This window comes from Argopecten irradians, chromosome 7, assembly GCF_041381155.1.
Source record: "Argopecten irradians isolate NY chromosome 7, Ai_NY, whole genome shotgun sequence".
NCBI classification, from domain to species: domain Eukaryota; kingdom Metazoa; phylum Mollusca; class Bivalvia; order Pectinida; family Pectinidae; genus Argopecten; species Argopecten irradians.
The window spans coordinates 1,250,846-1,395,024 of NC_091140.1; the positions used below are offsets into that span (position 1 = coordinate 1,250,846).

Below are 144,179 nucleotides of genomic sequence, written 5' to 3' on the forward strand. Positions count from 1 at the left end.
GGATGAACTCACAAATAAAACACAAAATTATGTTGGAAGAAATGTAAAATAATCACCCACAGAAAACTTAGAACTCGCGGAAATAGTAACATGTGTAGCATAGAATGAAGTAAAACGAAATGAATGGATATGACATAATGAACCAACCAGTTAAATAAAAATTGTAGCTGTGTGTTAACATTGATTATGTACGAACCTTTATCTTTAGTACTGGCTGACAGTTAGCTTAAGCTAAACCCAGTGAGCAGGGGTCTGTCTCCAATGCTGCCCACAATGCTGTGCTATTATTCTATTGTGGGCCCTTTCCAGGGGGAACTTGTTTTCTTCTATAGTGTTGTCTGGCTAGCACATTATAGTCACCCGAGTCAAAGACAAGGGGACTATACCTCTGCCAAGATAACACTATAGGAGCAACTGTTCACATGGACATTACTATTATGACATCGAAACTATTTTGTCGATGCTTTGTGCTCATTCCCGGAGGAATATACTTTGGTATAGATTCCTGGTAAGTCATGTATAGTCACCTGTAGTCAAGAAGGGTCAGGGTAACTGTCCGCAAAATACCAGACCCATGCGGCTTGTTATCCAATCGCATTCCATTGTAAATTATCATTTGATGTACTAATAAATTTTTATGCATTAAAAAGGCCACTGACAGAGGATTAGAACAAGTATTAAATTAATTATTATGGTCGTTTTTTTTCGATCTGTCTACATCAACATGTTTAATGTTTCGGAGTAAAAGTTCAGGGGAAACACAATGAAGTTTGATTATCAAACTCTATGTTCAAAGTACATTTTTTTATTTTTTGTTTAATTTTCCTGTCCTTTAGTATACAGGGTTAGTGAAAGGATGTCTGATACACCGACTGGCTTACCCAGACAGATGTTCTGTCTCCCGAAGAAGGTACATTAGGTGTCCAGCACCCCGGCACCCAGACATAAAACCGGCACCTGTTCCAGAAACGTTGGGACAAACCAGTGGTTTGTACAACAATTTCAGTCATAGCTAATGATTACCAGAAAAGTTAGGGCGGACCAACTTTGACAAGCCCATAGGGGTATTCTGTTAATTATATGATTCCAGTAAACAACAATTGACACGCAATAGACACAGCCATATCAAACTATGTAACTGATTCCTCTTAGTAAATCAAGTCTAGGGTAAGTTCTACAACTTAGACACCAGCCATAGGAACAGTATTCTGTTAATTATAATGATTCCTCTTAGTAAATCAATGATTAGGGTGGTTTCTAGTACAACTTAGACACAGCCATAAGGAACAGTAATGATTCCTCTTAGTAAATCCACCATTAGTCAATCTTTTCATAGTATTGATATGTCCATCCAGAACATTTCTGAGTTTTCTTGATAAAAAACCGTAGTCAAGTGATTTACTGCTATAAAGCCTTCCATTCCTGGGTCAAAGTCAAACTTAGGGTGCTAGCCTGGTAGTGCCATTAGTTACATCCTTCTACAATAACTTTGGGAGTTACTCCTGGGTATATTACCATAGTTACCTACATCCTCTACAAACATTTGGGTACTAGCCTGGTAGTTACCCATAGTTACATCTTTACAATTTTGGGTACTAGCCATGCTAGTAAACTGGAGTTTACCATAGTTACCATACTCTACAACTTTTGGTTACTATAGCCTTGGTAGTTACCATAGTTAACAAACTCTATGGCGTTGGTTACTAAGCCTGGTAGGTTTACCGATAGTTACCATACTCAACAGCTTTTGGGTAACTAGCCTGGTAGTTACCATAGTTACATACTCTACAACTTTAGGTCTTACATGCATCGGTAGTATTACCATAGTTACATTACTCTATACAGCGTTGGTGTACTAATAGCCTGGTAGTTACCACCCAGTAAACATACACCTACGGCGTTTGTTACTAGCCCTGGAAGTTACCATATTTTACTGTTACATACTCAACAAACTGTTTTGGTATTAGCCTGGTTAGTTTTACCATAGATACACATACTCTACAACAACTTTAGTTATTTAGCCATGGTAGTTAGCCACAGTTTACATGACATTCTAACAACTTTGGGTACTAATATGACAGTTACTATAGTTACACTACTCTACAGCTTTGGGTACAAATAGCCTGATAGTTACCCCATAGTTTACATGACTCTACAACTTTGGGTATCTAGCTGGTAGTTACCATAGGTAACAGAGTTGGAGTACTATAGCCTTGATAGATTACCCGTCTATTAGATCTTACCATGGGTATTAGCCTGGTCAGTTCATAGTTACACTCTACTGCTCTTGGGTAGTAGCCTGGTAGTTTCCTATAGTACATTACTCTACAAACTTTTGGTCTTAGCCTGGTAGTTTACAATAGCTTATCATACTTCTACAACTTTAGGAATTAGCCTGGTTAGGTTACCATAGTATCCATACTCTAACGGCGTTGGTTACTAGCCTGGTATTTAACATAGTTTTACTGTTACATAACTTAACAAACTTGGGTTATTTGCCTGGTAAATTGCCTATAGTTACTACTCTACAGCTATGGGTTAACTTATAAGCCCTGGGTATTTACCATTGTTACATTACTCTACAGCGGTTGGGTTACGAGCCTGGTGAGTTACCATACGTTACTTTATCTCTTACAGCATTGGTCTTCTAGCCTGGTAGTTACCATTAGTTAACATTACTCTACTGCGTTGGTTTACTAAGTCTGTATAGGTTATCCATAGTTACAAACACTCTACAAACTTAAAGGTATTAGCCTGATTGTTAACCATAGTTACACTTCTCTTCAACTTTTGGTACTATAGCCTTGGAATTACCATTGTTACCCATCCTCTGATACTCCAAGGGCTTCCGATCACTTACGATCTCTACACCCTGGATCTATCTCTTTCGCTGTAAATTGAAGCAGCTCAGCGGTAAAACATTTGACCAATCACAGGCTAGCAAATATTTCATTTGAAGGACTACAGGGAGAGTGCGACGCCTAACCATCAAAGGCACAAGACGTCAACCACTATGGTTTCGTTATAACGGCTCTTTGGTCTGTACATCAAATGACTTTCTTACGCTGTTCTATTCTGTTGCCTCCGAAGTTTCACTATGAGTATAGTCCAGGGGTGTAGAGATCGTTAGTGGATCGGAACCCCTGGAAATATCGAGGGATGCCACTAGTTAAATAACCTAAACAATTTTGGGGTTACTAGGCCTGGTAGTTACCTATAGTTTTCATACGACTACAACTTTTGGGTGTGACATATTGCTGGTTAATTACCATAGTTACATACTCTACAGCGTTGGTTATAGCTGAAAGTTACCATAGTTTACATTCTCTACAGGTTGGGTACTATCAAGCCTGGTTGTTAACAATAGTTACAAACTCATACAGCGTTGGTTACTAGGCTGATATTACACATAGTTACAATACTCTACAACTTTGGGCTACCTTTGCCTGGTAGTTTCCATAGTTGCATACTCTAAAGCTATTGGGTACTTGCATGATAGTTACTCATAGTTACTTACTATACAAATAACTTTGGGTATTAGCCTGGTAGTTATCATAGTTACATACTCTACAACTTTGGGTATTAGCCTGGTAGTTACCATAGTTGCATACTCTACAGCTTTGGGTACTAGCCTGATAGTTACCATAGTTACATACTCTACAACTTTGGGTATTAGCCTGGTAGTTACCATAGTTACATACTCTACAGCGTTGGGGACTAGCATGGTAGTTACCATAGTTACATACTCTACAGCGTTGGGGACTAGCCTGGTAGTTACTATAGTTACATACTCTACAGCGTTGGGGACTAGCATGGTATTTACCATAGTTACATACTCTACAACTTTGGGTACTAGCCTTGTAGTTACCATAGTTATATACTCTACAGCGTTGAGTATTAGCCATAGTTACATACTCCTGATGGGCTAATATATAGTGATTATTACATGTCTTTGCTTCATTCTGTATCTGAACTGATGGGACTGTGAAGGCCTATGGGCCTCTTGTTTTCTGTATAAACATCAGTTTATTTCTGTTTACATAATGATGTACATGTATACCACTTCAGGCCTGTTTTCAGTTGTCACTTTATATCAACCATGATCCATTACCTTAAGACACTGACTGCGAATCATTGGTATAGATTTAACTTGTCTTTTCAGTTATCTAAAAGTGCAAAGAAGAAATCAACAAGATCCCGTCGAGAGAAAACCAAGCAAACAGATGACACTCACACATTGCAAGGTAATGCTTTATACCAAATGATGTAAAATCATATCAATACTTGGAGGTTATACACAAACATTATTTCTTCATGTGAACCTTGACAAAAAATTGAATTTCATGTGAAATTCACCTGTGAATTTTGTGAATTTTACTTTGAAGGAAATATTCACATGAAAAATTTATAGATGCTCCACCGCTAACAGAGCATAAACAGTTCTCATCATTTGAACATTAATTGGTGTTTAATCGTGTATATACAGGGTGTCCCAAAAAACATATCCCGAGTTTGACGCTTTATAAAAAGGGTTTTGATAGACGGAGGAATTTGATCTATTTACCATTAGAAAGGCAGTGAGTTGTTCTGTATAACAACCCGGACAAATATCTTTTTGTTAATACTTACAATGAAAATCGGAAGAAAGTCATATTTCACTAATTTTGCGATTTGTTTAGAAAATCAATAACTTTCGGTTAAAGAATAGGGCGCTAGCTGTCCGTCCTTCTTTTCGATGACATGATGAATTATGTCCCCGAAATTCCTCACCATCTCATAATTCTGTAAATCTGCTTCATCGGACCGCATTGTAGATTTTAATAACTGCAGCCTGATTCTTCATGGTGCTAGAAAGTCACCAAAATATGACAATCGATGATGTCATCATTTCTATTATGACCTCATCATACATAATGACAATGTAATCTGTACATTTTTACCAAATTAAGTTAAATTTGGATACTACTGCTTTCCAAATTATTTAGAATTTTCAAAAAAAGTTCAGTATTGCAAAATTTATTACACGTCAAAGTCGGGACATGTTTTTTGGGACACCCTGTACATGTGTCTAATTAACACAAAAAATAACACGAAATAATTTGTTTTGCTTCCGGTGCATGCACAATCAGTACATCATTCCATATAGGACATAGTGCCATGAAATTTTTTCGGGATGCAATTAATTATTCTTAATATTTTTATCTTGAAGTAAAGTTATATTAGAAGCTCAAATTTTTCAATGGTGGTAATGATGTAAAGTAAGTTACTTTTGTAACTGAAGAAAAATACTAAATCGTCTGCTCCTGTTTTTGATAGTGAAAAAATGAAATACCATTTGTCAGCGGTGGAGCATCTTTAACGTGAAATTCATGTGGGGAAAAAAATGGTTTTAATACATAACAATTTGGAAAAAAATGTATAGGACAAACAATTATGTATGATCAACAATAACAATTTATTCAAACGAGTGCGGCCATGTCTAATGTTATGGTAGAAATATTGTGGTCGAAGGCATCTAGAAACATTTTTTCAGGCAAATTTCTTTTTAAAAATACCCACTGCATATTTCATTGCTTGCTCAGTTTAATTTTCTATTTTGTTCTTTTGTAAATTCGTCGGCTTTCAAGTTTCCAAACCGTGACATTTGCGTTTTGGAAAATGTCGTTCACACACAGCTTGTTTGCCAGTGAATAGCGCATATAGCGACAGTAATGTCATTGGAACAAAAAGCTCGCCAAACCATAGTACCGCAGGAAACCACAGTCCGGGGACTATGGCTAAATAGTGCCCGGGGGCTGAGCCATTGAAAACGCGAGAAAAAGTCATGTTAGGCCGGAGGAAAAAAATATGTCTGTTTAGGGTCCTCTGACCCTACCTAGATTTAACCCCCTTGACCCTAAACTTTTTATTGATAAAAATTGAAAATCCTGTGATGCATCATTTTCGTTTGCGTCCGTGGCGAAGTCCCTCAACTTTTGGGACTTTGCAATCAAACGCACCCAAAAAATGGCGGCCATGACAGGTGAGCCAGCTGGCCAAACGCAGGCAAACTAACCGAGGTACAGACGCAAAACGCCAACCAGACATGACAATTGGATTATGAATGGCAATCGCCAATTAATTAACACCTTAGTTACACTATTCTAGGTCCTGTGGCCCACTTTCAGCATGGTATGGCTAGCGTGTTGTGTCAGTACTGCGGTGCCGGTGAGTGACAGCGCTAAGTGTTGAGGTTTTGTCTGGGTTAAATATCGCTTGTAAATTAAATATTTTGTTTCAATCCAAAGTTAGTGTACATATTTATTAGCTCACCTGGTCCGAAGGACCGAGGTGAGCTTATGGGATACCGCAGCGTCCGGCGTCCGTCGTCCGTCAACAATCGACTTCTTCTCCATAACCGCTGGTCGGATTTCAACAAAATTTGACTGGTAGCATCCTTATGGGCTACTAACTGAAAATTGTACAAATGATTGGGCTGATCCCCTGGGGGCCTGAGTGGCGGGGCCAAAAGGGGTCAATTTGGCTATTTCCATATAAACGACTTCTTCTCTGAAACCAAGCATGGGATAGCACCCATAATGCAATGGTAGCATCCTTATAGGGTGGGGATTCAAAATTGTACAAATGATGGGGCTGACCCCCCGGGGGCCTGAGGGGCGGGGTCAAAAGGGGGTCAATTTGGCTATTTCCATATAAACGACTTCTTCTCTGAAACTAAGCATGGGAGATAGCACCCATAATGCAATGGTTAGCATCGTTATAGGGTGGGGATTCAAAATTGTACAAATGATGGGGCTGACCCCCGGGGGCCTGAGGGGCGGGTCAAAAGGGGTCAATTTGGCTATTTCCATAAAACGACTTCTTCTCTGAAACTAAGCAAGATATAGCACTCATAATGCCATGGTTGTATCGTTATAGGGTAGGGATTCAAAATTGTACAAATGATGGGGCTGACCCCCGGGGAGCCTGAGGGGCGGGGTCAAAAGGGGTCAATTTGGCTATTTCCATATAAACGACTTTTTCTCTGAAACCAAGCATGGGATAGCACCCATAATGCAATGGTAGCATCCTTATATTGTGGGGATTCAAAATTGTACAAATGATGGGGCTGACCTCCCAGGGGCCTGAGGGGCGGGGTCAAAAGGGGCCAATTTGGCTATTTCCATATAAACGACTTCTTCTCTGAAACTAAGCATGGTATAGCAATGATAATGCAATGGTAGCATCCTTATAGGGTGGGGATTCAAAATTGTGCAAATGATGGGGCTGACCCCCCGGGGGCCTGAGGGGCGGGGTCAAAAGTGGCCAATTTGGCTATTTCCATATAAACGACTTCTTCTCTGAAACTAAGCATGGTATAGCACCCATAATACAATGGTAGCATCCTTATAGTGTGGGGATTCAAAATTGTGCAAATGATAGGGCTGACCCCCCGGGAGCCTGAGGGGCGGGGTCAAAAGGGGTCAATTTGGCTATTTCCATAAAACCACTTCTTCTCTGCAACTAAGCATGGTATAGCACCCATAATGCAATGGTAGCATCCTTATAGGGTGGGGATTCCAAATTGTGCAAATGATAGGGCTGACCCCCGGGGCCTGAGGGGCGGGGTCAAAAGTGGTCAATTTCCATATAAATGACTTTTTCTCTGCAACTTAACATGGGATTACGCTCATAATGCGGGGGTCTGAAGGGTGGGGTCAGAAGGGGTTAACGTTATTAAGCTATTTCCATATAAACGACTTCTTCTCTGCAACTAAGAACGGAAGAGCACTTATAATGCAATGGTAGCATCCTTATAGGTTTGGGATTTGAAATTGTACAAATGATAGGGCTGACCCACGGGACCTTAGACGGCAATAGATGCGAGGTCAAAAAGGTCAATTAGGCTACTACTTTCATATAAATTACTTTGTCTCTGAACCTATGTATTGGATAGCATATTAATATGGTATCAATAGCATCATTGTATGGTTGTGATTCAAAATTAAACTTTGGGAGTCAATTTTGCTTATTTTTCTAATTGTCGAGTCTTGTGATAATTACTAACAAAAAACCAGGTGAGCGATACAGGCCCTCTGGGCCTCTTGTTATATTTGGGACAAGGAAGTAATTCCAACCGTGTGGACAAAACAAAATTGTCAAATTTTCGAGGCAATCTGCCCTTTTATCAAGACATACAAAACGAACAGGATTATTCATTATATTTCAAACTTCTTTGACAATATGCAGTCTGCGTGTAAATTATTCTGTATATCTACAAGTTTGTAAAGCGAAAATGAAAAAGGCAAGTTTTTCCATTATTAAAGATAGAATCTAACATACAGTCAAACCTCAATGTATCGAAGTTCAAGGGACCGTCAGAAAAACTTCGAAACATCGAGACTTCATATTTTTCGTGGTTGAAATTAGACCGATGGTTTTTTTTACCATGACCAACTGTGGTAGTTGTGTACATGTCGTCTCCGTTCCGTAAACTTTATAATCATTGTATTTACCACAAGCAAAACAAAATAAAAACGAAGTATGCAATTAATCACATGTATTGCTATCGTTAGCAATACATACGTATATTATAAACAAGACTTACGTGTACTAGGCCTAACCCATGTACAAGTATTTGTTTGGTGACTATTTAAGCGATGGTTAATATTCCGGAAACGAAAACACGTAAAAATGAAACTAAAAAGGAGGAACCGAAAGCGTTACAGCACCTACAAAATTCTTCGATTTAGAATGATCGATTTGCTCCAATATTTATGCCAAAGTTGTGCAATGTAACAGTTTTGAGTATGAGTTACTAATAATGTGGCTCGCTATTTACCGTTCCGTAAATTCTACAAACCGCTACCAATGGCGGCGGCGAACATCAAAAACGACTAACTGTATCTTTGCCGTACTAATGATTTAATAACGCAGCTTGTAAAAACAAAGCACCGGGTATCGGTCTGATTAGTGATATTAATTATCTTGATGATATCAAGCTAGCAACACAAGCTGTCATAATCCCTATTGTCCGGCGAAGGCCCGTCGCGAGACAGCTAGGTGTGACAGCATGCCGCGGGGTTTCGACGAATACCTGTTCTGTACAGGTAAATTTTCATTCGAATCTTCGAGTGTCAGTTACCTTTGATTCTATAACAAATGGTCCATGAAAAAAGTTTGATACATCGAGAACTTCGATTCATAAAACTTTGATTCATACATGGGTTAGTTATTAATGTTATATAGTGAAGAAATTCGGGACCAGACAAAAAGTTCGATACAGCGAGAAATTCGATTCATCGAAGTTCGAATCATCGAGGTTTAACTGTATATTGAAAAATTGAAACAAGAAAAAAATTAAAATTAAAAGACAATTATTTGTAAAAGAGAAAGAGACAATGTTTAGCAGCATGTTAAAGTATGATGAACAATATAAACTGACTTTTTAATGCATATTTAAAATATCATGCAAGTAGATATCTACATAGGCAATAAATTTGTGATATGAAAATTATATAAAATAAAAAAAATAAAAAATCCGACCTACCTATCCTATTTTTTTGGCCTCATGTGACCCTAAACAAACATAATTTTTTTTGGCCTTATGTACTAAACACTGTTATTCATCATGTAACAAGGAATATCTTTGTGGAATTCTATTTGATTTACCTCCTGTCATTTGTGGAATTCTATTTGATTTTACGGAAATTCTCCTGTCATTTGTGGAATTCTATTTGATTTACCTCCTGTCATTTGTGGAATTCTTTTTGATTTACCTCCTGTCATTTGTGGAATTCTATTTGATTTACCTCCTGTCATTTGTGGAATTCTATTTGATTTACCTCCTGTCATTTGTGGAATTCTATTTGATTTACCTCCTGTCATTTGTGGAATTCTATTTAATTTACCTCCTGTCATTTGTGGAATTCTATTTGATTTACCTCCTGTCATTTGTAGAATTCTATTTGATTTACCTCCTGCCTTTTGTGGAATTCTATTTGATTTACCTCCTGTCATTTGTGGAATTCTATTTAATTTACCTCCTGTCATTTGTGGAATTCTATTTGATTTACCTCCTGTCATTTGTAGAATTCTATTTGATGATTTACCTCCTGCCTTTTGTGGAATTCTATTTGATTTACCTCCTGTCATTTGTAGAATTCTATTTGATTTACCTCCTGTCATTTTGTGGAATTCTATTTGATTTACCTCCTGTCATTTGTGGAATTCTATTTAATTTACCTCCTGTCATTTGTGGAATTCTATTTGATTTACCTCCTGTCATTTGTAGAATACTATTTGATTTACCTCCTGTCATTTGTAGAATTCTATTTGATTTACCTCCTGTCATTTGTAGAATTCTATTTGATTTACCTCCTGTCATTTGTGGAATTCTATTTTATTTACCTCCTGTCATTTGTAGAATTCTATTTAATTTACCTCCTGTCATTTGTAGAATTCTATTTGATTTACCTCCTGCCTTTTGCAGATACTGATTGTAAACCGAGAACAAAACATCAGAAAGAAAAGAACCAACAGAAATATGACAAGGAAGATGAATGTAAAGAAAATAGAAAACCGAGAGAGAAAAAGGTCAAATCTCACAGAACAGACAGTTTGCATTCATCTAGAGAAGTTGATGAAGTTTTCGAAAACAATGAAGAACAGGGAGTACCAGTGAGAAAGAGCACTGCTTGTACTGATCTGACAAGGTCACAAACAAAGCACAGGAAGAAACACCAAAAGAAACCCAAACCTATCACCCCCAATTCTGAGTCTCCTAGTGTGCCACAGATAAAAACCCACAACATTCGTTTGTCAAGTGCTCGATCATCTTCAGAGAGCCCTGAATACTTTTGGGGATAATGTAACTGAATCTACGAGAATCCACAGTGATGCTAGCCTGGAGTGTGTGTTAGACTCTGCTGATGTGTCGGCGATATCGTTCCATCGACCTGACAGTGTATCGGGCAGTACAGCCATGGACAGTTTTAGATATAACTCTAATGATGACTCCTATAAACTGTTAAATATAAAATGTGACAGACGATCAAACAGCCCAGAAACCTCGCCTACCAATGGTTGTGTAAATCTGCAGGCGTTGACAATTTATGATTCAAATCATGATGACAGCAAGGGGGATAACTCTTTAAAGACCGTAAGTCACTCTCACTTGTACACAACGGCTCCATGTGTTAGAGATGACAGTGTTGAAGTGATAGAGTCTTCGTGTAACTCTCACAAAGACACAGCCTCGTCAGGCTCTAGTTACGAAGTACAGGATGTTTCAGTACAGGTACAGACACATTCTGAGGAGGAGACAGAAAAACATAAACTCTCGCCTCGGGTACATGCCTATTACCGTGATCAGCATATTATCGTGATTTTCCAACTTAAAAGGTTTGTATTAAATCTTTTTTAGTTGTAATGTTTTCAGATGTTTTGGGATTTTTTTTTAAATACATTTGTAAATAAAAAAATTGAATTACGATTATAAGGCATGCACACTGATTTCCCGGTGGTTATACGTATACTGACTTCAATGGTTCATACATCAAACTTATACGGAATGTAGTACCTGAACAAATAAAAACAAACATCTTTCTTATTTCAGAATTTAATGGTTTTTCGAAATAGTAAAATAAACAATAGTTTTCACCTACCGTGAGCAGACTACACTCTCCTTTTCTACCGGTTAATATAATTTACGGTAAATGAAACAGAAAGTAGATTTCTATACCAACGAAGAAATACATTGTATGACTACTGTAGGCTAAGATACTAGTACATCTGCAACGACTAGTTAAACATTTAACATTGTGGGTTTGTTAAATTATTTTGCACTATCAACATTCCATACAAACCTTAGAAAACACTTTCGTTTCTGATGATTCGTTAACAAACACGCTTCCGGTCATGATCAGCCACGCTGATCGAGCCATGCTGAGTGCGATTGTGTAAACACACGTCGTGTTTTATGTACAGGTAAGTCACAATTGTAAAGTGACACTAATTAGGAAGCCAGACTTGAGAGGATTATTAAACAATTATTAATTAGCAGTCATTGTTGTAGTATGTCCCCATAGGCCTGAATCTGCAAATACCGATCGCGATATGTGCAGGTAAACCAATCACGTGTTACGACAAACCACAGGTGAATTTCAATTGTTTGTATCAATGTTATATTTTTTTTAATTTAAAATTTTGACTAAAATTAAATTCGAGATAGCGACTATTTTTTTCGTTGAATATCCGTTCTAGGGACCAGGAATTGACTTTGACACAACCGGAGTTTCGAGTCATCGAAATTCGAGTCATCCGATCTTAAAATACATACACAAAGAAGGACAAAAATCGGGACTTGAAAATTAATTCGACTCAACCGGAATTTCGACTCAAGCGATTTTGAGATAACGAGTTTCGACTGTATTTGATAACATTAAATACGTTTAAGCATACCATTCTATTGATTTTCCAATGGATTATTTTTTCTTAAATCAATACTCAACGTTGACGTCTCTATTGTGACGTCATGATTACGTCGGATTTTCGCGCCATTCTCAGATTTTTTCTTCATAGTATATGAAGGAAAAGAATCGGCCAATCAGAAAGTTGGATTTAGTATGAAAAAAAATAAAAATTAACTATTAGCAGCACAATCACACAAATAACAAGAGGTCCATGGGCCTTATAACGGTCATCATGGCACAAAACAACAGTCACAGTATAAAGTAGAGGTTAACATCAGCAATACAAGGAACACCTTAATTTAATAGGTATGTTTCTGGAATAGGTAAAGGTCATCTGTTGAACAAACTTGGTAGCCCTTCATCCTAGTATGCTATAGGCCAAATACCAAGTCTCGTAGGCCTCTTAGCTATTCACAAGAAGTTGTTTAAAGGTTTTAGCTAGCTTGACTCCTGTGAAGTTGAATGGTTGTCAAGGTCATTTATTTGAATAATTTGTTTCTACAGATGTTCCATGACATATATGGTTGTAACCCATTCAAGGATTAAGAATGAGTCAGATTTTAAAGCCAAATTTCAGAAAGGTCCCAGTTTGGACCCGTGCCGTTCAATCCCCATGGGTCTTACCTCGGTCCTTTGTAAAATATGATTGTCCTCATGCACTTATGACAAATATGGTTGTGATCCACTCATGGGTTAATGAGGATTAGGATTTTAAAGCAAACTTTTATCAAAATTTTCCCTTCTGAGCCCCATCCCTTTGTCACTTAGAGTCAAATCTGTCTCATTAATATAAGATATGATTGTCTTCACCAATTGACTTGTCTTTTGATGTTTCACACCAATTATGGTTGTTATTCACTCAAGGGTTTAGGAGAAGTAAGCATTTAAAACGCCAAATTTTTTCATAATTGCCCCTTACTGAGCTCCACCCCTCTGTCCCCATGGGGGACGGTCAGGACCCAGCATCGTTTATATCAAAAATATGATTGTCCTTCTCCAATGATAGTATTACACCGAAAATTGTATGTAATCCAACTCAAGGGTTTGGAGGAGAGAGGAGGAGTAGGAGTTTTAGGATCTTTTAAATCCAAATTTTATCAAAGCTTTCCCCCTTCTGAGCCCGCCCATCTGTCCCCAGAGGTGCTCTGAGTACCTAACTCGTTTATAAAAAAAATGATGGGCCTTACCACAAATTGTTCGTTTCACACCTATTAATGATGTCAATACACTCATTCGGGTTTTTTTAAAGGGTTAAGGAGGTCAAAGGGAGTAGGCTAGGACATTTTGCATAAATATACCACACAGATCGACGCCAACCTGACGCACTACAACGTGACGTTTCATTATATAAGACCTATATAATAAATTACACCTGGGTGGCTACATGAAATCCCACGCATATGTATTTAAATGCCCATTAAGAACACCATCGACTTTATAAGTTAACTCCAGTAAATCATTTGCACAAGTTCGAAATAAGACATAAACCCAATTAAATAGACCGGCCAACACAATAGCATTTGTGTGGTTCTCATGCTATTTAACAGGATTTGAACAAACATACCTTAATTTTTATATGATCCACTATAATTGCAATATTGATTTTCATTTTGATGAGTTAGACTACATCTTTATTACCTCCGGTGAAGGAACGATGAGGGTGACTATCGGGTCGTGAGGTTAGAGGGGGAGGACTTGCAAGTCATTTTATCTAATCTCTTATAGTTTTCCACTGCCATACCTCCTCATCTTATGGCAAACCTACGCCAAAATCGTCAGTCTTTGTATCCCAAACACAAATATAAACAACTAGATCCTCCAAAGATAAGTTCTATTAGTCATCACATTATTTGTGTCCACAATATTTATTACTTTACAAATTTCATTTTTAGATGTTTATAGCTATTTGATCACTTAAAGGATTGCATTGTACTTAATTTTTTGCTATTTAAATGTATTATGTTACATTTTGAACTCCAATCCTAACAATATCCTCACTTGTGCCTTTCAGATGTGATTTTAATTCTAGTATATTCTTTCCTACATATAACACCAAACTATATACACCGGTTAACCTCTTTTCATACTACAACAGTATAAAAAGAATGATAAAAGGCCGCAATCCTCAACAGGACATCCCCAATCCACCTAACTCCAGTAAGAGGGCATCAACAAAAGGTCACCATTCACCTACTCCTGTTAAAGACATCAAAATGTCACCATTCACCTACTCCTGTTACAGGCATCAAAAGTTCACCATTCACCTACTCCTGTTAAAGGCATCAAAAGTTCACCATTTGCCTACTCCTGTTAAAAACAACAAAAGGTCACCATTCACCTACTCCTTTTAAAGTCATCAAAAGGTCACCATTCACCTACTCCTGTTAAAGGCATCAAAAGGCCACCATTCACCTACTCCTGTTAAAGACATCAAAAGGTCACCATTCAACTACTCCTGTTACAGGCATCATATAGTCACCATTCAACTACTCCTGTTAAAGGCATCAAAAGGTCACCATTCAACTATTCCTGTTACAGGCATCAAAAGGTCACCATTTGCCTACTCCTGTTAAAAAACAACAGAAGGTCACCATTCACCTACTCTTTTTAAAGGCATCAAAAGGCCACCATTCACCTACTCCTGTTAAAGACATCAAAAGGTCACCATTCACCTACTCCTGTTAAAAGCATCAAAAGTTCACCATTTGCCTACTCCTGTTAAAAACAACAAAAGGTCACCATTCACCTACTCCTTTTAAAGTCATCAAAAGGTCACCATTCACCTACTCCTGTTAAAGGCATCAAAAGGTCACCATTCACCTACTCCTGTTAAAGGCATCAAATAGTCACCATTCACCTACTCCTGTTTAAGGCATCATATAGTCACCATTCACCTACTCCTGTTACAGGCATCAAAAGGTCACCATTCACCTACTCCTGTTACAGGCATCAAAAGGTCACCATTCACCTACTCCTGTTACAGGCATCAAATAGTCACCATTCACCTACTCCTGTTACAGGCATCAAAAGGTCACCATTCACCTACTCCTATAAGCATCAAAATGTCACCATTTACCTAATCCTATAAGCATCAAAAGGTCACCATTCACCTACTACTCCTGTTAAAGGCATCAAAATCTCACCACAATGTGGCACATCAATATGTCACAATTCACCTACTCCTATATAAGCATGAGAATGTCACTATTCATGATATTATGTCTGTAAGTCATCAAATTACATATATACTTATATATATATATACTTACTGCTAAGAATACTAGTAGGGTTACTATGGCAGCAGCACGCCCCATATTCCTCACAACAGAGCCACGATATTCAGAAATATACATGTTAAACTGAGATGCTATTGTTTTGACCAGAGGTTGACAATTTATCACAAATCGAGATCTGTTCTCTATCCAAGCATGCTAAATTTATTGCTAAAACTGTCTAGATAAAAAAAAACTGTAGTTCCTGACAATTGGCTATAATGTGTAGAGTGTGTAGAAGTGCGGGGTCAATAGTGGGCTCCGTAGTATCATTTGTAGTGAGAAATTCCGGCTAATGTTCCAGAAAGATGGTATCTCTAGTAAGAGGAACGTTACATAACTAATGGTGGTTCTAATTCAATCTGTGCTCATACCACCACAAACTTACACTAACATCAATATCACAACAAAATACATTCATAATTATTAAGTTTTGCAGTGAGGAAAATATTAATTCAAGATACCAAAAAAGAGCTGATGTATTGATTTTCAATATATTGGTCCTACTTTTTTGTCATGATTAAAATAAAACATAACCATTTACATTAGCATATTCCAGGTCAAAAGGTTAATATCTATATAATTAAATTTAAAACCGCAAATGTTTTTGATGACTGAATTCAGATGCTTGAAACAAAGTTTTATCTTTGGGTCAAAGATATTCTAGCTCGATCTCGATCTCTTGCATAGGACATTCAAAAACAACTTAAATGATTATTTTAGGTATATCATAAATTCCATTTCCTTGTATTTTCATTTAAAATATATTGCTCCGACATTTGGAAATATCTTAGTACTTAATTAGGTAACCTCAATCAACCTCCCTGATCCTTGTCATATCCCCACATCATAAGGATATCAACAATGCAATATGAGAGCTATCCAATGCTCAGTTTCAGAGAGAAGAAGTGGGATATATAAAGAAATAGCCAAATTGACCCTTTTGGCACCGCCCCTCAGGCCCTTGTAGGTGGTGGTGGTGGGGGGGCAGCCCAACAAATTGTACAAATTTGCATCACCACCCAATAAGGATGTTACCATTGCAATATGAGTCTTATCCAATGCTTAGACTCAGAGAAGTCATTTGAAATTGCCAAATTGACCCCAGGGGGTCAGCCCCATCATTTGTACAATTTTGAATCCCTACCCCATAAGGGTGTTACCATTGCATTATGAATGCTATCCAATACTTTTTTTTAGAGAAGAAGTTGTTCATAAGGAAAAAGCCATATTGGCCTCTTTTGGCCTCACCCCTCAGAACCCCAGGGGATCAGCCTCATCATTTGTACAATTTTGAATCCCTACCCCATAAGGATGTTACCAATGTAATATGAGTGCTATCCAATTCTAAGTTTCAGAGAAGAAGTTGTTTATATGGAAATAGCCAAATTGACCCCTATTGGCCCCGCCCCTCAGGCCCCCAGGGGGTCAGCCCAGCCATTTGTACAATTTTCAGTCAGTACCCCATAAGGATGCTACCAGGTTAAATTTCGACATGCAGTTATTGAGAAGAAGTTGATTGTTGACGGACGGATAGACACCAGACGCTGGACGCCAAGGTATCACATAAGCTCACCTTGGTCCTAATTCAGACCAGGTGAGCTAATAATTCATGAGTTAAATGTTTATATCTCGATAGTGGAACTCTTCAGTGTTATGGTAAGTATTATTATCGATGTATATATACAGCAGATCATACTAAATAACATGTAGTTTGTATGTAACCAGAAAAGATAGTTGAAAATAATTTTAAACACTAATTTATATTAATTACTGTTAACGACTCTGTTTGTCATTGCTATGCAGTGTTTTTTTTTTAGGCCGAATCTACCGCCGAACTTCGGCTGTTTCCCCTAGCTCAAAAGTAGCATATTTTCCCAAAATAAAATCGTATTTTCCCAAAATAAAATCGTATTTTTCCCAATTGAGTTGTACGTCTGTCGTTTATTGCTAGCAGTTGTCTTGTCCCAGTGTTTTTTGTCTCAAAAGATGCCGTAATAAATTCAGAAAACATCGTAGAACTTCCGTGTTTACTGTTATCTGACTGCAAAGCGCGCTGATGATTGATCGTTATCGCCAATGCGTTTTACTTCCGGTATTTCGTTCAGGGTCACTCTTGAGTTTGAATCGCATTATCTGTAAACGTATTTGTCAAGCGTCTATAGGATTGTGAACGCAGGTACGAGTCAAGGGTGAAAATGTCGCATAATTCAAAATATTACAACAAACGGCTCAACAAAAAAGATGCCAGGGGTCTGACAAGGATAAATGACCTTTGGAATTTGAAAAATTCGACACAACAAACTGAATTACTAGTAGAAGAATCTCCATCGCCTGTTCAACAGGCTGACCAGTCCAGTGTTGGGAATGAGCTCAATAACGATCATGACGTGGATCCTCAGCCGATCCAATCACCCAGTAAAAAGATCAAAATAAGTCCAGTGGTCACTGTCAGTACTACAGTGTCTCTAATTGATAAGTTTATAATGTCATTATGGTGCCAGTTACAAGTCAAGTGTCTGTAAGTCTAAATTGTAACAATGAATCCCTAGGATTTTTACAAAATAACAACAAACTATGTGTACACCGACAGTCACACAGCCAGGATGAGGTTAGTAGAGTAGTCCATATCTGATACCTTTTGTTTTCAATTTTCCTGTTGGTAATCTACTGCCAATTGCACTAATAGACTAGTAATTTATTCAGTTATTTTATTTAAAAATAATCCTTAAGTTAAGTGTTCTAAATAAATTACTAACTTAAAAAATGAATCTTTGTGTTTACCTACTAGTTTATTTCAGATTGAGATAAACTTTAGCTAGATAACTATGATATCAAACTATTAGTTAGGAAAAATAGATCACTTGGCAGTTGAGTAGTGATAAATTCAATCATTATAATTCTCTGATTTTCTTAATAGTTATTAACACACTGACAGATTGTGCTGATGTCCATTTTTATTTTTGTCTTTGCAGGAAGAATGAGAAGTTGAAACTTCAAGACATACAACACCGCTTCATGACGGACCAAGTTTTACAACAATGTTTCCCCTCTGTCAAGCAACTATATGAGCTAGCAATGCTCATCCCACCATCCACTGCTGTTGTGGAAAGAGGTTTCTCTCTGATGAACAATATTCTGACACCAAAGAGAAACCGACTTTCACAACGGCAGCTGGAGGGTGTGCTGAGGATCTGCCACACTGAAGTAAAACTTCAATCTACAGATCTGGAGAAGTTGGTTGATGACTTCAAAGGACTGAAAAAAAGAAAACGGGACATGTGAATTCTATACAAATTTACTGTCTAAAAGACGATTGAATATGTATTGTTGATAAATAACACCGATTTGATGTAAACAATAGTCTCAAACCTGAGATTTAGAGGCATTTCAGACTGTGATTTTTCACAAATCTTTACGAAAACAAAATTGTCTGTAATTTTCATTTCGCAGCCATACAGTACTGTATTGTACCTTTGTAAAGTCAAAGCAAAGGCTGGTACATCATAATAAAACTGAATTGTTGATTTTGTGTGTTTTTTCTGTGATTTTGTAATGTTTCATATTTTCCCAATTTCCCCCATATGCCGATCATATTTTCCCAATCAAAAAGGCACAGGCTGTTGTTGAAAAAGAGTTAAAAAAACACTGCTATGAGGCCAGGACCCAGCTGAGATGATGAGAATGCACAGACAGAGTAAACCATGATGCATATCGTCGGAACATGCTGCTTTTTTTTTTTAGTATTTTTGATATAATTCTAGCAATAAACATAAGAAAAGTAACAAAAACTTTGAAATATATCAATAATACAATAATCATCTTCATTCAGTGAGTGCAGACACACCAACAAACATATAAACATTGTGAAATCATTGGAATGTGCCACGTTGAACATTTTATAACAATGTATAACTTACAAGAATACTTATGAGCAACGAAATAAAATGCAACATTGACCCATATGCATTATTCTGTTTCCACTCCTCAATTCTTCAACTGTGTTACTTAAAGTCACTGATATAGATCGATGGAATCAGAAATTCCCTTTTTCAGCTGCCAGCAACCTTTTTTCAATCACGCACATTTAAGCTTTAACTATATGGTAAAAAGGTTCCTTCAGTGTAATTAAGCCAATCCTAGGCTTGGCAACAATTTTTATTTCATCAATAAATGACACAGATTTGCAGGGTTAAAGGCAATTTTCATTTTACCGATAAATGACAGATAATTCCATGCATATATATATATATATATATATATGTAGACACATGTCAAATAAAGGCAATCAAACTAGATGTTTATGATCATAAAGTAATATTTGCATTTTATACTCAAAGGAACTTGACAGTGTAATATAGCTAGTTATTATACATGTAGTATATGTATGATGAAACGATTCGGATGCTGCGAATCGATACAGCCTTTAGGTTAATTAGGCCGGACTGTTAGGCCTCATCTTGGTGCTGCAGACTCAGAACCGAATCATCCTTCATGAAAAATCAATGGACTTTCTCGTTCCATCGTACCTACCATATCAATGAACGTAAACAGATTGTAGGGAAAAAATCATTACATAGATCTTTTCTCCAGTGTCAAAATATTGGCATTCCAAGACAGGTAGGTTTTCTGTAGTAGTTCTATCTGGAGCTCAGCTAGGAAATCTCCAAAGTAAGAACGTATTAAAGGTGACGATTACCCGGGTATACAGAGTTACCAATAATAAAATAACCAGGTATCAGTGTGTTAGTTTGATATACCTTGGTAATCATTTGACTAAAGCCTTATTTACTTTACACAATAAAAGAGCAACAAAGAGAAAGCTAAGGTTTCCAAAACACTAAATAAAATAAGACAAACTCCAACACTGAATCATCAAGGTATGTGATTCTTGATAACGAAATAATCGGGTATTTTTCAAAATCTAGAAAATAATGCGTAAAATTCAAAACTGAAAATGGATGCAGTTAATGATAACAATTATTTACTGAGTGATAAGGACACCAATGATACTGATGGAGCCATTTGTAATTTCAATTTAAAGGTAGGTTTCGCCCAACCAAATAAATATTTTTTATAAAAAAAAAAGAAAAGATGAAAAAACTTATTAAAAAAATTTTTTAATTTAATTTCTTTATGTGTATGAGAGTTAAAAAAAATGTGTCTTGAATACAATTTTGAAGTAAATCCTGACAGGATAGTTTGCAAATGAAGCTGCGATGGATTGGGTTGTTGAAGTTTTGCGGATGTGCATTGCTGCGTACTGAAAGTAAACAAAATGGCTGAACGAAAGCATGGGAGAAAAACAAATTATATCTGAATCGACAACAAGGAGGAGGAAATTAAAATGGAATCAGTAGTACTTACTCTAGGATATCTCTAGGGAATGAAACTCAGAGATGTGTAGCAAAAGTATAAACAGAAGCCACATCTTATGCAGAACTTGCTTGGATTCTGTTGGATTCGTGTTGCACGTGGTGAGTTAAATTTCAACACATATGCCAGCGGACATGCATTGACTGACTATACTAACCACATATATGTTTGATGTACTTATTATAAGCTAGCGAGCTTATGTCAGTAACATGAAGTGTTTTAGATTATATGATATGTGTAAACAATCCATCGCACTTCAATTTGTTGTTGTTGTTTTTATTTGTACCTTGTTAAGACTAGTGTCACTGCTATCTGACATTTTGTTGCATGCTTCCGTTTGTTGATGCAGCCTCGTTTTGGAAAAAAATATGTCATGTTCTATGTAAAGCTTGACTTTGCTCTATTTTTAGAGGAGTATTTTCCAGGTCAAGCTAGGCAACTGACCACGTGCACCTATATTGTTCATTATATGTATTGAAAATGATCTTAAGATTATATCTATTTATATTATAAATTTCAATTTTGTAGTCATTTATTGGGCGAAACATACCTTTAAACTACAAATTCTTCAGCAGAATAAAAAAATGTCTAATCCTGTGCTAAACACTTTAGTGTTTATTACGGACACGAGATCAATGGACAGAGCTTATTCTTTACTTGTATACTAAATCTGCCTTTAGAACAACCTCCAAACACAACCATCAGGTTTTTTTCCCAGGGTCAACTTTTAACATAACTGTACTGTGTATAAAGACTGCTGTAAAGCAGATTGAAAAAAATAGATTTCTGACAGCTGTGAAAGCTGGAGAATAGAACAGAAATGGACTTAAATAAAACTTTTCATATTTTCAACATCTTAAAGATATAGGATTACATTGTATTTTGATAATTAACTTTCCTCCAAATTTTTAATTCAGTAAGACTAGAAGTCTAGACCCAAGTTTACATAAGAATACACTAGTTATTAATTCATTGGAAATTGTTTGCAGTTTCTGTAACAAAGACTGAGCAACACATATACCTGCGTATATATAAGCCATTTATGGGACTCACCTAGACGAGTCCTGGATTCATGATTTTCCTGTGGAACTCAACCAAAATTTTGAGAACCCTATATAGCTAGTTATGTTTCTTTGTAATAGGACTCAATTTGAAGATAGGTGTTCAGGACTCACCTAAAAACATCCTATACCACTGTCTGTAAAATCCAATAGTCTGCTTAATCAGGTGCAAAGTTCCCAGTACAGTAGTATTAGACCTATCCTCATTGATTGGTAAAAAGGTCAATACAATTAGTCATCAGCCACAACATGCTGGTACAAACGTTAACTAGGTCATCAATGAATCTCACATTAAAATTCCACTCAACTAAATGTTCAAGAAAAAGAATTATATCCTGCCCACTGCTCGCAGAGTACTGTGGCTGAGTGGAGTATTCTAATATATTAGCACCCCCACTCTATATCTCAAGTTTCAATGTTCAATTTGGAGTTCACCTTCTGAGGTTTACCTTCCAGGTACAAACACATTGTACCAAGCATCACAGCCTCTGAATCAACCATTTGTTAAACCACTGAGTGCTTGGATGTATTAAGATGCTGATGATGTCATATTTTAACTTTGAAAAAGATCAGATAGATTTGAGGAACAGATTTAAACATATCGTTTTTTATCAATGTCCAGTTATTGACACTACAGCTGGAAAAGTAACACGTAACCTTCATCTAGATACTTTTGTTGTAAGCCAAACATTAAACTGTAGATGGGTCAGTGTAAATCAGTGAGATTCATACCTGCGAATTCCATAGTTCTAAAATGTGTCATTCATTTAAATATACGGTAGTCGTTGCACAAACATGGCTCAAACCAAATCCATTAAATATGATATCATGGTTGTTTCCTGAAAAGTTTCATGCCTTGGCCATGGTGACTGAGACATTAAGGTTTTTCGATAGAGTGCCACTACCCTTAACCCCACCTCTCGGTTGCAAATTCACAACCTATCTGGGCCAATTACCTGGAATTGATGACTGATAATGAATTCAAAGATCTGTTGTTTTCTCAAGGTAGCTTTCCCCCCACCTCCTAAACCCAGAACTTGCATGTCCTAAAACTACCCTGGTAGTTAATAGGGAGTTAAACAATAAAAACCCAAACTATATTCCTGCTACAAACCCCATATACCAGAACAGAAGCCATGTAAGGCATGAACACTACATCAATATCAAAATAATCAGATAAAATGTGGGTTTTTTTTCAATCCTTTATAAATCTTCAATTCATCTTCAAATCAAAATGTACTTAAAAATTCAAATTAAAAAGAATGCAAATATGCGTGTGCTATATTTAGAAAACAAATTGAAACACCAGTGATTATATTTGGTACTGTGCTTTGTGTAGTTTTAGGAATACGGTAAAGACATATAGTGGGCGAATTTGATAAGACACTTAAGATTGCCGAGTCTGGACTGACTCCTCAATTAATGTTGATTAAAACAGCAAAGAAAACTGCTGAATCTGATGTTACCAGGTCTTTGAATCTCATTATAATATGAAATCACTTTTAGTAGCATGACATCATATCATTATCAGAAATGGAGCTTTGTTGAAACAAATAGTTGAAATTTTCACTTAAAAATTATTAGGTCACGACATAAATCATCAATAGGATCACTAAAACTCACATAATGTTGATATGGAGGGGTATGGTGTGTCTGGCAGATGTACAGGGGAGGGGCAGGGATTCAGATACTCAGCTGTCAAACGCTGTAACAAACACAAACCGCTTGAATGATCGGCATGGTTATATGCAACTTCAATAACCAAATATCATACATAAATTAACACTTATTATATTTATGATAACTTCTCACTTACCTTCTGTGAAATAAGTCCAATACGTTTGAATAATTTGCCATATAAAACTGTAAACAAACTGAGTGCCTGTACGGCATGAATTACCTTTCGGTCTGTGACCTTTTGGAACAACTTCCGGTGAGGTCAAATTCAAGATCAATCATCTCGTTTACACGGTGTTAATTTATTTGTTATGTTTCAGAATGGTTATTACGCTATATTCGGTTATTCTAGTTTTGAAATATGTACAAGCTTTCTCCTATATGAATATGCACACCAAACAAAAACAATTTTTTTTTTTTTTAAAACGAAGCGGCAAATTTAATTTCTACTTCCGGTTCAGTAAATGGAGGTGACAGGTGCGTGATATGATTTGCAAAGATTTGTGTACTTCATGATAATCTAGCTACCCATGGGTTATAATTTGACGTTATATAGCCACTGGTACGTCGTTCGAATCAAAATCAAATCGATAACGATTTGCAAGTGTCTACCAGCATCTAATATAGTAATAAGAGCTTCGATCCCTTCAAGTTCTAGACGTTTCGCCGCTGTTCATTTTTAGTTACTACATATTGTTCTAGCTTGATATAATGGCTCTATTGCTGATTTGTTGTCTAAAATGGTCCCATATTTCAGTGTCTGAAAGTGATTGTGAATTTTCCAGAGACAATCGGTCTACAGAGAAAGAAAATTCTATGTCCCAAGCCATTTTTCCATTGACCCGTTATAATATCACATGTACATGCTAAAGCAACAAAAACCAACGAAAATTACTAAATTTACATACAGATTTTTCATACAGAATTTTATTCTTTATCCTTGCCAAGCACTTCATCAAATATAGATCAAAATCAGAATTTGTCCAGGGATGCAGAATAAAAGAATTTTATGTCAAAATTGCATAGCCAATAGGGCCAACATGATAAGAATTTACATAGACCAACCAGATTTTCTATAGCCTCGGGCCATCGGGCCACATTTAATCGTGAACACTTGATATTTGTGAGTGAAGTCTGAACATTGCAGTGTAGCTTGCAGGTTTTAATGCTGTGGAAGGAAAAAACGTAGCGGCCAGACAGGGATTCGAACATAAGCTGGCCATGCTCTGCTGACTGAGGGAGCATCCTAGTTTCCGATGATCAACACAATTATAAGAGTAGCAGGATTGGACTAGGTCAATTATCGGTGACTAGGTAGGTCAGTCGGTAGAGCACTCGGCTAGTGTCCTGTGGGTCCCTGGTTCGAATCCCGGTCTGGCCGCTACATTTTCTCCTCTCCTGTTACAAAATTGGCACCCAACTAAATAACCCTTGGTGGTGGTGTTTGGAAGGGTCTCATATGTCTTTGAGGACGAAAACTTTGAGAAAGGAGAGAGGAGTGTAGCGGGATTGGACTGGATCGATGACCAGGTAGCGCAGTCGGTAGAGCACTTGGCTAGTGTTTGGAGGGTCCTGGGTTCGAATCCCAGTCTGGCCGCTACATTTTCTACTCTCCTGTTTAGGGCTGGGTATTGGAAGATCTAAAACGATACGTATTGACGATACAGTGGACCTCTTTTTCAAATTCAGTTGACCAATGTGTTTTGAATATTGTGACAATAAAAGACAATTTTGATAAAACATTTTATAACCAGGAAAAAATCTACCAAACATTTGATTCGGTTTATCATCTGTGATAATTAATTTATGTCAATTTGTATTCTTAGTTATGAAAAGGCATTTCTAATCCATCTAGATGAAACAGATGCCTTAAACACTTCAAATTGATTGAAATGCTTTTACTTGAATGATGTTTTAGAATAAATTTTGTTTGGAATTTCCTATTTCTATAACAAAAAAAAGTAGGGTGAGATGTAAAACGATACAGCGATATACAACATGTTAGCGTATTGATATTCGATACACTGGTGAAAACCGATACATATTGGTATATCGATATATTGATCCAGCCCTACTCCTGTTACATAACAAATTCCACTAAATGCCTGCTGTCCTTTGATCCTTCTCTCCAAGTCTTCATTTGCCCCTGAAAACGCAAAAAGTTTACATAATCCAGGCTAACTGCTAAGTGTACTCCCAAAGCTTGAAATGGGTTAGCATGCTCACCAATTTTGTAATGGGAGAACTCACAAATAAAACACAAAATATGTTGGAAGAATGTAAAATATCACCCACAGAAAACTTAGAACTCGCGGAATAATAACATGTGTAGCATAGAATGAAGTAAAACGGAATGGATATGACTAATGAACCAACCAGTTAAATAAAAATGTAGCTGGTGTTAACATTGATATGTACCTTTATCTGTAGTACTGCTGACAGTTAGCTAAGCTAAACCCAGTGAGCAGGGTCTGTCCAATGCTGCCACAATGCTGTGCTATTATTCTATTGTGGCCCTTTCCAGGGGGAACTGTTCTTCTATAGTGTTGTCTGGCGAGGTATAGTCCCCGAGTCAAAGACAAGGGGACTATACCTCGCCAGATAACACTATAGGAGAACTGTTCACATGACATACATTATGACATCGTATATTTTGTCGTGTGCTCATTCCCGGAGGAATATACTTTGGTATAGTTCCTGTAAGTCAGGTATAGTCACCTGTAGTCAAGAAGGACAGGGAACTGTCGCAAAATAGACCATGGCTGTTATCCAATCGCATTCCTAGTAATTATCATGTGATGTACTAATAAATTTTATGCATTAAAAAGGCCACTGACAGAGGATTAGAACAAGTATTAAATTAATATTATGGTCATTTTTTCGTCTGCTGCATCAACATGTTTAATGTCGGAGAAAAGTTCAGGAAACACAATGAAGTTTGATTATCAAACTCTTGTTCAAATACATTTTATTTTTTGTTTAATTTTTCCTGTCCTTTGTATACAGGGTGTGAAGGATGTCTGATACACCGACTGGCACCCAGACAGATGTTCTGTCTCCGAGAAGGACATTGGTGTCCAGCACCCCGGCACCAGACAAACCAGATGTGTCTCAGCTGTTCCAGAAACTTGGGGACAAGTTAGGGTGGTTCCAGTACAACAATTTAGACACAGCCATAGAAACAGTAGGGTGGTTCCAGTACAACAATTAGAACAGTATTCTGTAATTATAATGATTCCTCTTAGTAAATCAAGTTAGGGCGGTTCTACAACTTAGACACAGCCATAGGAACAGTATTCTGTAATTATAATGATTCCTCTTAGTAAATCAAGTTAGGGTGGTTCTACAACTTAGACACAGCCATAGGAACAGTATTCTGTAATTATAATGATTCCTCTTAGTAAATCAAGTTAGGGTGGTTCTAGTACAACTTAGAACACAGCCATAGGAACAGTATTCTGTAATTATAATGATTCCTCTTAGTAAATCAAGTTAGGGTGGTTCTAGTACAACTTAGACACAGCCATAGGAACAGTATTCTGTAATTATAATGATTCCTCTTAGTAAATCAAGTTAGGGTGGTTCTAGTACAACTTAGACACAGCCATAGGAACAGTAATGATTCCTCTTAGTAAATCCACCATTAGTCATCTTTCATATATGATATGTCCATCCAGAACATTTCTGAGTTTTCTTGATAAACTGTAGTCAAGTGATTTACTGCTATAGCCTTCCATTCCTGGGTCAAAGGTCAACTTAGGGTGCTAGCCTGGTAGTACCATAGTTACATCCTCTACAACTTTGGGAGTTAGCCTGGTAGTTACCATAGTTACCTACATCCTCTACAACTTTGGGTTCTAGCCTGGTAGTTACCATAGTTACATCCTTTACAATTTTGGGAACTAGCCTGATAGTAACTGGAGTTACCATAGTTACATACTCTACAACTTTTGGTACTATAGCCTGGTAGTTACCATAGTTACATACTCTATGGCGTTGGTTACTAGCCTGGTAGTTACCATAGTTACATACTCTACAGCTTTGGGTACTAGCCTGGTAGTTACCATAGTTACATACTCTACAACTTTAGGTCTTAGCATGGTAGTTACCATAGTTACATACTCTACAGCGTTGGGTACTATAGCCTGGTAGTTACCACAGTTACATACTCTACGGCGTTTGTTACTAGCCTGGTAGTTACCATAGTTACTGTTACATACTCTACAACTTTGGGTATTAGCCTGGTAGTTACCATAGTTACATACTCTACAACTTTAGGTATTAGCCTGGTAGTTACCACAGTTAAATGCTCTACAACTTTGGGTACTATAGCCTGACAGTTACTATAGTTACATACTCTACAGCTTTGGGTACTAGCCTGATAGTTACCATAGTTACATACTCTACAACTTTGGGTACTAGCCTGGTAGTTACCATAGTTACATAATTAACAGCGTTGGGTACTATAGCCTTGTAGTTACCATAGTTACATACTCTACAACTTTTGGGTACTAGCCTGGTAGTTACCATAGTTACATACTCTACAGCTTTGGGTAGTAGCCTGGTAGTTACCATAGTTACATACTCTACAACTTTAGGTCTTAGCCTGGTAGTTACCATAGTTACATACTCTACAACTTTAGGTATTAGCCTGGTAGTTACCATAGTTACATACTCTACGGCGTTGGTTACTAGCCTGGTAGTTACCATAGTTACTGTTACATACTCTACAACTTTAGGTATTAGCCTGGTAATTACCATAGTTACATACTCTACAGCTTTGGGTACTATAGCCTGGTAGTTACCATAGTTACATACTCTACAGCGTTGGTTACTAGCCTGGTAGTTACCATAGTTACATACTCTACAGCATTGGTTACTAGCCTGGTAGTTACCATAGTAACATACTCTACAGCGTTGGTTACTAGTCTGATAGTTACCATAGTTACAAACTCTACAACTTTAGGTATTAGCCTGATAGTTACCATAGTTACATACTCTACAACTTTTGGTACTATAGCCTGGTAATTACCATAGTTACCATCCTCGATACTCCAGGGCTTCCGATCACTTACGATCTCTACACCCCTGGACTATCTCATAGTGAAATTGAAGGCAGCTCAGCGGAAAACATTTGACCAATCACAGGCTAGCAAATATTTCATTTGAAGACTACAGGGAGAGCGACGCCTAACATCAAAGGCACAGAGTCAACCACAAGGTACTGTTATACGGCTCTTTTGATGTACATCAAATGACTAACTTACCTGTTCTATTCTGTTGCCTCCAGTTTCACTATGAGATAGTCCAGGGGTGTAGAGATCGTAAGTGATCGGAACCCCTGGAATATCGAGGATGCATAGTTACATACCTAACAATTTTGGGTACTAGCCTGGTAGTTACCATAGTTACATACTCTACAGCGTTGGGTACTATAGCTTGGTAGTTACCATAGTTACATACTCTACAGCGTTGGTTACTAGCCTGAAAGTTACCATAGTTACATTCTCTACAGCGTTGGGTACTATAGCCTGGTAGTTACCATAGTTACAAACTCTACAGCGTTGGTTACTAGGCTGATAGTTACCATAGTTACATACTCTACAACTTTGGGTACTAGCCTGGTAGTTACCATAGTTGCATACTCTACAGCTTTGGGTACTAGCCTGATAGTTACCATAGTTACATACTCTACAACTTTGGGTATTAGCCTGGTAGTTATCATAGTTACATACTCTACAACTTTAGGTATTAGCCTGGTAGTTACCATAGTTGCATACTCTACAGCTTTGGGTACTAGCCTGATAGTTACCATAGTTACATATTCTACAACTTTGGGTATTAGCCTGGTAGTTACCATAGTTATTACATACTCTACAGCGTTGGGGACTAGCATGGTAGTTACCATAGTTACATACTCTACAGCGTTGGGGACTAGCCTGGTAGTTACTATAGTTACATACTCTACAGCGTTGGGGACTAGCATGGTATTTACCATAGTTACATACTCTACAACTTTGGGTACTAGCCTTGTAGTTACCATAGTTATATACTCTACAGCGTTGAGTATTAGCCATAGTTACATACTCCTGATGGGCTAATATATAGTGATTATTACATGTCTTTGCTTCATTCTGTATCTGAACTGATGGGACTGTGAAGGCCTATGGGCCTCTTGTTTTCTGTATAAACATCAGTTTATTTCTGTTTACATAATGATGTACATGTATACCACTTCAGGCCTGTTTTCAGTTGTCACTTTATATCAACCATGATCCATTACCTTAAGACACTGACTGCGAATCATTGGTATAGATTTAACTTGTCTTTTCAGTTATCTAAAAGTGCAAAGAAGAAATCAACAAGATCCCGTCGAGAGAAAACCAAGCAAACAGATGACACTCACACATTGCAAGGTAATGCTTTATACCAAATGATGTAAAATCATATCAATACTTGGAGGTTATACACAAACATTATTTCTTCATGTGAACCTTGACAAAAAATTGAATTTCATGTGAAATTCACCTGTGAATTTTGTGAATTTTACTTTGAAGGAAATATTCACATGAAAAATTTATAGATGCTCCACCGCTAACAGAGCATAAACAGTTCTCATCATTTGAACATTAATTGGTGTTTAATCGTGTATATACAGGGTGTCCCAAAAAACATATCCCGAGTTTGACGCTTTATAAAAAGGGTTTTGATAGACGGAGGAATTTGATCTATTTACCATTAGAAAGGCAGTGAGTTGTTCTGTATAACAACCCGGACAAATATCTTTTTGTTAATACTTACAATGAAAATCGAAAGAAAGTCATATTTCGCTAATTTTGCGATTTGTTTAGAAAATCAATAACTTTCGGTTAAAGAATAGGGCGCTAGCTGTCCGCCCTTCTTTTCGATGACATGATGAATTATGTCCCCGAAATTCCTCACCATCTCATAATTCTGTAAATCTGCTTCATCGGACCGCATTGTAGATTTTAATAACTGCAGCCTGATTCTTCATGGTGCTAGAAAGTCACCAAAATATGACATAATCGATGATGTCATCATTTCTATTATGACCTCATCATACATAATGACAATGTAATCTGTACATTTTTACCAAATTAAGTTAAATTTGGATACTACTGCTTTCCAAATTATTTAGAATTTTCAAAAAAGGTTCAGTATTGCAAAATTTATTACACGTCAAAGTCGGGACATGTTTTTTGGGACACCCTGTATATGTGTCTAATTAACACAAAAAATAACACGAAATAATTTGTTTTGCTTCCGGTGCATGCACAATCAGTACATCATTCCATATAGGACATAGTGCCATGAAATTTTTTCGGGATGCAATTAATTATTCTTAATATTTTTATCTTGAAGTAAAGTTATATTAGAAGCTCAAATTTTTCAATGGTGGTAATGATGTAAAGTAAGTAACTTTTGTAACTGAAGAAAAATACTAAATCGTCTGCTGCTGTTTTTGATAGTGAAAAAATGAAATACCATTTGTCAGCGGTGGAGCATCTTAAAACGTGAAATTTATGTGGGGAAAAAAATGGTTTTAATACATAACAATTCGGAAAAAAATGTATAGGACAAACAATTATGTATGATCAACAATAACAATTTATTCAAACGAGTGCGGCCATGTCTAATGTTATGGTAGAAATATTGTGGTCGAAGGCATCTAGAAACATTTTTTCAGGCAAATTTCTTTTTAAAAATACCCACTGCATATTTCATTGCTTGCTCAGTTTAATTTTCTATTTTGTTCTTTTGTAAATTCGTCGGCTTTCAAGTTTCCAAACCGTGACATTTGCGTTTTGGAAAATGTCGTTCACACACAGCTTGTTTGCCAGTGAATAGCGCAAATAGCGACAGTAATGTCATTGGAACAAAAAGCTCGCCAAACCATAGTACCGCAGGAAACCACAGTCCGGGGACTATGGCTAAATAGTGCCCGGGGGCTGAGCCATTGAAAACGCGAGAAAAAGTCATGTTAGGCCGGAGGAAAAAAATATGTCTGTTTAGGGTCCTCTGACCCTACCTAGATTTAACCCCCTTGACCCTAAACTTTTTATTGATAAAAATTGAAAATCCTGTGATGCATCATTTTCGTTTGCGTCCGTGGCGAAGTCCCTCAACTTTTGGGACTTTGCAATCAAACGCACCCAAAAAATGGCGGCCATGACAGGTGAGCCAGCTGGCCAAACGCAGGCAAACTAACCGAGGTACAGACGCAAAACGCCAACCAGACATGACAATTGGATTATGAATGGCAATCACCAATTAATTAACACCTTAGTTACACTATTCTAGGTCCTGTGGCCCACTTTCAGCATGGTATGGCTAGCGTGTTGTGTCAGTACTGCGGTGCCGGTGAGTGACAGCGCTAAGTGTTGAGGTTTTGTCTGGGTTAAATATCGCTTGTAAATTAAATATTTTGTTTCAATCCAAAGTTAGTGTACATATTTATTAGCTCACCTGGTCCGAAGGACCGAGGTGAGCTTATGGGATACCGCAGCGTCCGGCGTCCGTCGTCCGTCAACAATCGACTTCTTCTCCATAACCGCTGGTCGGATTTCAACAAAATTTGACTGGTAGCATCCTTATGGGCTACTAACTGAAAATTGTACAAATGATTGGGCTGATCCCCTGGGGGCCTGAGTGGCGGGGCCAAAAGGGGTCAATTTGGCTATTTCCGTATAAACGACTTCTTCTCTGAAACCAAGCATGGGATAGCACCCATAATGCAATGGTAGCATCCTTATAGGGTGGGGATTCAAAATTGTACAAATGATGGGGCTGACCCCCGGGGGGCCTGAGGGGCGGGGTCAAAAGGGGTCAATTTGGCTATTTCCATATAAACGACTTCTTCTCTGAAACCAAGCATGGGATAGCACCCATAATGCAATGGTAGCATCCTTATAGGGTGGGGATTCAAAATTGTACAAATGATGGGGCTGACCCCCCGGGGGCCTGAGGGGCGGGGTCAAATGGGGTCAATTTGGCTATTTCCATAAAACGACTTCTTCTCTGAAACTAAGCAAGAGATAGCACTCATAATGCCATGGTTGTATCGTTATAGGGTAGGGATTCAAAATTGTACAAATGATGGGGCTGACCCCCGGGGAGCCTGAGGGGCAGGGTCAAAAGGGGTCAATTTGGCTATTTCCATATAAACGACTTTTTCTCTGAAACCAAGCATAGGATAGCACCCATAATGCAATGGTAGCATCCTTATAGGGTGGGGATTCAAAATTGTACAAATGATGGGGCTGACCTCCCGGGGGCCTGAGGGGCGGGGTCAAAAGGGGCCAATTTGGCTAATTCCATATAAACGACTTCTTCTCTGAAACTAAGCATGGTATAGCAATGATAATGCAATGGTAGCATCCTTATAGGGTGGGGATTCCAAATTGTGCAAATGATGGGGCTGACCCCCCGGGGGCCTGAGGGGCGGGGTCAAAAGTGGCCAATTTGGCTATTTCCATATAAACGACTTCTTCTCTGAAACTAAGCATGGTATAGCACCCATAATACAATGGTAGCATCCTTATAGTGTGGGGATTCAAAATTGTGCAAATGATAGGGCTGACCCCCCGGGAGCCTGAGGGGTGGGGTCAAAGGGGGTCAATTTGGCTATTTTCATAAAACCATTTCTTCTCTGCAACTAAGCATGGTATAGCACCCATAATGCAATGGTAGCATCCTTATAGGGTGGGGATTCCAAATTGTGCAAATGATAGGGCTGACCCACGGGGCCTGAGGGGCGGGGTCAAAAGTGGTCAATTTCCATATAAATGACCTTTTCTCTGCAACTTAACATGGGATTACGCTCATAATGCGGGGGTCTGAAGGGTGGGGTCAGAAGGGGTTAACGTTATTAAGCTATTTCCATATAAACGACTTCTTCTCTGCAACTAAGAACGGAAGAGCACTTATAATGCAATGGTAGCATCCTTATAGGTTTGGGATTTGAAATTGTACAAATGATAGGGCTGACCCACGGGACCTTAGACGGCAATAGATGCGAGGTCAAAAAGGTCAATTAGGCTACTACTTTCATATAAATTATTTTGTCTCTGAACCTATGTATTGGATAGCATATTAATATGGTATCAATAGCATCATTGTATGGTTGTGATTCAAAATTAAACTTTGGGAGTCAATTTTGCTTATTTTTCTAATTGTCGAGTCTTGTGATAATTACTAACAAAAAACCAGGTGAGCGATACAGGCCCTCTGGGCCTCTTGTTATATTTGGGACAAGGAAGTAATTCCAACCGTGTGGACAAAACAAATTGTCAAATTTTCGAGGCAATCTGCCCTTTTATCAAGACATACAAAACGAACAGGATTATTCATTATATTTCAAACTTCTTTGACAATATGCAGTCTGCGTGTAGATTATTCTGTATATCTACAAGTTTGTAAAGCGAAAATGAAAAAGGCAAGTTTTTCCATTATTAAAGATAGAATCTAACATACAGTCAAACCTCAATGTATCGAAGTTCAAGGGGCCGTCAGAAAATCTTCGAAACATCGAGACTTCATATTTTTCGTGGTTGAAATTAGACCGATGGTTTTTTTTACCATGACCAACTGTGGTAGTTGTGTACATGTCGTCTCCGTTCCGTAAACTTTATAATCATTGTATTTACCACAAGCAAAACAAAATAAAAACGAAGTATGCAATTAATCACATGTATTGCTCTCGTTAGCAATACATACGTATATCATAAGCAAGACTTACGTGTACTAGGCCTAACCCATGTACAAGTATTTGTTTGGTGACTATTTAAGCGATGGTTAATATTCCGGAAACGAAAACACGTAAAAATGAAACTAAAAAGGAGGAACCGAAAGCGTTACAGCACCTACAAAATTCTTCGATTTAGAATGATCGATTTGCTCCAATATTTATGCCAAAGTTGTGCAATGTAACAGTTTTGAGTATGAGTTACTAATAATGTGGCTCGCTATTTACCGTTCCGTAAATTCTACAAACCGCTACCAATGGCGGCGGCGAACATCAAAAATGACTAACTGTATCTTTGCCGTACTAATGATTTAATAACGCAGCTTGTAAAAACAAAGCACCGGGTATCGGTCTGATTAGTGATATTAATTATCTTGATGATATCAAGCTAGCAACACAAGCTGTCATAATCCCTATTGTCCGGCGAAGGCCCGTCGCGAGACAGCTAGGTGTGACAGCATGCCGCGGGGTTTCAACGAATACCTGTTCTGTACAGGTAAATTTTCATTCGAATCATCGAGTGTCAGTTACCTTTGATTCTATAACAAATGGTCCATGAAAAAAGTTTGATACATCGAGAACTTCGATTCATAAAACTTTGATTCATACATGGGTTAGTTATTAATGTTATATAGTGAAGAAATTCTGGACCAGACAAAAAGTTCGATACAGCGAGAAATTCGATTCATCGAAGTTCGAATCATCGAGGTTTAACTGTATATTGAAAAATTGAAACAAGAAAAAAAGAAAAATTAAAAGACAATTATTTGTAAAAGAGAAAGAGACAATGTTTAGCAGCATGTTAAAGTATGATGAACAATATAAACTGACTTTTTAATGCATATTTAAAATATCATGCAAGTAGATATCTACATAGGCAATAAATCTGTGATATGAAAATTATATAAAATAAAAAAAAATAAAAAATCCGACCTACCTATCCTATTTTTTTGGCCTCATGTGACCCTAAACAAACATAATTTTTTTTGGCCTTATGTACTAAACACTGTTATTCATCATGTAACAAGGAATATCTTTGTGGAATTCTATTTGATTTACCTCCTGTCATTTGTGGAATTCTATTTGATTTACCTCCTGTCATTTGTGGAATTCTATTTGATTTACCTCCTGTCATTTGTGGAATTCTTTTTGATTTACCTCCTGTCATTTGTGGAATTCTATTTGATTTACCTCCTGTCATTTGTGGAATTCTATTTGATTTACCTCCTGTCATTTGTGGAATTCTATTTGATTTACCTCCTGTCATTTGTGGAATTCTATTTGATTTACCTCCTGTCATTTGTGGAATTCTATTTGATTTACCTCCTGTCATTTGTAGAATTCTATTTGATTTACCTCCTGCCACTTGTGGAATTCTATTTGATTTACCTCCTGTCATTTGTAGAATTCTATTTGATTTACCTCCTGCCACTTGTGGAATTCTATTTGATTTACCTCCTGTCATTTGTAGAATTCTATTTAAGTTACCTCCTGTCATTTGTAGAATTCTATTTGATTTACCTCCTGTCATTTGTGGAATTCTATTTGATTTACCTCCTGTCATTTGTGGAATTCTATTTGATTTACCTCCTGACATTTGTAGAATTCTATTTGATTTACCTCCTGTCATTTGTAGAATTCTATTTGATTTACCTCCTGTCATTTGTGGAATTCTATTTGATTTACCTCCTGTCATTTGTAGAATTCTATTTGATTTACCTCCTGCCACTTGTGGAATTCTATTTAATTTACCTCCTGTCATTTGTAGAATTCTATTTGATTTACCGCCTGCCACTTGTGGAATTCTATTTAATTTACCTCCTGTCATTTGTAGAATTCTATTTGATTTACCTCCTGTCATTTGTAGAATTCTATTTAATTTACCTCCTGCCACTTGTGGAATTCTATTTAATTTACCTCCTGTCATTTGTGGAATTCTATTTGATTTACCTCCTGCCACTTGTGGAATTCTATTTAATTTACCTCCTGTCATTTGTAGAATTCTATTTGATTTACCTCCTGCCTTTTGCAGATACTGATTGTAAACCGAGAACAAAACATCAGAAAGAAAAGAACCAACAGAAATATGACAAGGAAGATGAATGTAAAGAAAATAGAAAACCGAGAGAGAAAAAGGTCAAATCTCACAGAACAGACAGTTTGCATTCATCTAGAGAAGTTGATGAAGTTTTCGAAAACAATGAAGAACAGGGAGTACCAGTGAGAAAGAGCACTGCTTGTACTGATCTGACAAGGTCACAAACAAAGCACAGGAAGAAACACCAAAAGAAACCCAAACCTATCACCCCCAATTCTGAGTCTCCTAGTGTGCCACAGATAAAAACCCACAACATTCGTTTGTCAAGTGCTCGATCATCTTCAGAGAGCCCTGAATACTTTGGGGATAATGTAACTGAATCTACGAGAATCCACAGTGATGCTAGCCTGGAGTGTGTGTTAGACTCTGCTGATGTGTCGGCGATATCGTTCCATCGACCTGACAGTGTATCAGGCAGTACAGCCATGGACAGTTTTAGATATAACTCTAATGATGACTCCTATAAACTGTTAAATATAAAATGTGACAGACGATCAAACAGCCCAGAAACCTCGCCTACCAATGGTTGTGTAAATCTGCAGGCGTTGACAATTTATGATTCAAATCATGATGACAGCAAGGGGGATAACTCTTTAAAGACCGTAAGTCACTCTCACTTGTACACAATGGCTCCATGTGTTAGAGATGACAGTGTTGAAGTGATAAAGTCTTCGTGTAACTCTCACAAAGACACAGCCTCGTCAGGCTCTAGTTACGAAGTACAGGATGTTTCAGTACAGGTACAGACACATTCTGAGGAGGAGACAGAAAAACATAAACTCTACGCCTCAAGTTCAGGATCATCCTACGAGGTGGAAGATGTGTCTGTCCAAGCAGATGAACAACTTGACGGTATTAAAAGTATTTCTCCGAAGAAAAATCAACATCAATGTTTTAATTTGAAATCCGATTCTTCTGAGAAAGATGAGGATGGCTCTTATTTTGAGGTAGAAGATACATCCATGCAGACAAGCATACAATTCTCTCCCGAGTCCCAAACAATACCAGATGTAGATGTTGAATCTGAGTCTGTTGTAACTAGAGACCATTCACCAGAGAAACAGGCAGACAGTATTCTAGACAAACTACACGATATTAGCCTTCCTGAGTTAGATTTTGACACGCAGCCAAAGCCCACATTTCCAAAAAGAGATCCTAGTATTTATTTTGATGCCATTGATGCAGCTAAACTGGCCACAAAGTTTAGTAGAAGAGACCCAAGTATTTATTTTGATGCCAAGCAATCCCTCCTGAGTGATTCACACTCGTCTAGCTCAAGTACTGGTCAGACTCGTAGTCCAACAAAAGACCCCATTGGACCAGGAGCCAAGGGAGATAACCGTGTGGAATCTGACACAGAAATACCCTCAGGTGTTATTTCTCTCAGTGATTCAGACCTTGATCAAGTGGAGAAATCACCAAAAATTGTCAAAAAGAAACACCGTCAATACAACAGTTTTTCATCTGATTCTGAGAATGACTTCAAGTCTAAATATTTTTCTAAAAATAAGTCAAAAGTAAAGTCCCAAAGAAAGTATTCTTCATCAGCAGATTCTAGTGACTCTGATTACAAATCACAAAAGAGGGGTCACCATGTCCCGAGATCTACTGTTGTCAGTAAAGAAGGTTCACAGTATCACAAAGACAAGTCCGACAGTTCACCTCCAGACAGTAACAAGGTTTCTGGACAGCTATCTAACAAACACTGGAGGTAATTCTGTATAACATCAATGTAGATAGATAATCTCCTGATGAGTTTTACACCAGTTAAAGTAAATCTATATACTAGCCTAGCGCCCATCAGGTGTGAAAGATAAGAATAAAATCAAAAGATCTATCGTTGAAAATTTTAATCTTGTATATTTCTTAATGGATTCAATACAGCAAGTTTCCTTTCTTATTAGCAAACAAAGAATTGTGTTGGTTCAGGCAAAACTTCTCAATTTTCAGAGGTTTAACTTGCTATATTGATGTGTTGTCTTGTACCCAGGACTAAGCAGACCATTGACGCAGATTCCTCGAGTGATGATGAAGCTCTGGAAACCTGTAAGTACTTATTTAGACTAAACATAAATAACACAATAAACACTGAGGACATGAAATAGGAATATAAATAATTCCGATGCCGATCGCGACTGTACAGTACGTAGTGGAGCAATTCTTACCAAGGCCCTCGTGCAGTGGGAAAAAAAACAACATAGAAATAATCATTACAAATCCAGGTCTATATTTCTTTGTTTTATCTATAAAAATATAGTACAGAAAGCTACACATTTCAAACTTTCATTTTACCTTGCAGTTTTCCAAAAAATGAGAGGATCCAAGAAACAATTAAGCAGTGAAGAGGAAGAAGAGGAAAACAACGACAGGTGAACAATTCTGAAATATAAATAAGTTTTACCACTGCCCTGAATTCATCGAGCATTGTACATATAATAGAGCTTCATATTGCTACATATTCAGCAGAAAACTTAACTATCCAATTATCGACTGAAATTTTAATGTGTTAGCCTTAAGCTACAGAAGATAATGTAAAATCTTATTAATACATGTCTTTTACAACTAATTTGGTTCTGAGTCTTGGAGTAATTTAAGTGGATTTTGAGTAGAAGAGTTTATCATGCAATCTTTTTGGAAATGATTATCCTATTTTGAAAGCCGCTCATGGCTAAGCCAAGCAGCTTTATTATCCCCCGCCCAACGAAGTTGGCGGGGGATATACAAATGGGTTCCATCCGTCCGTCCATCCGTACGAATGGTTTCCGGAGCATAACTCTAAAACCAGTAGAAATATTTCCACGAAACTTCATACACACATTGGTCTTATGGTCTAGTAGTGCCTTTTGCTATTTTTAGGTTTTCATTGTCTGCATTTTTTCCGTAACCATGGAAACATTGCTGAAAATATCATATTTTGTACCAGGTTCGTTTCCGGAGCATAACTCTAAAACCAGAAGAGATATTTCCACGAAACTTCATAGACACATTGGTCTTATGGTCTAGTAGTGCCTTTTGCTATTTTAAGGTTTTCACTTTTTGTACTTTTTTCTGTAACCATGGAAACATTGCTGAAAATGGCAGATTTTTGTGCAAGAATCGTTTCCGGAGCACAACTCTAAAACCAGCAGAGATATTTCCATGAAACTTCATAGACACATTGTTCTTATGGTCTAGTAGTGCCTTTTGCTATTTTTAGGTTTTCATTTTTTGCACTTTTTCCGTAACCATGGAAACATTGCTGAAAATATCATATTTTTGTACCAGGTTCGTTTCCGCAGCATAACTGGAAAACCGGTTGAGATATATGCAGGGAACTCCATAGGCACATTAGTCTTATGGTCTAGTAGTGCCTTTTGCTATTTTAAGGTTTTCACTTTTTGTACTTTTTTCTGTAACCATGGAAACATTGCTGAAAATGGCAGATTTTTGCGTAAGAATCGTTTCCGGAGCACAACTCTAAAACAAGCAGAGATGTTTCCATAATACTTCATAGATACATTGTTCTTATGGTCTAGTAGTGCCTTTTGCTATTTTTAGGTTTTCACTTTTCGTGCTTTTTTCTGTAACCATAGAAACATTGCTGAAAATATCATATTTTTGTAGCAGGTTCATTTCCAGAGCATAACTCTAAAACCAGCAGAGATATTTCCACGAAACTTCATAGACACATTCTTTTTATGGTCTAGTTGTACCTTTTGCTATTTTTAGGTTTTCATTTTTTGCACTTTTTCCGTTACCATGGAAACATTGCTGAAAATATCATGGTAAATGGTAAATGTTACTTTGCAAAACTCCACCCATCTTTGTGTATATAGTCTAATATAAATGTCAAGGCTGTATACCTGATTCAACAATTGCAGCCCCGCTCTACTTGAATTATACACCATCTTTCTTAAGCTCAACTTCATTTTTCCTGGTTTTTTTCATACACATAAGTCTCCACAATCAAACTTACTTCAGCTTTGATATCTCCATTGGCGGGGGATCTGAATGACTATGTCCTTGTTAAAATAGGTGTGTGTTGAACCCATCTCCGGTTGAATCCTGCGCATCTGTTGACTTTCGGTATTGACAGTTTGCCATATAAACAAGCTATAACCATGTAACCAACCTGTTCATATTATAATCATTACATGATATTTTTGCAGTTCTCAAATAGAAATGGGTTTTCATGATGCATTTTTCTGTATTATAAGCCTGTTTCCTGGTCGGTATATGGCTTCAGACAATAAACATAGGTTTGGTCGCTGCCAGTAGATTTATAGTACACTTTATGAAAATAAGGCACATGCTTTAGTGGGGTATTCAACACACATGTTTCGTAAGTAACATTGAATCTGTAGGATAGATGCAGCAATCAAAATTTGTTGCTGCAGTGGCTTTTCATATCATAATTCGACACAATTCTAGTTCTTGTGTTATATGCAAAACCAGATAAGAGAGGCAATGTGTAATTCTTGTTAGAAATTTGGTCTGTTATTTTATCATGAATATCTATAATTTGACAGATCTTATACCTCAATAATAGTTACCATTAGTTACCATGGAAACAAATTGGAGAATCATTTGGTTGCCATAGTCTCACATAAGTGGTAGGGCAGGTATAAGAGGCAAGTTGCTGTTCCTGAATATCTTTTAGTAACATATTTTCTGCCTTTCTTGCTGTAAATTTAACGTTTTCATTTGTTGTTACATCCGGATCCTTGTAGCATGAACGATTTTATAGTGGACGACCCGGATGTCAGTGAAGATGAGGATGATATCTACTACATCAGTACTGCTTACAAAACGTCTTTTGTCACCAAAGAAGATCAAAAGTAAGTATCTACTGCTTACAAAACATCTTTTGTCACCAAAGAAAATCAAAAGTAAGTATCTACTGCTTACAAAACATCTTTTGTCACCAAAGGAGATCAAAAGTAAGTATCTACTGCTTACAAAACATCTTTTGTCACCAAAGAAGATCAAAAGTAAGTATCTACTGCTTACAAAACATCTTTTGTCACCAAAGGAGATCAAAAGTAAGTATCTACTGCTTACAAAACATCTTTTGTCACCAAAGAAAATCAAAAGTAAGTATCTACTGCTTACAAAACATCTTTTGTCACCAAAGAAGATCAAAAGTAAGTATCTACTGCTTACAAAACATCTTTGTCAAGTATCTACTGCTTACAAAACGTCTTTTGTCACCAAAGAAGATCAAAAGTAAGTATCTACTGCTTACAAAACATCTTTTGTCACCAAAGAAGATCAAAAGTAAGTATCTACTGCTTACAAAACATCTTTTGTCAAGTATCTACTGCTTACAAAACATCTTTTGTCACCAAAGAAGATCAAAAGTAAGTATCTACTGCTTACAAAACATCTTTTGTCACCAAAGGAGATCAAAAGTAAGTATCTACTGCTTACAAAACATCTTTTGTCACCAAAGAAGATCAAAAGTAAGTATCTACTGCTTACAAAACATCTTTTGTCAAGTATCTACTGCTTACAAAACATCTTTTGTCACCAAAGAAGATCAAAAGTAAGTATCTACTGCTTACAAAACATCTTTTGTCAAGTATCTACTGCTTACAAAACATCTTTTGTCACCAAAGAAGATCAAAAGTAAGTATCTACTGCTTACAAAACATCTTTTGTCACCAAAGAAGATCAAAAGTAAGTATCTACTGCTTACTAGCAAAACATCTTTTGTGTCAAAGTAAGTATCTACTGCTTACAAAACATCTTTTGTCACCAAAGGAGATCAAAAGTAAGTATCTACTGCTTACAAAACATCTTTTGTCACCAAAGAAGATCAAAAGTAAGTATCTACTGCTTACAAAACATCTTTTGTCACCAAAGAAGATCAAAAGTAAGTATCTACTGCTTACAAAACATCTTTTGTCACCAAAGGAGATCAAAAGTAAGTATCTACTGCTTACAAAACGTCTCCGTTACAAAACGAGTTAAGTGTTTCTTCTGATGCAGTTTCTACACTGTTTAACTACACTCACATTTTATGTATCCAAATGAAAAATTTTCTATAAGAAAAATTCCGAAAGGGAAATCTAGTCCAAAATCATTAGGAATTACAAAAGTTGAGATTTGATCAGAGGAAATCTTGCAGAGAAATTCCAAAGAATACACAAATGTTTAAATAGGTCCCACTAAAACTAAAAAGGATACATATCAGTTGGCTATGAATGATTATTAAAGAGTTGTCTCCCCTTAAATATTTCATTATGTACTTTATCATAATTGTACTCAACAACTTTGTTACAGTTGTAATATCTCTTCCAAAAGACTTGCCAATATACAAGGTATATAACATGAACATTTGTGGGGAGGATATTATCTTAATTATTAATTCAATTATTGCAATAATTTTTTTTCAGGAAAATTTTACCAATAGTTTTCCGTGACAGCAGTTCAGAAGACGAAGATTTCAAAACCCCAAGAGTTACTTCCAAAAGAAATGATGATCAGGTTTTTAAAACACCAATAAGTACAAGTAAGAATAATCAAAGTAAAATTTTGTATTGACAATGTCGTGATTGAAAGACTCAAATTCAGCCCATATTTACATTCAGGCAAAATTACATATCTGAATATTAATCGTTTTTTATGCTAACTAGTAAAAAAGACAAATTTTTGTTATGAATACCTGATAATAAAGGTGACCAAATTTCTTGTACTAATTGCCAAATTGTGGCAAACACATTTGGAACACCTTGGCTGATTCTAGAACCAAAGATATACGAAGAAAACTAAATAAGCGACATTGATCCAACATTAAAGTGAATAGTCGGGCAAAGAAAACCAGTCTAAATGCGTTCATTGGCCTTCCAAAAGTTCTCACATATTAATACAACGGTCACGTTCTGCTTACGTTTCCCTGTTCTGACCATTGAAATAAAGAAAAGTTGAAAGCATTGAAAGCGAGGCTGCGTGGAAATGTAACCACGGACATAGTCAGCCGGGAGGACGTTTTAGCATTCGTATACTTTAAATTAATTTCTATGTACGCAGACAGATTTTGACGAGAAAGTTAATTTTTCTATTCCATAAGAAATTATACTGGATACATTCACACCATTTTTACCGACTTTAGCCATCCTTGCCCGACTGTTCACTTTAAACACCTTCCACATATTAATGTACAATGTACTTGAATTCATGGTGTATTATTTGGGAGAATGAAATATTTTGTTATGGTGTATTATTTGGGAGTATAAAATATTTTGTTATGGTGCATTATTTGGGAGTACATATAAAATATTTTGTTTTCTCAGAGAAAAAGCCACGGAAATTAAAGACACCCTCAACAGATATGTGGGGTTTGAAGGAGGATAACTGTTTGTACCATCCAAGTACCAAGTACAGCTTCCTGAAGTCACTCACGGAAAACTTACCACCACACAAGTGTGATCCCGAAGCAATAAGGTATCCAGTCTCATTAAGACATGTTATAGCCAGTGACAATATAACAAACATATAATAACAGTACACTTGCTTTAGCCAATACTTTTATGATTTAGTTCAAATTATGTTATGATGTCAATGTTATGCCAAATATTTTGATGTGTCAGTTTACCCTAGATGTTAATTGCCGAGATGGAATAAGCTCAACTAATGATGCCATGCCCTAGTTTAAGCCAGGTATTTTCTAATTCTTTTGCGTCAGTATACTTTGAATAAATTGTCAAGCTGTAACAAGCTCTCAGCCTTCACAGTAACTGTCATTTCTTTTCATTGAGCTTAAGGACTGTGTATGGTTTGGGCTGATTTTGGCCCCAAACCCTGTCATTTACTTTTGTTGAATTTCAAATATTGAGTACATGCCTGATACAATTAGTATGATAGTTGTCTATCATTGCAATTATAGAGCGCATCCTTGGACCAACTTTAAATTTCTCCTAAATCTCTTCATCTTATTAGGTGCCTACATATTCACAGTAAATGTTAAGTTTGTTCAAGATTGTTCTCTATTGTTTCTTGCAGAAAAACCTATCAAAAATAGATAGAAAATACTTATTTATGCATATCCCAAATGGTTACCATGATAACTAGAACTCTAATAATAGAAAACTACCATGATAGGTGTATCAGGGATGTACTCAATATTTCAACTACAACAGCTTAATTACTTACCACTTAGTTGAAAAATTGATGGATTTCGAAGCCAGTAAGGGCCCAAATCATACATAGTCCTTTTAAGGAGATGAAAATAACATAATATTTACTTCAAATTTTATAATATGAGCTGTCAAGTTGAATACTTTGTTGCTATGCTATTAAACTTATGATGTCGTATCTCCTGATCAGCTGCTATCTCCATCAACTACTTGTTACTAGAATTTTGATATTTCGAACATTGATTCATCAAAACCTTGACATATAAAAAATCTCAATTTATCAATTTAAAAAAAAAATATTATTTTTGCAGGTTCATAAAAACATTTAAGAAATCCAAACAAGAACTTACACAGCATCTTTTTAAATTATTCAATGAAACAGTGTTTGAAAGCAAGGTAAGTGTACTACGACAGAACCAAGTGTGGTAAAATGGGAAGTTCTTCTCTCTTTTTAATTTCCTTGTTAATAATCTGATTTATTCACATGCTACCTTATTGTAACATTTGTGTGGTGTCTCGTGCCTTGAGTACCCTACTGATTGATCACTTGCAATGATTTCTATTTCCTGTCGCTGCTTTTTATTAATGGCCATCTTCTCCTGAAAACCTATGTTTTTAGACAATCCATTGTACTAATCATCATTGTGAAGAATACATCAACCTGTGATAGAATGTCAACTGTAACATAGTGCTTGATGTTTTCCAGTTACCTGACGATCTGGATGTGATCTGGAATTGTCGTCTGTTGAAAACAGCTGGCTGTTGTGTGTATAAGAAAGTGTCGACATCTGGAGGAGCTCGTACTGTCCGTATAGAGCTGTCCACCAAAGTCTGTGACTCCGCAGGTACTGAAACATTACCAGGTCCCGCTCCTGAATCAGTTTAATAGGTCTTCCGCTACTCACAATATTGGTATAGAGCTGCCCACAAAAGTCTGACTCCATAGGTACTAAAATGTTATCTGGTCCTGCTCCTGATCCACTACTTGCAGTAAGTGACTTAATTATTCACAAAAGTCTGTGATTCATAGTAGGAGTGTCACGGTTAACCGAAAATACGGTTAACCGAAAAATTCAACCGTACGGTTCGGTTCGGTACGATAATTCTAAGTTTCGGTTCGGTTCATTAAAAAAATAACTGTCCTATAATACCTGTAATTTACGTGTATAAACTGTATTGCAGATTATTTCATTGAAAATACGGCGAAGTTGTTTGTCAGAATCCCGAGAAATACACCTGTTGACCGACATATATGTGTAACACGTGTGCAAGTTCAGTCATTCAAAAGATCGTTTTTTGCTGTCTGCGGACATGGTTTTTCACATACATAATATCTAAATGATATATTTCACTAAATGTTTGATATTTTATAATTGATGATTTTTTATTATTGTATGTTTCCGATAACATTAATCCCGCAGAATATCGGCAGCTAAATCAAGCCGCTATTGTGTTGCCGATTGTAAACAATCGCGTTTCCGTCGGCCAATATTCCGTGAATTAAACCATTTTACGATTGAACATGCACCTGGTACGTAATAATGTTTATCTCTATTATAATTCAAATGCATAATACTTTTTAAAAACACTTTTTCTGGGATAATACCGATGTATTGATTTGCGGTAAAACTTACGATTTTCACATGTCAATCTTGACATAATAATGCGTCATGAAGGATACGAGAAAAGTTTTAGTGACGAAATAATGTATCATAAAGGATACGAGGACATATATCTCTCTGTGACTGATTAATGTGTCAATAGTACTGAAAGAGTTAAAAAGATAAGAAAATGTTCAATTATGTTTTTTTAAAGATGTTCCACTGCTGAGAGATCATAAATGATACTCAATATTTGAACAAAAATTGGTATTTAATCGTGTTATATGTCAAATTAAGACACAAAATGATATAGAATAATTAATGAATTTCTTTGCTGCATGCACTTTTAGAACTTCAATGTATATAGGATATAGTGCTGTGGATTATTTTTCAGGGCGCAATAAATTATATGTTTTTAATTAGAAGTGAAATCTTGATAAAGAAAAAAAAAAACATTTGTTTAAGTGATATACCATCTTTAAATCTAAAGCAGAACTTGCTTTTGATAGAAAATAGACTTAAAAAGTGTAATTGAGATTTGCCTGAACCGAACCGAAAAAACCGAAAAACGATCAAAAAAAGTTGAAACCGAACCGAGCTGAAAAAACATGAACCGTGACATCCCTAATTCATAGACACCATCAGTTTCAACATCCTACTAAAACTAGAATCTTACATGGGATAAATGAGACAAGGATATCTCAATCAGAATGAAAAATAAATTGATGATCAGCATGACACTTGCAGAGTGTTAACTAGCCAAGGGTAAAACATTTCTCAATCTACAATGGCCTACACTCATTTTTACTGAATCTTTATACTATGAGTCATGTCATGATACAGTTATCCAAATGTCGCTTGTATCAAAACTACCTCACTTCTGACCTTTATAAAAGAAAAAACCTACCCAGAGAATAAACCTACCCAGACCAGATGTCTGACAACACCATCAGTGGGTGACTTTGCTTGATAATTCACTGAGGGTTTAAAGGGTTTCTAACAGATCTGTTGATACAAATATTACAGAAGTTGTTGTATTATGATGTAGGAAACACAATGACACATGTAATTCATGTGTGTTTGTTTGTTGACAGAGTGTGTACAAGATACATGTTTTTCATGCGAATATGTTTGTTGACAGAGCATGTACGAGATACATGTAATTCATGTGAGTATGTTTGTTGAAAGAGTGTGTACAAGATACATGTAATTCATGTGAGTATGTTTGTTGACAGAGCGTGTATGAGATACATGTAATTCATGTGAGTATGTTTGTTGACAGAGCGTGTATGAGATACATGTAATTTATGTGAGTATGTTTGTTGACAGAGTGTGTACAAGATACATGTAATTCATGTGAGTATGTTTGTTGACAGCGTGTATGAGATACATGTAATTCATGTGAGTATGTTTGTTGACAGAGCGTGTATGAGATACATGTAATTCATGTGAGTATGTTTGTTGAAAGAGTGTGTACAAGATACATGTAATTCGTGTGAGTATGTTTGTTGACAGAGCGTGTATGAGATACATGTAATTTATGTGAGTATGTTTGTTGACAGAGTGTGTATGAGATACATGTAATTCATGTGAGTATGTTTGTTGACAGAGCGTGTATGAGATACATGTAATTCATGTGAGTATGTTTGTTGACAGAGCGTGTATGAGATACATGTAATTCATGTGAGTATGTTTGTTGACAGAGCGTGTATGAGATACATGTAATTCATGTGAGTATGTTTGTTGAAAGAGTACCGTAAAAACTTGTATAATTTGCGCACCAGTGTAATTTGCGCAGGTACTTTTTAGGACTGAAAATGCTGAAAAAAATCTACTATCAGTATCTTTTGCGCATCAAAAATTTTGGGAAAAAACGATGTCCAGGGAATCCCAAAATCGATGTATGAAGGTGACAATTTCAATGCAAAATATGCCCCTAAAATGCTTGACAACTTGCACAAAGAAGTGTTGTATTAAGAAAAAATAACATATTAAAACCGCATCGTGTTTGTTTTCTTTTATTGGCCACCTTAACCTGAAACTAAATTATCTTGCAGATGTCTAAAACATCGGCGGTCCGGTCCGCCGTACTCCTTGCACATGTCAATGTTTTGAGATATTACACATGAATAGTAATCAGAAAACATTTAAAAAGATTTGAATCTATTTGTTTAAAATTGTCACAATAAGTAATTAGTGTGTTTGAGATCATTAACTATCAACAACAATCGGCTAGCGGATACGTATGTTAGCTTGCAACAATCACATTGCGAGTAAACTCACTACCTGTACGGTACCAGATCCAAGCTGATGGCTAATTTATATTTATCAATACGGTTGAATATGTCACTAACCTTGTAGCTTGTTAATTCTGCAGTAATAAAATTGCAAACCACTTATTGAAAGTCCTAATTATAGGTCAGTTTAGGCATCTTATAAATTCCACGTGTGTTTTGACTTTTTGCACACGGCCTACAGCTGGGCCCTACGTAAGGTTTCATGTGCAAAGCTGATGGCTAATTATATTTATCAATACGGTTGAATATGTCACTAACCTTGTAGCTTGTTAATTCTGCAGTAATAAAATTGCAAACCACTTATTAAAAGTCCTAAATATAGGTCAGTTTAGGCATCTTATAAATCCCACGTGTGTTTTGACTTTTTGCACACGGCCTGCAGCTGGGGTATACGTATGTTTGTGTATACACACACACTCTCTACAGACTTTCTCTACAGTCTCTCTCCCCTAAAAAAATACAGGTAAACTAGATTTGACCCGGCCAAAGTCACTGATTGTGGCTGTCCCATTAAACTACGAGGTGCACAGGGTATACATCGCTTGCTGTCAGTATAAGCCATGCTCTCAGTCAGTCGCCGTTGAAATCTCGGGGCAAATGGAAACAAGACAATGTGATCATAACTTAACACTTTAATTAGCCTTAGATAATCCACTTTAATAGGTGAGGCATTGTTTTTACAATCTTTAATACCTTTTATCATATAAAATGGCTACCATACACAGAGCGGAACCTCAACATTCATAGATCGTCAGTCCCTCAGAATGGACAGATTTTTTTCCCCGTAAAATTTTTAAATCTCCTCTATCAATATAATTTGCGCACCCCCAACTTCAAATTTTATTTTTGCACAAAAAAAGTGCGCAAATTACACAAGTTTTTACGGTATGTATGAGATACATGTAATTCATGTGAGTATGTTTGTTGACAGAGCGTGTATGAGATACATGTAATTCATGTGAGTATGTTTGTTGACAGAGCGTGTATGAGATACATGTAATTCATGTGAGTATGTTTGTTGACAGAGCGTGTATGAGATACATGTAATTCATGTGAGTATGTTTGTTGACAGAGCGTGTATGAGATACATGTAATTCATGTGAGTATGTTTGTTGACAGAGCGTGTATGAGATACATGTAATTCATGTGAGTATGTTTGTTGACAGAGTGTGTATGAGATACATGTAATTCATGTGAGTATGTTTGTTGACAGAGCGTGTATGAGATACATGTAATTCATGTGAGTATGTTTGTTGACAGAGCATGTATGAGATACATGTAATTCATGTGAGTATGTTTGTTGCCAGAGCGTGTATGAGATACATGTAATTCATGTGAGTATGTTTGTTGACAGAGCGTGTATGAGATACATGTAATTCATGTGAGTATGTTTGTTGACAGAGCGTGTATGAGATACATGTAATTCATGTGAGTATGTTTGTTGACAGAGCGTGTATGAGATACATGTAATTCATGTGAGTATGTTTGTTGACAGAGCGTGTAAGAGACACCCTGATACACGAGATGTGCCATGCTGCTGTGTGGTTGGTGAACGGGAAGACGGATGGACATGGCCCTTACTGGAGGTATTGGTAAGTGTAATTTTCTTCTTTGTTTCATATATACTTAAGAATACTTAGTAATATTACATTTAAATGTTCATCTTCTCTTCTTTGGTTGTAAAGTTTGATTGCATATATACACAGGCAATATTTCTTCATATGAATTTCACGTGGCAAAAAAGTGAATTTCATGTTAACTGGGGCAAAAAAAGTAAAATTTCATGTGAAGCGGGACAAAAAAGTGAATTTCATGTGAAGAATTATTGCCTGTATACATTGGCATATGTGCAGTCAAGCATAGTAACCACATACTATGATAGTTACTAACTTTATTCTGTTTAAATCAAAACGGATGTAAATATAAATATAAAGATTTGTCTTCATTTTGATCACGTATATATGTCCGTATCATCTCGGTTGGCAAACACTCCTATTAGCAATCATATTGTCTCAGTAGAATATGTTTGTTGTCAGATGAGTTCAAACTACAGTATACATATGCATTCAAATATAAGATCAGTCCTTAATTACGTCAATGATTTTCACTTTACATTAGGCCTACCTATTGAACTAAGAATCAATCACTTTACATTACCTATTGAACTAAGAATCAATTCCTTGGTTTCCTCTGTCTGTGACAAAGAAATTTATTCACTGATAATGACTTTATTGTTATTTTTCATACCTGTCACTGTTTCATTTTAGGGCAAAAAAGTCAAACCAGACCCATCCTGAGATCCCTGTGATTGGCCGTTGCCATAGTTACAGTATAAACACCAAGTTTACCTACCAATGTAGCCAATGTGGATACAGGTAAGAGGCGAGACTTCATTAACATTCTGTAAATATCTATATTAAAATGAAATAAACCTTTATCGGTAATGAATTCATAAAATTGTTGTATTGATAGCTTGGAAAGGACGAAGTTGAACATTTATGTAGGAAATACATCATATCTTTATTTTGACACTTCTGCCATTATATGGAGGAACAAATGAGACTTTCCGTACTTTCAGGGTAGAACAGAAAAATCTCTTGTCTAGGAGGAGATTCATGACTGTCTAATCAGAGGTTTTGTGAATCTCCTCTAAGGGTAGAGATTTCCTTGTCCTTCTCTCTAGGTAGGGATTGATCCTTTGTCTGCACATGTCATCCTCTCTAGGTAGGGATTGATCCTTTGTCTGCACATGTCATCCTCTCTAGGTAGGGATTGATCCTTTGTCTGCACATGTCATCCTCTCTAGGTAGGGATTGATCCTTTGTCTGCACATGTCATCCTCTCTAGGTAGGGATTGATCCTTTGTCTGCACATGTCATCCTCTCTAGGTAGGGATTGATCCTTTGTCTGCACATGTCCTTCTCTCTAGGTAGGGATTGATCCTTTGTCTGCACATGTCATCCTCTCTAGGTAGGGATTGATCCTTTGTCTGCACATGTCATCCTCTCTAGGTAGGGATTGATCCTTTGTCTGCACATGTCATCCTCTCTAGGTAGGGATTGATCCTTTGTCTGCACATGTCATCCTCTCTAGGTAGGGATTGATCCTTTTCTGCACATGTCATCCTCTCTAGGTAGGGATTGTGACTTCCTTTGTCTGCACATGTCATCCTCTCTAGGTAGGGATTGATCCTTTGTCTGCACATGTCATCCTCTCTAGGTAGGGATTGATCCTTTGTCTGCACATGTCACCTCTCTAGTAGGGATTGATCCTTTGTCTGCACATGTCATCCTCTCTAGGTAGGATTGATCTTTTCTGACATGTCATCCTCTCTAGGTAGGGATTGATCCTTTGTCTGCACATGTCACTCTAGGTTTAGAGGGATTGTCTCTCTAGGTAGGGATTGATCCTTTGTCTGCACATGTCATCCTCTCTAGGTAGGATTGATCCTTGTCTGCACATGTCACCTCTCTAGTAGGGATTGATCCTTTGTCTGCACATGTCATCCTCTCTAGGTAGGGATTGATCCTTTGTCTGCACATGTCATCCTCTCTAGGTAGGGATTGATCCTTTGTCTGCACATGTCTCCTCTCCTCTCTAGGTAGGGATTGATCCTTTGTCTGCACATGTCATCCTCTCTAGGTAGGGATTGATCCTTTGTCTGCACATGTCATCCTCTCTAGGTAGGGATTGATCCTTTGTCTGCACATGTCATCCTCTCTAGGTAGGGATTGATCCTTTGTCTGCACATGTCATCCTCTCTAGGTAGGGATTGATCCTTTGTCTGCACATGTCATCCTCTCTAGGTAGGGATTGATCCTTTGTCTGCACATGTCATCCTCTCTAGGTAGGGATTGATCCTTTGTCTGCACATGTCATCCTCTCTAGGTAGGGATTGATCCTTTGTCTGCACATGTCATCCTCTCTAGGTAGGGATTGATCCTTTTTCTGCACATGTCATCCTCTCTAGGTAGGGATTGATCCTTTGTCTGCACATGTCATCCTCTCTAGGTAGGGATTGATCCTTTGTCTGCACATGTCATCCTCTCTAGGTAGGGATTGATCCTTTGTCTGCACATGTCATCCTCTCTAGGTAGGGATTGATCCTTTGTCTGCACATGTCATCCTCTCTAGGTAGGGATTGATCCTTTGTCTGCACATGTCATCCTCTCTAGGTAGGGATTGATCCTTTGTCTGCACATGTCATCCTCTCTAGGTAGGGATTGATCCTTTGTCTGCACATGTCATCCTCTCTAGGTAGGGATTGATCCTTTGTCTGCACATGTCATCCTCTCTAGGTAGGGATTGATCCTTTTTCTGCACATGTCTCTCCTCTCTAGGTAGGATTGATCCTTTGTCTGCACATGTCTCCTCTCTAGGTAGATTGATCCTTTGTCTGCACATGTCATCCTCTCTAGGTAGGATGATCTTTTCTGCACAGATCCTTTGTCTGCACATGTCATCCTCTCTAGGTAGGGATTGATCCTTTGTCTGCACATGTCTCTCTCTAGTAGGATTGATCCTTGCCATGTCTCTCTCTAGGTAGGGATTGATCCTTTGTCTGCACATGTCATCCTCTCTAGGTAGGGATTGATCCTTTTTCTGCACATGTCATCCTCTCTAGGTAGGGATTGATCCTTTTTCTGCACATGTCCTTCTCTCTAGGTAGGGATTGATCCTTTGTCTGCACATGTCATCCTCTCTAGGTAGGGATTGATCCTTTGTCTGCACATGTCATCCTCTCTAGGTAGGGATTGATCCTTTGTCTGCACATGTCATCCTCTCTAGGTAGGGATTGATCCTTTGTCTGCACATGTCCTTCTCTCTAGGTAGGGATTGATCCTTTTTCTGCACATGTCATCCTCTCCAACCCCAAAAAAATAAGTTAAAAAAATATGTGATTTAAAAAATGTTAAGAACATTTTTTAATTACCAACTGTATCAAATTGAAGATTTTTTTTTCTTTCAAAAACTTAGTTAAACTCTTTGCACTGTGAAAAACAATAATCTAGTTTGAAATATTCAAACTCAAAGAAATACTTGTATATATTGTATCAACACTATTCAAATACAGTCTTTTTAACGAGTAAACAGCAGACATTGCAATGATCATTAGGTCAAGGTTCGAGTTAAAGGTCAAAGGTGATGTGGATTGTCCAATTGGACTGCACAGTATTATGTAAGTTGTAAAATGGTACATGCAAATATGACATTTTACAACTTCTGGTTTATCACACGAAATTAGTAAAAAGACTGTGTATGGTTTCGTGGTTTTTGGCTCCCAAATTCATCAAATTTTCAAACCTGTTATTTAGTAATTGTTGAATATCAAAATATCTTAATAGGTATGATAGATATTATCATTGTAGCTGTGAGAGAATAGGTATGATAGATATTATTACTGTATCTGTGAGAGAATAGGTATGATAGATAATATCATTGTAGCTGTGAGAGAATAGGTATGATAGATATTATCACTGTAGCTGTGAGAGAATAGGTATGATAGATATTATCATTGTAGCTGTGAGAGAATAGGTATGATAGATATTATCACTGTAGCTGTGAGAGAATAGGTATGATAGATATTATCACTGTAGCTGTGAGAGAATAGGTATGATAATAGGTATGATAGATATTATCATTGTAGCTGTGAGAGAATAGGTATGATAGATATTATCACTGCAGCTGTGAGAGAATAGGTATAGGTATGATAGATATTATCACTGTAGCTGTGAGAGAATAGGTATGATAGATATTATCACTGTAGCTGTGAGAGAATAGGTATGATAGATATTATCACTGTAGCTGTGAGAGAATAGGTATGATAGATATTATCACTGTAGCTGTGAGAGAATAGGTATGATAGATATTATCACTGTAGCTGTGAGAGAATAGGTATGATAGATATTATCACTGTAGCTGTGAGAGAATAGGTATGATAGATATTATCACTGTAGCTGTGAGAGAATAGGTATAGGTATGATAGATATTATCACTGCAGCTGTGAGAGAATAGGTATAGGTATGATAGATATTATCACTGTAGCTGTGAGAGAATAGGTATGATAGATATTATCACTGTAGCTGTGAGAGAATAGGTATGATAGATATTATCACTGTAGCTGTGAGAGTTAATTCAGTTAATTTATGCATATTTTGGAGGGTTAGCATGACACCTTAAAGCTGCGAAATTAGAAAACTTTTATTACATATAAATCAAGGATGTACTAAATATTTAAAATGCAATAATTTTATTTTCTTTATACTTAGTTTAAAAAATCAATGGATTTGGGGACCAAAAAGGGGCCAAACAATACATAGTCCTTTGACTGGTTAATCACTTTCTGGGTTTTTACTTCTACTATTCTATATATTACTACACTCTATATAACTACAAAGTATTAAAATAAAACATACATGTACTACTAATATATCTATATATACTTATATGATACTGTGATGGTTTCTGCTTGTAGAATTGGCCGTCATTCCAAGTCACTGAATACAGACATAAAAGTTTGTGGATACTGTCATGGCCGCTTCGTGTTGCTTAGCAACACTGGACAGAGTGGTTCTACACCAGGGAGTGGGGTGTCTACACCTCGTACACCAAATAAGTTTGCTTTGTTTGTCAAGGACAACTACGGCGACGTCAAGAAACGAGAGCACAATCTCAAACATAAAGACATTATGAAAATACTGAGCCAGGAATTCGCTAAAAGTAAAATCTCTGGATAAATGTAAATTTCCCTATAATTTCATAACTCAGGAAATTGTATTTTTCAAAAAGCAATGCACAGCTTTAAAATGTATTTATTGTTTTAAATGTTTGTTGTGTGACTTTTACTACAGAAGTAAACCTGATCTCAATAAAATCCATTATTTTATCGTATTTTGAACAATGTTTAAGAAATTCAATTATATATTAGAAGTCTCTACCCCATTACGTATATGTAAAAGTTTTGATTAAACTGGCAGACTTTAACGTTGTGATATGAATCTTCTGGCATAGAATGGAATACAGACATTACCAGTATTTTTGGCAGATACAACTTTCACTTAAGCATTGATGTCACTATTTTTAACTTCATCAGGATATGAAAGAAATTTTGTTTGCAAACTGTGAGAATCCGCTGCTATGTGGATTCTCACAAAAGTTTCCAAACAAAATTTATTTCATAACATGATGAAGTTAAAAAAATACTGACATCTATGCTTATAATTAATTTTTCAGACTACTTGATAAAATAAGATACGTTTAAACGAACTATTCCATTGATTTTCCAAAGGATTATTTTCCCAAATCAATAAACAACGTTGATGTCTCTATTGTGACGTCATGTTTACGTCGTATTTACACACCATTCTTGGATTTTTTCCTTCAAAGAGGTATGAAGAAAAAGAATCAACCAACCAGAAAGTCAGATTTAACATGAAAACAAAGAAAAGTTCATGATATTGTTTTGGTATAGAAAATTTAATTATTGTCACAAAATAAGGAGTAAGAAGCTAGTAAAGCATATGTAGCCAGACTGCGAAACCTTTGTACTTTCATATTCATTATTCTCATCTCAAGTATCAAGTATCAGGATGTTTTAACCTGTGAAAATAGCCAGCTATATAGAGTGGTCAGGTGGTGTAGTGGTTAAGCAACTCGTCTTTCACCTAGCCGGCAGTGGTTCGATCCCCGACACGGACGTGAAAAGGTCAAGGGTCACCTGCCCAATAATGTAGGTTTTCTGTAAGTGCTTTGGTTTTCTTCCCACTTTATAAGACTCCTTTTATCCAAACCATTGAAAGTGATTTGTATAAGTTATATGATATGCTTTGCAATTGATGTAAAATAAATAAAGTGGTCTATATGGCATTCTGACCCACAGGGACCTGGCACGAAAATTTTTAACCAATAGTATACATATATATATATTATAATATCGATACTATAATATATATATATATGTATACTGTTAGTTTAAAAATATTGTGCCAGGTCCCTGTGTTCTGACCAAAGTAATCATTTTGAGGCGAGGTTCTCTGGTAGGAGCTTGTGGCTAGTTCACATAGGAAATATCACACTAGCACAGACCAGTTCATTTCTCAGTCTAACAAGGTACATAGGTCAGCAAGGTGTTGAACCATGCATGCATCAGAACGACATGGAACATGATTAGTAAGGAGTATTTTATAGCTCAAAAGACTTCTGGAGAGAAGTAAAAATCTTGAGAAATGTCATTGACACCTTTTTGTAATTGCCTTTTATTGGGCCAGATTTATATCTCTACTTGGCAACATATAAAACATTAACACAGTCAAATATTATTTACATTATATACATAATCGAAAATTTAAAAAAAAAAAAAAAAAAAAAAAATGTTTTTCTAGTGATTGACTGCGATAGAACTCCATTAGCACATATAGGGATAATTTAGTACCAAGCCATAAAAAGCAGGAGTGCCCGGAGAAAAACCACTGACCAGTAGTCAGTACCTGGCAACTGCCCCACATGAGATTCGAACTCGCGACCCAGAGATAGAGGACTTGTGTTAATATGTCAAGGCATCTTAACCCCTCGGCCACTGCGGCCCCTGTTATAATGTATATGCCTTTACTCTTTACAAACCGGAGCATTCTATAAACGTTCCCACATATAAAATATCAAACATACCAGGTGCACACAGAAATCGGAAAAGAAGTGATTAACTTTCTCTGCCAACACTGATTAATCTGGAAAAGTTATCACAATGTTGGCCCTCAGGAACGATGGATATGATTTCAAAACGTACATGTATCAAATATGTTTAAACCATTTATAATCACAAGTTTGAAGTCCTTCGAGAGGAATGGAACAGATTTTGTATCGATTCTGACTCTGAAAATGCTTCCAGGATTCGGAGGTGAAGAAAAACATCCAAAGCACCAACACATGATCAGTAGTTGACAGTTACCCTATGTTGTATGGATTTCAGACTATCAATCTGAAAGTGAGATGTGAGGAATATAGTGTAGGGACATCTGATCCTTCCAGGGGTTACTATCACTGTCGTTATGTTCACTCTTGGACTCTGTCATAGCAAAACAGATGGCAGTTCAGGAGAAAAAAAATGACCAATCACAGGTCTGCAGAGACTTCCTTTGAAAGATTACAAAGAACAATGCCCAAATTAAAAGTCACATACAGTCAACTACAGTATCATTATTCGATTGTTTTGATGTACATCAATGGACCAAACTACCTGTCTCATCTGTTGTCATCTGCAGGCCTATGATTGGTCAGTTTTTTCTTGTGACATAGGCCAGAGGTGGATACAAAACTAGAAAATGTGAAGAAGAAAAAAAACCCAAAAACATCTGGATGGGACCAATTCACACACCACATGGTATCTCATGTTTGTGTAGTATTAGTATCACCAATAGTGATGGAACGTAACTCTTTGTAATATTACTGAAATGACGTTAGCACAGGATGTCATCTTTTAGTATCACGTGGTATGTGGGTTTGTCCCATTGGTATCAGTCAAAACACTGACTTATGCTTCAGATTACATCTATGCATTTTTAACACATTTAGTTTGTATCAATTTATTGAATACTGAAAATTAGAAAGTGTTACGTTTTATGATAAAAAGAACACCTTAGAGAAAACACATGTATATAGATGATAGTACATTAATGTGAGAATATTGTAGCAATACATGATAGTCAAACATACAGTAGTTATATTTGTTTGATAAATTATCTCTGGGAAGCATTGATATCACTAATTCAATGAGCCGATTTGTTTATAGACTCTCATTAAAGTTTGCAAACAAATTTTGTTTACGTAACCTGATGAAATTTAAAATATTGCAATTATTTTTTTCAGACAACTGAAAATAAAATTGGTAATTCTGTACCAAAGTTTTAGTTAACCTTGATATCTCTGGACAAGGAATTGATATAAGCTTTAAGCTTGTTTTCCAATCCCAAATGTTCTATATGTTTTGTATGTATATATCAATGTATCGGTATGAATAAATACTGTAAATAAAATTTTTAACATAAATTATGTGTTGTACGTCACAGCGTGTATGATGTATTACGCACGTTTACATGTTTACGTTGTCCATGTGATTATTATTTTAAGATACGATTACATTGAATAAAAAAATGTCTTTAGTCATGGTAATGTCAGGTTTTTGTGCCTTTCTCTTGATTATTTTTTAGAGGTATGTTCATTTCAGCAAGTTGGATCTAGTATGAAAACAAAGAAAAAAATTATTATTTACAATAGACAATTTCTATTTTTAGCTCACCTGGCCCAAAGGGCCGGTGAGCTTATGTCATGGCGCGGCGTCCGTCGTCCGTCGTCCCGTCCGTCCGTCCGTCCGTCCGTCCGTCGTCCGTCTGTCCGTCAACATTTCCTTTAAATGGCTACTAGTCATAGAGTTCTGCATGGATTGTAACCAAATTTGGCCACAAACATCCTTGGGGGAGGGGGAACAGAACTTGTATAAATTTTGGCTCTGACCCCCCTGGGGCAGGAGGGGCGGGGCCCAATAGGGGAAATAGAGGTAAATCCTTTAAATCGCTACTAGTCATAGAGTTCTGCATGGATTGTAACCAAATTTGGCCACAAACATCCTTGGGGAAGGGGGAACAGAACTTGTATAAATTTTGGCTCTGACCCCCCGGGGGCAGGAGGGGCGGGGCCCAATAGGAGAAATAGAGGTAAATCCTTTAAATCGCTACTAGTCATAGAGTTCTGCATGGATTGTAACCAAATTTGGCCACAAATATCCTTGGGGGAGGGGGAACAGAACTTGTATAAATTTTGGCTCTGACCCCCCCGGGGGCAGGAGGGGCGGGGCCCAATAGGGGAAATAGAGTTTAAATCCTATAAATCGCTACTTGTCCTAGAGTTCTGCATGGATTGTAACCAAATTTGGCCACAAACATCCTTGGGGGGAAGGGGAACAGAGCTTGTATAAATTTTGGCTCTGACCCCCCGGGGGCAGGAGGGGCGGGGCCCAATAGGGGAAATAGAGGTAAATCCTATAAATCGCTACTTGTCCTAGAGTTTTGCATGGATTGTAACCAAATTTGGCCACAAACATCCTTGGGGAAAGGGGAACAGAACTTGTATAAATTTTGGCTCTGACCCCCTGGGGGCAGGAGGGGCAGGGCCCAATAGGGGAAATAGAGGTTAAATCCTATAAATCGCTACTTGTCCTAGAGTTCTGCATGGATTGTAACCAAATTTGGCCACAAACATCCTTTTTGGAAGGGAAACAGAACTTGTATAAATTTTGGCTCTTACCCCCCAGGGGCAGGAGAGGTGTGGCCCAATATGGGAAATCGGAGGTAAATATTCAAATTCCTTCAGAAAAGAAACAATGAACCTGTATTCAGAACATGACTTGGCATTACAAACCAGGTGAGCGATACAGGCCCTCTGGGCCTCTTTTTTGTAAATATCATAGGGATTATAATGGCACACAGAAATTAATATGTGTGCTTCTATCATTTTTTCGAACCTTATATTTTATTTATGTTTATTTTGTTGTCGTTGGATTTTTTTGTAATATATGGTAAAAAATCAGTAGAATATATATACTAATTAACAAAAAGTAACATTCATTCTATCAACTAGTGTTACAGTATTATGCTTAATTTGAATGTGATAGGCTGATATATACATATATATGCTGCTCACACCTATGATAATCTTTCAGATTTAAATCATACAGTTACATTAAATTTTATTGGTAATTTATTTTATATTTCCAAACAAAAATATATGTATACAACAAAGTTGTTTTTTAATGAAATAAGTTTCTAAAGCAAGATTTTCAGAGGAAAAAGTAACAAAAAAAACTAACAAATGTGCCAGATTAATAAAAATAATAATAAAATGAAACATCTTTGTACCTGTGAAATGTTACATTTCAAATTTTGCATAATGATTTATAGTTAGACCTATTTTTGTAAAAATAACTTTATCTGTTCTGATGTCTATTTTTAGAAGGGGAATTCCTTATGAATTCGGAACGTACCATATTTAAGGGTAAGTCGATTCTGTTGCGGAAGGTAGTTTCCCGTTCAATATTGAATTTGTTTCAATCTTTTTTTCTCAATTATTGATGTATATTTTACAATCCAAGGTTTAGATTATGTATGTAGAACATTTGCGCTAAGGATTCATGTTGAATGGATTTTTTTTCACTTGATTCACCAAATATTGCAACGTGGACTCTTCCGGGCAGAAGGTCGTGATTTCGTGACGTCACACATCAGGAAAATGGCGGTTCAATTCGCCAGCTTCGTCAAAAGATTGAAATATTTCTTGTCACTTTCGCCTATATATCAATGGATCTTTTAATTCGTAAGTATGGCGGAACCCAGGAGATTACAATTTACCACTTTGGATAATAAGAAAGAAACTGCAAGCTCGGAAACCCCTGTGTGTACGGCACGTTTCGTGTTGTCTCTCAAAGAATCCACCGACGAAACATGCTCGGAGTTTTCTTACACGGAATTACTGAAAAAGCACTCGGTAAGTTATAAAATCGCCGAAAAACACATGAAAAATACATCTTTATGATATTTTGATAGATATAGATTAATTAAAGTACTTTCTATCAGTTTATAGCATTGTTTAATGTAGTTTTATATGGGGGGATTCCCGTCAGGAAACGGTTTGTTTTCATCACCCCTCTCCTCTTAGTCCATGTAAAAGCTCAGAAAATGGCTGAACTACGTCAGTCTAATGTTCTCGAACTGCCTACAATATAGCCAGACCTTGCCTGTACGCCATTTTGAACATTTGTGCTCTGAAATCCTCTTTCATTATATTTCCCAACCCCTTCCCGTGAGCTGGCCGGTATCTCCCAAACCCGACGTGTGGATCACCGATTACACGTTTAGTTTCGCTGAATGCAAAAGCTATGTTTCTCATGATTTTGTGTGTGAAAATACACTGATGTTATACTGGGGATGAACAGTTATTTCCTGGCCATATTGGTTTATCTACTTGTGTTTGCTTCGTCTTCCATGTTAGATGCTAACGTGACATTTATTTATATCCCGATCTTGCACATTACCCTCGGCCAAACAGTTCTCTGTTCCGATTGGTTGATACTTCTATGAACATTTCCATAGATTGTTAGAAGTTTTGGTGAAGGGTGATTATATTTGCAAACAGTAAGAATATAACACAACACATTCTGCGTGACCTTTGTAATTTTATTTACCTTCTGGTGCGATTATATTGATTGTAATATCTGAAGTTTCTGTTGATGTTGCAATATTGTGATGTCAATGTATTTGTGAGCGGTACTGACACACCAATGCATTAGGTTACAGACATGAAATATCTGTGATGAGGGAATTTCAGCTGTTGTGGGGGAGACAAGGCGAAATTTAACAAAATTACATAGAAGTATAAAATCATGTGAAATGCGATTAATAATTGACCTGTGACGTCACCCAGGTAAGTCGGACGTTGATTATCGGCGATCCAGCATGAAGATTAGATTATAGTCGGAACACAGTTTACAATCAGCGGATTAAATTTGTGAATGTTTGATAGGTATTTTATGTTGTATTTGGAAAAGATGACTTTGTAAAAATATTTATTAGAGCGCGTGCGCAATCTGTTCCGGATCGGAAAGTGGGTCAACACTGATAAAGTGATGTGTGTATTGATACACGTTAGCGGCGCGCGACAGCAGACGAAAACCTGCATCGTTGTCGCCTTTGTCGTAGTCTGCACATAGGTAGATGTTTTGGGGATAATTTAATCATCGAAATATTGATTAGTTTTTATACTGGCGCTGTTCGGGATATGGTGACTGGTAGATAAGCGGGGTTAGCCGTGTGTAGCGCTGTGTACTGGGACTAGGGGGTGGTGTTGTGTCTAGTGGCCGCGGCAGTAGTCAGTCAGCCGTACGTAGCGGCGTGTTATCGGGGCGGGCTTTTGTTCTCGACGCCGCTACACCCAGCCCGGGGGTGAGCGGCCTCACGTGTATGCGCGGAATGCGCGCTGCGGCGTGCGCGCTCATGTACGTGCGTGAAAACGCGTACATTGACGTAGAAAAGTTGGGGGTTGTTTGTACGTTTTCAACGATTTCCTATGTGCATACGGTCCTTTACTAAACAATACGAGGGAGCTGATATATTTAGTGATTAAGTGTGAATTCATGATGTATTTTAGGGGGGCAATGGCCTTGAAAGGTCAAGGAGTAATATCACAGTGTAAAAAATATTTAGAAGTGAATTAAAAGTTAGCGGAATTGTCTTTAGTTTTGACCTTTGAAGTGAAATAATGTTTATTTTAAGTAATTTGCGCTATACTATGTATGAATGACATAATATGTTGTACAAATGCGTTGGTTTCTATGTTGTACAATGTAACAATAAATGTTGTAACATTGTTTTCTAATGTTGTTACATGACATTGGTGTATTACAACATTGTTTAATTGTATAGTTACTCTTTCTTAACTTTTTAAAATCTTTAGTATGGTGTGTTTAAAATTATATGCAAAGAAATAATTTTTGCAAATTAAACTGTAAACTTTTGGTTATAATTCAGGTGTGAGTATTGTTGTACCTATATGCTAGATACCTATATGTATATAGGATTACAGTATTATAGCCAGTTTAGGGATCATTATATAGACAAATGGTAGGTTTTTCCCCAGGCAATGCTACTAGCACCAATGTGTATCTAAGTACCACATAAATGCATGTTTTATCAAAATTTACTTTAAAGATGCTTTACCGCCAACAGAGCACAAACAATACTCATCATATGAACAATAATTGTTTACTCAGGCTTTTGACGGATGCACAATCAGTGCTTCATTCCATATAGGGCATAGTGCCATGGATTATTTTAGGGACGCAATTGATTATTTTTATTATTTATATCTTGAAATATATACATTAAGAAACTTTTCAGTTGTGGTAATGGTGTAAAGTAAGTAACATTTCTAACTAAAATCTCTGCTCCTGTTTTTGGTCAGAGAAAAAAAAGTACCATCCCTCTTTGGTGTAGCATCATAAACCCTTTAATGAGTTTTTAAAAAAAAAGCACTATCATGAAATGGAGACTTATCTTTCATATAAATGTTTTGTATGACTGCATCTATTGATAAATTGTCTGAAATGTGTCACCATGAATTGACACTACCTTAGATACGGTTTGTTCAATGCCCAAGCATTTGTTTCTGTTAGAAAGATTTTGTATTACATTCTTTGGTTGAGCATTTGTTCTTGTGAACATGGTTTTAGTTTATCTCTTCGTGGAGTACTCCTCCAAGTTCTGTCCAATAGCTGAATATTTCCCTGTGTTAGGAAAGGTGCTAAGGAGTTTTTCCCCTTGACTAAATATTGACTCCTAAGTAAAAAAGTAACATGTCTATGTGATGGTTTCCAAATATTAAAAAACACAACAATAAAACAGTTTTTGTATCTCCCTCCAAAAACTGTTTTATTTCATTGTAGGCAGATACAAAAACTGTTTTATTTCATTGTAGGCAGATACAAAAACTGTTTTATTTCATTGTAGGCAGATACAAAAACTGTTTTATTTCATTGTAGGCAGATACAAAAACTGTTTTTATTGTTGTGTACATATATTATTTAGCTAATAATATATATATACTGGAAGGGTTTTCCTTGACTGAACATTTACTCGTCCTTGTACTAGTATAGGAAGGTTTTCTCTTGACTAAACTTTGACTCTTACTAGTATAGGAAGGTTTTCCCTTGACCAAACATTGACTCTTACTTGTACTAGTATAGGAAGGTTTATAGAAAATTCTCCTCTGGGTGTATACACTCACCATTGTGGGAAAGGTTCCAGGTTGTTTCTCCTAACTGATCATTTACTATCATCAGTTATTGACCCCTCGATAGGGTTTGAGTTTTGTTCCCTGGCTGGTTATTTGCCTCTGTAAAGTTTTTGGATTATGTCCCCTGGCTGAACATTCGCCCCTATCAGGAAAGTTTGGGTTATGTCCCTTGGCTGAACATTCATCCCTATGAGGAAAGTTTGGGTTATGTCCCCTGGCTGAATATTCACCTCTATGAGGAAAGTTTGGGTTATGTCCCATGGCAGAACATTCACCCCTATGAGGAAAGTTTGGGTTATGTCCCCTGGCAGAACACTCACCCTATGTGGAAAATTTGGGTTATGTCCCCTGGCTGAACATTCACCCCTATGAGGAAAGTTTGGGTTATGTCCCCTGGCTGAACATTCACCCCTATGAGGAAAGTTTGGGTTATGTCCCCTGGCAGAACATTCACCCCTATGAGGAAAGTTTGGGTTATGTCCCCTGGCTGAATATTCACTCCTATGAGGAAAGTTTGGGTTATGTCCCCTGGCTGAACATTCACCCCTATGAGGAAAGTTTGGGTTATGTCCCCTGGCAGAACATTTACCCCTATGAGGAAAGTTTGGGTTATGTCCCCTGGCTGAACATTCACCCTATGTGGAAAGTTTGGGTTGTGTCCTCTGGCTGAACATTCACCCTATGTGGAAAGTTTGGGTTGTGTCCCCTGGCTGAACATTCACCCTATGAGGAAAGTTTGGGTTGTGTCCTCTGGCTGAACATTCACCCTATGAGGAAAGTTTGGGTTGTGTCCCCTGGCAGAACATTTACCCCTATGAGGAAAGTTTGGGTTATATCCCCTGGCAGAACATTTACCCCTATGAGGAAAGTTTGGGTTATGTCCCCTGGCTGAATATTCACTCCTTTGAAGAAAGTTTGGGTTATGTCCCCTGGCAGAACATTTACCCCTATGAGGAAAGTTTGGGTTATGTCCCCTGGCTGAATATTCACTCCTTTGAAGAAAGTTTTGGTTGTGTCCCCTGGCTGAACATTCACCCCTATGAGGAAAGTTTGGGTTATGTCCCCTGGCAGAACATTTACCCCTATGAGGAAAGTTTGGGTTATGTCCCCTGGCTGAACATTCACCCTATGTGGAAAGTTTGGGTTGTGTCCCCTGGCTGAATATTCACTCATATGAGGAAAGTTTGGGTTATGTCCCCTGGCTGAACATTCACCCTATGTGGAAAGTTTGGGTTGTGTCCTCTGGCTGAACATTCACCCTATGAGGAAAGTTTGGGTTGTGTCCCCTGGCAGAACATTTACCCCTATGAGGAAAGTTTGGGTTGTGTCCTCTGGCTGAACATTCACCCTATGAGGAAAGTTTGGGTTATATCCCCTGGCAGAACATTTACCCCTATGAGGAAAGTTTGGGTTATGTCCCCTGGCAGAAACATTAAAGTTTTGGTTGTGTCCCCTGGCTGAACCTTTACCCCTATGAGGAAAGTTTGGGTTATGTCCCCTGGCAGAACATTCACCCCTATAAGGAAAGTTTGGGTTGTGTCCCTTGGCTGAACATTCACCCCTATGAGGAAAGTTTGGGTTATGTCCCCTGGCTGAACATTCACCCCTATGAGGAAAGTTTGGGTTATGTCCCCTGGCTGAATATTCACTCATATGAGGAAAGTTTGGTTTATGTCTCCTGGCAGAACATTAAAGTTTTGGTTGTGTCCCCTGGCTGAACCTTTACCCCTATCAGGAAGGTTTGGGTTATGTCCCCTGGATGAACATTCACCCCTATGAGGGAAGTTTGGGTTATGTCCCATGGATGAACATTCACCCCTATGAGGAAAGTTTGGGTTATGTCCCCTGGCTGAACATTCACCCCTATGAGGACAGTTTGGGTTATGTCCCCTGGCTGAACATTCACCCCTATGAGGAAAGTTTGGGTTATGTCCCCTGGCTGAACATTCACTCCTATGAGGAAAGTTTGGGTTATATCCCCTGGCAGAACATTCACCCCTATGAGGAAAGTTTGGGTTATGTCCCCTGGCTGAACATTCACCTCTATGAGGAAAGTTTGGGTTATGTCCCCTGGCTGAACATCCACCCCTATGAGGAAAGTTTGGGTTATGTCCCCTGGCTGACCATTCACCCCTATGAGGAAAGTTTGGGTTATGTCCCCTGGCTGAACATTCACCCCTATGAGGAAAGTTTGGGTTATGTCCCTTGGCTGAACATTCACCTCAGTTAGGAAAGTTTGGGTTATGTCCCTTGGCTGAACATTCACCCTTATGAGGAAAGTTTGGATTATGTCCCCTGACTGAACATTCACCCCTATGAGGAAAGTTTGGATTATGTCCCTTTGCTGAACATTCACCTCAGTGAGGAAGGTTTGAGTTATGTCCCCTGGATGAACATTCACCCCTATGAGGAAAGTTTGGATTATGTCCCCTGGATGAACATTCAACAAGATAACTTTGTTGTTGGTAATAACATAGTTACCCTTTGATATAACTACTGTTTATGTTGCTAGCTAAGACTTGTTACTGTTTTGATTCCAGTCTGCTACAAATGGTGTACAGAAGGAACGTTCTTCTGACGATGGTACAGATAAACCAAAGAATGACCTGTCAGGTCCGTTTGGGGATGAGGACGATCCAGACGAGGTGGCAGCTATCGCCCGACAGTTTGAGGAGAAATATGTACGTATTATACCATAAACCATCAAACTTGCATATACTGAAAGATGTGAATTCGTTTTCAAGCTCTCTTGTATATGCATAATTGTGTGAAAATTTGTCCCTGAATATAATACATGTATTTAGGAAAAAACTCTTGAAATTGTGTTTTTTTAATTATGGTTGCTTATGCAGTCATCAATGGTCTTCTGGGAAAAAATGTAAAGAATCTAAAAATAATTTGATAGGATAATATCATTAAAAAAATTCACACACATTGCATCTTCATTTCATGATGTATTAAAATAAAATATTTGTACATCTTATTGGCAGGGCCCTAAACCCGGAACAAAGAAACCAGTGGTCGAGATGATTGACCTCGGAGAAGGATATGATGAGAATGATCCGTTTATAGACAACTCGGAGGCTGTAAGACTTTAACACTCTCTTTTCTGTAATGTGACTCATTGTGACAGAACAGAAATAAAATCTGAGGCCACATAATTCTGTTATTTCTGTGGCACTTCAATCATTGTTGGTGACTTAAGTTCAAAGGATCCAGTATTTTTCTTATTGTAAGTGACCCACATATCACTGTCAGTCTGTTTCTAATGGACTATGATATCAAACGAACTCTCCAATTAAATACTTATTTGGAAACCTATATTTCAGCAGTAAATTTATTTGTAGGAATATGTTTTATCCCAAATTATCACTAAGTTAAATCTATAAAAGGTTGTTAATATACCAATAAAAAGTGTCTTTTATGATAATTTAATCTTGTGTACAGTACGATGAGTTGGTGCCATCAACATTGACGACACGTCTTGGTGGGTTCTACATCAACTCAGGAAAGCTAGAATTCCGAGAGCTGTCTGACGACTCCATGGATGCATTTCAAAAATCAACTCCTCTCCAAAAAAAGAGAAAGAAGCAGGTATGTCAACCACCACTTCAGATCAATGTCATAGACATTGTATGGAAGTGTAAAGTTTGATTAGTAAAGAATCTTTATAAGAGAATGATTATTTATTTGTTTGGTTGGAATGACTTCAACATTTTCTTTGAATAAATTGATTAAAAAAGTGCAGATGTACTTGCTTCTAAAAATGTCTTAATACGCCAGAATGTGTGCTCATCATCATTACACCAGTGCTATCCTTCCATTTACAGGTAATTGCTTCAGACTCTGAATCTGAAAAGGAGGAGAAGACGAAAGAAAACAAGAAAGTTGTCATCAAGATGAAGGTAGGGCATTATTGGATACCTGTCTAAGGTAGGGCATTAATAGGTACCTGTCTAAGGTAGGGCATTAATGGATACCTGTCTAAGGTAGGGCATAAATAGATACCTGTGTCAGGTAGGGTATAATAGAATAATAGATACCTGTCTTAAGGTAGGGCATTAATAGGTACCTGTCTAAGGTAGGGCATTAATAGGTACCTGTCTTAAGGTAGGGCATTAATAGGTACCTGTCTTAAGGTAGGGCATTAATAGGTACCTGTCTTAAGGTAGGGCATTAATAGGTACCTGTCTAAGGTAGGGCATTAATGGATACCTGTCTAAGGTAGGGCATTAATGGATACCTGTCTAAGGTAGGGCATTAATAGGTACCTGTCTAAGGTAGGGCGTTGATAGGTACCTGTCTAAGGTAGGGCATTAATAGGTACCTGTCTAAGGTAGGGCGTTAATGGATACCTGTCTAAGGTAGGGCATTAATAGGTACCTGTCTAAGGTAGGGCATTAATAGATACCTGTCTTAAGGTAGGGCATTAATAGGTACCTGTCTAAGGTAGGGCGTTAATAGGTACCTGTCTAAGGTAGGGCATTAATAGGTACCTGTCTAAGGTAGGGCATTAATGGATACCTGTCTAAGGTAGGGCATTAATAGGTACCTGTCTAAGGTAGGGCATTAATGGATACCTGTCTAAGGTAGGGCATACTGTCATACTTCCAAGAGGAGTGCATTCCGGTCACGTACGTGAAGAGAATCATGACCAGAAAGAGTGGGAACTTGGTCCCAACACACACTTTCATATTGACGTTCGCAACACCAACGTTACCGCAGAGCGTAACTGTTGGTTACCAGCGTTATGCTGTTACCGTCTACATTCCCAATCCATTGAGGTGCCGTAACTGCCAGAGGTACGGCCATCATGAGAACAATTGTAGACGGAAAATGGTATGTCAGTACTGTGGCCGTGAGAGTCACGATGAAAAAGACGAATGTGACATTGTCAACCGTCACTGCGTCAATTGCGGGGGTGACCATGCTGCGTCTGCTCGCACCTGTCCTGCCTGGACTCGGGAGAGGGAGATATTACGGGTCAAATATACCCAAGGTGTCTCTTTCCCCGAGGCTAGGAGGATAGTCGAGCGTTCAGACCTGAATGTGGCAACCTATGCTCAGATCACCCGCGCAAAGACGCCTGTTGACAGTGTCACCGTCAAACATGCGTCGGTCCAGGCCTTGGTTGACAAGCCTAACTGGGACAATGATGTCCCAGATATGGCTGATGCTAAGACCTGCAAAATAATCATGGGGGACCCGAACAGGTTCAAGTCTGGTCCATCTCAGCCACAACATAAACCACAACAAAGACCACAACAAAAACCACAACAAAAACCACCTGGAGCTAAAACGCCACCGGCCTCTCCAGGACTTACACAACACCAAACACCGAACATTAGAAAAAAAGTTACCGCCGCTCGTCATAGACGTGCTATATCTTCACCGTCTATTGACGTAAAAAAACTCCCTGAGAAAGCCAAGCGACCAGCAAATACACCACCGCAGGAGCAACGCCAGACCAAAACCACCAAGGTAAAGCTGGCGAGGCTCCCTGCACTAAACAAACCCAGTAAGGGATCAGATGACCCTATCCTTGGACGGAACATCTATGATGTTCTATCGGACGACAGCGAGTTTGGTGACAACACATTTATCGCCACCAAACAACCTACTTCAAGTAGTCCTGTCGGTCCGACAAACTATCCTCAGGGACCAACATAGAGACAAACACTATCATACAATGGAACATACGCGGATTTAAAGCGAACATAGAAGAACTAAAACATCTTATACAATCAAAAAACCCATCCATATTCTGCCTTCAAGAAATAATGCTGAAAGACACCATCAATCTCAGACAATTTACACTATACACCAAAACTCCAACAACAGGTGGCCGCCCATCAGGTGGTGTGGCGGTGGCGGTGCATAAAAACGTCCCTCACAGACACATTCAGCTAAATACCACCTTACAAGCTGTTGCTATAAGCGCAACTCTTCACCGAAAAATAACAGTCTGTTCTATATATTTACCTCCAAATACTCCATTTAGTTGTGATGAACTGAGTAACATTGTATCACAACTACCAGTGCCATATATTATCATGGGTGACTTTAACGGTCATAATAGCCTCTGGGGCTCCCCAGGCACTGACGATAGAGGTAGACGTATCGAAGATTTTATTAATAAAAACAGCTTATGTCTTTATAACACCAATGCCCCAACATATTTACACCCTGCCTCTGGCTCGCTTACCCACATTGATCTATCGTTGTGCCATCCATCAATTCTTCTGGATTATGATTGGATGGTCAACGATGATCTTTGTGGGAGCGATCACTTCCCAATTATACTTAAAAACATAGGGTCACCAAAACTTGAGGAGCCTATTCCTCGTTGGAATCTACATAAGGCAGACTGGGTTCAATTTAAAAATTTGTGCGCAGAGGAGCTCATCGAGGATAAATTTTTGAACCTCGATGACCCCATTAAAATTTTCACAGAAGCGCTCACTTCTATCGCTACAAAAACCATACCAAAATCCGTGCCAAAACCTACAAAGTTTCGTCTCTCAAATGATTCATTTATCAATAGATCTGGTAGAAATTCCGCTCTGAGGCGGTACTTGGCTTCGCCAACCGTCTCAAACTATAACAATTTTAAAATTTGGAGAGCAAAAGCTCGAAGGTCTATCAAATCCGACAAGAAAAGTACTTGGAAAGAGTACGTCTCAAAAATTAATTCCAATACATCCTCGAAGAAAGTTTGGGAAATGATTGGTAAAATCAGTGGGAAAAGAAAAGCGACACCATCCTCCCACCTCATTAACAAAAATAAAATATTTTCTTCAAAATCCGAAATAGCTGACGCCTTTGCCAAAAATTTTGCTAAAAATTCATCCAGCAAAAATCATTCCAAAAAATTTCAAAAATTTCAAAAAGAAAAGGAAAAGAGACGTCTTAATTTTAAATCCTCCAATAGTGAAAGTTACAATAGGCCTTTCGAGATACCAGAATTGCTCGAGTCCCTTGAGAAATCAAAGGACTCGGCAGCTGGACCAGACGAAATTCCATATATGTTTTTAAAACAATTACCAGAATCTTCACTAAAATGTCTTTTAACTATATTTAATAAAGTTTACTCTTCTGGCAAAATTCCCGAGTCTTGGAAGGAATCTACTATTATACCCCTTCCGAAGCCCGGGAAAGATGCTACTGATGCCAATAACTATCGTCCTATTTCATTGACGAGTTGTATTTGTAAAACTTTAGAACGTATGATAAATACGAGATTAGTTTGGTTCCTGGAATCAAACAATATTTTAAGTCCTCTGCAAAGCGGCTTTAGAAACCGCAGGGGAACGGTAGACCACTTAGTTAGACTAGAAACATTTATACGAGAAGCATTTGCCAAGAAAGAACATCTTGTGGCCGTATTCTTTGACCTTGAAAAGGCATACGACACAACTTGGCAATATGGAATCATGAACGATCTCCATGATATCGGTATACGTGGTAATTTGCCAAAGTTTATTTCAAATTTTATATCTGACAGGCATTTCAAAGTGCGAACGGGTTCCACTTATTCAGAAACAGAAACACAGGAGATGGGCGTCCCTCAGGGTGGTATCCTGTCCGTCACACTTTTTGGACTAAAAATTAACAGCATAACTAAATGTCTTGGCCAATCTACGGAAGGGTCTCTATTTGTGGATGATTTCTTGATCTGTTACAGATCAAAAAACATGCACACTATAGAACGACAACTACAACAATGTTTAGGCAAATTACAAAATTGGGCTGACGAAAATGGCTTTAGATTTTCAAATTCAAAAACTGTCTGTATGCACTTCTGTCAAAAACGAAAACCGCACAATGATCCTGACCTCACACTCGATGGAATTAAAATTCCAGTAGTTGAACAAACTAAATTTCTTGGACTAATATTTGATTCGAAACTGTCCTTTGTTCCACATATCAAACATCTGAAGGATAAGTGCTCGAAGGCGCTGAACATTCTACGAGTTCTTTCCCATTCTGATTGGGGTGCAGACCGTGAAATGCTTCTACGTATCTATCGGGCACTTATTAGATCAAAACTTGACTACGGCTCTATTGTCTATGGATCGGCTCGCAGCTCCTATCTACAGATGCTTGACCCTATACAGAATCAGGGACTGCGTCTCGCACTTGGAGCTTTTCGAACAACACCTGTGAAGAGTCTCCATGTGGAAGCTAATGAGCCATCTCTAGACGATCGACGAAAGAAATTATCCTTACAGTATGCTGCTCAACTGAAATCCAATCCCAAAAACCCCGCATTCGTTCTTGTATTTAATCCACAACACCAGGACATATTCAGACAAAATCAAAAGCTCATACCAACATTTGGCATCAGAATTTCAAAGTTTTTGCAGGAACTAAATATAAATTTCGACACCATTGACGAGTACACCATATCGGATGTACCACCATGGCTCATTCAAACACCTGATATCAATTTATCTTTGCATGAGAGGGCAAAGTCCAGTGCATTACCCGAAGAACATAAATCCTCCTTTCGGGAGTGCATCAGGACTTTCCCTGATCATGTTAAGATCTATACTGACGGCTCAAAAGATGGTGATAAAGTTGCGGCAGCATGCTGTACATCTAATCACTGTTCCTCTATCCGACTTCCAGATGTTGCTTCCATTTTCTCTGCGGAAGCTTGTGCTATCGGTCTGGCTCTTGACCACATCGAAGAACACCGTATTGAAAAGGCAATCATCTGTTCAGACTCTCTTTCGGTTCTTCAGGCTTTGAAATCAAGAAGCCCTAGAAATACTCTAATCCAAAATATTTTAATCCGAACATTTCGATTATCTTCTAAAACTCAAATTACTTATCTCTGGATTCCCAGTCATGTGGGTATAAAGGGGAATGAACAGGCTGATAAAGCAGCTAAGACTGCTCTTCGCCTAGCACAAACACATTTGAAACTACCATACACCGACATCAAACCTTCAATTCAGTCAGCCATCAAACACCATTGGCAACAAAGGTGGTCTACCGAAACAAACAATAAACTGTTTAAAATTCAACCTACACTTAATCCTAAACTGTCCAGTCGGAGAGACCGCAGAGAGGAAGTTGTTCTCTCTCGGCTCCGAACTGGACACACATGTTTTACACATTCCTATCTATTGAGAGGGGAGGATCCTCCTACATGCCATGCATGTGATTCTCCTCTCACAGTGGAGCATATTTTATTGCATTGTATTGATTTTAAACACATACGAGATAAATACTACGATGTCTCCGACATGTACACTTTGTTTCATGCCGTGAGACATAATCGTATTTTTAATTCTCTCAAAGAGATTGGTATTTTAAGCAAAATATGAACGTTTTCTCATCATACATCGTATCAACTCAACATTTCATCGTTTCATCAACATTGTGCATGAGTTTTCTCATGTGTTTTAGCCAAATTTATTTTATCCCATGCAAACCTTTTTTTTTATCAAATTAACATTTACAATCTGTGTTTTAGTCCTTACTTGCTTTTTCTTACCCTGAACTTTTATCCTGATATTAATGCATGACTTGTAGTTTGGCCCTAAATGACCTTAGTTGTCGATGGGCCGTAAAACTCAAACAAACAAACAAACAATAAACAAAAGGTAGGGCATTAATAGGTACCTGTCTAAGGTAATGCATTAATGGATACCTGTCTAAGGTAGGGCGTTAATAGGTACCTGTCCAAGGTAGGACATTAATAGATACCTGTCTTAAGGTAGGGCATTAATAGGTACCTGTCTAAGGTAGGGCGTTAATAGGTACCTGTCCAAGGTAGGACATTAATAAATACCTGTCTAAGGTAGGGCATTAATAGATACCTGTCTTAAGGTAGGGCATTAATGGATACCTGTCTAAGGTAGGGCATTAATAGGTACCTGTCTAAGGTAGGGCATTAATGGATACCTGTCTAAGGTAGGGCATAAATAGATACCTGTGTCAGGTAGGGTATAATAGATACCTGTCTAAGGTAGGGCAGTAATAGATACCTGTCTAAGGTAGGGCAGTAATGGATACCTGTCTAAGGTAGGGCAGTAATAGATACCTGTCTAAGATAGGGCATTAATTGATACCTGTCTAAGGTAGGGCATAAATAGATACCTGTGTCAGGTAGGGTATAATAGATACCTATCTAAGGTAGGGCATTAATAGATACCTGTCTTAAGGTAGGGCATTAATAGGTACCTGTGTCAGGTAGGGCATTAATACATACCTGTCTTAAGGTAGGGCATAAATAGATACCTGTGTCAGGTAGGGTATAATAGATACCTGTCTAAGGTAGGGCAGTAATAGATACCTGTCTAAGGTAGGGCATTAATAGATACCTGTCTTAGGTAGGGCATTAATAGATACCTGTCTAAGGTAGGGCATTAATAGATACCTGTCTTAGGTAGGGCATTAATAGGTACCTGTCTAAGGTAGGGCATTAATAGGTACCTGTCTAAGGTAGGGCATTAATAGATACCTGTCTTAGGTAGGGCATTAATAGGTACCTGTCTAAGGTAGGGCATTAATAGGTACCTGTCTAAGGTAGGGCATTAATAGGTACCTGTCTAAGGTAGGGCATTAATAGGTACCTGTCTAAGGTAGGGCATTAATAGGTACCTGTCTAAGGTAGGGCATAAATAGATACCTGTGTCAGGTAGGGTATAATAGATACCTGTCTTAGGTAGGGCATTAATAGATACCTGTCTAAGGTAGGGCATTAATAGGTACCTGTCTAAGGTAGGGCATTAATAGATACCTGTCTTAGGTAGGGCATTAATAGGTACCTGTCTAAGGTAGGGCATTAATAGGTACCTGTCTAAGGTAGGGCATTAGTAGGTACCTGTCTAAGGTAGGGCATTAATAGGTACCTGTCTAAGGTAGGGCATAAATAGATACCTGTGTCAGGTAGGGTATAATAGATACCTGTCTTAGGTAGGGCATTAATAGATACCTGTCTAAGGTAGGGCATTAATAGGTACCTGTCTAAGGTAGGGCATTAATGGATACCTGTCTTAAGGTAGGGCATTAATAGGTACCTGTCTACGGTAGGGCATTAATAGGTACCTGTCTAAGGTAGGGCATTAATAGGTACCTGTCTAAGGTAGGGCATTAATGGATACCTGTCTAAGGTAGGGCATTAATAGGTACCTGTCTACGGTAGGGCATTAATAGATACCTGTCTAAGGTAGGGCATTAATGGATACCTGTCTACGGTAGGGCATTAATAGATACCTGTCTAAGGTAGGGCATTAATAGGTACCTGTCTAAGGTAGGGCATTAATAGGTACCTGTCTAAGGTAGGGCATTAATTGATACCTGTCTAAGGTAGGGCATTAATAGGTACCTGTCTACGGTAGGGCATTAATAGATACCTGTCTTAGGTAGGGCATTAATAGATACCTGTCTAAGGTAGGGCATTAATAGATACCTGTGTCAGGTAGGGCATTACAGGTATTCTTAAAAAGCTTTTTAACTAAATTTTTTGCAATAAATTATGATGCTTTACATTTCAGAAGAGAAAGATAAAAGATGGTATAGAGGGCGAAGAAAAGAAACGAAAGAAGAAAAAATTATTGAATGGAGAAGGTGTAGAAAAGTCGTTTAAAAAACCTAAAAAGCCTGAAGAAAAAGAGAAACTAAAAAAGTAAGAAATATCAATGAAAGGGATGGTTAAGGAATACACTAAAAAAAGATACTTCAATCTAGATAAGATACTTCAATGGAAATTTCAAGGTGCTTTTAAACTGATATCATTCCAGATTGTGTGTAATATTTAGATACAGTGTAACTTCCCGAAACCGAACCTTCTCAAAACCGATCACCTCTGGAAAAGGAACATGAATGACATGTGCGGAATGAATTCCTCTTTAGTAATAGTAGATAAAACTTCTCAAAAACAATCCATCCCCATTCCGAATACCTGACCAATTTTGAGATCGGAATAGTCGAATGTAACTAAAATACACTTCTGAAAACCGGTCTTACCTGAGCGACACTGATAACTTGCATTGAGATCTGATCAACCGACCGTGAAATACACACGTACCTGTATCGATAGTTGTGGCATGCCATGTTCTGAGGCATGTACATACAGGTGTGAAGGCTATAGGTATATGTACACGGTAATCATACCAGAGATGGTTGTGTAATTATCTAAACATGGCTATTGTTTAGATATTTAACGAAGGTCTACCACGTGCATGCAGTTTGTTTACTGTAGGAAAACAAGCAGAGCTAGAAATAAAGAGAAAGTTTCATAATAAATTTTGAGTCTCACACGGGTTATTTATTTAAATATCTAGTTGTCGTGTCGGATAACGTAAATTATCTGTATGAAGAGGTCAAAGCCATGCATTGTTTTAGAAAATAACCAAGCCATATAATGGCCGGCATCAACTGATCATCGTGACCATATTTAATTTGATATTTGACGTAACCAGAAACCGGAACATACCAAAGACTAACTACGTTTATAAGCAGTAACAAAATCAAGATTGTTATAAACCATTCCTTTTAAACTTATGATTCTCTCATTTGTGATAACATTCGAAGATTGGTCGGTTATAATGAACACTAGGCATACAGGCAGTACAGTACAGTGTAGTAAACGACTTACGGTCGATTAAATCCTGATCGTAATGATCATTATTCGGTTCACTTCTCCAAACCGAACCCTCTCTAAACCGGCCAAAATTCTATGCACCGCCCATGATCGGTTTAGGGATGTTCCACTGTATTACGTTTCAAATGTATTAATTCCTTATTGTAATAATGGTGTTAAATTTGGTTATGAAGATAAAATATGAGTCTCCATTGCAGACATATAAACTATTTTAAACTCATTTATTTATTAACAGGAAGAAATTGTCGCCAACTGTTGGTGAGCTCCTAAAACAGCAGACCCAGTCAACAGCGACGCCTACCTCAGTCACAAACTATTTAAACTCTGACAGCCAGGAAAGTAACGACTCCTCTCAGGACGGAAAACCAGAAAAGTTATTCCCCGATAATGTTACAAGTAACTCGAAGGAGGACTCGAACAGTAGAGAGGCTGGGGAAACAAAGTCTGTCGATCCTTCACAGATACCTAAACTCCCTCAGGGACTGCCACAACCACTCATAGACACTATAGAAAAGTTAAAAGAGGTAAATGTTGTCTGTAGTAGAGATGTCAGTCATCCACAGGCTCCACCCACTTCTGATCATGACTTTTATATCAGGACAATTTAAAACTCACATATTATATTGTTTTTGGGCTGTCAATCATCCACAAACTCCGTCCACTGATCATCAAGACTCATACCTCACTTTTTTTTTCGCATTCCATATCCCAACAAGACTTTATAATGTAAGGTATTAGAAAGTGTTTTCAATAAGATTGCTGTATTATGATTTACAATAATTGTGACCAGTTGTTAGCTCACCTGGCCCGAAGGGCCGGTGAGCTTATGTCATGGCGCGGCGTCCGTCCGTCAACATTTCCTTTAAATCGCTACTAGTCATAGAGTTCTGCATGGATTGTAACCAAATTTGGCCACAAACATCCTTTGGGGAAGGGGAACAGAACTTGTATAAATTTTGGCTCTGACCCCCCGGGGGCAGGAGGGGCGGAGCCCAATAGGGAAAATAAAGGTAAATCCTATAAAACGCTACTTGTCCTAGAGTTCTGCATGGATTGTAATCAAATTTGGCCAGAAACATCCTTGGCGGAAGGGGAACAGAACTTGTATAAATTTTGGCTCTGACCCCACGGGGGCAGGAGGGGTGGGGCCCAATAGGGGAAATAGAGGTAAATCCTATTAATCGCTACTTGTCCTATAGTTCTGCATGGATTGTAACCAAATTTGGCCAGAAACATCCTTGGTGGAAGGGGAACAGAACTTGTATAAATTTTGGCTCTGACCCCCTGGGGGCAGGAGAGGCGGGGCCCAATAGGGGAAATAGAGGTAAATCCTATAAATCGCTACTTGTCCTAGAGTTCTGCATGGATTGTAACCAAATTTGGCCAGAAACATCCTTGGCGGAAGGGGAACAGAACTTGTATAAATTTTGGCTCTGACCCCACGGGGGCAGGAGGGGCGGGGCCCAATAGGGGAAATAGAGGTTAATCCTATAAATCGCTACTTGTCCTAGAGTTCTGCATGGATTGTAACCAAATTTGGCCAGAAACATCCTTGGCGGAAAGGGAACAGAACTTCGCTACTTGTCCTAGAGTTCTGCATGGATTGTAACCAAATTTGGCCAGAAACATCCTTGGTGGAAGGGGAACAGAACTTGTATAAATTTTGGCTCTGACCCTACGGGGGCAGGAGGGGCGGGGCCCAATAGGGGAAATAGAGGTAAATCCTATAAATCGCTACTTGTCCTAGAGTTCTGCATGGATTGTAATCAAATTTGGCCAGAAACATCCTTGGTGGAAGGGGAACAGAACTTGTATAAATTTTGGCTCTGACCCCCTGGGGGCAGGAGAGGCGGGGCCCAATAGGGGAAATAGAGGTAAATCCTATAAATCGCTACTTGTCCTAGAGTTCTGCATGGATTGTAACCAAATTTGGCCACAAACATCCTTGGCGGAAGGGGAACAGAACTTGTATAAATTTTGGCTCTGACCCCACTGGGGCAGGAGGGGCGGGGCCCAATAGGGGAAATAGAGGTAAATCCTATAAATCGCTACTTGTCCTAGAGTTCTGCATGGATTGTAACCAAATTTGGCCACAAACATCCTTGGCGGAAAGGGAACAGAACTTGTATAAATTTTGGCTCTGACCCTACGGGGGCAGGAGGGGCGGGGCCCAATAGGGGAAATAGAGGTAAATCCTATAAATCGCTACTTGTCCTAGAGTTCTGCATGGATTGTAACCAAATTTGGCCAGAAACATCCTAGGGGGAAGGGGAACAGAACTTGTATAAATTTTGGCTCTGACCCTACGGGGGCAGGAGGGGCGGGGCCCAATAGGGGAAATAGAGGTAAATCCTATAAATCGCTACTTGTCCTAGAGTTCTGCATGGATTGTAACCAAATTTGGCCAGAAACATCCTAGGGGGAAGGGGAACAGAACTTGTATAAATTTTGGCTCTGACCCCCTGGGGGCAGGAGGGGCGGGGCCAAATAGGGGAAATAGAGGTAAATCCTATAAATCGCTACTTGTCCTAGAGTTCTGCATGGATTGTAACCAAATTTGGCCCAGAAACATCCTTGGGGTTAACAGAATTTGTATAAATTTTGGCTTTGACCCCTTGGAGCAGAAAGAGTGGGGCCCAATAGGGGAATTAGAGGTAAATATTCAAATTCCTTCAGAAAAGAAACAATGAACCTGTATTCAGAACATTCCTAGGCATTACAAACCAGGTGAGCCTCTGGGCCTCTTGTTTTTGTTTGTGTTGCCTTATATTTTGTAAAAGATAATGGGTCTTTATTGAACTGAAACTAATGGAAGTTTAGTGTGCTAGACATACAAAGAGACTTTTTACAGTTTGTGTATTAAAGCATAGTTTTCTCTGTCATTTACAAGTAGTAAATAATTAATAGTTTACACATTTAATGGATCTTTTATATATGTTACTTGGTATAGTAGATAATGTGCTTCGAAAATGTAGTCTACTGATGTTTTTCATAAATATTACAATTAAAACAATTATTTTGTGTATTAAATGAAAATATTTTTCAATTTCCCATGGTTATTGTTTAAATTCACTAGCTCTCGGAGTCATTCCATTTTTGTGTAAATCAGACTTATCTGCTTTGATGAGATTTGTTAGCGAACTTGTTGTTCATATTTTCTCAAAAGTGGTCTGGTGCTAAAGGGAGATAACTCTACCAAACAAAATCACTGGTAATAGGTGGAGAAAATATGATCGCATACCAGTTCATCATATACATGTAGTCAGTTTGACTCTCTTTTCTTTTTTTCTTTTTTTTTTTAGTGTACCAAAACATTGACTTTTTTTTTATTTTATTTTTTGTGTACCAAAACATTGGACTTATTCATATAACTTTGCACCAAAAATGTTAGATATTTGAAGATGCTCCACCGCCGAAAGAGCATAAATGATATTCATCATTTGAACAATAATTGGTGTTTAATCGTGTATATATATGTCTAATTAACACAAAATAATATAAATAATAATATAAAAAAAAAAATTTGCCTTTGGTGCATGCGCAATCAGTGCTTCATTGCATTTAGGATATAGTGCCACGGATTTTTTTCGGGATGCAATTAATTATTTTCCATATTTTTAACTTGAAGTAAAATTAGAAGCTTAAACTGTTCAATGATGGAAAAGATGTAAATTAGGTAACTTTTGTAACTGAAGAAAAATACTAAATCGTCTGCTCCTGTTTTTGATAGTAAAAATTTTTCAGCGGTGGAGAATCTTTAAAGCATTGTAATAATTGGATTTAGTTGAAATGGATTGGAAATAAGTTTGAGACAAGGCTGTCATTAATTATTGATTCCTTTCCATTCAGGCCGCTAAACACTCTCAGGACGGCAAGTGTAAATTCTTCTCCAACGATGTCAACTCCATGTTATTAAAGTGAGTACATTATTCTACCTGTTTATAGACAATTAATGTTATATTACATTTCCAACACAGTAGAAATTGTTAAGTATAGAAAAGAATTCTTGGCAGCAAACTCTATTTTTATAGACAATTGAGTGAATTTCACCAATGTTCATGATGTTCCACCTCTTAAGATATCAGTAATTGGCAAGGTAATTTGTTATCTACTGTGTATTATCATACATTACTGCAATAATTATCATTACCATGGTACGATGAGAGAATGAAAATTACTAAGATAATGTTTGATATGATAAATTATCAAGCTCAAAAAACAAACCAGACACAAAAGTCTTGTAATGGTCTTTTAAAGTCTTTTAGAAGAAATTATCCTATTATTTTTATAAAACTTCGACCATGATTTTGCTGTTTGGAAAAAAGGTGTTGAATGAATATGTAACTGTTACAATGGGTCAATGAAGTAATATCAACATTTATTTTCCATATAACACTGGATCCTTATAGATCTATGTCTGTAGGATACGAATTACTAGTAGTAAATATAGGGCAAAGCAGTAATTCTAACAGTGTGGACAAAAGATTGTTGAATTTTCAAGGCGATCTGCCTCTTTGTCAAGACACAAGAAGAACAAATAAAATAACATGTTAAAGACGGTCACAGCCGTACACAACAACATAAACAATGAACACATATAAACAAATAAACAAAGACAACGCATGGAACAAACAAAGCTGGACAAAACAGGACAATGTGGAAAAACTGGATCATACAATAGTAGATACTAATGTGCGATACAGATATTACTAAAAAAGGATGAGTATCTGAATTAATCTGCCTTAAATGTTATGATTATTATAATAAATATTCCCAGAGTGGAGTTACATTGTCAACAGTTACTGTGGGGTCATCGTACAACCTACCTTAAATGTTATGATTATTATAATAAATATTCCCAGAGTGGAGTTACACTGTCAACAGTTACCGTGGGGTCATCGTACAACCTACCTTAAATGTTATGATTATTATAATAAATATTCCCAGAGTGGAGTTACATTGTCGACAGTTACCGTGGGGTCATCGCACAACCTACCTTAAATGTTATGATTATTATAATAAATATTCCCAGAGTGGAGTTACATTGTCAACAGTTACCGTGGGGTCATCGTACAACCTACCTTAAATGTTATGATTATTATAATAAATATTCCCAGAGTGGAGTTACATTGTCGACAGTTACCGTGGGGTCATCGTACAACCTACCTTAAATGTTATGATTATTATAATAAATATTCCCAGAGTGGAGTTACATTGTCGACAGTTACCGTGGGGTCATCGTACAACCTACCTTAAATGTTATGATTATTATAATAAATATTCCCAGAGTGGAGTTACATTGTCAACAGTTACCGTGGGGTCATCGTACAACCTACCTTAAATGTTATAATTATTATAATAAATATTCCCAGAGTGGAGTTACATTGTCGACAGTTACCGTGGGGTCATCGTACAACCTACCTTAAATGTTATAATTATTATAATAAATATTCCCAGAGTGGAGTTACATTGTCAACAGTTACCGTGGGGTCATCGTACAACCTACCTTAAATGTTATGATTATTATAATAAATATTCCCAGAGTGGAGTTACACTGTCGACAGTTACCGTGGGGTCATCATACAACCTACCTTAAATGTTATGATTATTATAATAAATATTCCCAGAGTGGAGTTACATTGTCGACAGTTACCGTGGGGTCATCGTACAACCTACCTTAAATGTTATGATTATTATAATAAATATTCCCAGAGTGGAGTTACATTGTCGACAGTTACCGTGGGGTCATCGTACAACCTACCTTAAATGTTATGATTATTATAATAAATATTCCCAGAGTGGAGTTACATTGTCAACAGTTACCGTGGGGTCATCGTACAACCTACCTTAAATGTTATGATTATTATAATAAATATTCCCAGAGTGGAGTTACACTGTCGACAGTTACCGTGGGGTCATCGTACAACCTACCTTAAATGTTATGATTATTATAATAAATATTCCCAGAGTGGAGTTACATTGTCAACAGTTACCGTGGGGTCATCGTACAACCTACCTTAAATGTTATGATTATTATAATAAATATTCCCAGAGTGGAGTTACATTGTCGACAGTTACCGTGGGGTCATCGTACAACCTACCTTAAATGTTATGATTATTATAATAAATATTCCCAGAGTGGAGTTACATTGTCAACAGTTACCGTGGGGTCATCGTACAACCTACCTTAAATGTTATGATTATTATAATACATATTCCCAGAGTGGAGTTACATTGTCGACAGTTACCGTGGGGTCATCGTACAACCTACCTTAAATGTTATGATTATTATAATAAATATTCCCAGAGTGGAGTTACATTGTCGACAGTTACCGTGGGGTCATCGTACAACCTACCTTAAATGTTATGATTATTATAATAAATATTCCCAGAGTGGAGTTACATTGTCGACAGTTACCGTGGGGTCATCGTACAACCTACCTTAAATGTTATGATTATTATAATAAATATTCCCAGAGTGGAGTTACATTGTCAACAGTTACCGTGGGGTCATCGTACAACCTACCTTAAATGTTATGATTATTATAATAATATTCCCAGAGTGGAGTTACATTGTCGACAGTTACCGTGGGGTCATCGTACAACCTACCTTAAATGTTATGATTATTATAATAAATATTCCCAGAGTGGAGTTACATTGTCGACAGTTACCGTGGGGTCATCGTACAACCTACCTTAAATGTTATGATTATTATAATAAATATTCCCAGAGTGGAGTTTACATTGTCAACAGTTACCGTGGGGTCATCGTACAACCTACCTTAAATGTTATAATTATTATAATAAATATTCCCAGAGTGGAGTTACATTGTCAACAGTTACCGTGGGGTCATCGTACAACCTACCTTAAATGTTATGATTATTATAATAAATATTCCCAGAGTGGAGTTACATTGTCAACAGTTACCGTGGGGTCATCGTACAACCTACCTTAAATGTTATGATTATTATAATAAATATTCCCAGAGTGGAGTTACATTGTCGACAGTTACCGTGGGGTCATCGTACAACTATCTATGCTCATCTGGCCTCCTTCCTGCCCTGTGGAAAAGAGACTCTCCAGAAACGTGCCAAAAAGTTACGTATTAGTCAGCAGGATGATGTTGTCAGGGAACCGCTCCAGAAACTCAGGGATGGTAGGAATGTAACACTGACAAAGTCTGACCAAACCAGACAGAAAATAAAATGATATTGTAAATCAACTTTCTTTTGTGTGCCATTTACTTTCATGAATTCCACAATCCCAACTAAATATCACAAATAATAATATGGATGATTTATATTGATAGGAGTTTTCATTCAATTTTTAAAACTATGTTAATCATAGTGAATTTCTTTTGAGAAGGAAATCACTAAATTTGATTTTAGCTGAGAAAGAAAGTTTGTTTACAATATTATACACACACAATAATGCTTACATTAAAATATATTCTTTTATATGTGATTAACTAACAAGATCAAATTGAATTCCAGAAAGTTTGTACCACAACTAAATATTCACTTCATTTATAATGGAAGGCATTTCAATTATAATCTTTAATTCAGATTGTTATCCCTGCAAACATAAATCACAAAAGTTAGCAGCCACAGAAGAAAGTTTGTTCAGAGTAATGGATGAACAGAATATTGTAACCTAAAAGTGGCTAACTGGCTAAGGTTTAGATATCTATCTAATTAACAGTTTGCCTTAGCATTTAAACATGAGTTATACAGTGATGTAATTAATCCTACGTGAGATGATTTGTTGTAGCTGTCAATGCCGTGATGCCTTCTATGTGGAAGAGACATGAAGAAGAATACCAGAGCTGGGTGAAACAAAAGTAAGTTATAACATTGACTGGTGGGCCCTGTGAGTGTCGGAGTATAGGTCATAAGGTCATATACAGGTATAAAACTGCCTTATAAATCTGCATTAAGGACACCTGGCCAATGAGGCCACTGTCTTTGTATCCTAAATGACTGATTTGATCTTTGTATAAGACTCATTCTTTTCGTTGTGACCGAGGTGGTCTTTGTAGACAGGTTCTATAGTATTCTAAATTTACATTGGCTGATGCTATTTCAAGTAGGTCTGAAATTAATTCTCCAAGCCTAACCTGATTTGCTCTCTGCTACTTCTAGATAACTTCCAATTGATTTGTAGCTCTTCTGCTTTAGTTGAGCTGGAAGATCTTCTGTAAGGTATTCTTGTCTTAGAAGAGTGCAAATTGGGTTGGTCTCTGGTCTGTTAATACATAATTGACCATCAGACATTTTAACTGAGAGAACCTTAGACTGGTACAGAAATATGTGATATGCCATTGTAGATTTACCAACAAAGGCATTGTTATCACATTCCATTACACTTCTTACACTTAATGACGGCCTAATCTATACAAAATATCCTAATTTCATCTGGATAAGGAGAGAAGCAGAAGCTGCTGAAGGAAACAAAGAAGTCGAGAAGGAAAAGGAAGAAAAGGAGAAAAACAATAGTGATGATAGCGATGAAGAAAAAGGACCAGAAGCTACTGGAGGAAAGAAACGAACGAACGGGCCACGGAAAAAGTTTGAATGGACAGAAAACATACGGTAGGAGATATTGTAACATGTGGAATGTATTGATACTTACTTTTCTCCCACCATTCATTGATTTGTCACCAATTTTAGCTGTGAGAGATTTCTCTGTCAAGGATATGACAGAAAACATACGGTAGGAGATATTGTAACATATGGAATGTATTGATACTTACTTTTCTCCCACCTTTCATTGATTTGTCACCAATTTTAGCTGTGAGAGATTTCTCTGTCAAGGATATGACAGAAAACATACAGTAGGGGATATTGTAACATGTGGAATGTATTGATACTTACTTTTCTCCCACCATTCACTGATTTGTCATCAGTTTTAGCTGTGGGAGCCACAGTAGGGGATATTGTAACGTGTGGAATGTATTGATACTTACTTTTCTCCCAACATTTACTGATTTGTCACCAGTTTTAGCTGTGGGAGCCAGGGTAGGGGATATTGTAACATGTGGAATGTATTGATACTTACTTTTCTCCCACCATTCACTGATTTGTCACCAGTTTTAGCTGTGAGAGATTTCTCTGTCAATGATATGACAGAAAACATATGCTAGGAGATATTGTAACATGTGGAATGTATTGATACTTACTTTTCTCCCACCATTCATTGATTTGTCACCAGTTTTAGCTGTGGGAGCCACGGTAGGGGATATTGTAACATGTGGAATGTATTGATACATACTTACTTTTCTCCCACCATTCACTGATTTGTCACCAGTTTTAGCTGTGGGAGCCACGGTAGGGGATATTGTAACATGTGGAATGTATTGATACTTACTTTTCTCCCACCATTCACTGATTTGTCACCAGTTTTAGCTGTGGGAGCCAGGGTAGGGGATATTGTAACATGTGGAATGTAATGATACTTACTTTTCTCCCACCATTCATTGATTTGTCACCAGTTTTAGCTGTGAGAGATTTCTCTGTCAAGGATATGACAGAAAACTTATGCTAGGAGATATTGTAACATGTGGAATGTATTGATACTTACTTTTCTCCCACCATTCACTGATTGCCACCAGTTTTAGCTGTGAGAGATTTCTCTGTCAAGGATATGACAGAAAACTTATGCTAGGAGATATTGTAACATGTGGAATGTATTGATACTTACTTTTCTCCCACCATTCATTGATTTGTCACCAGTTTTAGCTGTGGGAGCCACGGTAGGGGATATTGTAACATGTGGAATGTATTGATACTTACTTTTCTCCCACCATTCACTGATTTGTCACCAGTTTTAGCTGTGAGAAATTTCTCTGTCAAGGATATGACAGAAAACTTATGCTAGGAGTTATTGTAACATGTGGAATGTATTGATACTTACTTTTCTCCCACCATTCATTGATTTGTCACCAGTTTTATCTGTGGGAGCCACGGTAGGGGATATTGTAACATGTGGAATGTATTGATACTTACTTTTCTCCCAACAGTCACTGATTTTTCACCAGTTTTAGCTGTGGGAGATATCTCTGTCAAGGGTATGACAGATTGCGCATGCTAATCCGAAGACAATTATGTGAAGTCATGACTTCATGCAGTGTGACCATGGCGTGCATTGTCGATGACGTCATCAATATTGACGTGCAGATGATGGAACCATGTTCATGGCATGTTTAGGCTATTATCCTCTTTTTCTTTTGTTTGTTGGAGAAAAAGAATCATTTCCTACCTATGAGGGTGTGACAACAAAATCACAACCCTCGGGGGAATTCCTGAATGTTCAACCCTCGGCAAGCCTCGGAGTGGACGTTCATGAATTACCCCTCGGGTTGTGATTTTGTTGTCACACCCTCTAGGTAGGGAAAGATTCTATTCTATATCTCCACTGGTATAGGTCTAATTCACAAATATACTTTGTACATCTAAACTAAGCAAACTGACTTTCATACTTCATTACTTTTTCTGCAACATGTATAGAGAATCTAGGATATATACATCACATATTTTTAGTCAACTATGGCACAAAATATAATACAACTATAGCAATAAAGCTACCTTTATACATGTGTCACGGTTTGGAGCCTGACAGTGATTATTAACTGTTGTATATATCTATACACTAGTGTCAGTACCTGGCAGTGATTAACTGTTGTATATATCTATACACTAGTGTCAGTACCTGGCAGTGATTAGCTGTTGTATATATCTATACACTAGTGTCAGTACCTGGCAGTGATTAACTGTTGTATGATTCTATACACTAGTGTCAGTACCTGGCAGTGATTAGCTGTTGTATATATCTATACACTAGTGTCAGTACCTGGCAGTGATTAGCTGTTGTATATATCTATACACTAGTGTCAGTACCTGGCAGTGATTAACTGTTGTATATATCTACACTAGTGTCAGTACCTGGCAGTGATTAGCTGTTGTATATATCTATACACTAGTGTCAGTACCTGGCAGTGATTAACTGTTGTATATATCTATACACTAGTGTCAGTACCTGGCAGTGATTAACTGTTGTATATATCTACACTAGTGTCAGTACCTGGCAGTGATTAGCTGTTGTATGATGATTCTATACACTAGTGTCAGTACCTGGCAGTGATTAAAGTGATTAACTGTTGTATATATCTACACTAGTGTCAGTACCTGGCAGTGATTAGCTGTTGTATGATTTATACACTAGTGTCAGTACCTGGCAGTGATTAGCTGTTGTATGATTCTATACACTAGTGTCCGTACCTGGCAGTGATTAGCTGTTGTATATATCTATTACACTAGTGTCCGTACCTGGCAGTGATTAGCTGTTGTATATATCTATTACACTAGTGTCAGTACCTGGCAGTGATTAACTGTTGTATATATCTATACACTAGTGTCAGTACCTGGCAGTGATTAACTGTTGTATATATCTATACACTAGTGTCAGTACCTGGCAGTGATTAGCTGTTGTATATATCTATACACTAGTGTCAATACCTGGCAGTGATTAGCTGTTGTATATATCTATACACTAGTGTCATACCTGGCAGTGATTAGCTGTTGTATATATCTATACACTAGTGTCAGTACCTGGCAGTGATTAACTGTTGTATATATCTATACACTAGTGTCAGTACCTGGCAGTGATTAACTGTTGTATATATCTACACTAGTGTCAGTACCTGGCAGTGATTAGCTGTTGTATATATCTATACACTAGTGTCAGTACCTGGCAGTGATTAACTGTTGTATATATCTACACTAGTGTCAGTACCTGGCAGTGATTAGCTGTTGTATGATTTATACACTAGTGTCAGTACCTGGCAGTGATTAGCTGTTGTATGATTCTATACACTAGTGTCCGTACCTGGCAGTGATTAGCTGTTGTATGATTCTATACACTAGTGTCCGTACCTGGCAGTGATTAGCTGTTGTATATATCTATTACACTAGTGTCAGTACCTGGCAGTGATTAACTGTTGTATATATCTATACACTAGTGTCAGTACCTGGCAGTGATTAACTGTTGTATATATCTATACACTAGTGTCAGTACCTGGCAGTGATTAGCTGTTGTATATATCTATACACTAGTGTCAGTACCTGGCAGTGATTAGCTGTTGTATATATCTATACACTAGTGTCAATACCTGGCAGTGATTAGCTGTTGTATATATCTATACACTAGTGTCAGTACCTGGCAGTGATTAGCTGTTGTATATATCTATACACTAGTGTCAGTACCTGGCAGTGATTAACTGTTGTATGATTCTATACACTAGTGTCAGTACCTGGCAGTGATTAGCTGTTGTATATATCTATACACTAGTGTCAGTACCTGGCAGTGATTAGCTGTTGTATATATCTATACACTAGTGTCAGTACCTGGCAGTGATTAGCTGTTGTATATATCTATACACTAGTGTCAGTACCTGGCAGTGATTAGCTGTTGTATATATCTACACTAGTGTCAATACCTGGCAGTGATTAACTGGTGTATATATCTATACACTAGTGTCAGTACCTGGCAGTGATTAGCTGGTGTATATATCTACACTAGTGTCAATACCTGGCAGTGATTAGCTGTTGTATATATCTATACACTAGTGTCAGTACCTGGCAGTGATTAACTGTTGTATATATCTATACACTAGTGTCAGTACCTGGCAGTGATTAACTGTTGTATATATCTATACACTAGTGTCAGTACCTGGCAGTGATTAACTGTTGTATATATCTATACACTAGTGTCAGTACCTGGCAGTGATTAGCTGTTGTATATATCTATACACTAGTGTCAGTACCTGGCAGTGATTAACTGTTGTATATATCTATACACTAGTGTCAATACATCACACTCTAAGTAACTTTTATTTGTTTTACAGCAACCTTCTTTTTGACGTGGTGAGATGTAAGATGAAACTATGTGAACTAGCTAAAAACAAGACAGAAACCAATGAGGAATATCTCAAGACATTCCTGGAGAACGAGGTCAAACCACTGTGGCCCAAAGGCTGGATGCAAACCAGGCAAGTCTTGGGAAGGAGACACATGCACATTGTATAATTAAGTTAGCTTTATCTTTTGAAACAGTATTTTCTATGGCAATTTAAATCACAAAAGTTTAATACTCCAGTTTTATATCCATATTTTCTTTCTTTAATAATAAAAAATTCTTTAAAAAAAGTGTAATTAAGAAGAATTTAAAAAAAAGAAGACAATAAGAACAGATTTATTGAGAAATAATTCAATTTTGCTTATTACGAGCATTTTCATTGGCTTAAAAATTTACTTTATCAGGCCATAAAAGAAAAATGGCGTCGCCGTTTGTAATGTTGCTTCTGATTGGCTGAGATGACGGCGTAATGATTTCATAGACAAAAGAGTCCCAAATTGAATTTTTAATATTGAAGAGATTATTTTTAGTAAATTGAATTATAAGGATGAATTTAAATAGATTTTTTAGCCCACCATCAACAGATGGTGGGCTATTCAAATCGCTTTTTGTCCGTGGTCCGTCGTCCGTCCTTCCGTCCGTTAACAATTCTTGTTACCGCTATTTCTCAGAAAGTACTGAAGGGATGTTTCTCAAATTTCATATGTAGGTTCCCCTAGGGCCCTAGTTGTGCATATTGTATTTTGGGACCAATCGGTCAACAAAATGGCCACCAGGCAGCCATCTTGTATTTTGATAGTTAAAGTTTGTTACCGCTATTTCTCAGAATGTACTGAAGGGATCTTTCTCAAATTTCACATGTAAGTTCCCCTAGGGGCCAAGTTGTGCATATTGCATTTTTGGACCAATCGGTTAATAAGATGGCCGACAGGCCGCCATCTTGGATTTTGATAGTTTAAAGTTTGTTACCGCTATTTCTCAAAAAGTACCAAAAGAATTCTTCTCAAATTTCATGTACAGGTTCCCTTAGGGCCCTAGTTGTGCATATTGCATTTTGGGACCGATCGATAAACAAGATGGATGACAGGCCGCCATCTTGGATTTTGATAATTGAAGTTTGTTACTGTTATATATCTCAGAAAGTAGTCAAGGGATCTTTCTCAAATTTCATGTGTAGTAATATGTAGGAAAAGCTTGAAGAGCACAGAAAAGATCCCTCTTTCCTTTGTCAGACAAAGATCATTCTTAGGTGGGCGCCAAGATCCCTCTAGGATCTCTTGTTATGTTATGGCAATACACCACATGAGTGTACTCTCATCATAATTCAATTTTGCTTGTTACGAGCATTTTCATTGGCTTTAAAAATTCCTTTATCAGCCCATAAAGGAAAAAATGGTGTCACTGTTTGTAACGTTGCTTCTGATTGGCTGAGATGACGGCGTAATGATTTCATAGACAAAAGAGTCCCAAAATGATTTATTAATATTGAAGAGATTATCTTGAGTAAATTGAATTATAAAGATTGATTTGAATAGATTTTTTGTTGTTATGGAGATATAGCACAAAAATTTGAGTGTACTCTCATCATAAACCGCTTTGCGGTTTATTTAGAATACACTCAGATTTTTGTGTTATATCTCAGATTTTTGTGTTGTATCTCTATAGCATAAAAATTGATTCAAGTTAATCCTTAATTAATTGTAACCTGTTTGTGATTTATTTACCAGGATGTTATTTAAGGAAAGCAGATCTGTACATTCGAGTTGGACAAATCTGTAAGTATTTCTCCTCAATACGTTTCTCCTCAAGACTCTTGAACATGTATATCATCAGATTTCATACTGTAAATTTATATTTGCAGGGATAGGAAATCATTTGAAAATAAATGGTTTCAAAGTTGTTTCAAGCACAAGTACAATCATAAAAGCCTAAATCAAGAGATTGTGAATAGGTCATTTTAGCAGAATGTAACCCTATACAGAAATATATATTTTTTTTTAGACTTATATTTTGTTTCACTGGTTGCTGTGATTATTAATGTAATTTTTTGTTTTTTACCAGAAAACACAAAAAGACTGTGATACTAACTAAATCCTTACCGGGATCAGCTTCCAACACTCCGACGACATCTCAGGCCGCGACCAAGTTAGGTACGGATGTCACGCCTAGTCGACCCAAGGACAGTAACTCTGTCCTGTTACCCACTAGTACCTCGGCCTCCAATGTATTAGACTTTAGTAGGAGCAATAGCACTACACCAACCTTAGCTGTAAATAAAAAGCCTGGCACTACCACCTCAGGGACTCCTAATTCCAATTCGTTTACTACTAGTCCAGGACTCTCATTGTTAGCTGATTCTGCGGCTAGTGCTCGCTCCATAGATATGCCTCCGGAACGATCCTGGGATCATGTTGTGTCAGACATTTTAAAGTCTTCTTTCATTCCTTCACCTTCCTCAAAGGACATGGACAAATCAGCTATATCTCCTGACTCCAAGGTCAAGGCCACTGGTGCAGGTCAAGGCCAGGATCAGGGTGCTAGTGGAGCAGGATTTCTTGCTCAGTTTCAAAAGTATGCCAGTGAAGTGTTCGCTTCAAAACTCAAGGAATCTGAACCAGGGAGTTCAGCTAGTGCTACCTCGCCACAGAAACAACAGCCGCAACAACCGCGGTCAAATATAACACAACAACAGCAGCCACGGTTAACACCCACGCAACAACAACAGCCACGGACAACACCCACGCAACAACAGCAACAACCAAGGTCAAATCTAACACAACAACAGAAACAACTTGTTCAGAAAATCCAGGTCGCTGCTTCTCAGCGACAAGATAAACCCAACCCTACCCCAGCTCATCAGGCTACTGCCTCTCTCCGACAAGATAAACCCAGCCCGACCCCAGCTCATCAGGCTACTGCCTCTCTCCGTCACGATAAACCCAGCCCAACTCTGGCTCATCAAAGCCACCTGTCTACCACCACCAAAGCTGTTCCCAACCAATACTCATCACAACAGAAGACGTCTGCCCGCCCTCCACTCACTCCACAACAGATGGCTGCCATTTCTGTTGGCTCGTCACTCACCCCTCAACAGAAGGCAGCACTGCAGTCTGCCACACACAGCCTCCAGACAAAGTCTCCAACACTGGGGCAGCAAACATCAGCTACCATGGCCCTACATCGCTCACTTCTCAATGATGAAGTGTATAGACAATTACTGGAAGGTGACAAATCTCAGGCCTCTAAATCAATGTCGGTCAGCAGTAAACCTTCATCAACCTCCAGTATGGTGGGTCAGAAACAAGCAAAGGTCATAACAACAAAAACCTCACAGCCCAAGACTGTAACCAAAGTGATTAAAGTAGGGGCCTCTAACGGTGCTTCTCCTAAAGTCATCACAGTGCATTCAAAATCACCAACTTCTCAGGACAATGCTAAGTCTGTATCGGCCAGACAGATATCTCCGACCTCGTTATCCACAGCTCAAAGGTCACAGGTCAGAGGTCAGGGATCAATTACTACTGGACAAGTTAGTGGACAGCAAGCTTATAGTAATTCTAATTCTACTCAGGGTGCCAACATTCAGGCATCTAGTGAATTCCTTCAGTCCTTATTTGATCAGGCTAGAGAACACAATAAGCACAGCCCTACTGGCCAATTGTCACGCACATCTCCACAGCAACCGGTCTCCATGGCAACTGGATCACAAAAACCTCAGTCCACCAAATCGCCTCAGTCCCAGAAGATGTGGAGTATGAGTTCGATGGTCCCCCACAGCTCCATGTCCAGTAATCCTGCCTACAGTCCAATGACCTCACTTCCTAAACCAGTACCAGGCTACCAGAGTGTGGCTCTGTCCAGTCTCACCAAGGGCGGCCTTCACCAGGACTCACCCTACCTAGGTAGGTAAACATGATAATTAAATCCACGTGTTCCTTCCTGGTAAGATCCCATGTCAGTTACATAGAAACCAGCCTAAAAAAATTGACATAACTTTATGTATTATAAACATATAATAGGTCAATCTTTATTTCATAATTACTGTGATTTCGGACATAATTATTTCTGCTTTTCTTTCCCTGTTTGAAAACTTCAACTCCTGTGATTTCATAATTTATTTAATATGATTTAATATGAAAAATGATAAACCTAGGCTGTAAGCCTATATGTCCATATCATGTAAATATACAATAATTAATTAACAGTGACTTCTAGAATCTGGTGTACAATTTTCCGTTACAATATCTGTAGTTAAATCAGTATTCATATAAAAATAAGTATTTTTCAAGTGATTGTCTAATAGTATTTCAAAATGATTCACATGAATAGACAGCTCCAGCTTTGGAATTCTTTTCCTGTTTCTTCAGGTGTGAAACAGTCAATCCAACAGAGACTGCATTCCTAAATGTTTTATTTGACTTGTTATAGCTGGTATACATAAAAACTACCCCAACGTACCAACGAGTCCTCTGACTGGTCAGCAGCAGAACCCATTAGCCAATCAGACGGCTGCACACCAGACCTCAGGTGAGATTCTGTAAATCTGTACTCTAACATGCACCTCTAGATTTACACTATTAACATCTGAGAAATTAGCACTGAAATAGAAATACTGTCTGATGGAGCCAGCTTTCTAACACTTCCTCACTTCTATTGTAACTTTTAAATGCAGAAAAAAACAGGTTCTCAATGTCAGCTGCTTCAACTTAAATCGTGTCAGATGATGTTCTTACAGATACTTGTGTGCTTGATAATCAATGTCCATGTTCTAACTAAATCTCTAATATTAAAACTGATGTTGGCAGCTGTGACATTACCACAATATGGTACTTCAAAACAAAGTTTAGTGCATGTATCTTTACTTTAATCTAATTTGAGGGGAAATACCTTGTATATTGAGAATTTTTCAAATTCCAATTTGAATAGTATAGAATGGCCCCCTCATCCAAGTTTCCCCTAGGATATATGGATGAGAGGCATTCTATGAGATATAGCCTGAAGCTAAGAAGGTATCAATCAGTTCTCCTTCTGTATACATCGTATACACAACACCACACACTCGGTATAAAGTTCAAAATATCTCATCAATAGTCATGAACATCCCGGAACTATACCCACCAATGGGTATCAATCAGCAAGTTTGTAGGAGTCATCAAAGCATAATAACAATATAAAATAAAGTCCAACAATTTATTATACTAAGTCACTCCAGTAACCACATCTGTATAATACTAATATCAACATGTATATACATAGAGAATACACGGTTAGTATCTTACAATACAAGGTTTATTTTGGTGCGAGACTTAGGAAAGCCGAGATGACGAGGCTTTGCCGAGTCATCTTGGCTTTCCGTGTCGAGCACCAAAATAAACCTTGTATTGTAAGATACTAACCGTGTATTCTGTTTATCCTGCAACCATTATGGCATTCAAAACGAAAGCAAATTGACAGTTCCTTACTTTGTTTCGCTCGAAGCGAGACGATTCTTTGATGCGAAGGTAAAGATTCATTCACTTAACCGAATGAGAGTGCACTCCTTTTTACTGCCGTGGGAAATAAATAAGCGCATTCACAAACAGTCACCGTAATTCTATTCAGTGTGATATATCACTGAAAGGTAATGAAAATACTCAAATAAACATTAAATACCCATTAAAGAATTAATTAACACTACATACCTTTGTCATGAGCCAAGAAAAAGACGGCACCGCCATACGAGATTTTCGATATCGTACAAATGACGTCATTTCGGTGAACGTGACGTCACGTTTTAGCGGGACTGAATGACGTTTCATTCACCGGAAGGTTCAAGTTCTGGGTCAAGTTAGAAAAAGTGCCGTCAGATATGGAACAAATTCACGTGATCGTATTGACGGATAAAGCATATCGTATTGACGGATAAAGCACAAGTTTATCCGGCAGTAGTTATCGGTCAGTATAATAATAATATCAACATGTACAACACTTTAACAAGGTAATTCTCCTTCACAGTGTAACAATTCCATAGGAAATTCATTCTATTTAAGATTTAATATATATAAACAGAAATGGAAATTCCATCAAACTATCGTAAGACTAATGCAAAAAGTATATCAAATTCTATGTGTTCATATTGGATTGCAGTATATCATATATCAGAGTACTGACTGTAAGGTACCTATAAAGTTCCCAACACAGAACGAGAAAAGTTTGACTTTCTATCAATATCACAGTAATAAAAGTGAAAAAATGTCTTAGCTAAAGACCAATTAGCCGTTTTGAGAATATCACCTTACTGTACACCTGCCATAAAAGCTGCAGAGGAGGATGCTCCTAGGTATGAATGAGCCTAAATTCATCACTAATACCATTGATTTAATGTTCTAAAGGACACAAAAAGAAAACAGCTTTTCCTCTCCACAGTCCTTTCCGGGTAAACCCTCAAAGTCTTCACCCCACATAATTGATCATCTGTCGGGGAAATTGGAAAACACTGTCAGTCGTCTCCTAATAGTCTTCTCCAGTCCATTTAAATAAAAAGTGACCTCATTATCTTTGAACAACATAGAACAAATATTTAAAAAGATACAAAGCCTGAACTCGTTAGGCTGATGTAAAGGCCATTAACGCCACAAGTTTTAATGTCAGATCTTTCAAGGAAAGCTCCCTCAAGGGATGTAACTCTCATAAAGATTTAAGGACTTTAACAGATACCTTCACAAGCTGACGGCATAGCGAAATAGAGTGTCACTGTGTCTGAGTTTTGAAGTATCATATATCTGTATATATATAATAGTAATACTATATGTGCTATCATACTGCTGAAATTCAGGACACACTTCAGAACCAGAATCAGAAGATGTTTAAGAATTTTTTTTTGTCAATTAGAATATTATCAAAAGAATATATTTAATCCATGTAATGTTAATACAAGACCTAGCCTGTGTCCTGATTTTCATTTTTTTGCTGACTAACTGCTTACTTACTTTGCTCTGCTTGGTCCAGGGATGTTACATAGCGTACCTCCCTACCCTCCAGCCAGCCAACATATGTCTTCTCTTCCCTATGGACAATACACAGGTAAATGGGACTTCACAAACACTTTTAGATGGGCTTTTCCAGCATCAGTTGAAGTGAATTGCAAAGAATTCACAGTTTTGGCTTCTCAAATGAAAACCAAGAGGCTAATAACTAAGATGCTGTATATTCAATTCTTGGGATAGCAGCATGTTAATTCTGGGTTCCTTCTCATCCTCTCAGACTGTAATCAGCTGACTTGGCTTGACACTTTAGTACTGATCAGTCAATTTTTCTATGATTATCAGGGGAAAGAGACCTCACAGAGTCAAGACACTCAATTCTGTAAAAACATGCTGAATAAAACACTTGCATTGACCTTCATTCAAGGTCAGTGTAAGTTGTGATATATGTTGTTAGAGTTTTTGAACTTCTTCTCAATAACCAATATGCCCAGAGGTCTGACATTAAATCATGTTTGTTGTTAATTATGATGTTATAACATATCAATATGACCATATTGGGCCGTCATCAATAAATTCAATAAAAAAAATTGTAAAAGTAAAGATAAAGGAATTTTAAAATAATGAGATTCTACATGTACAGGTTGATTTGATAAATGTTCTCTTTTTCAACAGATAAGTCGAGACCACCACATGGGTACTAACTGAGATCACTGGACCAGGATATACAGAGTTGTCTCCCTTTTATAGTGTGCCTCAACATGATTTAGAGACTGTATCTACAGACGATATTAGTGTTCATGTAGTGGTTCTGATGGATCATCCATTGTTTCTAATGAAAGTATTGTCTCTTTCGAGGATATTGATGATTCTGGAATATCTTTCATCTTTTCCAACAAGAATAGTGTTCCTGTAGAGTTTCTGATATCAACTGTTGAATTAATATTTAGTTGATTTGATCATACATTACAATCACTGTTCATAGAAAAAACTGAACTGTAAAATTAATTCCAGTTAATGAAATACCACAGTAAATTATTATAAATACAATAAATTAAAGTATGTTTCAAGACCATGACATTGCGTACATACGACTAGAACTGATATACATGTACCTAAATTTGTAATCTCATTCATTCTGCTATAGGTCAAATTATCTGGTGATATACATTAAAGCGTCATCCCACATCACAGAAACACCTTCAATATAACTTGTATATCTCATTGTATAGAGCCAGTACAATCAGGTCATGATACCACATGTTGGGGTAGATTTATTCTGTATATTACAAAGGTATTCATTGTGTGTATTTAAGAGCGTAACATCTAATGACAAGATTTGCTTACTAAAATTACTACCTACACTCAAGGGCAGATAACTCTAATATGTGGGGGGGAAAGGAATAGACTATGTAAGTTGTTTCTGTCTGTTATTGTTTACATGTTTATATTGACTTTCCATTTATATATAGCGATCACAAGGCAGCTAAATTTCCTTCATCCCTTTCAATGTCTGACACATTTACATGTCATTTTGTCTGTCACAAAGAATTCTGTTTATTTTATATAATTGTGTCTCGTCATAAACATATACATAGGTTCTGGTATCGATGTTATCTACAACTGTTCACACGTATAATCACTGTAACAATGTTTTTCATGGTAAACTCAAAACTCATCATCAAACTCATCATCAAATTCATATATGATAATAGGAAGGGCCCCAATCATGTTTCAAGGTCGAAATAATTCTGTAAATGATTGTATGTTTTGTCTTTTGTATTGCGAGTATTTAGTAGTTGGATTTTTCCAATCACAGCAGGAAATATCTAAAGGATGATAACAATTTAATGTTGGGAATATTATTCCAATAATGAAATTGACATCTTGAAAAGGTAGATTTTTTGATAAAATAAATAGTGGGCTCTTACAGAGAAAAGTGTGTCGAATACAGTGTTTACCCATTCTTGTGTATCTCTTGGACACCTAATCTGGTATCATCAAAAAGGCGGTTTAGGTATTTGCTGATACTGTTCTGTTACCGGGTTCAAATTTTAATACAATGTAGTCAGTTGATAGTTCCTGTTTGTTTTGTTACACTGGATTTTTGTTGTAGATATATCTAGCCAGCATCATATTGTTACATGTTCTCTTTGGTTTCCATTTCTGATGTACACAAATTATATCCATCAAAGTAATTCTGTATTTGCATATTACAGAGTTATCTGCCCTTGAAGGTAGGTATTGTGACGTGTTTGCAAGCGTAACTTCATACTTTTCGGATAAAACAACGTGTGTTACTCTCACAAAATAATGACATAACAATTGATACATGCCCGCAGGGGAACTAACTCTATAATATGCAAAGACGGAATAGGTCTATTCAGCTAAATTTAGTATTGAAGGTTTGTGTATTATATCTGTGAAGTCAGGTATTATATCAAATGATTGGTTCTCCTGTAAATGTTAAGTCAGGTATTATATAAAATGATTGGTACTCCTGTAAATGTTAAGTCAGGTATTATATCAAATGATTGGTACTCCTGTGAATGTTAAGTCAGGTATTATATCAAATGATTGGTACTCCTGTGAATGTTAAGTCAGGTATTATATCAAATGATTGGTACTCCTGTGAATGTTAAGTCAGGTATTATATCAAATGATTTGTACTCCTGTGAAAGTGTTAAGTCAGGTATTATATCAAATGATTGGTACTCCTGTAAATGTTAAGTCAGGTATTATATCAAATGATTGGTACTCCTGTAAATGTTAAGTCAGGTATTATATCAAATGATTGGTACTCCTGTAAATGTTAAGTCAGGTATTATATCAAATGATTGGTACTCCTGTGAATGTTAAGTCAGGTATTATATCAAATGATTGGTACTCCTGTAAATGTTAAGTCAGGTATTATATCAAATGATTGGTACTCCTGTAAATGTTAAGTCAGGTATTATATCAAATGATTGGTACTCCTGTAAATGTTAAGTCAGGTATTATATCAAATGATTGGTACTCCTGTAAATGTTAAGTCAGGTATTACATCAAATGATTGGTACTCCTGTAAATGTTAAGTCAGGTATTATATCAAATGATTGGTACTCCTGTGAATGTTAAGTCAGGTATTATATCAAATGTTGGTACTCTTAATTGGATATCAAATGATTGGTACTCCTGTAAATGTTAAGTCAGGTATTACATCAAATGATTGGTACTCCTGTAAATGTTAAGTCAGGTATTACATCAAATGATTGGTACTCCTGTAAATGTTAAGTCAGGTATTACATCAAATGATTGGTACTCCTGTAAATGTTAAGTCAGGTATTATATCAAATGATTGGTACTCCTGTAAATGTTAAGTCAGGTATTATATCAAATGATTGGTACTCCTGTAAATGTTAAGTCAGGTATTATATCAAATGATTGGTACTCCTGTGAATGTTAAGTCAGGTATTATATCAAATGATTGGTACTCCTGTGAATGTTAAGTCAGGTATTTATATCAAATGATTGGTACTCCTGTAAATGTTAAGTCAGGTATTATATCAAATGATTGGTACTCCTGTGAATGTTAAGTCAGGTATTATATCAAATGATTGGTACTCCTGTAAATGTTAAGTCAGGTATTATATCAAATGATTGGTACTCCTGTGAATGTTAAGTCAGGTATTATATCAAATGATTGGTACTCCTGTAAATGTTAAGTCAGGTATTATATCAAATGATTGGTACTCCTGTGAATGTTAAGTCAGGTATTATATCAAATGATTGGTACTCCTGTAAATGTTAAGTCAGGTATTATATCAAATGATTGGTACTCCTGTGAATGTTAAGTCAGGTATTATATCAAATGATTGGTACTCTCCTGTAAATGTTAAGTCAGGTATTATATCAAATGATTGGTACTCCTGTAAATGTTAAGTCAGGTATTACATCAAATGATTGGTACTCCTGTAAATGTTAAGTCAGGTATTACATCAAATGATTGGTACTCCTGTAAATGTTAAGTCAGGTATTACATCAAATGATTGGTACTCCTGTAAATGTTAAGTCAGGTATTATATCAAATGATTGGTACTCCTGTAAATGTTAAGTCAGGTATTATATCAAATGATTGGTACTCCTGTAAATGTTAAGTCAGGTATTACATCAAATGATTGGTACTCCTGTGAATGTTAAGTCAGGTATTATATCAAATGATTGGTACTCCTGTAAATGTTTAAGTCAGGTATTATATCAAATGATTGGTTCTCCTGTAAATGTTAAGTCAGGTATTATATCAAATGATTGGTACTCCTGTAAATGTTAAGTCAGGTATTACATCAAATGATTGGTACTCCTGTAAATGTTAAGTCAGGTATTACATCAAATGATTGGTACTCCTGTAAATGTTAAGTCAGGTATTATATCAAATGATTGGTACTCCTGTGAATGTTAAGTCAGGTATTACATCAAATGATTGGTACTCCTGTAAATGTTAAGTCAGGTATTACATCAAATGATTGGTACTCCTGTAAATGTTAAGTCAGGTATTACATCAAATGATTGGTACTCCTGGTAAATGTTAAGTCAGGTATTATATCAAATGATTGGTACTCCTGTAAATGTTAAGTCAGGTATTATATCAAATGATTGGTACTCTGTGAATGTTAAGTCAGGTATTATATCAAATGATTGGTACTCCTGTGAATGTTAAGTCAGGTATTACATCAAATGATTGGTACTCCTGTAAATGTTAAGTCAGGTATTATATCAAATGATTGGTACTCCTGTAAATGTTTAAGTCAGGTATTACATCAAATGATTGGTACTCCTGTGAATGTTAAGTCAGGTATTATATCAAATGATTGGTACTCCTGTGAATGTTAAGTCAGGTATTATATCAAAATGATTGGTACTCCTGTAAATGTTAAGTCAGGTATTTTCAAATGATTGGTACTCCTGTGAATGTTAAGTCAGGTATTAATATCAAATGATTGGTACTCCTGTGAATGTTAAGTCAGGTGGATATATATATCAAATGATTTGGTACTTGTGAAATGTTAAGTCAGGTGATTATATCAAATGATTGGTTACTCCTGTAAAATGATTACATTAATTGGTCTGTGAATGTTAGGTCAGTGTATTATATCAAATGATTGGTACTCCTGGTAAATGTTAAGTCAGGTTATTATATCAAATGATTGGTACTCAGGTGAAATGTTTAAGTAAGGTTTTATATCCTGTTCTCCTGTGCATGTTTTAAGTCAGTATTATATCATAAATGATTGGGCCTACTCCTGAGGAATGTTTGGTATCTCCTGTGAATGTTAAGTCAGGTATTATATCAAATGATTGGTACTCCTGTGAATGTTAAGTCAGGTATTAATTCATCAAATGATTGGTACTCCTGTAAATGTTAGTCAGGTATAAGGCAGGTATTAACCGTATTACTCCTGTCATGGTACTCCTTAACATGGTCACCCGGTCGATGTATTATATCACGGTATGATTGGTACTGTCCTGACTGTGGCGAATGTTAAGTCACGGTAATACCAAAAATCTGACTAAATGATTGGTACGGTACTCCTGTGATACCCTGAACCTGTTATGTCGGAAGTTTAATCTCAAATTGATCATGAATACTGGCTGTAATGCGCATCTGATATTCAAAGTACGTAAGAAAGATACGGATCTCTTCACATGTTTACTCCTGTGAAGGCGATTGGTTTATTCCAAATCAGGTATTTGTATCTCTATTAAATGATGCGATGTCGGTAATACTCCTGTGAATGTAGGCGAAGATCGTTATTCTACGTCTGACTGTATCAAGCATGAAGAGTGTACTCCAACCTGTGAGAATGTTAAGTCTGTATGTGTTTCATATCAAAGATGTACCTGTCTGAAAGTAGAGTGACATGTTATACAAGCATCAATGTGTTATGTATCAAATGATTGGTTACTGACCTAGTGAATGTAATGTCTCCAGCGAATGTATATCAATATGATTGGTAAACTCCTGTATTCGATGTTACAGTCCTGGAAGGTATTATATCTGGAAATGATTGAGTATCTGGACGGGTATGCGATAGTATTGTACACGGGCCTGGAACTATGGCCAAGATCTTTATACTGTCTGGACGGTAGGCGATGTCCCAGTATACTGTCAGTGACGGTATTGTCGATGTTTGTAGCCACTGTCTGTGACGTATCATGATCTCAAGTGACACTGGTATCGTATGCGATGTTCTGTTATACTGTCTGGACGGTATGCGATGTCCTGTATACTTGTCTGGACGGTATGCGATGTCTGTAAGACTGTCTGAACGGTAATGCGAAGTCCCTGTAATACTTTCTGGACGGTATGCGTATGTCTGTATACTGTCCTGGACGGTATGCGATGTTCTCTGTATACTTGTCTGGACGGTATGGCGATGTCTGTATATGCGATGTTTGTACCCTGGACGGTATTATATGTCTGTATGCGATACTGTCCTGACGTATGCGATGTCTGTACACTGTCCTGGAGCCGGTAATGCGATGTTATGTATACCTGTCAGGACGGTAATGCGATGTCTGTATACTGTCTGGACGGTATGCGATGTCTGTGTACACTGTTGGACGGTATGCGAATGTCTGTATACTGTCTGGACGGTATGCGATGTCCTGAACTGTATACTGTCAGGACGACGGTAGGCGAATGTCTGGATACTGACTCTGGACGGTATGCAATGCGATGTCAGTGTAGTAATGCACTGTCTGTCTGGACGGTATGCGAATGTATCTGTATACTGTCCTGGACTGGACGGTATGCGATGTCTGCATACTGTTCTGGTCGGTAATGCGATGTAGTCTGCTTTACTGTCTGTCTGGACGGTATGCGGATGTCTGTACTGGTTCGATTTTGGTCAGAGAGAACGGTAGCAATGTCGATGGACGGTCTTGTATCACTGTCTGGACGGTATGCCGAATGTCCTGTACATACTGTCTGGACTGTATGCGATGTCTGTAGTTTACTGTGCTCTGGACGGTATGCGATGTCTGTATACTGTATGAGTGCGGTATGCGATGTCTGTAAACTGTACACTGTCTGGACTGGACGGTAATGCGATGTATCTGTATACTGTCTGGACGGTATGCGGATGTCTGTATTCTGTCTGGACGGTATTGCGATGTTTGTTACACTGTCTGGGCGGTATGCGATGTCTGTAATACTGTCTGGGACGGTATGCGATGTCTGTATACTGTCTGGACGGTAGGCGATGTAGTATACTGTCGGGACGGTATAGCGATGTCTGGTATTACTGTCTGGACGGTATGCGATGTCTGTATACTCTTGTCTGGAACGGTACGGTATGCGATGTCCTGTATACTGTCTGGACGGTATGCGATGTCGATGTTTGTACACTGTCTTGACGGTAGGCGATGTCTGTTATCTGGACGGGTATGCAATGTTGTATACTGTCTGGACGGTATGCAATGTGCGATGTCTGTGTGATACTGTCTGGACGGTATGATGGCGATGTCTGTATACTGTCTGGACGGTATTGCCGATGTCTGTATGTACACTGTCTGGTTCGGTAGGCGATGTCTGTATACTGTCTGGACGGTATGCGATGTCTGTATACTGTCTGGACGGTATGCGATGTATCACTGTCTGGACGGTTTGCGATGTCTGTATCTGGACGGTATGCGATGTCTGTATACTGTCTGGACGGTATGCGATGTCTGTATATACTGTCTGGACGGTAGGCGATGTCTGTATATGTCTGGACGGTATGCGATTGTTTGTACACTGTCACACAGTCCTGGACGGTAGGCGATGTCTGTATGACTGTACTGGACGGTATGCGATGTCTGTATACTGTCTGGACGGTAGGCGATGCGATGTCTGTATACACTGTCTGGAACGGTATGCGACATGTCTGTATACTGTCTGGACGGTATGCGATGTCTGTTATACTGTCTGGACGGTATGCGATGTCTGTATACTGTCTGGGACGGTAGTCGATGTCTGTCTCTGTACGGTACTGTCAATGTGTACTAAAAAGTCTATGGACGGTATGCGATGTCTGTATCAACTGTCTGGGACGGTATGCGATGTCTGTATACTGTCTGGACGGTATGCGATGTCTGTATACTGGTCTGGACGGTATGCGATGTGCTTGTAAGGTCACTGTCTGGACGGTATGCGATGTCCTGTATACTGTCTGGACGGTATGCGATGTCTGTATACTGTCTGGGACGGTATGCGATGTATACTGTCTGTAACACTGTCTGGACGGTATGTCTATGCGATGTCTGTATACTGTCTGGACGGTATGGCGATGTCTGTATACTGTCTGGACGGTATGGCGATGTCTGTATACTGTCTCTGGACGGTATAGGCGATGTCTGTGTCGGACTGTATGCAATGCTGTATACTGTCTGGACGGCTATAGCGATGCGATGTCCTGTATACTGTCTGGACGATGGGGGTAGGCGATGTCTGTATACTGTCTGGACGGTATGCGATGATGTCTGTATAACTGTCTGGACGGTAAGGCGGATGTCTTTATGCATGTCTGGACGGTATGGCGATTGTTTTGGTACAACTGGACGGTATGCGAATGTCTGTATACCCCTGCCCACTGGACGGTATGCGATGTCCTGTACACTAGTCTGGACGGTAGGCGATGCTGTGTACTCTGTCTGGACGGTATGCGATGTCTGACTGTCTGGACGGTAGGCGATGTCTGTATACTGCTTCCCCGGACGGTATGCGATGTTTTGTACACTGTCTGGACGGTAGGGGCGAGTCTTAATACTGTCTGGACGGTATGCGATGTCTGTATACTGTCTGGACGGTATGCGATGTCTGTATACTGTACTGGACGGTATGCGATGTCTGTATACTGTCTGTATACGATGTCTGTATACTGTCTGGACGGTATGCGATGTCTGTATCTGGACGGTATGCGATGTCTGTATACTGTCTGGACGGTATGCGATGTCTGTATACTGTCTGGACGGTATGCGATGTCTGTACACTGTCTGGACGGTATGCGATGTCTGTATTACTGTCTGGACGGTATGCGATGTCTGTCTGGATACGATGTCTGTGGACGGTATGCGATGTCTGTATACTGTCTGGACGGTATGCGATGTCTGTATAATGTCTGGACGGTAGGCGATGTCTGTATACTGTCTGGACGGTATGCGATGTCTGTATACTGTCTGGGACGGTATGCGATGTCTGTATACTGTCTGGACGGTATGCGATGTCTGTATACTGTCTGGACGGTATGCGATGTCTGTATACTGTCTGGACGGTATGCGATGTCTGTATACTGTCTGGACGGTATGCGATGTCTGTATACTGTCTGGACGGTATGCGATGTCTGTATACTGTCTGGACGGTATGCGATGTCTGTATACTGTCTGGACGGTATGCGATGTCTGTATACTGTCTGGACGGTATGCGATGTCTGTATACTGTCTGGACGGTATGCGATGTCTGTATACTGTCTGGACGGTATGCGATGTCTGTATACTGTCTGGACGGTATGCGATGTCGATGTCTGTACGGTGCGATGTCTGTATACTGTCTGGACGGTATGCGATGTCTGTATACTGTCTGGACGGTATGCGATGTCTGTATATACTGTCTGGACGGTATGCGATGTCTGTATACTGTCTGGACGGTATGCGATGTCTGTATACTGTCTGGACGGTATGCGATGTCTGTATACTGTCTGGACGGTATGCGATGTCTGTATACTGTCTGGACGGTATGCGATGTCTGTATACTGTCTGGACGGTATGCGATGTCTGTTACTGTCTGGACGGTATGCGATGTCTGTATACTGTCTGGACGGTAGCGATGTCTGTATCTGGACGGTATGCGATGTCTGTATACTGTCTGGACGGTATGCGATGTCTGTACACTGTCTGGACGGTATGCGATGTCTGTATACTGTCTGGACGGTATGCGATGTCTGTATACTGTCTGGACGGTACGATGTCTGTACCATGTCTGTACACTGTCCGGACCATCCGATGTCTGTATCACTGTCCGGACGATATCCGAAGTCTGTACACTGTCTGGACTGTCAAATGTCTGTACACTGTCCGGACGGCATCCGATGTCTATTCACTGTCCGGACGATATCCGAAGTCTATACACTGTCCGGGCGGTATCCAATGTCTATTCACTGTCCGGACGATATCCGAAGTCTATACACTGTCCGGGCGGTATCAAATGTCTGTACACGTACACATTCAGGACATTGGCGAGTTGTGGTACCCGATGTCTGTACACTGTCCGGCATGGCCGAGTTGTGGTATCAGATGTCTGTACACTGTCCGGACATGGCCGAGTTGTGGTACCCGATGTCTGTACACTGTCCGGGCATGGCCGAGTTGTGGTACCCGATGTCTGTACACCGTCCTGACATGGCGTAGTTGTGGTATCAGATGTATGTACACCGTCCGGACATGGCTGAGTTGACCGTAATGAAACCAAGTCTTATTTTCTATTCCTACAGAGAATAATTCCTGATTGTAAAAGTTTAATCCTTGTGTGTGTGATATAGACTCTATCCTTACTGTATATACCAATCAGATTCATGATTATCTATCTTGTACAGATCGAATATAATCTTGATAAATTCAGATTAAATTCTGAATTCACTAGAATTAAGACATGGTGTATATAGATGTACAATTTGTACAGAATGAGTGCTGACTGTTGCTGAGCTAATGACCGTCTATAAAATGTAAAAAGAAAATATCAAAACCAATGGCATTTAATACTGAATAAATTCATCCTGAATTCAAACGGTGTTGTTATTTTATAACCAGAACTACATCCAACTCATGTTACTGTAAATGTGAATATTTTAGTGTGTGGATATTTTTGTCTTGTCGGCGTTCATGATTTATAGTGACTATGATTTGGGTATATATATTATAAAGTCTATAGCATAAATTAATGTTATAATCATATATTCAAGTTATAGTGTTAAATTATTGTCGACGTGAAAATATGAGTGACATGGAAATTTTAGTTTATTTTGTCTTCTATGTTTTTGTGGATATATCTCAATGTACGAACAAGTTTTGACATGAGAATAGTGTTGTTTACTTACATTTTAAATTGGGTTGATCAGCTCTTCGTCCACCAGAGGTACGTTGGCTAAGTTGATCAGCTCTGCGTCCTTCAGAAGAACGTTGGCTAGGTTGAACAGCCCTGCGTCTTCCAGAAGTACGCTGGCTACTAGTGGCTAGGTTGATCAGCTCTGTGTCCACCAGAGGTACGCTGGCTAGGTTGATCAGGTCTGCGTCTGTGTCCTTCAGGGGTACGCTAGCTAGGTTGATCTGGTCTGCGTCCTCAAGAAGTACGATGGCTAGGTTGATCAGCTCTGTGTCCACCAGAGGTACGCTGGCTAGGTTGATCAGGTCTGCGTCCTCCAGAGGTACGCTGGCTAGGTTGATCAGGTCTGCGTCCTCCAGAAGTACGCAGGCTTGGCTGATCAGCTCTGCTTTCTTCAGAGGTACGCTGGTTAGGTTGATCAGCTCTGTGTCCTCCAGAGGTACGCTGGCTAGGTTGATCAGCTCTGCGTCCTCCAGAGGAACCCTAGCTAGGTTGATCAGCTCTGCGTCCTCCAGAGGAACCCTAGCTAGGTTGATCAGCTCTGCGTCCTCCAGAGGAACCCTAGCTAGGTTGATTTGCTGTGCGTCCTCCAGAGGAACCCTAGCTAGGTTGATCAGCTCTGCGTCCTCCAGAGGAACCCTAGCTAGGTTGATCAGCTCTGCGTCCTTCAGAGGTACGCTGACTAGGTTGATCAGCGCTGCGTCCTCCAGAGGAACGCTGGCTACTAGTGGCTAGGTTGGTCAGGTCTATGTCCACTAGAGGTACGCTGGCTGCGTTGATCAGCTCTGTGTCCACCAGAGGTACGCTGGCTAGGTTGATCTGCTCTGCGTCCTCCAGAAGTACGCAGGCTAGGTTGATCAGCTCTGTGTCCACCAGAGGTACGCTGGCTAGGTTGATCTGCTCTGCGTCCTCCAGAAGTACGCTGGCTAGGTTGATCTGCTCTGCGTCCTCCAAAGGTACATTGGCTAGGTTGATCTGCTCTGCGTCCTCCAGAAGTACGCTGGCTAGGTTGATCAGCTCTTCGTCCACCAGAGGTACGCTGGCTAGGTTGATCAGCTCTTCGTCCTCCAGAGGTACCCTGGCTAGGTTGATCAGCTGTGTCCTCCAGAGGTACGTTAGCTAGGTTGATCAGCTCTTCGTCCACCAGAGGTACGCTGGCTAGGTTGATCAGCTGTGTCCTCCAGAGGTACTCTGGCTAGGCAGATCAGGTCTGCGTCCTCCAAAGGTACATTGGCTTGGCTGAGTGCATATGTACTCTAATTAAACCGCGGAGCGTTTTATGATGAGAAGAATTTGTATGGTATGGAAATATAACACAAAAATCTGAGAGTACTCTCATCGTAAAACGCTCCGTTACATGTACAAAATGTATGTACAGGGCATGTTTAAAAGCCTCCAATGTTGGGGCACATACTACCTTATCCTCTAAGTGATTCCAGTCAATGACTACGCACAAAGAAGGAATTCCTGTATTGCTCACAGTTGTGTGTCGGTACCGTGAGGGGTTTTGAATTTCTGGTGACATTTTTTTCAACAATATTTGTGATGATGTGATTTTCGTAATACTTAGCTTTGATGTTTCTTTTGCGTCGTTGTTTTGTTAAGTATTTTTGGGGGTATTGATGGTAGCATCCCCTCCACCACTTTATATAGGAAGGTCAGTCTCTGTTGTTCACGTCTGATCTGAAGTGATGGTAGTTTCAGATCCTCTAGCATTCTTGTAACGCATCCTTCCTCCCTGGTCTTGTAGTCGTTGGAAACGAATCTGGTTGCTAGTCTTTGTATTCTTCCAAGTTTGTCAATGTCTTTTTTGATATAGGAGTCCCAATTATTGCGCAATACTCAAGAACCCATGAAATATATGCTATTTTTTTGCATGTAGTTGGGCAGTGTTTCAGGTTCCGTTTTAGAAAGCCTAATGTGGAGCTAGCCTTTTTTGCTATTTTTGTTATATGAGTGTCCCATTTCAAATCGTCCGAAACTAAGACCAAGATATGGATTGTTTTTTACTTGCTCCAGGATATGTCCGTTTAAGGTGTAGAATTTGTGACTTTTTCCTTTTATGTTCATGATGTAACACTTTTTTGCATTAAATTTCATTCCCCAATTGTTTGCTCATTGTTCCAAATTGTGTAGGTCATCCTGTAATAATTGATGGTCTTGGTATTTGTTAATTTCTCGGTATAGAAGACAGTCATCTGCAAAGAGTCGTACTTTTGAACTAACACAATCAGGTAAATCGTTGATGTGACAGGGAAACAATAGCGGTCCGAGTACTGTTCCCTGGGGGACTCCTGAATCTACCGAGGGGTCTCGAGAGAATTCTCCTTCAAGAGTAGCTCTCATCTGACGCTGTGTCAGGAAGGTTGAGAGCCACTTGTGTAGATTTCCTATGATGCCGTATTGGTTCAGCTTGTGTAGGAGTTTTTGGTGTGGTACAGTGTCAAATGCTTTTGAAAAGTCAAGGATGGCTAGATCGACTTGTTTGTTTTTATCGTATGATTTCATGAGGTCGTCCATAGTGATGGCAAGTTGTGTTAAAAGGAAAATCCAGAACGAAATCCATGGTTGAGCGAAGTTAAGATGTTGTGATGCTCTAGATGGTTAAGCATGTGTTTACAAATAATGTGCTCTAGCAGCTTGCATGGTCTATAATTCTCTGCTGCATGTCGTTCTCCCTTTTTAAAAAATGGCTGTTTGCGCACAACTAATCTGTCGGTAGTAGTCCAGTATTTAGGGAGCTTTGAAATATTGCTGATAGTCCGGGTGAAATTTGTACAGCACATTCCTTAAGTATTCTATTTGGGATGTTGTCGGGTCCAGGAGCCTTTGCTGGATACACTTTGCGTAATAGCTTGGTAAGGCCGTCTGTTCTGATTGTTATATTTCCAATATGAGATTTTGTTGTTTTGGTTGTTGATGGCATGGTGTGTCCTTGATCTTCTTTAGTGAAAACGGATTTGAATTGATTTAACAAAATTTTGGCCTGGCCCCTGCTGTCAGTTGTAAGTGTGCCTTTGTGTTTGAGTGGTGAAACACCGATGTTGTCTTGCCTCTTTGATTTGATGTATTTCCAGAATGGCTTGTTGTTCTTGTTTCCCAGGCCTTCTACTATAGTTTGGTTGATGTAATTCCGCTCTGCTTTCCGAAGTTGCCTCTTGCATTCTATTTGAACATGTCTGTAGTTGTCCCATTTATTTGTTTTTCTGGCCTTGGTGTATAATCGGTGTTTACGTTTTAGACATTTTTTGTGTTGTGATTTATCCAGGAATTACTGTTTTTTCCGCGTATTGTCTTCGATGGTATGATTTTGTTGATGCTATCGTTAAGCTCGGTTTTTAAAATGTCCCATAATTCTTGTGTTTGGGTCCCAAAAAATAACAGGATGGTGCATCTACTATAGTAGCCAGTGTGGTGTTCGTAATAATACATCTGTAAATACTTGGAACTTAATGATGCAAAGAACATTAAAGGCCCACTACCTTTCCGGAGCAAAATATATAGATTTCTTAAAAACATTAATAACCTCAGAAAATATATACCGATGGCCTAAGATGAGGTTACAACACCAAACATATGCAAGATTTCCAGCGTAATATATGATAACAATGGAGAGTAATTTCGCTATTTTGCCGTCTGCCGCAGTGATAGCCAACTGCCGCGCGGTATTTAGGACGACGGGGGGAAACATAAGACGACCCGCGTTATGAAAATTAACATTTTATTTTTTTCAATTAAATTGTTTAGGAGGTTATAATAAGTGTAGTATTAACGTTAAGTTAATAACTTTTGCAACTCTACAAAATTATCAATCTCGTTTTACATTCCCATTTAAAAAATCAAAAACCGTTTCGGAAAGGTAGTGGGCCTTTAAGTTTGTTAGATACATTGTGTGACGTTCGATGATCAACTCTCACTCAATATGGCGGTCACAAAACTAATTTATTCCATTTGGCGGGAGTCGCTTAAAGCATGACATGTAAACAATGACAGGGCCGCTTAGGCGCTTAAAATAGAACTTAATACGTTACATATTGCTAGGAAACAATAGCATTCTTTTTTGAAGACAAATAGTGATGGCACAGTTTTTCAACTAGCTAAGTTATTCCACAGCTTAACTCCATTGTAATGAAGAGATGTTTTTAAACAATTCAGAGTGTGCTCTAGGTAGTATTTACTTATTTTGTGTCGTTGATCTTAACCGATATTTATACATTTCATAAAATAATTTATTCAATTTATCTTTATAGTTCAATTTACTAAAGATAATCTCCTCAGTATTTACAATTCATGTTGAGACTCAGTATGAAATCATTAAGCCGTTTTAATTATCTCATCCAATTCGAAGACGGTGACGCTATTTTTTCCTTTATGGGCTGATAAAATAAAATTTGAAGCCAATGAAAATGCTCGTTACAAAAAAGATGAATGATTATTTAATAAAATAGTTTGACACTGTAATTTTCATTGTTTGATAACTAACCCAGCATAATGCGACTGGGCGGGGATTTCTGTTCGGTATATGTAGATACCACAGTCTCCCTAAACACCACTACAGATCTGGCCGTCATCAGTTAACAAATGTACACATCGTGTTTATAATGCATTGTTGACGATGTCACTGTATTATATTGTCGCGGTGGATGTCTGTATTAGGCCTATCGATCCTGACAAGTCTACCACTAACAGACTTAGTGACAGAACTGTACGGATATCTCCTCATCAGTATGGACTATATAGTAACTGTGTATCTAGGTAAGTTCAACGGGGTTTTTTTTATTATTATTTATTCATGGAATCATTTTAATATTACTGACTTTGTGACATATTTAACAATGAGCTTGGTTATTTTAGTGTTTTTGAGTCCGTGACACATTTATCAATAGGCGTTTATCATTTAACTGTTCTTGATTTGTAACATGACATTTGACTTGATCATTTTAGTGGTTTAGATTCCCTAACATATTTTACATTTGACTTGATCATTTTAGTGGTTTAGATTCCCTAACATATTTTACATTTGACTTGATCATTTTAGTGGTTTAGATTCCCTAACATATTTTACATTCGACTTGATCATTTTAGTGGTTTAGATTCCCTAACATATTTTACAGCGGACTTTTTCATTTTAGTGTTTTCACTTCGCCACACAAATCGTAAAATAGATAAAACTATAACAACATACATTTAATAATCACTTCATAGTTTGTTCAATATTATAAGATATATTTAAACCGAAATTAGTGCTACAGTTATATACGATAAAAATCAGATAAAAAGATACAATGAATCACAATTAAGTTACCAAACAGTTTTACTTGATTTATCTCTGAACAACCCTTAGTGGAGTCTGCTAAATTACTTGGTATAAAGGTGGACAACTGTTTATGTTGAGAAGATCACGTGATGTATGTGTTATTGATAAAGGCTTAGGTTTGTTAAACAGAATTAAGGATTTTTTATATAGAAATAAGCAACTCTCTTTGGTCTTCAAAACTGTCAAGCGTTGTTTATCTCGGTTTGCTGCAGACGAGAACTTTTTTTACAGTTTCATGTTTTTAATCTTCAGTTATAGAGATATATGTTGTATGTTGTAAACTTCAGACTTATTTTTTCAGTTCAACACTTACAAAAATTATAAACCCTAGTTGTTAAAGAGAAAAAAACAAAATCTTTCCTAAAAACAAACATCAGCATAAAGAGCTATGTGAAATAGTATGTTAGCTTCCTTCCACTTCTCTGGACCACTTGGTCCCTGTTTTCTATAAGAAAAAAATATTAATCCATTTCAATGCTTATAAGGAAAGCTTATTTGTTAGGTTATAGTAACAATAGAAGGAGCGGATATCTAACGCACTAATAGATCCAAGGATCCTTTTCATGAGCCAGCCTGCTCTTAGCAATACAAATGAAATTTACAAATGTCGATATCGAGCGATGTGGAGCCAGAAAAAGGAACAAAGTCGGATATGGATTCTATGTGGTGAAATATCTGGGCAAGACAAACTCATCTCTAGCAGATAAACACGAAGAATAGGAATCAAATCCTATCACGTGCAACCTCTGATGTGTTTTTGATCCAGTGACAATAACGGGCTATCTAACGGCCTACTCTGCCATTAATTAATGCAAATACACTGAAAATAGGGTTTTTTTTACATTGCATGAATATAACGTTTTATTAATATGTAAGTTCGACTTTGACTCAATAGTTTTATAACCACATTCAAAGCAAGATAAAATGATTTCTTGTTAAATTAACTTTAATCATGAAACGTTTACCCATTTTATAACTAGTTTACAATAAATAAGGAAATCACTAATCATGTGACTGAGCTAATCACTTAGAACAGCCTGGTCCTGTAAATAACAGCTTAAAGACACCACAACAATTGCTTGTTTGTATTGATAATTTACTTACTTGGGTGTGTTTTAGGGCGGTTTTTAATTTCGTTTCTCTGAATACTGAAGCCTCGCTACCTGATCCTTTTCACACAGACATGTAGTGATGTAACGTTAGGTGATCCCAAGAATCAGTGTAACTTCATTATTTTTATTGTTGTATGTTTTATTGGTACAGTATCAGTGTAACGTCATCATTATTTTTATTGTTGTATGTTTTATTGGTACAGTATCAGTGTAACTTCATCATTATTTTTATTGTTGTCTGTTTTATTGGTACAGTATCAGTGTAACTTCATCATTATTTTTATTGTTGTATGTTTTGTTGGTACAGTATCAGTGTAACTTCATCATTATTTTTATTGCTGTCTGTTTTGTTGGTACAGTATCAGTGTAACTTCATCATTATTTTTATTGTTGTCTGTTTTGTTGGTACAGTATCAGTGTAACTTCATCATTATTTTTATTGCTGTCTGTTTTGTTGGTACAGTATCAGTGTAACTTCATCATTATTTTTATTGCTGTCTGTTTTGTTGGTACAGTATCAGTGTAACTTCATCATTATTTTTATTGTTGTCTGTTTTGTTGGTACAGTATCAGTGTAACTTCATCATTATTTTTATTGCTGTCTGTTTTGTTGGTACAGTATCAGTGTAACTTCATCATTATTTTTATTGCTGTCTGTTTTGTTGGTACAGTATCAGTGTAACTCATCATCATTATTTTTTATTGCTGTCTGTTTTGTTGGTACAGTATCAGTGTAACTTCATCATCATTATTTTTATTGCTGTCTGTTTTGTTGGTACAGTATCAGTGTAACTTCATCATTATTTTGTATTGCTGTCTGTTTTGTTGGTACAGTATCAGTGTAACTTCATCATTATTTTGTATTGCTGTCTGTTTTTGTTGGTACAGTATCAGTGTAACGTCATCATTATTTGTATTGCTGTCTGTTTTGTTGGTACAGTATCAGTGTAACTTTATCATTATTATTTTGTATTGCTGTCTGTTTTGTTGGTACAGTATCAGTGTAACTTTATCATTATTATTTTGTATTGCTGTCTGTTTTGTTAGTACAGTATCAGTGTAACTTCATCATTATTTTTATTGCTGTCTGTTTTGTTAGTACAGTATCAGTGTAACTTCATCATTATTTTTATTGCTGTCTGTTTTGTTAGTACAGTATCAGTGTAACTTCATCATTATTTTTATTGCTGTCTGTTTTGTTGGTACAGTATCAGTGTAACTTCATCATTATTTTATTGCTGTCTGTTTTGTTAGTACAGTATCAGTGTAACTTCATCATTATTTTTATTGTTGTATGTTTTATTGGTACAGTATCAGTGTAACTTCATCATTATTTTTATTGTTGTATGTTTTGTTGGTACAGTATCAGTGTAACTTCATCATTATTTTTATTGCTGTCTGTTTTGTTAGTACAGTATCAGTGTAACTTCATCATTATTTTTATTGTTGTCTGTTTTGTTGGTACAGTATCAGTGTAACTTCATCATTATTTTTATTGTTGTCTGTTTTGTTGGTACAGTATCAGTGTAACTTCATCATTATTTTTATTGCTGTCTGTTTTGTTGGTACAGTATCAGTGTAACTTCATCATTATTTTTATTGCTGTCTGTTTTGTTGGTACAGTATCAGTGTAACTTCATCATTATTTTTATTGCTGTCTGTTTTGTTGGTACAGTATCAGTGTAACTTCATCATTATTTTTATTGCTGTCTGTTTTGTTGGTACAGTATCAGTGTAACTTAATCATCATTATTTTTTATTTGCTGTCTGTTTTGTTGGTAACAGTATCAGTGTAACTTCATCATTATTTTGTATTGCTGTCTGTTTTGTTAGTACAGTATCAGTGTAACTGTTATCATTCATTATTTTTATTGTTGTCGTTTTGTTAGTACAGTATCAGTGTAACTTCATCATTATTTTTATTGTTGTCTGTTTTTTTGTACTATCAGTGTAACTTCATCATTATTTTTATTGCTGTCTGTTTTGTTAGTACTATCAATGTAACTTCATCATTATTTTTATTGTTGTATGTTTTGTTGGTACAGTATCAGTGTAACTTCATCATTATTTTTATTGCTGTCTGTTTTCTTGGTACAGTATCAGTGTAACTTCATCATTATTTGTTATTGCTGTCTGTTTTTTGGTACAGTATCAGTGTAACTTCATCATTATTTTTATTGCTCCTGTTTTGTTGGTACAGTATCAGTGTAACTTCATCATTATTTTTATTGCTGTCTGTTTTGTTGGTACAGTATCAGTGTAACTTTCATTATTATTTTTATTGCTGTCTGTTTTGTTGGTACAGTATCAGTGTAACTTCATCATTATTTTTATTGTTGTCTGTTTTGTTAGTACAGTATCAGTGTAACGTCATCATTATTTTTTATTGCTGTCTGTTTTGTTGGTACAGTATCAGTGTAACTTCATCATTATTTTTATTGTTGTCTGTTTTGTTGGTACAGTATCAGTGTAACTTCATCATTATTTTTATTGCTGTCTGTTTTGTTGGTACAGTATCAGTGTAACTTCATCATTATTTTTATTGCTGTCTGTTTTGTTGGTACAGTATCAGTGTAACTTCATCATTATTTTTATTGCTGTCTGTTTTGTTGGTACAGTATCAGTGTAACTTCATCATTATTTTTATTGTTGTCCGTTTTGTTGGTACAGTATCAGTGTAACTTCATCATTATTTTTATTGTTGTCCGTTTTGTTGGTACAGTATCAGTGTAACTTCAATATTATTTTTATTGCTGTCTGTTTTGTTGGTACAGTATCAGTGTAACTTCATCATTATTTTTATTGCTGTCTGTTTTGTTGGTACAGTATCAGTGTAACTGTAACTTCATCATTATTTTTAATTGCAGTCTGTTTTGTTGGTACAGGGATATATATGATGTTGGGCGTCCTGTGTACAACAAAAAAAACTATAACAGGTAAGAGTTATACAACTCGCTATTGGTGTGTAAGGATATATTAGTTATACATTTATTTCGTTTATACCCCAACACATCTGAGATTATGTTACCATGACCATGATTTGGCCTGTTTTTATCCGGACTTGTTGTGATCCGGGATTGACTTGCGTGACCCTGATTTGACTTATTTTGACCATGATATGACCAGTTTTCGCCATGATTTGACTTGTTTTGATCCGGAATTTACTTGCTAGATTTCGTTGGCCCGGATTTTCAGTTATGTTTTTACTTCGTTTATACCCCACCTCAGTTGAGATTATGTGTTGGACCATGATTTGGCTTGAGTTGAACCGGATATGACTTGGTTTTACCCCGATTTGACCGTTGACCCTGTGAGACAGCTCTTCTTGATATTGACAACTCATTTATGCATGAAATTTATGCAACCACTGATAATTTTTAATAAGCATCTGTGCTATACCTTTGTCATTCTTTATATTTCTTATATTCCATCTGTATGTATTTTAACTCACCACATTAATTTATGTTTTACTAACAAGAGGACCATGCGGTAGATTAGCCGTTGGCTAAGCATAATCATCCTCAGTAAATAAAGTTTATTAGTAATATTTTAAGCATCGTCTTCTAACACCCAACTTGCACAGTAAATAGAGGGTAAAGTTGTTTTTTTAACTACGTCTTCAACATATTTTGTAATCGTATTTCCAAATGCTTGTGCATTTTAAGGATCTGCTGTGATGAAAAGTCAAAATTTTCTGATGACTAACTTTTTTTTCTAAAAGTAAATTAAAATAAAAAGAATATGGTGGTGTGCTTGATTTTGACTATTTTGAATCAAGTATAGCTATTTATTTGACGTAAATAGTTATTTTACTGGAATTTCACTGTTTTAAACAAACACACGAAAAACTAATGCAATATTTTGCAAATGACTTGTCTGATAACTTTTCTAAAATTTTGCAGTTCAAAACAAACAAAAAGAAAACCTAAAAAAAGATTTACAGCAAAATTAATTTGATATAGCTAAAATGCACAGGCGACTTAAGTAAAAGTTAAGTAAAAAAGGGTTAAATTTCACCTCTCTAGAAAGTGTAAGAAATGCACCTTTTCAAATAGGCCGCCAAATTGGTGATTTCTTAAAAGTAGTGACTACAAAATTTTATGAGCAATAGAAGTTTTTTTAAATCATAAAAACACTTTCATTAAAGATTAAACGACACTGAAACGATACTTTAACCTCACTAGAGCAGATGCCTTAGACCGGACATTGGAACTGTGTAGTGTGGTGTAAATTCTTATTTTTCAGGTGGATCATACATTTGTCATTTCTTCGTTTTTATGCTTTTATAACACTGGTGTATGAGCTGTCTAAAACAACCTGGGTGTTAGGTGGATATGAACTAATGATGTTTCACAATCTCCGACCGGTTTTTCTTACCTTGGGTTGTTAGGTGGTCAGTGACACTAATGTTGATTCACAATACTCGACGTTGTTGGCATTCATTGTGAGTCATTTCTCCTAATGTCTGTTGCACAAATCCTCCGACGGTTGTCTTGCTTTATTTCTGCTTACTTTACTCAATGTTGTGTTCACAATACCTCCGAGGTTGTCTTGCATTATTGTTTATATGTACTACGTTGTTTCATACAATTATCCGACGTGGTTGTCTTGCATTATTGGTGATATGTACTAATGTTGTTGCAAATTTCTCGACGGTTGTGTCTTGCATTATTGTGATGTATGTACTAAGTGTTGTTCACAATCCTTCGACGGTTTTCATCCATTATTGCCTGAAATGTACTAATGTTTGTATCAACAATCCTCCGGACGGTTTGTCTTTGCCATTACATGCTGATTATGTACTAATGTTGTTTCACAATCCTCCGACGGTTTTCTTGCATTATTGCTGTTATATGTACTAATGTTGTTTCACAATCCTCCGACGGTTTTCTGCTTGCATCTCTCCGTACGGTTGCTGATATGTACTAATGTTTGCTTGCAATTAATCACAAATTGTTGTTTAACAATCCTCGAGGTGTTCTGGCGGTTGTATACTTAATGTTTGTGTTTTCACATTTCTCCGACGGTTGTCTGTGATAGTTAGTTCTGATATGCTTACTAATTTGTCGTATTCTACAGATCCTCCGACTCGGGTTTTCAGCTGCATTCATTGCTGATATGGTACTAATATGTTGTTTCACCAATCTTCCGGAAGGTTGTCTTGCTGTTATTTCCTCGATATGTAATTAGTTTAAAATGGGGTTGGTTCTTCACAATCCTTACGGACAGGTTGTCTAGCAGTAGTACTGGCTAATGTACTCAATGTTGTTTTCACAATCATCCGACTCAGTTTGTCTGTGCAATATTGCTTGAGATGAACCTAATGTGGGTTTACAATTCTTCGCGGGGTTTTTCTTGCTTAATTGGCTGATATTGTACTAATGTTGTTTCACCAATCCTCGGACTGTTGTCTTAGCATTATTTCTGATATATGTACTTAATGTTGTTTCACCCAATACTCCGACGGTTTTTCTTGAATTATTGCTTATATGTACTAATGTGTTTTCAAAAATCCTTACGAAGGTTTTCTTGTCATTAGTGCTTTTATTGTACTATGTTGATTTTCACCAAATCCTACGACGTTTTCTCTGCATTATGTTTTTGATAATGTTACTAATGTTGTTTCACAAATCTTCCGAAGGTTTTATGTGCGTTATTGCTGATATGAAACTAAAGTTGTTTCACAATCCTCAGCCGGTTTTCTAGCATTAGTGCTCGATATGTACTAGTGTTGTTTCCCAATTCTTCGACGGTTTTTTCTTCCATTTATTGCTGATATGTACTAACATGTTGTATCACACCCCTCCGACGGTTTTCTTGCATACTTGCTTGATAGTGTAATAATTTTGTAATCACTACCCTCCGACGGTTGTTAATTGCATACTGTGCTGAATATTTACTAATGTTGTATCACAATCCTCCGAAGGATGTCTTGATTATTGTGCCTGAAATGTGTACCATAATGTTGTTTTGACCCAATTCGACGGTTTTCTTGCATTATTGTGATATTGTACTAAAGTGTTGCCCCTTTTTATCCACAACTCCTCCGGACGTTTGTCTTGCATTTTATTGCTGATATGTACTACTGTTGTTTGTCAATCCTCCGACGGTTGTCTAGCATTATTGCTGATATGTACTACTGTTGTTTCCTCCCCTCCTCCCCTCCCTTGTGCCAGCAATTCTCCGACGGTTGGTCTAGCCATTTATTGTGAGTGATGTACTATGTTGTATCACAATCTCCGACGGTTGTCTTGCCATATTGCTGATATTGGTCTAATGTTGTTTCACAATTCTCCGACGGTTGTCTAGCATTTTTAATTACGGTTTCATTATTGCTGATATGTACTAATGTTTTTATTCACGGTCTCCTACTGGTCTAGCATTATTGCTGATATGTACGGATTTATTTTCAAGCATCCTAGTAAAATTTTCCTATGATATGTAACTAATGTTGTTTCTCACGGTTTTCTTGCATTATTGCTGATACCCACAATGTTGTTTCCCACTAATATCCCGACGGTTTTTCTGCAGTTAAATTCAGAATGTACTAATGTTAAAAAATCCCTAATATCATTAGTTGCTGTTATATACTAAATGATGTTTGTTTATTGACATTGCATTTGCTGATATGTACTAATGTAATACTTCTCATGAGGTTTCAAGCATTGCTGATATGTACTAAAATTTGTTTCACCATTCTCCGACGGTTTTCTTGCATTTATTGCTGATATGTACTAAAAAGTTTCACAATCCTAAAAAATGCATTATTGCTGATAGGTTAACAAAAATAATGTTGTTTGCCATTTTTATATTAATGTTGTCCACTGTAATCCATTATGCACTAAAATTTCAAAACGGTTACTGCGCAGTTAAACTGATGTGTACTACGTGAATGTTCCTGTCAATCTGAACATTTTCTTGCATTATATAATGATTATGTATTAAATACAAGTTTCACAATCCTCCGACGGTTTCTTGCATTATTGCTGATATGTACTAATGTTGTTTCACAAACATCCCACGGTTTTCTCTGCATTACTGATATGTACTAGTGTTTTCACAATTTAACAATTACTGATGATAATACTAATTTTCACAATCCTCCACGGTTTTCTGCATTATTGCTGATATGTACTAAACACAACAACCGAACTTTTCTGCAATTATTGCTATAACACATCCTGCGTTAATGACCTTTTAACATATACTGATCCATCGGTACTAGGTCTAAGCAATTACTGATAATGTTGTTGTCAATGTCCTCTAATTGTTTACATTCAATTACTATTATCAATTATCTTCACTATTGCATAATATGTTACTAATGTTTGTTTCACAATTCTCCGGACGGTTTTTCTTTGCAATGATATACTAATGTTGTATTGCTGTGATATCTAATGTTGTTGTCACAATCGGTTGTCTCCGACTATTGTTTGTTTCGACAATCCTCGACGGTTGTTTGCATTATTGCTGATATGTACTAATGTTGTTTCACATATCCTGTTTTCTTGCATTGATATTGTACTAATGTTGTTGTATCACAATCCTCGACGGTTGTCTTTGTATTGCTGATATGTACTAATGTTGTTTTCTCCCACCCCCAATCCCCCCGACCCCGACAATACGGTTTGTTTGCTTAGCATTATTGACTGATTATAGTACTAATGTTGTATTCACAATCCTCCGACGGTTTTCTTGCATTATTGCTGATATGTACTAATGTTGTTTCACAATCCTCCGACGGTTTTCTTGCATTATTGCTGATATGTACTAATGTTGTTTCACAATCCTCCGACGGTTTTCTTGCATTTGCATTATTGCTGATATGTACTAATGTTGTTTCACAATCCTCCGACGGTTTTCTTGCATTATTGCTGATATGTACTAATGTTGTTTCACAATCCTCCGACGGTTTTCTTGCATTATTGCTGATATGTACTAATGTTGTTTCACAATTCTCCGACGGTTTTCTTGCATTATTGCTGATATGAACTAATGTTGTTTCACAATCTTCCGACGGTTTTCTTGCATTATTGCTGATATGTACTAATGTTGTTTCACAATCCTCCGACGGTTTTCTTGCATTATTGCTGATATGTACTAATGTTGTTTCACAATCCTCCGACGGTTTTCTTGCATTATTGCTGATATGTACTAATGTTGTTTCACAATCTCCGACGGTTTTCTTGCATTATTGCTGATATGTACTAATGTTGTTTCACAATCCTCCGACGGTTTTCTTGCATTATTGCTGATATGTACTAATGTTGTTTCACAATCCTCCGACGGTTTTCTTGCATTATTACTGATATGTACTAATGTTGTTTCACAATCCTCCGACGGTTTTCTTGCATTATTGCTTTCATTTTCATTTTTATGAACCATGCTGTAAGCAGTATAAAAAGTTTAAATAATAAAACTACAAATTCAGCTTTTATAAACTTTCTGTCCATTGCAGCATCTCCTGGGTTGGGTAAACAGAAGATTATGGAAGTTGTTTTAAGCCCGTATTCCTGGTTTGATGCACTGGACATATGCCGACAACGTGGAAATTCGAGGCATCTCTTTGCTAGCACATTTCTTGAGACGTTTAAAACCGTACGGAAGGCTCTAATAGTCGACCAAGGGTCAGTTCATCATTAGAACATCCGGTTTAGTTATAAATATAGTAAAATTCCACTAACTCGAACAGGTCTGGTGTCAACAGAGGATGGCCATCAATAATATATCGGTCCAAAGTTTGTCAGCTTAAAAAATCTTCCTCACCTGGCGTATTTTCATATTTTCTAGTAGGTCTTGAAAATGGTTGCTTTCAATAATTGTCCTCTCAGAATCGCCCTACATAACTATATAAAGTTTCGTCACTAATACGAGTGCAGCCCTGTCTCAACAAAAATGACACTAAACCGTCCTCACTGTCCCCACACGCCAGACAGACCCAGGATAACGATCATACATAACGTTAACGCATTCAAATGTAACACCATCAGTTTCCCTTTTGAAGACGATTTTGCGTCACACTTGTTGAAACGGGCTGCTATCGTCTTACTGGCGGTAACGTTATGCAGAATGATCATGAAAGGAAAGTTCCAACGTTTTTAACCGTTCTTGTGAAAACCCAATAAAACATTACCGATTTATTTATCTCGGTAGACCCATAAAATATCCATGGAAACTATGATGGTCCAAATATATAGCTGCAACTAAATCTCAGATCCTTGTATACAGAGCAAACAGGTTATGCCACAGACAATAACAACTTGATCCTCATTACCAGCTATTGGGTGATGATTTAAATACGACTGACTTTCCCTAAAATGACAAAACCATTAATGTTGATGTTAGTTTTATGATTTAGATCAACAGCAGATTTAATCAGATTCTGACTGTTTCCATCTTCTGTTCCCGACAGAACGTCCAACATAAATGTATGGACTGCCTTTGTCCACTTTAACTACTCGTGGATGCAGGAGGCGGAATGGCGGAACAGCCACAGCTGTTCCATACTAAGCGGTTACACCATCATCAGCGCCGAGCCACGTCCAGAACTGTGTAGTTACGCCAATCTCTCCGACGACGGCACCCACGTGACACTGTATCAGAGCACGTGTACTGTGGAGAAATATTTCGTGTGTTTCAATATAGGAAGTATGTATTAGATTGGGGTTTTCGGTCGCTTTTGTCATATTTACAGTATATATCGGTTTACCAATCCATTACTGATTCTAGTTATGGCGTTATTGTTTAACGTCACTCTCCAACCTTAGACTGTCAAACGACTCCCTAGAACTTTCTGTTTCTATTGCTAAGATCCCAGATACGTCCCTGGAGACACCATGCTAACTCTTCCTCTCTCGTTTTGGTTTTAGATACGTCCCTGGAGACACCATGCTAGCTCTTCCTCTCTCGTTTTGGTTTTAGATACGTCCCTGGAGACACCATGCTAGCTCTTCCTCCTCGTTTTGGTTTAAGATACGTCCCTGGAGACACCATGCTAGCTCTTCCTCTCTCGTTTTGGTTTTAGATACGTCCCTGGAGACACCATGCTGGAGACACCATGCTCTTTCCTCTCTCGTTTTGGTTTTTAGATACGTCCCTGGAGACACCATGCTAGCTCTTCCTCTCTCGTTTTGGTTTTAGATACGTACGTCCTGGAGACACCATGCTAGCTCTTCCTCTCTCGTTTTGGTTTAGATAGTCCCTGGAGACACCATGCTAACCCTTCCTCTCTCGTTTTGGTTTTAGATACGTCCCTGGAGACACCATGCTAGCTCTTCCTCTCTCGTTTTGGTTTTAGATACGTACCCTGAAATGACTTACTGGAGACACCATGCTAACTCTTCCTCCTCGTTTTGGTTTTAGATACGTCCCTGAGACACCATGCACTCTTCCTCTCTCGTTTGGTTTAGAGACACCATGCTAACCCTTCCTCCCTCGTTTTGGTTTTAGATACGTCCCTGGAGACACCATGCTAGCTCTTCCTCCCTCGTTTTGGTTTTAGATACGTCCCTGGAGACACCATGCTAACTCTTCCTCTCTCGTTTTGGTTTTAGATACGTCCCTGGAGACACCATGCTACTCTTCCTCTCTCGTTTTGGTTTAGATACGTCCCTGGAGACACCATGCTAGCTCTTCCTCTCTCGTTTTGGTTTTAGATACGTCCATGGAGACACCATGCTAGCTCTTCCTCTCTCGTTTTGGTTTGAGATGCGTACCCTGAGATGACTTACTAACCCTTCCTCCCCTCGATTTGGTTTTAGATACGTCCCTGGAGACACCATGCTAACCCTTCCTCCCTCGTTTTGGTTTTAGATACGTCCCTGGAGACACCATGCTAGCTCTTCCTCCCTCGTTTTGGTTTTAGATACGTCCTGGAGACACCATGCTAGCTCTTCTCTCTCGTTTTGGTTTTAGATACGTCCCATGGAGACACCATGCTAACTCTTCCTCTCTCGTTTTGGTTTTAGATACGTCCCTGGAGACACCAGAGCCTTCCTACGTCCTCGTTTTGGTTTTAGACGTCCCTGGAGACACCATGCTAGCTCTTCCTCTCTCGTTTTGGTTTTAGATACGTCCCTGGAGACACCATGCTAGCTCTTCCTCTCTCGTTTTGGTTTTAGATACGTCCCTGGAGACACCATGCTAGCTCTTCCTCTCTCGTTTTGGTTTTAGATACGTCCCTGGAGACACCATGCTAGCTCTTCCTCTCTCGTTTTGGTTTTAGATACGTCCCTGGAGACACCATGCTAGCTCTTCCTCCCTCGTTTTGGTTTTAGATACGTCCCTGGAGACACCATGCTAGCTCTTCCTCCCTCGTTTTGGTTTTAGATACGTCCCTGGAGACACCATGCTAACCCTTCCTACCTCGTTTTGGTTTTAGATACGTCCATAGAGACACCGATGCTAAGCTCTTCCTCCTCGTTTTGGTTTTAGATACGTCCCTGGAGACACCATGCTAGCTTCCTCCCCTCGTTTTTTTAGATTTCCATGGAGATGCTAAGCTCTTCCTCCCTCGTTTTGGTTTTAGATACGTCCCTGGAGACACCATGCTAGCTCTTCCTCTCTCGTTTTGGTTTTAGATACGTCCCTGGAGACACCATGCTAACCCTTCCTACCTCGTTTTGGTTTTAGATACGTCCCTGGAGACACCATGCTAGCTCTTCCTACCTCGTTTTGGTTTTAGATACGTCCCTGGAGACACCATGCTAGCTCTTCCTCTCTCGTTTTGGTTTTAGATACGTCCCTTGAGACACCATGCTAGCTCTTCCTCCCTCGTTTTGGTTTTAGATGCGTACCCTGAGATGACTTAGACTAACCCTTCCTCCCCTCGATTTGTTTTTAGATACGTCCCTAGAAATACCATGCTAACTCTTCCTCCCTCGTTTTGGTTTTAGATACGTCCCTGAGATGACACTTACTAGTCCTTCCTCCCCTCGTTTTGGTTTTAGGTACATCCCTGGAGATGACCATGCTAGCTCCTTCTCCCCTCGTTTGGTTTTAGATGCGTACCCTGAGATGACTTACTCCCTCCCTGATTTGGTTTTATATATGAAATACCTGCTAATCTTCTCCCTCGTTTTGGTATTAGGTACATCCCTTGAGATGACCTTACTAGTCCTTCATCCCCTCGTTTGGTATTAGGTACATCCCTTGAGATGACCTTACTAGTCCTTCATCCCCTCGGTTTGGTATTAGGTACATCCCTTGAGATGACCTTACTAGCCCTTCATCCCCTCGTTTTGGTATTAGGTACATCCCTTGAGATGACCTTACTAGTCCTTCAGCCTCACCCCTCGGTTTGGTATTAGGTACATCCCTTGAGATGACCTTACTAGCCCTTCATCCCCTCGTTTTGGTATTAGGTACATCCTTGAGATGACCTTACTAGTCCTTCAACCCCTCGGTTTGGTATTAGGTACATCCCTGTAGATGACCTTACTAGCCCTTCATCCCCTCGTTTTGGTATTAGGTACATCCCTTGAGATGACCTTACTAGTCCTTCATCCCCTCGGTTTGGTATTAGGTACATCCCTTGAGATGACCTTACTAGCCCTTCATCCCCTCGGTTTGGTATTAGGTACATCCCTTGAGATGACCTTACTAGTCCTTCATCCCCTCGGTTTGGTATTAGGTACATCCCTTGAGATGACCTTACTATGACTCGGTTTGGTATTTACATCTCGAGATGACTTATAGTCCTTCATCCCCTCGGTTTGGTATTAGGTACATTTCTGTAGATGACCTTACTAGCCCTTCATCCCCTCGTTTTGGTATTAGGTACATCCCTTGAGATGACCTTACTAGTCCTTCAACCCCTCGGTTTGGTATTAGGTACATCTCTGGAGATGACCTTACTAGTCCTTCATCCCCTCGGTTTGGTATTAGGTACATCCCTTGAGATGACCTTACTAGTCCTTCATTCCCTCGGTTTGGTTTTAGGTACATCCCTTGAGATTACCATAGTAACCCTTCCTCCTCGTTTTGGTTTTAGGTACGTCCCTTGAGATACCATGCTAACTATTCCTCCTTCTTTTGGTTTTAGGTACGTCGTTGGAGATGACCATACATAAAAACACTCTTTATGATTACAACAGTACATCATATCGCGTGGAGTACGAGACACCGACATCTTTAGACGACTGTATGCAGCTCTGCGTGACAAAACGCTATTGTCTGGCAGCTGTATCACGTGATACCGACGAATGTATTACAATTTGGAACTTGCAAGAGAAACAGTATGTCCTTACAGCATTCACGGGAGTCAGTGGATACACCCTCGGTGTTAAACACGGCGACATAGGTAGGTCACTGCCTTTATGCAACAACTCAAAACTCAATGGTTGCTAATATGTTTAAAGTACTTAATGATAGTTGTTGATATCAAGTAATTACACTGTACATCATCATTAATCTAAAACGCTTCCACTTAGCTGTGTTGGGTTACTCTTCATTACGTCACGTCCTAGAAACAGTCAGTGTAGGAAGATTTTGTATTGTTAACGTTTTACAATAAACAGGGCAACACTAATTATCGAACACATGATAGAAAACTCGCAAATATAATTGTGTTTATTTCAGCAGTCCGTTTAATAGTTATGTTCATTTAAGTAATGAAACTATCAGTAAGTCAGACCGAAGCCTTCTCATAGAGATACAAAAATACATAAGGTATGAACCACACGAAAGTCACGTGTACTGTGAAGTCGCAATAAAAGAAAATTACATCCAAACCAACAGATAACAACTTACCTTTACAACTCGCATAAGGTTTACTTTGATGATCGTTATTTGTGACCTTACCTCTTTTACATGTACTATATTGGTGTTTACTTTAACACACTTTTAATTCCAGTGACGTTTACAACAAACGTGAGCGCACCATCAAACACTACAACGGAGTTGCAATGCCAACCATACCCTTTAACAACTATGCCCACGAGACCGAGGGTGACAACCAGGACCTCTACAGAATGGGTGTCTAGGTCTTCAGAGCCTTCGACAGTGTCGACCACAGTGTCGACAACTCCATCGCCTACTATAGGTCCCCAATCCACCACTGACTCTACACTGGAATCAACCAGCTCCAGTAACATGACCTGTGTGTGTAGATCTGACTGCCATTCCAATGTGTCATTACACCATAAATGTTGAAGAACTAAAAGTAGACAAAAGGCGCCTAACGTCGTGCCTTCGGAGTGCCTACGATGGCCGTCTGTCCAGTAAGGTGCTAGAGGCTACAGGATCACTCATTATCGTAGCCATCATCTCTGTCATTGTCGTTTTAGATACAAAAAATCTTATAGATGTGTATAAGGAATTTTCAAAAACACTGACATTCAAATTTAAAAATGTACTTTCCTTTAATGGACCATGCATTACAGTATGTTGGCTTTGTGTTATTGTTATGGAAAGGTCTGGAAAATGGCGATCACAAAATAGTTTCCGATTATTTGTTAAACATACAAGAGTTGTTGATGAATGTTTTCACGTTTTGTCACTAGTATTGCCTTATCTAATAAACATCGCCAGGTTATGACCATGTGATTTGTAACCTTGTTAACGTGTGTATAATCAGGCTTATTTCTCTCTAATCAGGACAGATGTATAAATAACGGATCGCCTTATTCTGGAGAACTACCCAAGACGCTGTAGAGAAAAACAAATACCTGGAGGCAGTTATTATGTTTCGGTAGTCTATATCAGAATACCGATCGTCCTGTCCATTAAGATTCTACTGCCCCTCACTCCTTACCATCACCACGACACGTCTGTACTATTGCCTTACTTAGTACCGGCCCACCACACTGACGGTAGACTGTAGGCCAGACCAGGAACTCTACCCTGGGGCCCGGATAGGAATAATGTTCCATCACTTCAGGGTCAATAGCACGTCCCTTCTCTATACTGAAGTCCAGAACCATCGGTGGAGTCTGCAGTAGCATGTCCCAGGATATCTCGATGCTTGAATAGATGTATTGTCTCAGTCGATAGACAACCTCTTCTCCACATATCTTCTTCACTCGTTCGGCGGTATTGCCTTTGCAACATTGGTTCTGCAATAATGAATAAAGTCTTTGATATACTTGTACATTCTCTATTGTATAATGCAAGATTGTTTGTTTCGTTTGAATACCCTAAAGTTACAGTGATAGACCCTATGATTTCTTTAAGTTGAGGCATTGTTTTTGTTATTAGGTAATAACCAATCGAACAAAGTCATGTCAAATTCAAACTTACTCGTGCACAGACTAACAACGACGTCTAAAACTATAAAAACCAAGAACCAAAGCCTGTACCTGTATTTCTTTACAATATATGGATAAGATTTCAACTGAAGAATTAGTCATGTATCTATCCAGGAAGATAGACTCGAATACCCCATTTCTATAAATTCCTATGTTTTCAGAATGAAATACAGATTATTGAATCTCACGTCCAATATCCTCTTAAAATTCTTGAACTGACGGCGCGTCCGTATAAACTCCTCTCTGACAGGTCCAGGTAATATATAGAGAACGTTACTTAGAACGCTCACAGAGTTGTTAGATTCGGCAGGACTAGTTTCCTTGGTAGAGAAGGGGTCGAGAGCTCTTCTAAGGTTTTCAGCCTGGCCACACAAAACGAACACGCAGATCAGATAGGAATCCTGAAGGGCAAAAGCAGATAAGTAAGAACATGCCCAATATTATGAAAAAAAATTCGTTGAAATAAAGGTTACACTGAAATACGAAAAAGACTGAAAAAGAACAAGAGTAAAGGTGTTAATGAAGAGTACGGGTTCTGATTTATAAATCTAGGTCATGGCGACACTCGAGATACAACCTTAGGTCACGGCGACAGCCGTCATACAAATTTTGGTCACGGCGACATTCGGTATACAAATCTAGGTCACAGCGACATCCGTCATAAAATCTAGGTCACAATGACACCCGCCATACAAATCTAGGTCACGGTGACATCTGTCATACAAATCTAGGTCACAGTGACATCCTTCATACAAATCTAGGTCACGGCGACATTTGTCATACAAATCTAGGTTAAAGCCAGGTGTCGTCACAATATCAAATGATAATGACTGACTGGTACCAAAACTATAGAGCAAAATATACTGGACCAGACTGACTTTATTTTGTGACCTTAATTTTTAATTAATCAAAAAGTAATAAACAATAATCTTGACGAATGCGGAAAATTGTGTAAACCCTATGTTGCTCTATCAATTATACAGTTGAAACATTTTTTTTCAAAGCTTCTTATACTATCTCGTGTTTTGAAATGTTATGTTTTAATGTATTAACATCTCTTGAAAACGGAGATAGGGATAACGAAATAAAATAACATATAATACCAAAATATTCACACTGGCTCCAACCACTAGAAGGAATGGTCTCCGTCTATTGTTAATAACCATGTAATGTTAAATAATAATATCACTCCTTTTTATACTTTTTGTTACCATACCATAGAACAGACAGTTACATAATTATCACAAAGAAATGACACCGCCTTCGTTTGTGTTTAGAAACTCTGTAATAAAATGTCCTGTTATATTTTATAAACTTACCCTACAAAAGTCTCGAAGGATCTCTAACTTGACCCTTTCGTCAGTGAGGATTTTGTCCAGCACATCAAACGCATCGCCCCATTGTTTTTTATATAACTCGGCATGGAATGTCTCCGCGACCTGACGAGGCGGGTCATGGTAGTCTATATCTTGGATGGATGCATTGTTGTTCATTATTTGACTAGAAACAAGCTGACTGTATCTGGCGAAACATGCATAATAGAATTTAATTTTGCTGGTAACAAGCATTTTCATTTGCTAAATGGTTATCCGCCCATAACATCAAAATGACTTCACCGTTTATAACTTCGACATGTATAATTTCACCGTTTATAACTTCAACATTTGATTAGTTGATATGGCAGCGTAATAATTTCGTATAGAAAAGTTAGAGGTAAATAGATTATTATAAGGAATATGTTTTGTACATCTCCTCAACCTAAATCAATATTAAAGTCAAAATAAATCAAATTAAAGCAAATATCAACGAAGCAAAACTAAAATTTAAGTGCTGTCTCCATCACATTTCCGATATCTTTGCTTCTAGCCTCTTAGATGTTTTACTAGTTAATGATGCTGAACAACTCGCACGCATTTTGTGAATAAAGTATATCATGTGTTTTATCGTGTCGATGATACATTTAACATTCTAAGCCCCATGATGAAGGTGATAGTTACATACCTCTGAAAAAGGTCATCGTACTGGCCGTTCAGTTCACCAAACTTCTGGCGGCAGACCACCAACTCTTTCTCGGTATCGTTTAGTTTCTGACGTAGTGACTTCTTTTCATCATTGAGAGCCATGGTTTCCTTCTGAAGCCTCTCTTTCTCATCTCGAAGTTTTTTGTTTTCTGCCTGAAATTGATATTATTTCCTGACTGTTGATCACGACTGGACATTAATAATTTTTGTTTGTGTTCATTTCATCCTAAATCTAATTCACACAGTTTAAAAACATTTTTTTTTCATTAATACAAATTAAAATATATTTTCATCAATAATTAATTGCAATAAGTCAATTCACAAAATGATAGGTATCATATAGTAACATTATGCGAGCATTTCTGCATCTCATAGTATTTTCTTCTCTCAAGGTTATCATATATTCGTATTTGTAACATTTCCAACAACATTGTATTTGTAACATTTCCAACAAAATTGTATTTGTAACATATCCATCTACATTTTAATTGTAACATTTCCAACTACATTGTATTTGTAACATATCCATTTACATTGTATTTGTATCATTTCCAACCAATTGTATTTGTAACATTTCCAACTATTCTAAAAGTTAAATATTTTTGTTTAATTGTAAATTTTTCATTTGATATATCAAAACTTAAAGTTTCAATTTTTGTTTTTGAAAGGCCAGGTTTTGACATTATTTCTGATTATTGCTGTCAGCATTTTTCTTTTCTCCTATTTTTCTTGATTTCTTCTCCTACTTGATCTTGTTTCTCTTCCAAAGTGAGATGTAAATACATTATTTAAATATTCATATTTTACTATGTGTATTACAAATCTTTGACTAACCCTTTAAAGAATTCACGTATTTTAAAATCATCATGCGAAAGTGAAACAGGCACTAAACCACTAACAAGCACCAAGAGTTAGCCATGAAACATTTTGTATGTTATTTTGTGGTAAATAGATCCCTATTGTCTATAAACAGGGTAACCATTATACAGCAAACATGTTGTTTGTTATTTTGTGGTAAATAGATCCCTGTTGTCTATAAACAGGGTAATCATTATACAGTAAACATGTTGTTTGTTATTCCTTAAGTCACACAAACCTGGGTGTAACCATTATACAGTTAACATGTTGTTTGTTATTCCTTAAGTCACACAAACCTGGGTGTAACCATTATACAGTAACATGTTGTGTGTTATTCCTTAAGTCACACAAACCTGAGTGTAACCATTATACAGTAAACATATTGTTTGTTATTCCTTAAGTCACACAAACCTGGGTGTAACCATTATACAGTAAACATATTGTTTGTTATTCCTTAAGTCACACAAACCTGGGTGTAACCATTATACAGTAAACATGTTGTGTGTTATTCCTTAAGTCACACAAACCTGGGTGTAACCATTATACAGTAAACATATTGTTTGTTATTCCTTAAGTCACACAAACCTGGGTGTAACCATTATACAGTAAACATGTTGTGTGTTATTCCTTAAGTCACACAAACCTGGGTGTAACCATTATACAGTAAACATTTGTTGTTATTCCTTAAGTCACACAAACCTGGGTGTAACCATTATACAGTAAACATTTGTTGTTATTCCTTAAGTCACACAAACCTGGGTGTAACCATTATACAGTAAACATGTGTGTGTTATTCCTTAAGTCACACAAACCTGGGTGTAACCATTATACAGTAAACATATTGTTTGTTATTCCTTAAGTCACACAAACCTGGGTGTAACCATTATACAGTAAACATGTTGTGTGTTATTCCTTAAGTCACACAAACCTGGGTGTAACCATTATACAGTAAACATGTTGTTTGTTATTCCTTAAGTCACACAAACCTGGGTGTAACCATTATACAGTAAACATGTTGTGTGTTATTCCTTAAGTCACACAAACCTGGGTGTAACCATTATACAGTAAACATGTTGTGTGTTATTCCTTAAGTCACACAAACCTGGGTGTAACCATTATACAGTAAACATGTTGTGTGTTATTCCTTAAGTCACACAAACCTGGGTGTAACCATTATACAGTAAACATGTTGTGTGTTATTCCTTAAGTCACACAAACCTGGGTGTAACCATTATACAGTAAACATGTTGTTTGTTATTCCTTAAGTCACACAAACCTGGGTGTAACCATTATACAGTAAACATATTGTGTGTTATTCCTTAAGTCACACAAACCTGGGTGTAACCATTATACAGTAAACATGTTGTGTGTTATTCCTTAAGTCACACAAACCTGGGTGTAACCATTATACAGTAAACATGTTGTTTGTTATTCCTTAAGTCACACAAACCTGGGTGTAACCATTATACAGTAAACATGTTGTGTGTTATTCCTTAAGTCACACAAACCTGGGTGTAACCATTATACAGTAAACATGTTGTGTGTTATTCCTTAAGTCACACAAACCTGGGTGTAACCATTATACAGTAAACATGTTGTTTGTTATTCCTTAAGTCACACAAACCTGGGTGTAACCATTATACAGTAAACATGTTGTGTGTTATTCCTTAAGTCACACAAACCTGGGTGTAACCATTATACAGTAAACATGTTGTTTGTTATTCCTTAAGTCACACAAACCTGGGTGTAACCATTATACAGTAAACATGTTGTGTGTGTTATTCCTTAAGTCACACAAACCTGGGTGTAACCATTATACAGTAAACATGTTGTTTGTTATTCCTTAAGTCACACACAAACCTGGGTGTAACCATTATACAGTAAACATGTTGTTTGTTATTCCTTAAGTCACACAAACCTGGGTGTAACCATTATACAGTAAACATGTTGTGTGTTATTCCTTAAGTCACACAAACCTGGGTGTAACCATTATACAGTAAACATATTGTGTGTTATTCCTTAAGTCACACAAACCTGGGTGTAACCATTATACAGTAACTGTTGTGTGTTATTCCTTAAGTCACACAAACCTGGGTGTAACCATTATACAGTAAACGTGTGTTGTGTGTTATTCCTTAAGTCACACAAACCTGGGTGTAACCATTATACAGTAAACATATTGTGTGTTATTCCTTAAGTCACACAAACCTGGGTGTAACCATTATACAGTAAACATATTGTGTGTTATTCCTTAAGTCACACAAACCTGGGTGTAACCATTATACAGTAAACATATTGTTTGTTATTCCTTAAGTCACACAAACCTGGGTGTAACCATTATACAGTAAACATATTGTTTGTTATTCCTTAAGTCACACAAACCTGGGTGTAACCATTATACAGTAAACATGTTGTTTGTTATTCCTTAAGTCACACAAACCTGGGTGTAACCATTATACAGTAAACATGTTGTGTGTTATTCCTTAAGACAAAATCACACAAACCTGGGTGTAACCATTATACAGTAAACATGTTGTTTGTTATTCCTTAAGTCACACAAACCTGGGTGTAACCATTATACAGTAAACATGTTGTTTGTTATTCCTTAAGTCACACAAACCTGGGTGTAACCATTATCAGTAACAGTAAACATATTGAGTGTTATTCCTTGAGTCACACAAACCTGGGTGTAACCATTATACAGTAAACATATTGTTTGTTATTCCTTAAGTCACACAAATCTGGGTGTAACCATTATACAGTAAACATATTGTGTGTTATTCCTTAAGTCACACAAACCTGGGTGTAACCATTATACAGTAAACATGTTGTTTGTTATTCCTTAAGTCACACAAACCTGAGTGTAACCATTATACAGTAAACATATTGTGTGTTATTCCTTAAGTCACACAAACCTGGGTGTAACCATTATACAGTAAACATGTTGTGTGTTATTCCTTAAGTCACACAAACCTGGGTGTAACCATTATACAGTAAACATGTTGTTTGTTATTCCTTAAGTCACACAAACCTGGGTGTAACCATTATACAGTAAACATGTTGTGTGTTATTCCTTAAGTCACACAAACCTGGGTGTAACCATTATACAGTAAACATATTGTTTGTTATTCCTTAAGTCACACAAACCTGGGTGTAACCATTATACAGTAAACATGTTGTGTGTTATTCCTTAAGTCACACAAACCTGGGTGTAACCATTATACAGTAAACATATTGTTTGTTATTCCTTAAGTCACACAAACCTGGGTGTAACCATTATACAGTAAACATGTTGTTTGTTATTCCTTAAGTCACACAAACCTGGGTGTAACCATTATACAGTAAACATATTGTTTGTTATTCCTTAAGTCACACAAACCTGGGTGTAACCATTATACAGTAAACATGTTGTTGTTATTCCTTAAGTCACACAAACCTGGGTGTAACCATTATACAGTAAACATGTTGTGTGTTATTCCTTAAGTCACACAAACCTGGGTGTAACCATTATACAGTAAACATGTTGTGTGTTATTCCTTAAGTCACACAAACCTGGGTGTAACCATTATACAGTAAACATGTTGTGTGTTATTCCTTAAGTCACACAAACCTGGGTGTAACCATTATACAGTAAAACATGTTGTGTGTTATTCCTTTAAGTCACACAAACCTGGGTGTAACCATTATACAGTAAACATGTTGTGTGTTATTCCTTAAGTCACACAAACCTGGGTGTAACCATTATACAGTAAACATGTTGTTTGTTATTCCTTAAGTCACACAAACCTGGGTGTAACCATTATACAGTAAACATGTTGTGTGTTATTCCTTTTGTCACACAAACCTGGGTGTAACCATTATACAGTAAACATGTTGTGTGTTATTCCTTTTGTCACACAAACCTGGGTGTAACCATTATACAGTAAACATGTTGTGTGTTATTCCTTAAGTCACACAAACCTGGGTGTAACCATTATACAGTAAACATGTTGTTTGTTATTCCTTAAGTCACACAAACCTGGGTGTAACCATTATACAGTAAACATGTTGTTTGTTATTCCTTAAGTCACACAAACCTGGGTGTAACCATTATACAGTAAACATGTTGTTTGTTATTCCTTAAGTCACACAAACCTGGGTGTAACCATTATACAGTAAACATGTTGTGTGTTATTCCTTAAGTCACACAAACCTGGGTGTAACCATTATACAGTAAACATGTTGTGTGTTATTCCTTAAGTCACACAAACCTGGTGTAACCATTATACAGTAAACATGTTGTGTGTTATTCCTTAAGTCACACAAACCTGGGTGTAACCATTATACAGTAAACATTTGTTTGTTATTCCTTAAGTCACACAAACCTGGGTGTAACCATTATACAGTAAACATATGTTGTTTGTTATTCCTTAAGTCACACAAACCTGGGTGTAACCATTATACAGTAAACATGTTGTTTGTTATTCCTTAAGTCACACAAACCTGGGTGTAACCATTATACAGTAAACATGTTGTTGTGTGTTATTCCTTAAGTCACACAAACCTGGGTGTAACCATTATACAGTACACATGTTGTGTGTTATTCCTTAAGTCACACAAACCTGGGTGTAACCATTATACAGTAAACATGTTGTGTGTTATTCCTTAAGTCACACAAACCTGAGTGTAACCATTATACAGTAAACATGTTGTGTGTTATTCCTTAAGTCACACAAACCTGGGTGTAACCATTATACAGTAAACAATGTTGTGTGTTATTCCTTAAGTCACACAAACCTGGGTGTAACCATTATACAGTAAACATGTTGTGTGTTATTCCTTAAGTCACACAAACCTGGGTGTAACCATTATACAGTACACATGTTGTGTGTTATTCCCTAGGTCACACAAACCTGAGTGTAACCATTATACAGTAAACATGTTGTGTGTTATTCCTTAAGTCACACAAACCTGGGTGTAACCATTATACAGTAAACATGTTGTGTGTTATTCCTTAAGTCACACAAACCTGAGTGTAACCATTATACAGTAAACATATTCAGTGTTATTCCTTAAGTCACACAAACCTGGGTGTAACCATTATACAGAAAACATATTGTGTGTTATTCCTTAAGTCACACAAACCTGGGTGTAACCATTATACAGTAAACATGTTGTTTGTTATTCCTTAAGTCACACAAACCTGAGTGTAACCATTATACAGTAACGTGTTGTGTGTTATTCCATAAGTCACACAAACCTGGGTGTAACCATTATACAGTAAACATGTTGTGTGTTATTCCTTAAGTCACACAAACCTGGGTGTAACCATTATACAGTAAACATGTTGTGTGTTATTCCTTAAGTCACACAAACCTGGGTGTAACCATTATACAGTAAACATATTGTTTGTTATTCCTTAAGTCACACAAACCTGAGTGTAACCATTATACAGTAAACATATTGTGTGTTATTCCTTAAGTCACACAAACCTGGGTGTAATCATTATACAGTAAACATGTTGTTTGTTATTTTGTGGTAAATAGATCCCTGTTGGCTATAAACAGGATGACCATTATACAGTAAAAATGTTGTTTGTTATTTTGTGGTAAATAGATCCCTGTTGTCTATAAGCAGGGTAACCATTATACAGTAAACATGTTGTTTGTTATTCCTTAAGTCACACAAACCTGAGTGTAACCATTATACAGTAAACATATTGTTTGTTATTCCTTAAGTCACACAAACCTGGGTGTAACCATTATACAGTAAACATGTTGTTTGTTATTCCTTAAGTCACACAAACCTGGGTGTAACCATTATACAGTAAACATATTGTTTGTTATTCCTTAAGTCACACAAACCTGAGTGTAACCATTATACAGTAAACATGTTGTGTGTTATTCCTTAAGTCACACAAACCTGGGTGTAACCATTATACAGTAAACATATTGTTTGTTATTCCTTTAGTCACACAAACCTGGGTGTAACCATTATACAGTAAACATGTTGTGTGTTATTCCTTAAGTCACACAAACCTGAGTGTAACCATTATACAGTAAACATATTGTTTGTTATTCCTTTAATCACACAAACCTGAGTGTAACCATTATACAGTAAACATATTGTGTGTCATTCCTTAAGTCACACAAACCTGGGTGTAACCATTATACAGTAAACATGTTGTGTGTTATTCCTTAAGTCACACAAACCTGGGTGTAACCATTATACAGTGAACATGTTGTGTGTTATTCCTTAAGTCACACAAACCTGGGTGTAACCATTATACAGTAAACATGTTGTGTGTTATTCCTTAAGTCACACAAACCTGGGTGTAACCATTATACAGTTAACATATTGTGTGTTATTTTGTGGTAAATAGATCCCTGTTGGCTATAAACAGGATGACCATTATACAGTAAAAATGTTGTTTGTTATTTTGTGGTAAATAGATCCCTGTTGTCTATAAGCAGGGTAACCATTATACAGTAAACATGTTGTGTGTTATTCCTTAAGTCACACAAACCTGGGTGTAACCATTATACAGTAAACATGTTGTGTGTCATTCCTTAAGTCACACAAACCTGGGTGTAACCATTATACAGTAAACATGTTGTGTGTTATTCCATAAGTCACACAAACCTGAGTGTAACCATTATACAGTAAACATATTGTTTTTGTTATTCCTTTAGTCACACAAACCTCACAGTCATCTTTTGTTCTCTAATGAATTCCGTAATACCGGTATGATCTAGTGAGAATTGTCTCATTGGGAAGTTAGTAGACCAGACGATAATTTGATCTGATTGTTCATCCGTATCGACTTTTAAATGAAGATACTGTTTGTAGGCCTGATGAGCTGTCTTCAATATTGATCAGGACGACAACACCATAACACACCGAATATATTCTAGAGTAACAGTTAAAAAATGGCGGACAAGGTCAATATAGTACGAGTAATAGAAACTATCGGTCACAATAGTCAGTGATTGTTTGGCTTGTATCCTTATTTCTTACTAATGTAACAACACGCCTTTAGCACATTTTCACCACTTATAACTGTATCTTACACAGTTATTTATATATATTGCATTGTAGACAACCTTGAATTGATAACCGCCATCAATATACTGTACACTAAAATACACATGAAAAATCGTAGTATTGTTATCGGGGATCTTTAACTGTCTGATAGAACCATAGACTAGTTTATATCGTCTATACTTAGGTGGATGTTTCTCTTTTAAATATCAGATTTATTTCATTTTAGAAATAATGGCCAACAACCAAGCTTACAAGTTCATGTTTGATACTATCCTGTTTATTACTCTGATAGAAACCATAGACTAGTTATATATATCGTCTATACTTAGGTGGGATGTTTGGATCACATTAACTCTGATAGAACCATAGACTACTTTATATCGTCTATACTTAGGTGGATGTTTGGATCACAATTAACTCTGATAGAACCATAGACTAGATTATATCGTCTATACTTAGGTGGATGTTTGGATCACACTAACTCTGATAGAACCATAGACTAGATTTATATCGTCTATACTTAGGTGGATGTTTGGATCACATTAACTCTGATAGAACCATAGACTAGCTTATATCGCTCTATACTTAGGTGGATGTTTGGATAACATCTAACCTGATAGAACATAGTTTATATCGTCTATACTTAGGTGGATGTTTGGATCACACTAACTCTGATAGAACCATAGACTAGTTTATATCGTCTATACTTAGGTGGATGTTTGGATCACACTAACTCTGATAGAACCATAGACTAGTTTATATCGTCTATACTTAGGTGGATGTTTGGATCACACTAACTCTGATAGAACCATAGACTAGATTTATATTGATTATAAGTAGGTGGATGTTTGGATCACATTAACTCTGATAGAACCATAGACTAGTTTATATCGTCTATACTTAGGTGGATGTTTGGATCACACTAACTCTGATAGAACCATAGACTAGTTTATATCGTCTATACTTAGGTGGATGTTTGGATCACACTAACTCTGATAGAACCATAGACTAGTTTATATCGTCTATACTTAGGTGGATGTTTGGATCACACTAACTCTGATAGAACCATAGACTAGTTTATATCGTCTATACTTAGGTGGATGTTTGGATCACACTAACTCTGATAGAACCATAGACTAGTTTATATCGTCTATACTTAGGTGGATGTTTGGATCACACTAACTCTGATAGAACCATAGACTAGATTATATCGTCTATACTTAGGTGGATGTTTGGATCACACTAACTCTGATAGAACCATAGACTAGTTTATATCGTCTATACTTAGGTGGATGTTTGGATCACACTAACTCTGATAGAACCATAGACTAGTTTATATCGTCTATACTTAGGTGGATGTTTGGATCACATTAACTCTGATAGAACCATAGACTAGATTATATCGTCTATACTTTGTAACTTACTTCGAATGTTTCTGATCAATATTATTTTACTGATTTGTTCCTCTCTGGAGACAAACGAGAACTTTGTAGTAATGTAAATGATGAGAAGAAGAAACGATCAATTATTGTTGTATCATGTATTACTTTATCCCTGATAATGTCAGAGGTTTGGTATCCAGTCCATGGTAAATCGACCAATATCAAAAGGTCAATACATATAGATATATGTTATTGTGTGGACATGTCGTGCTACATTCTTCAGTGATATTCGTAAGATGATTAATTTGAAAATGCGGAAAAGAAAGGAGTGAGTTTTCTGTAGCTTTCTTAATGTGATAGATTCCCTAAGTTTTCCCTGACCGATAATGATGTTTCTGAATCAGTTATTTAATCACGGAAAGTGAAATAAAAGGATATCGTGTCGGGGTTTTGCAGATTCCAGATAACTTTTGTGTTTTTCTCATCGTGTTTAAATATACAACTTGGTAATGTGGCGACAAAGTCATACTTCATATCAAATCTACTGTTGACACCGATGGTCGCTTCACTTTACCTGAATCTCGTCAGCCACTATGATCCTCCCAGATCTCGTCAGCTTCCACTGTGATTCTCCTGAATCCTATCACTTTCCACTGTGATCCTCCTGAAACTCTTGAGTTTGCATTGTGATTCCCCTGAATCTCGTCAGCTTCCACTGTGATTCTTCTGAATCTCGTCAGCTTCCACTGTGACTCTCCTGAAACTCATCAGTTTCCACTACGATCCCTCTGAATCTTGTCAGCTTCCAATGTGATCCTCCTGAATCTCGTCAGTTTCCACTGCTATTTCCCTGAATCACGTCAGCTTCCACTGTAATTCTCCTGAATCTCTTCAGTTTCCACTATGATCATTCTGAATCTCGTCTGTTTCCACTGTGATCCTCCTGAATCTCGTTTGTTTCCACTGTGATCCTCGTGAATCTCGTCAGTTTTCGATGTGATTTCCCTGAATCTCGTCAGCTTCCACTGTGATATTCCTGGATCTTGTCAGCTTCCACTGTGATGCTCCTGAATCTTGTCAGCTTCCAATGTGATCCTCCTGAAGCTCTTCAGTTTCCACTGTGATCCTCGTGAATCTCCTCAGCTTCCACAGTGAGTCTCCCGTATCTTGTCAGCTTCCTGAGTGATGGTCTTGAATCTCGTCAGCTTCCACTGTGCTTTTCTTGAATCTTGTCAGCTTCCATTGTGCTTCTCCTGAATCTTGTCAGTTTCCGTTGTGGTTCTCCTGAATCTCTTCAGTTTCAACTGTGATCCTCCTGAATCTCGTTTGTTTCCACTGTGATCCTCGTGAATCTCGTCAGTTTCCGATGTGATTTCCCTGAATCTCGTCAGCTTTCACTGTGATGTTCCTGGATCTTGTCAGCTTCCACTGTGATTCTCCTGAACCTCGTCAGCTTTCACTGTGATTCTCCTGAATCCCATCACTTTCCACTGTGATCCTCCTGAAACTCGTCAGGTTCCACTGTGATCCTCTCGAATCTCGTCAGTTTTCACTGTGATCCCTCTAAATCTCTTGAGCTTGCACTGTGATTCCCCTGAATCTCGTCAGCTTCCACTGTGATTCTTCTGAATCTCGTCAGCTTCCACTGTGACTCTCCTGAACTCATCAGTTTCCACTACGATCCCTCTGAATCTTGTCAGCTTCCAATGTGATCCTCCTGAATCTCGTTAGCTTCCACTTGTGATTCCCCTAAATCTCGCCAGTTTCCACTGTGATCGTCCTGAATCTTGTCAGCTTTCACTGTAATCCTCCTGAATCTTGTCAGCTTTCACAGTGGTGCTCCAGAATCTTGCAAGTTTCCATTGTGATGCCCGTGAATCTCGTCAGTTTCAACTGCTATTTCCCTGAATCACGTCAGCTTTCACTGTGATACTCCTGAATCTCTTCAGTTTCCACTGTGATCCTCGTGAATTTCGTCAGCTTCCACTATGACCTGGGTGTGCTTTTTTTCTGCTCCTCCTACTACACAGATGCCGATTGGGCTACATGGCTGTTACTGATCGACCCATCCCGAACCGGTACATCAAGCCTTTTTCTCAGTCTTCATCCCGAAAAAACAAATCTTATGAAACAAGATCCTGGTCATGGCATCAAATGCAAGAGGAGTAGAAAATGCATGGCCAGATCAGGTTTCCAACTGGAGATAATAGTACTGTGGCGAAAATAGGCCTTACCGCTGTGTCACATGTGTAACGTATGTGTTTTTTTATTGTAAATGTTTGGCAGACGCTTTGGTGTTGTGGTATACCTTGTAAGCGTTTCAATGACTTGGTGAGATTATAGTTTCTGTGTTTGCCGCTAGTTAGTAGTCGTGAACACTCACGACATAGGCAGTTGTTGTAGTGTATAGTTACTGCTGTCCGATGGTTTGTTTTGTGTATGTATTCATCAGCACTGGGGGTGTTGCGTTCCGATTGTGTATAGGGGTTGTCTCCCTTCAGCTAGTGTATTGTAGTTCAGAAAGGTACTCTGTCATTATTTCATTTGTTGTACATGTATAGAGCTTTGGATAATGTTACTGGTAGTAACCATCATTATTTGTATATATTGGCTGATGTAGTGTAGCTAGTGATTCATAACAGGGACCCAAGTATATCTTGGTAACAACCCGTCGGTACGTTGTACAGTACACTATGGTTGACTGAGTGGCCTTGAAATTGTGCGTCGTTCTCTCCGTAATCTTCAAAGGAAGTGTCTGTTCGTCGTTCTCTCCGTAATCTTCAAAGTAAGTGTCTGTGCGTCGCTCTCTCCGTAATCTTCAAAGTAAGTGTCTGTTGCGTCGCTCTCTCCGTAATTTTCGAAGGAAGTGTATACATGTGCGTCGCTCTCTCCGTAATCTTCAAAGGAAGTGTCTGTTCGTCGTTCTCTCCGTAATCTTCAAAGTAAGTGTCTGTGCGTCGCTCTCTCCGTAATCTTCAAAGTAAGTGTCTGTTGCGTCGCTCTCTCCATAATTTTCGAAGGAAGTGTATACATGTGCGTCGCTCTCTCCGTAATCTTCAAAGGA

At 37.6% G+C, this 144,179-nt stretch overlaps 3 protein-coding genes and 2 long non-coding RNA genes across 8 annotated transcripts; 4 read left to right on the plus strand and 1 right to left on the minus strand.

Annotated features, from left to right (window-relative positions):
* Positions 1-17,682: 17,682 nt before the first annotated feature.
* On the plus strand, positions 17,683-19,256 carry LOC138326984 (uncharacterized). The gene is made up of 2 exons (XR_011209012.1): positions 17,683-18,335; positions 18,700-19,256. It is a non-coding gene; the product is annotated as an uncharacterized lncRNA (long non-coding RNA).
* A 5,033-nt stretch (positions 19,257-24,289) lies between these two features.
* LOC138326985 (germ cell nuclear acidic protein-like) lies at positions 24,290-55,590 on the plus strand. Of its 3 annotated transcripts, none has more exons than XM_069272942.1 (14): positions 24,290-24,315; positions 26,845-27,022; positions 30,173-30,254; positions 36,636-38,412; positions 38,692-38,747; positions 39,001-39,070; positions 41,411-41,518; positions 43,079-43,194; positions 43,976-44,126; positions 45,130-45,214; positions 45,525-45,663; positions 50,212-50,308; positions 50,984-51,091; positions 55,192-55,590. In XM_069272942.1, exons 2-14 carry the CDS (start codon positions 26,855-26,857, stop codon positions 55,451-55,453), a joined length of 3,219 nt encoding a protein of 1,072 aa, XP_069129043.1. In that variant the 5' UTR covers positions 24,290-24,315; positions 26,845-26,854; the 3' UTR covers positions 55,454-55,590. The 3 variants fall into 3 exon arrangements, with proteins under 3 accessions (XP_069129043.1, XP_069129044.1, XP_069129045.1); XM_069272943.1 differs by having other exon boundaries at positions 24,299-24,400; XM_069272944.1 differs by lacking the exons at positions 24,290-24,315; positions 26,845-27,022 and adding an exon at positions 29,054-29,059.
* A 5,394-nt stretch (positions 55,591-60,984) lies between these two features.
* On the plus strand, positions 60,985-98,950 carry LOC138326986 (ubinuclein-1-like). 2 transcript variants are annotated; one of them, XM_069272945.1, is made up of 17 exons: positions 60,985-61,247; positions 67,091-67,231; positions 67,541-67,636; positions 67,998-68,144; positions 68,381-68,455; positions 76,061-76,191; positions 77,405-77,693; positions 81,019-81,086; positions 84,157-84,326; positions 84,941-85,010; positions 85,594-85,761; positions 90,072-90,215; positions 91,810-91,857; positions 92,144-93,984; positions 94,511-94,609; positions 97,070-97,144; positions 97,720-98,950. In XM_069272945.1, the coding sequence occupies exons 1-17, from the start codon at positions 61,083-61,085 to the stop codon at positions 97,746-97,748; spliced, it is 3,756 nt and encodes a 1,251-aa protein (XP_069129046.1). In that variant the 5' UTR covers positions 60,985-61,082; the 3' UTR covers positions 97,749-98,950. The 2 variants fall into 2 exon arrangements, with proteins under 2 accessions (XP_069129046.1, XP_069129047.1); XM_069272946.1 differs by lacking the exon at positions 97,070-97,144.
* Positions 98,951-127,632: 28,682 nt separating this feature from the next.
* On the plus strand, positions 127,633-128,781 carry LOC138326989 (uncharacterized). The gene is made up of 2 exons (XR_011209013.1): positions 127,633-127,886; positions 128,439-128,781. It is a non-coding gene; the product is annotated as an uncharacterized lncRNA (long non-coding RNA).
* On the minus strand, positions 128,138-132,026 carry LOC138326988 (uncharacterized). Its single transcript, XM_069272947.1, has 4 exons — positions 131,833-132,026; positions 131,151-131,352; positions 130,020-130,232; positions 128,138-129,639 (listed from the first exon to the last, which is right to left on the minus strand). The coding sequence occupies exons 1-4, from the start codon at positions 131,952-131,954 to the stop codon at positions 129,328-129,330; spliced, it is 849 nt and encodes a 282-aa protein (XP_069129048.1). The 5' UTR covers positions 131,955-132,026; the 3' UTR covers positions 128,138-129,327.
* Positions 132,027-144,179: the final 12,153 nt, after the last annotated feature.

What these genes read in the sequence shown, in the direction of transcription:
- LOC138326985 (XM_069272942.1), top strand. Translation starts at nt 26,855, where the DNA reads ATGTCTGATACACCGACTGGCACCCAGACAGATGTTCTGTCTCCGAGA. An exon ending in TGACACTCACACATTGCAAG is followed by an intron (nt 30,255 to 36,635) that starts GTAATGCTTTAT and finishes TGCCTTTTGCAG; the next exon opens with ATACTGATTGTAAACCGAGA. An exon ending in TGTAGCCAATGTGGATACAG is followed by an intron (nt 51,092 to 55,191) that starts GTAAGAGGCGAG and finishes TTCTGCTTGTAG; the next exon opens with AATTGGCCGTCATTCCAAGT.
- LOC138326986 (XM_069272945.1), top strand. Translation starts at nt 61,083, where the DNA reads ATGGCGGAACCCAGGAGATTACAATTTACCACTTTGGATAATAAGAAA. An exon ending in CTATAGAAAAGTTAAAAGAG is followed by an intron (nt 77,694 to 81,018) that starts GTAAATGTTGTC and finishes CTTTCCATTCAG; the next exon opens with GCCGCTAAACACTCTCAGGA. An exon ending in CAGAGCTGGGTGAAACAAAA is followed by an intron (nt 85,011 to 85,593) that starts GTAAGTTATAAC and finishes CATCTGGATAAG; the next exon opens with GAGAGAAGCAGAAGCTGCTG.
- LOC138326988 (XM_069272947.1), bottom strand. Translation starts at nt 131,954, where the DNA reads ATGGCTCTCAATGATGAAAAGAAGTCACTACGTCAGAAACTAAACGAT. An exon ending in TCCTTCGAGACTTTTGTAGG is followed by an intron (nt 130,233 to 131,150) that starts GTAAGTTTATAA and finishes TTTGCCCTTCAG; the next exon opens with GATTCCTATCTGATCTGCGT. An exon ending in ATTTTAAGAGGATATTGGAC is followed by an intron (nt 129,640 to 130,019) that starts GTGAGATTCAAT and finishes TCATTATTGCAG; the next exon opens with AACCAATGTTGCAAAGGCAA.